The sequence below is a fragment of the Martes martes genome (genome assembly GCF_963455335.1).
Source record: "Martes martes genome assembly, chromosome: 3".
NCBI classification, from domain to species: domain Eukaryota; kingdom Metazoa; phylum Chordata; class Mammalia; order Carnivora; family Mustelidae; genus Martes; species Martes martes.
This window is the reverse complement of record NC_137890.1, coordinates 120,764,946-120,909,124: the sequence shown is the minus strand read 5'-3', so window position 1 is coordinate 120,909,124 and position 144,179 is coordinate 120,764,946. Positions and strand designations below refer to the sequence as shown.

The 144,179-nt window shown below is 36.6% G+C and overlaps 1 protein-coding gene across 3 annotated transcripts; it reads left to right on the top strand.

Moving 5' to 3' along the window:
- The first annotated feature begins 49,298 nt into the window (after positions 1-49,298).
- Positions 49,299-136,502, top strand: UBE2E3 (ubiquitin conjugating enzyme E2 E3). Of its 3 annotated transcripts, none has more exons than XM_080798725.1 (6): positions 49,299-49,910; positions 50,958-51,176; positions 52,976-53,026; positions 130,249-130,381; positions 134,382-134,529; positions 135,725-136,502. In XM_080798725.1, the coding sequence occupies exons 2-6, from the start codon at positions 50,983-50,985 to the stop codon at positions 135,820-135,822; spliced, it is 624 nt and encodes a 207-aa protein (XP_080654851.1). In that variant the 5' UTR covers positions 49,299-49,910; positions 50,958-50,982; the 3' UTR covers positions 135,823-136,502. The 3 variants fall into 3 exon arrangements, with proteins under 3 accessions (XP_080654851.1, XP_080654853.1, XP_080654852.1); XM_080798727.1 differs by lacking the exon at positions 49,299-49,910 and adding an exon at positions 49,988-50,323; XM_080798726.1 differs by lacking the exon at positions 49,299-49,910 and adding an exon at positions 49,988-50,512.
- Positions 136,503-144,179: the final 7,677 nt, after the last annotated feature.

The following is a 144,179-nucleotide window of genomic DNA, read 5'->3' as shown; positions in this document are numbered from 1 at the left end:
GTTTAAGCTGAAAAAATCTGGAGAAATACTCTTCCCAATCTATACAGATTTCCTTTGGATAAAGCCTTGGCAGCACCAAATGGGATGGGAGAGGTCTTTGTAAAAGTAAACCATTATTCAGTGAAGTTTGATTACCATGATTTCTGTCATGCCAGTACCTCAGAACTTATTGTTCCATATGGTGGAAAATTTGAAGATGTATATGAAAGGTATTAAATTTCCAATGTGTGTGGACATGATATATTTAGGACCTGATATCTTATCTGTATTAAGGCCTCGCAGATTAGTCTTATCAGAAATCCTGACAGATGGATTTCTATAAACGTCTACATGTAGCTCCTGACATTGTGCAGTAGCTACCTCAGGAGCGAATCAGTTACAGCAGGGCTAACCAGACACTAGGTTGCTAATGTGAAGACTGCTTCCACCAAAGTCACTTGGGAACCTTGACAAGTTGTAGACAAAAAGGACCTGGAACCTTGACAGGTAGAATTTCATTTGTTCTCGTCGGATCTTTTGTGTATGTAGCACAGTGATGCCAGGCCTGTAGGTTAGAAGATTCTTTCCACTTATTTCATCATCCCCTTCCAAAATAGGATATTTGAGTCGTTAGAATATGGGAACAACAGCACCATGTTTGGGCCCCATAAAACTTTTTTATTACCCTCATTCCTGAATTAATAACATGCCAGAATTGTGTATTCCTAAGTCTTTTGGAGTAATAGCAACTGTAACATCAACTAAGATTTTTTTTCCCGTCTGGTTGGATTTGTAAAGCTCCTCATATCTGCTCTTATTCCATCCTCACAGCAGCCCCTTTAAGGTCGATGTGACTACTTAAGTTGTACAGATGAGCAAACTGAGGTCCTTTGTGAAAAAGCTGGATACTGACACAGCTGTGAGCGCAGACCTCCTTTCATTTCAAACAGTGTGTTCTTTTCATTATGTTAGTGCTGTGAGGACATTTATGGTTTCTTAAAAATTCGGTGAGGACTCCAGAGATAGAAGCAGAGGGTGATGTTAGCTAAGAGCAGATTTAAATAGTAAGGTCCATGCCTGGGGGAGAAGGGGGTAAAGGGCTGTTACACAGAAGGACTAGATGAGAACTAGCCAATGGTAAGAATGCCAACGGCCCAAGCCCTAGAATTGGTGCAATTCTCAATTGGTATGAATCCTAAGATTAATTATTAGGATCTCTGGTGGCTGTGAAATACTTCACTGGACATGATTAGTAAAGAGAAAAGTACCAGATGTGAAGAAAAAAAGAAAGGATTGAGTAGTTTATAGTCAGTATGTTGGAAAAGTGGAAAGACAAAGACATTTCTGACTTCAACTCTTTATCCTTTGTAATAAACTATATTTCTGTTTAGCAAATAGTCTAATTCTTCTGCCTGCGGTGTTCTTCACCCCATGGCCCTCCCGATGGGAGGCTTGTACATTCCTTTCCTGCTGCACTTAGAATTGTTCACCAACAGAAGTTAACGGGTGTCGTCTGAGTGAAAGCTTTAAGAGCTGGCTTGCACTTGGCTATGCCACTTTTCTCTGCCTCAAGATCAGCGACATTCAAAATAACAGGAGGTCCCTCAGCCTAGTTCCTGGAGACAAGAAAATACGGAGGAGGGCCACAGCTACCTTGCAGTGAGCATAATCCCATGAGTGAGAAACTGTCATGGTTATGACCACTGAAATTTCAGGGCTTTTTGTTGTTGTTGTTACTATGGCATAACCTATACTGTCCTGACAGATACATTCCTCTTTCTATGTCTTTATCCTAAAAAATGGGATAAATAGTGACATACGCACTAGGTCGGCCACTTAATAATGAGTGTCCTGTTCACTTATTCATTTTTAAAATAAAAGATACAATGAGTAGGAATTAAATATTTCTTTTTTTTTAAGATTTTATTTATTTATTTAACAGAGGTCACAAGTAGGCAGAGAGGCAGGCAGAGAGAGAAGAGGAAGCAGGCTCCCCACTGAGCAGAGAGCCCAATGTGGGGCTTGATCCCAGGACCCTGGGATCATGACCCGAGCCCAAGGCAGAGGCTTTAACCCACTGAGCCACCCAGGCGCCCCGGAATTAAATATTTCTTAAAAATATGATACCAATACAACAGAAACTGGGAAACCGAAATGATACATGATCAAAAGTATGAGAAATTATCCAGATATAAGCAGCATAAATAAAGATGAGATGAAAAGTCATGAAGTTTTGCACACAGTTAGTGCTTAATCATTGCAGATGCAGCAGTGACAGAGTTCTCCAAAAGCAGAGCATCCTATTGGGCAAAGCAAAAAGTATATACATTCTTGTGAGTAGAGGTAAAAATCTTCCCAGAAATTCCTTTAGTTCTAAGAATCTTTCCTAATTGTTCCTATTACACTTTAAAGTTGTCTGGTAATTCCAAAGCAGTAGTTCTGTTTGTTTGGTTTTAATTAAAATAGCCTATTTGGGGGCACTTCGGTGGCCCAGTAGGTTAAGCGTCTGCCTTTGGCTCAGGTCCTGATCTCAAGGTCCTGGGATAGAGCCCTGCACTGGGCTCTCTGCTCAGCAGGAAGCCCGCTTCTCCTTCTCCCACCCGCCCTGCTTATGTTCCCTCTCTCACTGTCTCTCTCTGTCAAATAAAGAAATAAAATCTTTATTTTTCAAAAAGCCTATTTTACTTAAATTTGCTATCCCCAAACTGAATGTCACAGGGAATTAGTTATTACTCATTTTATTCTTTATTTATTTTCTCACAAGAAAGGAAATAATCTATATGTCTACACTGAGAACTTTGCCAGTGGTCATTACCTGTATTTTCATTTGTGCATTCTCTGTTGTTTTTTTTTTAAGATTTTATTTATTTATTTGACAGAGAGAGATCATAAGCAGGTGCAGAGAGAGAGAGAGAGAGAGGGAAGCAGGCTCCCTCTCTGCCAAGCAGAGAGCCCGATGTGGGACTCGATCCCAGGACCCTGAAATCACGACCTGAGCCAAAGACAGAGACTTAACCCACTGAGCCACCCAGGCACCCCTGTGCATCCTCTGTTTAAAGAATAGCTTCTGGTATTTTTATCTCATTACCAAAATTTAAAACTTTCACTTCTTTACTTAAGATGATGGGATTATTTTACTTCAGGTAAGTTTCTTTCAGAGTTACCTTCAAACTCACGTGCCAGGAGCTTTCTCGCCCCCTATGTTATATACCACATCCCCTTAGCAGTATCAACAACACCTCAAAACATTTCTTTCAATGAACATTTCAGAGCACTCCTTATGATCCCAAACTGTGGTGGCCTAGGCATTTAAGCGTTCCTGTCAAAATACTAACAATTCAGTCAGAAGTTGCTGCTATTAATGCTAGGATCATTTCATTTACTGCATCTATAGGTGTGTTCCAAGGGTACCTTTGATAGAGGTAGACAGAAGAGGAGGGCGCCTGGGTGGCTCAGTGGGTTAAAGCCTCTGCCTTCGGCTCAGGTCGTGATCTCAGTGTTCTGGGATCGAGCCCCGCATTGGGCTCTCTGCTCGGCAGGGAGCCTGCTTCCTCCTCTCTCTCTCTCTGCCTGCCTCTCTGCCTGCTTGTGATCTCTGTCTGTCAAATAAATAAATAAAGTCTTAAAAAAAAAAAAAAAGGAAGAAGAAGAACCCAAGTAGGAACATATTAAACTACTAGCTCGTCTCTTTCTTGCTCTCACTTCCTCCCTCCCTCTCTCTCCCCTTGGATCCCTTTCAAATTCTGAAATGTAAAGCTAAGGTAAATTACTGCATCCTTTCCCCAACCTAATATTAAAGCACCTTATGGTTAATTCTGGGACCCCTCTCTTCTTTACTCTAGTTGGTCACATCCAGTCCCATAACTTTAAGTTTATCTATAAATGAATGACTATATTTTTTATCTCCAATCTCAATCACTCCAAGCTCCTACATTCTACAACTTCTCTTTGATATCACATAGGGATCTCAAATCTAATAAGACAAAACTCACCATTTGAATTTTCCCCTAAGACTTTTCTTTTCATTCTCTTCCCTGTGTCAGTAAATGGCAACTGCCTTCCTCTCAATGTCAGTGTCTCAACTCATCTGATTCTTCAAAATGAAATCTATGTTAATTACCTTCCCCTTCTTCCACCCTCCTGTTGTCCCCTACGTTTCCCCCCTGCTCCTCAGATCTCATCTCTTACCCTGTGCTGGATGGCCCTCAGTCACTGCCATCTACATTGGCCTCCTTGCTGCCACCTCAGGGCATTTACATTTGCTTTTCTGACTGGAAAGGTCCTCTTCCAGTTATCAATCTACACACCTTAATTCAAGTGTCTGCTCAAATATCACCACCTCAAAAAGCCTTTCCTGAGCACATTATACAAAATATCATCTTACCCTCCATCCCCCTTACCTACCTTTGTTTTTACCTCATAGCACTGACCACTTCTTGACTAACTGTGTATTTATTCATGTCATTCTCTTGTTGCTTAAACACTAGTTCCCAGAGGGTAGGGACTTTGTCCATTTTGTTCACTCTTGTGCCTCTTGTCCCTAGAACATTGCCTGCCACAAAGCAACTATTTGTTGAATGAATGGATTTCTGATGCAGAGAGGTGCTTTGGATGATCAGAAAGCAGCATGAGCACTGCTGGAGAGGTATACAGGAGAGCAGAGAAGTGAGACCTAATTGGGAATATTTAAGTACTGAAGATAAACTTTGCCTATTATACCCTTTCCCTAAGGTTAGATCTGAATTGTATCATTTCTTTTTCAGGGCAAAATGTCAGAGAGCCTCCAAGGTCTACACTATTCACAGGAGATCATTTAAGTGATTTTGACAGTAAAAAGATAGAGCATGGCGCTACCTCCCTTCCTACTCCCCTTACACTTTAACTGTGGCCTCTTTGGAGTGTGAGGTATCATCTACAGCAGAGTCTACATTTTTTGTCTTTTTATGACCCAATAGAAATCAAAAGTTGGTACCTTTTCCACTTGCATTCTTAGTTCATTCACAACACAATTTAATGTGGAATTCAGTGTTTTTATTTATGATCTAAGATTAGGACTTGGGTATATGTCAAAGCTTTATTGTAGAAGCTACCAGAGGGAACAAGAGTGAAGAAGCAGGTAGAGTGAACAGAAAAGGAGGAAAAGCCAATACAAAGGGATATCACCCAGGTCACCGCTATGAGCAACAGTCTCAGTTCCAATGGGGCTTCCTCAGAAGCCTATATAAAATGCCTCCCAGGGTTGTCCACCTGAAATCAGGAGGCTAGAGCAGGGGTAGGCCTACTATGGCCTGTGGGCCTAATCTGCCCAGTGTCTTTTTTTATAAATAAAGTCTTATTGGAACACAGCCATGTTAACTTGTTTATTTATTGCTTAAGGCTCCATTGGAGCAAAAGCACAGAGCGTCCTAGCTGCCACGGAGACTGTAGTCCTCAGAACCTAATATAATTATCACTGGGCCCTTTTCTGAACTAATTTACCAGTCTCTCTTCTAGAGCATTTATCCTCAAGCTCCCATTCACCATTGTAGGAGGATTTCTTGAGGAGCTTTCTCACTTCCCTGCTTCCTGGTATTGATTGTAAGAGGACCAAGTCATCTTAGAGTTGGCTGAATGTGGAAGCATGCCGCACATGAGGTCGGCTGCTTACTGTCAGTGAGAGGTGAGTCCAAACAGGCGCAGAACCATCCCTTATAGCTTCAGCTGAAATTAAGAGTGGGCCAAGAGATTGTACATCATGCCTCAGTGGCATCTACTCGTCTTGATTTGGGCACACGTTAACAAGTTTGTACCCTGGTAAGTGAAAATCTATTTACAGAGGAAAATCTGAACTAGTGAGGCTCCTAAATGAGACTTGGGGAGAATTGACTTACTGATTGAGGCAATTATTACACACTAATTGATTAGTGATAACTAATCCTAACAATTGTTGAGTTTCCTTAACCTCTCCCGTAAATTACTTTTATTCTCTCGCAAGCCATGGCCAGCCAAATAGTTTTTATTTTCTTTTGAAATTATTGTTTGTAGGTTTATACTTAAATAAAAATTGATAAATGCTTAATGGGAAAAAAAAGTTATAAGAACTTGTAAAGAAATGAAAGTTCAATCTTATTTCTTATTCCACTGCCAGAAGTTTAAAAAGATTTTGTGGTCGGGATGCCTGGTTGGTTCAGCCATAAGAGCATGCAACTGTTGATCTCAGGATCTTGACGTTGAGCCCACGTTAGGTGTAGAGATCACTAAAAATAAATAAGCTTTTAAAAAATTGTGGTTTTATGTAATCTTGCAGATTTAAAAAATTTTCTATTTGAATATATATCACTTACATATGTTTAAAATAAACTATGAACTTTTAACTAACTCTCTTTTCCCAAATGTAATATATATTAGACCTTTTTCCATATCATTACAAAAGTATTTTTAAATACTTTTTAAAGTTTCCTCAGTATTTTTAATAGCCATATACATACTTTGATTCCTCTGATAAATGTTAAATGATTTCTAATTTTTTACTATTCAAAATGATACTTAAAAAACGAAACAATAAAAAACAAAGAAGGAGTGGTGCTCTATATATACATTGACCAAGCTCCTGTTTGTAAATACCAGTCTCCAGGACTGGACTGGAACCAGGATTCCTTGGGAAAATGGCTGATTCCAGTGCTAGGGTGAGGACAGTGAGCCTAGATCATCTTATTGTATCAGAAAGTAGGAAAGTGCTCTGAAAATGATTGCATTATGTCAAAAGGATCCAAAAATTTGCTTGAAGTGGTTCCATTTGCCAAGTATGGTCCAAATTTGAGTACCCAAATAACAAAGATTATATCTTAATTAAGATAAAATTGTTAATATTATATGTTAATAAAGATTATTTTATTGACTAAAATTAGAAGTCACTAATCCATACCAATACAAAGAAAACTGAAATACATACAGGAAAAGAGGAAGCTCTTCCTTACAGTAGAAAGCAAGCAATATAGAAGGAATGATGAAATTAGAAAATCACCATCTGGCAACCATCATGTCAACAATTGACTTGGGTATGACTCAACACGAGATCCTAAAATTAATGGGTGAAAGTTTGAGGGATAACTGAATTTTTTTAGTCTCAAAGTATGTACCCACAAAATACCTATTCGTTACAAAGAGAAATATGATAATATTACACTAGAAAAACCTGGCAAGCACCTTAACCAAGTGTTCAAAGTTAACATTACCAGTAAGAAGACGAAACTGCAGCATGTGCCTCCTGGTCTGATAAACTAAGGGAGGGACTAAAAAACATATGACATGAACCCAGTCATGAAAATACATGAGACTGACCCAAAATAAGAAAAGACTGCAAATTACCTGCCCTGTACTCTTTTAAAAATGTCAATGTCATGACATACAAAGAAACACAGAAACAGTTCCAGATTAAATGAAACCAAAGAGACATGACAATGAATATAAGCCATGGGTTTTCTTGCCAAAAAGAACATTACTGGGACATCTGAAGAAATCTGAATAAGTTCTCCAGCTAAGATAACAGTATTGTATCAGTATGAAATTCTTAACTTTGATAAATGTCTGAGCTTACATGGAAATGTTCTGGATTTTTAGGATATACAGAATATTTAAATGTTTAAATTAAACACAATGAAGTATTTAAGAGTAAAGGAGTACTCTGTACAACTCACAAACACTGCAGAAAAAGTTGTGTAAGGCTGTGTGGAGAAAGGAAAAAGAGAAGAAGAAAGCAAATGTAATGAAGTGTTAATACTTGGGAATTTGGGGTAAAATTTATCTTCTTTGGTTATTCTTGTGATTTTTCTATAAATCTCAGGTTATGCCAAGAGTCAATTTTGTAAACAGTACTTGAGTGAACAACATCAGTGTTTATAACTATTTGCATCATTCTAAAAGAGTTACTGTAGAAAAAATTTCAAGTGGAATTGATAAATCAAGGAATATACACATTCTGGATTTTCAGAGAAACTGAAAAAATTCTATCTTACTCCTGTGTGCCATTTGATAATCCACAAATGATACAGAAGATAATGCACTTTTGACACTTTGATATCAACAAACATTGTCCCTCTTTTGAATTCAAGTCTGATGAGCAAGAAATTAGATCTCTTCACTGCTGGGGTTTACAGTCCTTTGATGAGTAGATAGGTTGAGTATCTCTTCAGAGATTCAGTGATCATTTGAATTTCATTCTGTTTAAAGTGCCTGTTCATACGCTTTGCCATTTCAGGTGTCATTTTTTTTCCTTAATCATTTATAAATTTTATTATGTTAAAAAGAGTAACAGGGGGGGCGCCTGGGTGGCTCAGTGGGTTAAGCCTCTGCCTTCAGCTCAGTTCATGATCCCAGGGTCCTGGGATCGAGCCCCGCATCGGGCTCTCTGCTCCGTGGAGAGCCTGCTTTCTCCTCTCTTTCTGCCTGCCTCTCTGCCTACTTGTGATCTCTGTCTGTCAAATAAATAAATAAAATCTTAAAAAAAAAAAAAAAAAGAGTAACAGGGGCGCCTGGGTGGCTCAATGGGTTAAGCCTCTGCCTTCGGCTCAGGTCATGATCTCAGGGTCCTGGGATCGAGCCCCACATCGGGCTCTCTGCTCAGCAGGGAGCCTGCTTCCCTCCCATCTCTCTCTGCCTGCCTCTCTGCCTACTTGTGATCTGTCAAATAAATAAATAAAAATCTAATAAATAAATAAATAAATAAATAAATAATAAAAAGAGTAACAAATATGATATTGATTGTAAATGTGGATTCTTTCAACCTTTTAATTGTGCTTTATAAATTTAGGTATTCAAGTGAGTCTTTTCCATAAGGATCAGGATTTCATACCATGTTTAGAAACTAAGTCTATATAAAACATTTTTTAAAGTTTAAAACTTTTTTTTTACAGTTTTATCTTGATAGAAGGGAAGTTAATAACAATCTGTAAACCAAATGCTCCACATGTTCTACATTGAAAACAATTGTTACAGAATAGTTCAATTTTCCTAGCTTGCTCAAGATTTTTGATGGATTTGAATCCCAAGGACAGATTTGGTAGATTTCCCTCATCTTCCCCCATCCCAGTCTCACTCTAGCAGATGACAATATATGTAGGGAAAGTGCTATCATCCTTCCCAAATAGGCTATCTTTTCCCAGAAATAGTATCTTAGTGTAAATATCCGCCTGGAGAGAATCTAGTTGTTTTCTGCTCAGATGCTGCTGGCAGGCAGTGTCAGTCCCTTTGATCCCTTGAAAGCACATGGGCCTATGGGCTGCCATCCTCTTGAAGGATCCTGTCATTCCCTGTCAATCTATATTAGACAAGCATAGTGTTTTGTAACAATTTATCTCCTTCAAGGTGATTTAGTTATTTTCTGCCAAGATTATGCTAGAGGATGTCATTACTTTTGTCCTGTCTGTCTCGTTCTTTTTATTGCCAGAAAATGTTGTCATTTACTTTCACTGATAATCTCTCTCTCTGAGAAAAGATTGTATTAATATTTTTCTGCTGGCTAAAATCTTCATTTTCACATCGAAGAACATAGAAATAAGATTGCTGTGCCTGTTCTTTGAAGATGTTGTCACAAATAAACAATAAAGGACCCTAAGGAAAAGGGAACTCTAAAAGTAGCAATATGTTATGCATAGAATATTTTTAAAAGAAAAGAGCATGTATGTAAGCATTTGTTTACATGCAAATTGACCTCTTTGAATCATAGTATGTTGGTTAAGAGGAAAGATTTGGATTTTACCATTGCTAGCTAAATAACACTGAATGTGTGTCATATGCTGTTGTAGCTTACTCTCCTCATCTGTAAAATAAAAATAATTACTGTACAATGTCTTAGTGTTGTTGCAAAGATTTACTTAGATAAATCCATGGGAAGTATTTTAATAGTACTTGGTACGTATTAAGAACTCAGGGAACATTAGCTGTCATCATCAAGATTATAAATAATCTTTATACATTGTAGTAATAACTATCCAAAATAATTAGATTCTGAAATAATGTATTTAATACTTAATAGTATTATCTGTAATACACAAATGCCCTTTAAGTGGACATTGACAGATATTGACTAAACCAAATCTTCTCATTAACTCATGAACTACTACTACAACAACAAAAATCTGTGCAGCAGTTACAGAGAGGAATATTGCTTAAAATATGGCTTTAGTTAAGTCAGCCTTCTACAAAGAATATTTTTCATTTTTGGATAAGAATATTTTACCATAATTGCCTCTTTAGCTAAAGAGGTTTGTAATGGACTTGCTGTAAATAAATGAAGGCTTCTTCCTCCTGAAGTCTTCTGCCATTTTTTTGGAGCATTCTGGAAAAGGTGACTCCATGACATTTTCATTTAGAACTCGGACAGCTCCTGACACACTCCCAATCCCCCACTCTAACATTCCTCCTCCCGGCACCCCCCACCATTTAATTTAGAAGGATTTTATGTTTACTCCTATTTTATTAGTCTTTTTTTATATATATATATACATATATAGATACACATGTATATATATATATATACACACATACATATATATACACATACTCTGTATTTGTATATGTATTTCACATTTTGGAACAAAAAACAAGTTGCCAGGCAATAATCACTATATGATGTCTTAAAGGAGTTATATATCACACTAAAATAAATATGGCACAAATATAAGAAACAGAAAATTACTGCAAAATGCACACTTTTAAATTATGAAACTTAAAATTGGCTTCTGTGTCTAATCTCATCAGTAGTTTGAATTACTGGATCTATTGACATATTGGGGAGAATCACAAACATAGCATAGCTTTATTTAACCTGATGAAGTAACTCATTATATCCTTGGATACAGTGGACACTGACTACAGAAAGATAGATTGATTCATTGGCAATTGAATTGCCCTGCCCAATATGTGCTAATTAATGGAATAATAAAGGGAAGGTTGTAACAGAGAACAACAATTAAAATGTTGTGTGTACTTTTAAATTTTACTGATATATGCTTAAGACACATGAAATGCATAGATTTTAGGGGTACTTTCAGTTTTAACAAATGCAGACACCCATGTATTCCATACATTTCTCAAGATAACAGGGTACTTCTCTCTTTAGGAAGTTCCTGTGCCCTTTTCCCAGTCAATCCCTTCCACCTAGAAAGCAGCACTTTTCAGAATCCTATCACAAGAGATTAATTGCGTTTGGTCTAGAACTTCATGTAAGTAGAATCATGCAACATGTATTTTTTGGACTCTGGCTTCTTTTGCTGCGTGGTCTTATTTGAGATACAGCCACGTTGCAGAGTGTGACACTAATTTAATCCTTTTTTTCTGAATAGTATTCCATTGTATGAATATACTAGTTTGTTTATCCATTCTTCTTTTGATGGACACACACCTGGACAGTTTCCAGATTTTACTATTATGAATAGAGCTGCTATAAACATTCTTCTACGGGGCTTTATATTGTTACATATTTTCATTTCTGTCAGATAAACAGCAGGAAGCACAATACTCTGTAAATATATAATTTTTAACTTTATAAGAAACTGCCGCACTCTTTCCCAAAGTGGTTTACCAGTATTATTCCTACTAGCATTATGAGAAATCTGAAAGTTCCATATCCTGGACAGCATTTGGTATTGTGAATATTTTTGTTGTTATTTTCATTTTAACCCTTCTAATAAGGGGTATCTCCTTGTGGTTTTAATTTGCTTCCCTGTGCTTGATAATGCTGAGCAATAAGTTCTTTATCAGATATATATGTTGCAAATATTTTCTCCTGAGTCTATGAATTGACTATTCATTACTTAGCAGTGTCTTTGGAAGAACTGAAGTCTTTGATTATTATGAACTTCAATTAACATTTTCTTTCTCTTATGATTAGTGCTTTCCAGGTCATTTCTAAGAAATTTTCATCTTACCCATGGTAGCAAAGCGATTCTGTATGGAATGCTTCTTGAAGTTTTATTAATTTAGCCTTTATGTATAAGTCTCTAAGCCCTCTTGAATTAATTTTAGTGTATAATATGGAGTAGGTAGTGTAGGTATGTTCATTTTTTATACATCTAGACATCCAAATGTTCCCATAACATTGGTTGAAAATGTTCTTTCAGCACAGAACCACTTTGGGACTTTTGTATCAAGCCATTGGACCATCTACACATAGATCTCTTTGGGGGTCTTTTATTCTGTGCCATTGATCTATTTGTCTATATTTTGGCCAATCTCACACTGAATTACTACACTTTTAAATAGAAATTTGCTTACTATAGCTTTATGTAAATTTTAAAATCAAGTAATGTAAGCCCTCCAACTTTTAAGATTATTTTGGTCATTTTAGGTTCTTTAAATCTTTCACATAGTTTTTAGAGCCAGCTTGACGATTTATCAAAAAGTCTTACAGTGTTTTGGAGAGGATGTGGAGAAAGGGGAACCCTCTTACACTGTTGGTGGGAATGCAAGTTGGTGCAGCCAATTGGAGAACAGTGTGGAGATTCCTTAAGAAATTAAAAATAGAGCTTCCCTATGACCCTGCAATTGCACTACAGGGTATTTACCCCAAAGATACAGATGTAGTGAAAAGAAGGGCCATCTGTACCCCAATGTTCATAGCAGCAATGTCCATGGTCGCCAAACTGTGGAAAGAACCAAGATGCCCTTCAGCGGACAAATGGATAAGGAAGATGTGGTCCATATACACTATGGAGTATTATGCCTCCATCAGAAAGGATGAATACCCCACTTTTGTTATCAACATGGACGGGCCTGAAAGAGATTATGCTGAGTGAAGTAAGTCAAGCAGAGAGAGTCAATTATCATATGGTTTCACTTATTTGTGGAGCATAAGAAATGACATGGAGGACATGGGGAGATGGAGAGGAGAAGGCAGTTGAGGGAAATTGAAGGGGGAGATGAACCATGAGAGACTATGGACTCTGAAAAACAATCTGAGGGTTTTGAAGGGGCGGGGGGGTGGGAGGTTGGGTGAGCCTGGTGGTGGGTATTATGGAGGGCAGGTATTGCATGGAGCACTGGGTGTGGTGCATAAACAATGAATTCTGTTACACTGAAAAGAAATTTTTAAAAATTTTTAAAAATGTCTTATAGTCATTTCTGTTAAGATCTCATTGAATGTACTGGTCAATTTGGCAAGAATTTATATCTTAAAATTATTGAATCTTCCTGTCCAAGAATATGGTATATCTTTATTTATTTATGTCTGCTTTAGTTTCTATCAGCAGTGGTTTGTAGTTTTCGGTGTAGAAGTTCTATATGTTTTTGTTAAATTTATTCCAAAGTATTTTATAATTTTAGATTCTATTACTGACAATTTTTTAAACCCTTTTTCAATTGTCCACTGCTATTATAGAAAAAAAATTGAGTTCTGTATACTAATTTTGGATTCTCAATATGTTAAATTCACTTACTTTTAGTTGGTATTTAGTTGGAGATTTTTATAAGTTTTTTTGTTTATGATAATATCATCTGAAAATAGTTTTACATTTTCCTTCCTTTAAATCTTGTCTGTTTTCTTTTCTCATGGCATTAGCTAGAATGTCTAAATAGTACAATGTTGAACAGAATTAGGGAAAGTTTTAATATTGCAATACAGGACAGTAGACTTTTCAAAAATGCATTATATCAGATGAGTGATGTTTCTATCTCTAGTTTTTTGTGAATTTTTGTTATGAATAGGTTCCTAAATTTTGCCAAATACTACTTATGCATTTCTTGCAGTGACTGTGGGATTTTTTCCTACTTTAAGCTATTAATTTGAATTACATCAATTTTTTAATGTTAAAAGAACCTCACATTTATGTCTAATTAGACCCCTCATGGTCACGATTTATTATGGCTTTATATCTATTACTTAGTTTGATATGCTAGTATTTTGTTAAGATTTTCTACATCCATGGTTATAAGCACTATGAGTTCATTTTTTTCTTGTGATATTATCTGGTTTTGTTAATACAATTATTCTGGCCTTATAAAATAAATTGGGAAATTTTTTTTTCTTTTCTAATTTCTGAATTTGTATATGTCTAATGTTATTTATTAGTTAAGTGTTTGGTAGAACTCACCAGTGAAGCTATCTTGGGTAGGAGTTTTCTTTGTGGAAAGATTTTTTTATGAAAAGTTCAATCTCTGTAGCAGTATAGGTTATATTAGCTTTTTATTGCTGTGTTAACGAATTATCCCTAAAACTTAACAGCTTAAAAGAACAAACATTGATTATCTCACAGTTTCTGTGGGTCAGTGATCAGGGAGCATTTTAACTGGGTGCTTCTGACTTAGAATCTCTAGAGATTTCATTCAAGCTGTCAGCCTAGGCTGCCATCATCTGAAGACTCAGCTGGAAGAGAATTCGCCTCAAGTTCATTCATGTGGCTTTTGGCAGGCCTTCATACTTGCTGGTCATTGACTACTAATTCCTTCCTTGGTGGGCTTCTTCAAGGCTACCTAACTGCTGTCCTCAAAAAATGGCATCTGGCTTACCAGAGAGTGAGTGATAGAAGACAGAGATAAAGATAGATACAGATATAGATAAGGTATATAGAGAGAGACCTGTAATGTCTTTTATAGTGGAATCTCAGAACTGAACATGCCATAATTGCTATTGTATTCTGTTGATCACACAGGCCAGTTCAGATAAAACATGGGAGGGGATAACACAGAGGTTTGAATACCAGTATTGTGATATATACAGATTAATACAATCATAAGTAGTGGAAAAAATAAAGGTATACTTTTCAGAAAAAATAAGTATTCATCCCAGTATCTGTACATATATTGGGAGTTTTATGCTTCTTTCTGACACTAATATAGAGAGGCATTGACAAACTGGACTAGTTAGGCAAGATAAAAGACCACAAATATTGCAGAGTGTTTCTCATGCCAAATGAAGAACGGTACTTACAATTGGTTGAAAATCTTGAAAAGCAGCATATTCTTTGATCTGATAGTCCTACCTTAAAGGATTTATCCTGAGAAAATACTCTGGATGAGTACACAAAGTTGTGTGTGGAGTCTTCACAGTGTTGGGGCACCTGGCTGGCTCAGTCAGTAGAGTGTGTGACTCTTGATCTCAGGGTCATGAGTTCAAGCCCCACATTGTGCATGGAGCCTACTGTAAATTTAAAAAGAAGGTCTTCACAGTGTTATTTAGCAAAGAAAAATATGCAAAGAACTTATTTGTTCAAAAGTAAAGCATGTTACATAAAAATGGTATTTTGTAGCCATCAAAATGATTTTCTAAACATTCACTGACATGAAAATATTTTTATCTTTGGTTCTAAGTAAAATAGAAACAAGTCGCAAAAATAGAATTTCCACAGAATGGTTCCATTATAAGAAAAATATATGTATAAAAAAGTCTAGATATTATTTTTTTAATGATTTTATTTAAGAGAGAGAGCACCCATGCGAGAAGGGGGAGGTTCAAAGGAGAGGAAGAAACAGCCTCCCCTCTGAGCAGGTAGCCCAATCCAGATGCGGGACTCCACCTCAGGACCCTGGAATCATGACCTGAGCGGAAGGCAGATCTTAATCGACTGAGCCACCCAGGTGCCCAATAGTATAGCTATTATTACTGAAAATATTAACAGTTATAGCACAGTGGACATCTGTTGTTTTAGCTTACCCAGTATCTATTTCTCCTTCTCCTAAAAGCAAGACCTAGACTTTTCAATTATCCTTTTCTTATCCTCTGTTCAAATGACTGGTGGAATTAACTCCAAACCCCAAGTTCAACAAAGGGGTTGGCATGGAACCTACTCTCAAGCCACAGTTGTATTCCCAGACAGCCACAGATACTGATTCAGGCTTAAGATTGAGAGAGTCAAATCCCAAACTTCTGTTTGAATAATCCGGTGGTAGAGTGGCTCTGTTGCTCCTCTGTAGAAGCCAAAAGATGGTGGGCTACCTGGGGAGATCATTCGACTGTGCATTTCCAGTCAAGCCCTAGTGTTATCTCTCTTAGGCTCCACTCCCCTATGTTACATCATCATGTTTCTCCCCACCACAGACCCCTCTACTTGCCTTTGCTGCACCTCTTGGCTTTTGGACTGAATTAGGAAAAAAGGAAGGAAGGAAATATGGAAGGGAAGGAGGAATGAATAGAGAGAGAGGAAGAAAGCTTGATGTTCGTTGATTTATGAAAAAATGACTAGGTACGAACTTAGGGAAATTTATTTGAGACAAATGAAAACAAAAGGGGAACCAAGATCATTGTGTTCTTCATGGTTAAAGACTCACATATAGAAACAGAAAGAACTATTTTGAATTCAATGGTATAAGTTACAGGGAGGCATATTTGCTTCAGTATAAGCAACATAGTGATCTAACAATGAGAGCTGTCTAAAGGTAAAATGGGATGTCTTGTAAAGTTATGAACTCTTTGTAACTGGAAGCATTGAAGCAGAGACTGGATGCCAATCATCCAAGTTTTGTACAGGAGATTCGTTCCTGCCTTAAAGGAAGGGTAGCTCCAAATGACAACTAAATTAGTTAACCTGGGTGGGTAACTAACTTGGGAACCCTGGGCTTTCATTTCATCTTTTTATTTCCTAATATGACAAATGAGTCTTTGCACAGCACGCTTTTTAACATAACTCAAAAAATGTCTGAAAGAGGATATTTGGGGAAAGCAGTACTCGCAATTTTCTACTAGCAGAAATAATTAGGTCCTGATCTTCTTGTGACTCAGAACAATCAGTAGTCAGTGCATTAAATACAAAGAACCTAACGTGACACAGTGTTCCCTTTTGAAAAATAAAGCTATTTTGAATTATACAGAGAAGAGAAATTTCCCTTAGATAAAATTGAAAACATTACATACCGTATCAGGGAAAGAGAAACATTATATTTTTATCAGCGTGGGACTTTAGAGTGTTTTTTATGAAAACATGAGCATGACAAAGTGGAAAAAAAACAAAAAATATTGATAAATTTCTGAACTGTTGGATTTTAGCTAATGGAGTAAAATCGCTCAGGTCCTGATGGAATAAATTTTACACATGAGTGTTCATTCCTTTAAGTAATAAAAGTTTTGTTTTGATAGAAGTCTTTTTACAAATGTATAGGTACATTTGTCACTCTCCTACCTTAACAGAGAATATAATAATAATAATAACAACAACAATAATAATGCCTTAATGACCCACAGAATTATCATTGTATGCTCAACTTACATGGAGGTCCTCAGAGTCTTCTGAAGCATATTATGTATAATATGTATATACACATATGTATTCCAAACTTAAAATGCCATTAATGTGTGTTTTGAGTAATATTGTCTCCTTTTTAAAGTTTTTCAGTTTTCTTCCTTACTCTCAGACTTCAGTCTGTCATTCTTCAATGCTGCTAATAAATCTATCTCTGGCAGCCTTTTTCCTGATGTTAGATGTGTTGCTTTTTATCTGCTACCGTTTTGAAAAATGGATTACTTACGCAGAATAAGAACACACAAGAAAGATTAGATCAAAACGGTGGGCTGAGCACCTGTGTGTGCCTCGTCTTCCTTTCCCAAATCCTTAGAAATGAAGGAAATTGATGTTGTATGTGTGCAATACAAGAATGCGTGGCATTTTCAAAATCAGTTTATTTGAGGTGTGTAATTCCTGGGGGAGTCAAAACTGGATTATCTTGGTTCATAACTCCTCCCTGCAATACTGGAGCTGGGTTGGAAGATTTTTGATGTAGAGACAATCAAAACCATGTGGTTAGTGGGAAAGAGGCTTGACAAAAAGCATAGTGTGGTCAATATGTGGACACTAGCTACAAGGAGGCCTTCCCCTCCACCATCCTGGCCACTCATCAAATGTTGAAAAACTTGGATTTTAAAATGAGAAACTGACCCTTTTCAGTTTAACTTGAACAGAATTCACATTTTATTTAAGTCGACGTGTAAACAGCTTACAAAAATGATAAATTTTAATTTATATGTAAATTATTTAATCCTTTAATAATTTTGGAACTAGAGACTGATGACTTTTTTCAGTTCTGGAAGATTCCAAGTTAACATTGTTTCAATGTTACCTCTCTGCCAGTCCTTCCAGTCTCTTCCTCTAAAATTCTTCTTAGAAGGACATTAGAATTGTGTCACCTACCCTCCGAATCTCTTAATTACCTTTTCTTATTTTAATTTCTTTTGTTTCTCCATATGGTGTTTTAGGTGAATTCCTCAGACTGTCTTCTCATTCCCTAATTCTCTCTTTTACTATGCCAATGTATCAATTAGGTATTGTCTCACAAATCACTTCAAAATTTAGTGGTTTGAAATAAGAACAATGTACTTCTTGTTTCTCATGATTTTGTGGGCTGGCTGGGAGATTTTCTGCTGGCCTTGCCTGGACTCCCTCTTGCAATTACAGCTTCCTGGCACATTAGCTCCAGCCTGTGCTTCACTGGGCTGTGGGACTGCTGAGGTGACCGAACCACTCACTCCACATGATCTCTCACTGCCCAGGGGAGAGCCTGCGGCTTCTGTATTCCCAGCAGCATGAGTATATTGGACCCAATACTTATGTACTTTCCAAGCCTCTACTCGCCTCACTTTTGCTAGTGATCCACTGGCTAAAACAAGTCACAGAGAAGTAGACTCCACCTTTTGATGGCAGGAGCTACAAAAAAATATATGCCCATTCTTCACACTTTACCATACCTCGCTAGAACTTAATGATCATCTACAATTCGTATTATAAGTATGGTTTTTCATTTATAGTATTTTTAAGTCTTTTTTCATATCCACATATTCTCTTTTCATGCCATTTTGTTGCATGAAATTTTATTCTTGTAATGAATATATATATTTTTTATTTCTTTCTTTGAAAGAACAAACTTATTTTAAGATCTTTCTCATATTGTTCCATGCAACAGATTTCATAGGGGGTGAATTTATGTTCTGCTTGTTAGCTTTGTTGGTTGTCTTTTTTATCACTACTGATAGGTTCATCTGAGGGGTGGATTCTGTTTTGATTTTATGTTTTGGTTCTCAGTCTCTCTCCTCCACCTATCTTACTTTTACTTACTCTCGTACTCCTTCAGACCTCTGGTCCAGAATTGAGTCTTCTAATGTGTTTTTGGGATCCCACACTATTATGACCTATGGGTTTAGAATGGATTTGGGCCTGAGGCCAGAAGGCAGCTTGACTCAATTTTCAGTTAAAGTCTTGCTTCTTGCTTCCTGCTTCCTTAGCCTACACTTTCCTGTGAGTCCCAGACAGAAAGTCAGCAGGAAGAAGGTGGAGGGTAAAAATACAGGGCCTTCCATTTTTCAGCTTCCTTTCATTAGGGTGGGTAGGAAAGGTCCCACTCCAGCCACTGGCTTTAAGCTGTGAGTCAGGTCAGATCCCCTATCTCCTGTGGAGGATTTTTAATCTTCCTTATCAGAAGGAGTCATCCATTCCCCACTTATGTTTCCAGGCTCGTCCTCTGGCAGGCCCACTTATTCATATTTCTGCTGGTTTATGAGCCACGAAGATGTTTACATGTTTTGGGCTCAGTCTATGGATTTTACATTTTATGTATTATTACAATGGTTTTCAACGAGATGAAGTACATTACATATGAATGTACTAGCCAACTGACAAAAGTCTCACAATTGTTTCAGCAAAGCACATTTTATCAACTCAGGAGTATATGACAAACACAGGAAAAGGTGTTCAATATTGCTAACCATTTGGGAAATAGAAATACAAACCACTATCAGGTGTTACCATATAATTATTAGAATAGCTAAAATTAAAATCTGATTGTACCAAGTGTTAACAGGATATAGAGCAAGAGGAGCTCTCATGCACTATTGGTGGGAATGAAAAATTACAGAACAAGTTTGGAGAACAGCCTGGCAGTTTCTTAAAAAGTTAACATACACCTACACACCATATGATTTAGCCATTCTACTCTTAGGTATTTACCCAATTAATGCATTCGTCCCCATAAACACTCATATATAAATGTTTATGACAGTTTTATTTGTAATGGCCAAAAATCCAAATTCCATCAACAGCTGGGTGGGTGAATAAACTGTGGTATATGCATACAATGGAATGCTACTTGGCAGTTAAAAGGAATGAACTATTAATGCAGAATGAATCTCAAAATAATTAAGCTGAGTGAAAGAAACCAGACAAAAAAGAATGCATACCACATGGTTCCATTTATAAACGTCTAGAAAATGCAAACTAATCTACAGTGACAAAAATTAGATCAGTAATCATCTGGAGATACAGAGTAGAAGCAGAGAAGGGTGGAAGGTAGAAATCACCGAGTCACAAAGGAGATTTTGTAGGTAATGAACATGTTTATTATGGTGATGGTTTCACAGTACTTATATACCAAGCTTAAATTATACACTTGATATCCAGCTTATTATATACTAATTATGCCTTAATAAAGCATTTTCTTTTTTTTTTTTAAGATTTATTTATTTATTTGACAGAGAGAGACACAGCAAGAGAGGGAACACAAGCAGGGGGGTGGGAGAGGGAGAAGCAGGCTTCCCTCCAAGCAGGGAGCCTGATGCGGGACTCGATCCCAGGACTCTGGGATCATGATCTGAGCCAAAGGCAGCCACTTAACAGCTGAGACACCCAGGTGCCCCAGTAAAGCTTTTTCAAAATAATTTGATGCTTTGTAATTCCGAGCTAGTTTAACTTGGACATACTAGTTTTACTTAAAGTGAAATTGTGATATTGGGGTGCCTGGGTGGCTGGGTGGGTTAAGCCTCTGCCTTCCGCTCAGGTCCTGGGATCGAGCACCGCATCGGGCTCTCTGCTCAGCAGGGAGCCTGCTGCCCCCTCTCCCCCTCTTCCTCTGCTTGCCTCTCTGTGTACTTGTGATCTCTTTCTCTGTCAAATAAATAAGTAAAATCTTTAAAAAGTAAAATAAAATAAAAAGAAATTGTAATATTGACAAAAATATTAACAATGACAACTAACATTTTGGGGGCACCTTGCCAAGCCGGTTATCAGGCTAAGCATTCTACTGGGTCATCTCCCTTGACCCCTTCAACAAACTTGTCAGTAAAGAATTACTAATAACCGCATTACCTACATAAAGAAGCCTGGGCTTCAAAAGACTAAGTAACTTGCCCAGTAGTTGACACATTGGTAAGTGGTAAAAATGGGATTTGAACCATAAACTGTGGTTCTAGGGCCCAACTTTTAACATCACCCCTAGTTGGATGGGAGGGAAAATTTGCCTCAATCTTACTCAGTTTCTTATAGTCTTGTCATTTAAAACTGCTCTCCCTCACCCTGATTTTTATCTCCTCCTAGGAAAAGCTAATAAGTTTTTTCCCAAGGATGGGGGGGTTGGTTCAAGAAAGAGCACCACCTAGTTATGTCTTACCAGGTTACCTATGTATGGAAAAACGAAAATTATGGGGTGTCCTTGCTGATTTATACATCCAGTGATCACCTTCACTTTGTCTTTACTGGACTATTTTACACCTCTTAGAGACAGAAATGGATAGTACACCATAATTCCTGTCCATAGAATTGCAGATTATCTTGTGAAATACTATATTGGTTATTGCCCTATAGACAGTGACTTCTTTTAGCCTGTGCTTTATCCATTTGTATATACATTTCAGCATTTCTCATCTGACTATAGGTTGTCTTTTGAACTGATTGTAACATCTACTGGTTCCCTCATGAATTAGTAAGTTACATAAACTCTTTAACTTGTGTTCATTTTTGTTTGTATGAGAGACATGATTTTTTCCTTAAAAAAAAACTATCCTTTAATACGTGTATAATTTAAAATAATTCTAAAAATATATTACCTAACAGAGCAAGCAGCTCAATGAATTTAGTGATCTCTTCCTAACCCTGTCCAACCATGAAATTCTCTCTGTATATATTTTTTAATGACTGTGGGAATAACAATTCTAATGTAAGACAATGATGAGCCCCTTCCATTGTGTCTAATTAGACAAAGTTAGGTTTGGGAAAGGGAAATAGAGACCAGACATAAAAAAGAGTTGGAGAAGTTCAAATGGGGTTTTCCCTCCCATAAAGGGATATAAAGTTTAAAGACAAGAGGAGGAAAAGTATGTGCAGACTTTAAGACTGTCTTCTTGTGACATCTGTAAGGGGAAAGGAAGGAAGCCAAATACATGTTCTTTGGCTTGAGGGGATCGTAGAAGGAGCTGCAACCTTACAAAGCTGAGTATTTGGAAAGAAAGTAAGAAATACCTGCTTTATGATGATGAGTGTATTAAATACAGATGACTCATGGTTTTTTCAAGTTCAAATATCCACTTTCTTCTCTGTCCCTTGGTTAAGGAAATAAGGTGATAAGACATAGCAGATGAGGAGGCCTGACCAAGATGCAGGCGCCTGGAGCCTAAGATTAAATAACCATAGGTGCAGAAAATCAGAAAAGCATTGACCGTTCTAGAACTGAACAAAGCCTTGTTATCCAGATTATTCCTCCATAAAGGAAAACAAATGTATGGATATCTGGTTCAAACTAAAAGGGAAATTCTGAAAGCTTTCTGTAAGAAAAACAGTAAATGGGAATTGAATACAGCATATATACTTAAGGCATGTAAAATAGCAGTGGTGCTGTCCTTATAAATAAATAGTGTTTTATCTAAGATGACATTAAAAATGCTTAACAAGAAAGACCTATCTGGAAGGATGCAAGAGCAAGGTTTTGGAGGCCCCAGGCTGTGCCTGACTTTGAGCTGGGATCCATGCTGGATGATGGAAAATCCAGTAGCCCTCAGGCAAATAACCAAGGTCACTGGGGCAAGTGACTGGCACTTGGAAGGCTGGGGAAGTGGCTGCTTACAAATTACATGGAATTATTTTGCTATTTTAATTAAAATGCTTCTCTCTCTCTCTCTCTCTCTCTCTCGTTCTCATAAGTACTTGGTACTGCTCACCTAAGCAGAAAAAACAAAGAACTGTAAAAGAACCGGTCACTGTATGAGTTAGGAATGGGCAAAGCTACAAACAACAGAAAAGTGTAACAGAGGGGCTTAACAGAAGAGTTTTTTTTTTTCATATCACACGCGCGTGCGCGCGCGCGCACACACACACACACACACACACACACAAACAGAGTCTAGATAAGAGCAGTCCAAGGTTTGGACATATGATGCATAGAAGACATCATCAGGGACCCAGTCTCCTTCCATCGCCACGCTCCTCTATCCTCAGCCATCCTCACCATGCTTGTTGCCCCCCACCCTTCACATCTAGGTTTCAGGAGAGAATGAGATGGAAGAGTGCAGGTGTTGTACCTGTCTTAGGAGAGCAAACATCTGCTTGCCTTTGGCCAGGAGGGTGTCACATTATCTACCCTAGATGCCATGCAGCATCAGGCAGTCAGTATTTTCAGTGATGCACTTTGTTGCCTTGAACAAAATGAGAATTTATTAGTGAGGATGAAGGGGGAAAAGAAATATTGGTTGGATAAAAATACACTACACTCATCTAAAAACTCCATCACAAATTGGATAGAATTGGCTCTACCAATGAATTCTTAACATTTACAAAAAAGTCTTAAAATAGCAAAGTACAGCCAGTCTGCTATGGGTTTTTAAATAATGTATTGTGTCATTCAGTAAATTTGTTATTTTTAAATTTCACATCTGCAGGGATGTATGTAATCACAACCTCATGTTTAAGTGGAAACCGTTGTATTACATATAAGCTGTTTCCAAACATGTATAACTAATCAAATTTTTAAGCCAAATTTCTTCATCCATGCAGAAAAAACACTTCTCATTGATGTTCACATAAAAGCTTTTCATGAATGTAAGATTAATTTTGTAGTGTTTGAGGAGAGAGGAAGGGCATAATTTTAAAATTGTAAAACTATCCTAGTGGAGGCAATCAAGAATAAAGGACTTTTCAACTTAAAAAACATTTTAATTTCGGAGATACTCACCCCTTTAAGGTAGTTACATTTTGCTCTTCCTGGTTTGTCTTCTTTTCTAAGGTGATCTTCAGTTTCCATTCTGTCTTTCTCTATTTTTGTTTGACTTTTAATTTTTTTCTCCATTTCAGAATGGAATTTTTATAAGAGTGGTAGAGAGGTGTTTTTTTTTTCTTCCCCAAATTACCCAACTTTATGTATCTCTATTCTAGAAAATGGTGTTGTCATTTGTCTCTGCAGAAGCTTTTCATAGTTTCTAGTGCAGCAAATGAAATGCAGTAAGCTATGTTCCCAGTTTAAGAACATCTATGATGAAATACTGTGTAAGAGTTCATTGGAGAATAACCCTTGCGTAAAGCATTTGAGCATTGCTTTATTTAGTGTGAATCCCAGTTTGGGAAGAAAAATGTTTTCAGAACAGTTTCCTTTTGGTAACCGTTAATACTGCTGGATTCTCGTAGTGCAACAGAGAGGAGAGGAATCAGGTAGAGACCAACATACACAGTCAAGATCCTGCTACCCACATACAGTGCATATAGTGATATAATGCCTCAATCAAAAACTAAGCAGTTCTCTGAAAAATAAAGATGGAGAGGAACAAGTGGACATTTCCAACGTAGATATTAGTTCTTCGTTTAATCTATACGTAGGTTCCATTTGAATTAACTCAAAGTAAGTAGGCTGAAATACTTACTACATTGCTTGAAGCCCATTTACCTAAATTTATGTCATTAATGACCAATGTGTGATGGTGACCTCCTTTCCATCTTTTCTTTCTCAAGCCCACGCAATGCCTATCTGACATTGAATGGACCCCGTGAGTCACCTAGATCTAATCAGAGAGAGCTGTAAACTTGGCCAAGAGTGTGTTGTCATTATAAAATGTCATATCCTGCTAGTGAGGGTATAAGTTGGCTCAGCTTTTTGGAAGATCATTTGATAATGCATCAAGAGGCTTTTAAAAACACAGCAATTCTACTTTGTGTTCACATCTCATCATGTCCTTTGAATAAAGCAGATTTATATACAGATGTTTATCATAGCATGTTTATAAGAGAAAGAACAAAATGACTTCTAATTATTAGGTTATTAAGACATAACCTCATATATGGTTATGATCAAAGGGTAAAAGGAGTGCCTGGGTGGCTCAGTCAGTTAAGCATCTGACTTTTTTTTTTTTTTTTAAGATTTTCTTTATTTATTTGACAGAGAGAGAGAGAGAGCAGAGTGCACAAGCAGGGGGAGCAGCATCAGAAGGAGAAGCAGGCTCCCCACTGAGCAAGGACCCTGGGATCATGACCTGAGCCAAAGGCAGACGCTTAACTGACTGAGCCATCCAGGTGACCCAAAGCATCTGACTCTTGATTTCAACTCAGGTCATAATCTCAGGGTTGTGAGATGGACCCCCTCGTTGGCCTCTATGCTGTCACGGAGCCTGCTTAAGAATCTCTCTTCTTCTCCCTCTGCTTCTTTTACCTTGTCCCACTCTCAAAAACCAAACAAAATGAAAACAGAGATAGGGTGAAAAGATAAAGTTTGAGATAGTATATATTGTGTGACCTGAATTTTTAAAATTATTCATACAATATGGCCCAACATAAAAAAATTACGGAAAGAAAATCCAACCATGTCATATCTAGATAAAGCAATTTCCTCCCTCTAAGCAAACTTTATACATATATCTGATTAATTATTTTGATTAAATTCCTAAACATAGAAATGATCCAGTATATTGTTATGTTTCGGTGTTTTACATCACATTTTCAAATGACCATTCAGAAGTGTAATACCAATTTATGTATGTTTATTGTAAGCAAGCTACGTTTCCTTTCTTCTTCTTCTTTTTTTTTTTAACGAGGGAGGTGGAGAGAGGGAGAAAGAGAGAATCTTAAGCAGCCTCCACACCCTGCACACAGCCCAATGCAGAGCCTGATCTCACAACCCTGAGATCCTGACCTCAGCTGAAATCGAGAGTCCGATGCTTAACCAACTGAGCCAGCCAGGCAACCCACCAAGCCAATTTTCTACTTAGGTGCACCCAGCTTTCCAGGTCTTCTTTATATTTTTCTTTATTGTCCAAATTATCTGTATCAAACAAGAACATTTTAATGATAAAAAATACTTAAACACACATGAAAAATGGCTGTGAAGATATATATTAGAAAGGCAGATCAACTGAGAGGGAATACCTTGTCCTTCAAGAGTGATGGTCAAGAGTTCCTTGGAACCAGCCTAAGACCCATACATCAACCTCAAGTAACTGTCTTATCTTCCTTTCTTTAACTAATTGGTGTTTCTACTTAAGTATGTCATCACCCACCTTGCATTAGAAGTGCCAAAAATGGGACTCCCAACCTAGCTCCCTCTAGCCTCATTTTTATTAGTGGCATCATCCTTTTCTCACACTTAAAACCTTTGAGCAATCTTGCACTTCTCCTTTCTTGCCTGCCAAGTTACCAAATTATAAACTTTCCTGAACCTGTTCTCTGTCCTTTCTTTTCTATTCCTATGGCGCTCCCACCTTAGCTCAGGTTTTCATTGTTTTTTTTTATGCAACAAATATTCAGCACCTCCTCTGCACAAGACATTCCACTACAGCAATGTTGCTAGGACAGATGCTGTCCTACCTACCCTCATGGAAGTTGTAGTCTAGCAGGATGGACAGACAGTTAATGACAAATTATGCAATTAATCACCTGACTACAGCTGTGATAATGCTTCCAGAAGAAGGACTGAGAATTGTAGGAGCAAGTAACTAGAGAGACTTATCTAGTCTGGAGAGCTCAGGTTGAAGATTGCTTGAGGAAGTGCCATTTGTTTTGAGCTCTGAAGTGAAGGCATTTACTAAGTGAAGCAAGGAGAGAGCACTCCAGGCATAACGAATGATGTGTTCAGAAAAACTGTGGAGGAAGGGACTTGGGGCATTCAGAATACTGGGGCAAAGCCAAGTTGGATGGAGGACAAAGAGAAGAGGAAAGTGGTCTACCCTGAGGCAGCCAAGGTAGGGTGGCCAGATGATGCTGTCCCTTATAAGCTATGCAGTAGACTGTAGAATTCAAACAGCCTAAAAATAGCCTCTGACTCCAGGGTACAGCCTCTTCAATTATTATTGCCTACTGCAACTAGATAGAGCTTTCTAAAAGATCTGCTGGAACACAGCAGTTTCCTAACACACACACACACACACACACACACACACACACACACACGGGGGGGGGGAAAAAAGATCATCACTAAGTAGCTCGTCACTGCCTATGAACTCACCCTGGGTTTTGGTGTAAGTTGAAATGTGTCCCCCTCAGAATTCATGTGCTGAAGTCTTTACCCCTACTATCTTAGAGTGTGATCTTATTTGGGAATAGGTGAAATGGGGTCACGGCAGATGTAATAGTTAAGGTCATTCTGGAGTAAGGTGGGCTCCTAATCCAACAGGACTGGTATTCTTATAAAAGGGAAAGTTTGGACCCAATCGTATGCATGCAGAGAGAGTGCCATGTAATTGGAGTTATGTTGCCACAAGTCAAGGAACTACAGCAGCTGTGAGACACCCTGGAACAAATCCTTTGCTAGCACTTCTAGAGGGAACATGTCAGACTCCTGAACTCCATGGGAGGCAATAAATTTCGGTTGTTTAAGTCATTCAATTTGTGATACTTTGTTATGGCAGTCCTAGCAAACTAATACCAACATTTCACTTTAAACTTTTCGTTTGAGATCAATTGAACTGTTGTCCGCAGATGCACAAGAGGACTACCACCTTTCTTGGTTTCCTTATTTCCTGACAAAAGAGATCTCCACTTCTCTGTTTATCTGTATCAGTTCTTTCTTTTAAAACCCACCCATGGGAACCCCCACTTCTCTTCTGAAGATCCATATAGGTACTTTTTAGTGTCATATTTGTGTAACTTTTATAAACTACCTTGGCTAATTTAGGGAACATGATGGAGTAAAATAAATGGATAAAAAGATGGTGTGGTGCCTCGTTGCAATATTGTTCATTGTCCATTATATGATACTGTGTATTGCCATTTTGTTATAAATTTGTCTCATCTCTCCAACTAGATTGTGTGCTTCATGAACTTTCTTGACTTTTTTGAATCCCCTAGAGTAGTTCACCAAATTGTCTAGAATAGACATTCCTAACTGACCTCTTGTGAAGGATGATGTAGTTGATTTCCAGGTAGTAGCCACCATGATGCTAACTCGACTCTGGGTCAGGGGCTCCAGTCCTCATTCTCAGTATTCACCTTCAGCATCCTCCGGGACCATCACAGTGCCTCTTTCCCAGGGGCCTTAGGGCTTTGGAGAACTAAAAATAGATCACTATCAAAACGGATAAGAAAATTTAGGCCTGAGATGTACATATATTAAAGTATATGCAATTTAGAAACTATAATATAAGAAAGAATACAACAAGCAATGGATATGTGATTTTCCATTCTAAGGCTAGTTCTATTAAATATGAATGAGGAGCGTATAGCCAATAACATAAAATTGCTTTTAATCATAACTGGAAAATTTTGCTATGATTCAGACATGGGCGTTAGTTTATTTTTTCTTGCCTTTTCAAGGCATATGAAATTCAATATCTCGTGTTCCTAACTACTTATTTGTTAAAGCACGTCAGAAGTAGATGGCGGATAATACTTCATGATAGTATTACCTTAACTGCTAGCTTATTTTAAGGAATTACACTGAACCACCTAGAGACATGTTAGTGGGTAAGTAGAATATGGTTAACCTGATCATTAAAAGAACATTAATTCCCCTTCAGTTAAGAGAAAAAGTCAAATGATGTCAATAGTAATTGTTAAATACCATACGCATAGCAAATGATTGTTTTCATTTGTTATATTTTGGTGGTTTGGAACTAAGGCATTAACCTGACTCTAATTCCAAAATAGGCATAAACTATAACAATTTTAATGACTATTAGGTCATTTATATATGTCATATTTATATATGTCAATTATATCACAATGAAACTAGAAGAAATAGTTTAAACATTATTTTAAAGGCTTTCCTCTTTGCTATTTATTTTTACCACTTAAGTTTTTGTGCATTTTAACCTGTAATATGCTGCTATTTTGTTCTGTTTAAAATATATTTGAAAAAGAGAATGTGTGTTGGTTGGCAGCCTGTAAGATGGCCCCCAGTGACCCCCCCTCCTAACATTCATATCCTGTATATCACCTCCCTTTGAATGTGCCCTGGACTTGGTGACTCACTTCTAACAAACACAATATGACAAAGGTAACATTATAGCCCTTTTAATACTAGATTATAAAAAGACTATGGCTACTGTCTTGGGTAGTCTTGCTCACCCTCTCATTCTCTCTTGAATCTCGCTCTCTTTTGAATCACCTTGGAGATGTCAGCTGCCATTATATAGAGCTGTCCTGTGAAAAGGTACCTGGGAGTGACCTTGGAAATGGATCTTCTGAGGCCTACCAAGAGCCACAAGAATGAGCTTTGAAGCAGATACAGCTTCAGATGAGACTACTGCCCTGACTGACAGCTGGATTGCAACCTTGGGAGTGACCTTGAGCCAGAACCATCCAGCTAAGCTACTTCCAGATTCCTGATCCACAGAAACTGCTTGAAGTGGTAAATGTTTGTTGTTTCCAGCCACTCAGTTTTAGGATAATTTGTTATACAGCAATAGCAACTAATACAGCATGACATTGTATGCTATGTAGTACATCCGTTTTCTTTCTGTCTTGAAATTTGCCCAGCCAAGTTTTGGGTGTTGGAAATGGGGCTGCCGACTATATATAATTTGGTCTTCTGTGGATAAATACATCATTATATAGTCTAATTTTCAGTGATTCCCATAATTAACCTTAGTAGACTACAATGCCCTGTTGTGTTCTGTGTTACATGGGTAAATTTATTTCAAAGATCTTGGTGAAGTCTTAAAATGTCAAGAATCTCCATATGTTTGGCATATTGGAAAATATTATATGACTTGTTTACTCCTGCATTCATTCACTTATCAGTAATTCAGTTAGAAAGCATCTATTGAATCCCCATTATAACCAGGCATTATACTAGGCAATTCAGATATCAAGTGGAATAATTACTATTCCTGCCCTCTAGAAACTTAAGGTCTAGGAACACCTGGATGGCTCAGTTGGTTAAGCGACTGCCTTCAGTTCAGGTCATGATCCCAGGGTCTTGGGATCAAGTCCCACATCGGGCTCCTTGCTCAGGGCAAGCCTGCTTCTCCCTCTCCCTCTTCCTGCCACTGCCCCTGCTTGTGCCCATGCACTCTCTCTGACAAATGAGTAAATAAAATCTTTAAAAATCTTAAAAAAAAAAAATAAATAAACTTAAGGTCTAATAGGGTAGTAAACCGATGGCAATGATAATGCAGAGTGATGACTGACAGAAATAACAGTTGGTCCTGGGTGCTATTAGCACTGAGGAGGGGCATTAGGGGGAATGAGAGGAAACTTCCTGTTACTGAGGAAACAGGAACAACTGATTATTGACAGGTTGGTAGACAACTTGCAATCTGTGATACAAGTCTTTATTTTTTTTTATCATTAGCCCACAACACAAATACTTATACTATTTTTCATGCATGTTATTATAAACATAAAAATAAACCAGGATGCTGAATAAGGAAATCATTGAGATCATCCAGAATATACATGTTTAAACTATCTTAGATCATCATGAAAGTGAAAATACAAATGTAAAAATATTCTTATTTATGAAATCCATGATATAATGGGACCTAGCTTAAGCAAAACTATCAGTGTTCTGAAAATCATGAACTGGGACATCTGGGTAGCTCAGTAGGTTGAGCCGCTGCCTTCAGCTCAGGTCATGATCCCAGGAGCCTGGGATCGAGTCCCGCACCGGGCTCCTTGCTGGGCAGGGAGCCTGCTTTTCTCTCTGCCTCTGCCTGGTGCTCTGCCTGCTTGTACTCTGTCTGTCTGTCTGTCTCTCTCTCTCTGACAAATAAATAAATAAAATCTTAAAAAAAAAAAAAAGAAAACCATGAACTTAAAAATCAATGCTAGATGTTGTAGAACCATTCAAGAATTTCAAGTAAGTTTATGTTAACAACAATATTAGTTCTCAGAATGTGAGGGGTTATGGAGAGCCAAACCCAAATCTTGGGGGATTTGGGAGAAAGAGAGAGAGAGAGCGAATGTGCACACACACACACACACATACAGCGGAGTTGGGGTGGGAGAGACAGAGGGAGAGGGAGAAACAGAATCTGAGAATCTTAAGCAGGCTTCATACCCAGCACAGGGCTTGATCTCACGACCCTGAGATCATGAGATCTGAGCCTAAATCAAGAGTTAGGCATTTAACTGACTGAGCCACCTAGGTGCCCTGGAGGATTTACTTTTTTTTTTTTTTTTAAATTTTATTTATTCGACAGACAGAGATCACAAGTAGGCAGAGAGGCAGGCAGAGAGAGGAGGAAGCAGGCACCCCGCTGAGCAGAGAGCCCGATGCGGGGCCAGATCCCAGGGTCCTGGGATCATGACCAGAGCTGAAGGCAGAGGCTTTAACCCACTGAGCCACCCAGGCGCCCCAGGGATTTACTTTTTAAAAGCATATGAATATATCTCCTGTTTTTGTGATACAAACAGCAGAAAGTATATTTGATAAGATCTCTGTGGAACTGCACAGAAGGTTCAGGGAGAATATATTTTAGAAGGCATAGGTTGCAAAAGTTGACAAATACTGCTTTAGAAAGACTACTCTGATACGAGTGTGAAAAATCATTTGAAGATAAAACCAGTAGGAAGGCGTCCAACAAAGAGGCTATCACTGTTATTCGAAGAAAAAATAAAGGACCTGGACTGTCACTGGAGTGGAAATGAAGAAGAGCAAGTGTGTGTTGACTTTACATTTTCTGGTTTGGACAGTATAAATGTGGATGGTCCTGATATTTACCAAGTCACTGAACGCGGGAGGAGATGCAGGTATCATTTACTCTTGTACCAAATGATTTTTGTTTGTTTCAACTATAAATCACACACTGTTCTACATACTGGGAATGTGATGTGAACAAAATAAACTTGATCCCTTCCCTTTTGGAACTAACACACTAGTGATGGAGAAAAATGTATGAGCAAACAAAGTATTGAATTACAAGTTGTGGTAAAAAGAATAAAGGGGGAAACTACTGTGCTAAGAGACAGTGAGGGGATTTATAAAGAATAGTGTTACCGGGGATAATAGTTTTTAGACATTTATTTTTTAGATGATTATGGGATATCTTCTTTGAAAAGTCTAGTGCAATGTATACAGAGAATGGAACTAGGAAGAGAAGCTGCTCTTAGGGTTAAAGACCTGGGTTTCATCAGTAGACTGACAGTTAAAACCATGGATCTCCCTTATGAACCAAGAGAAAATGTATAGGGTTATCAAACTGTCAAATATTTAAGAAGAGTGCTTTTTGAGGTAAATTTTCAAAGTATCTGATTAATTTCAATCTGAGAATGTTACTTTTTTACATCAGATCAGTACAGGATTTAAAAATAATTTCAAAGAATTTTCAGTAAATTATAATATTATGCTCCGTTTAAAAATGGTAGCAACTCCAAATAGTATTATTATTTTTTAAAGATTTATTTTAGAGAGAGAGAGAGAGCACACAAATGGGAGGAGCAGGAAGAGGGAGAGAAAATCCTAAGTAGACTTTGCGTTAAGCCTAGAGACCGATGCAGGGCTAGATCTCACTACCCTGAGATCACGACCAAAGCTGAAACCAAGAGTCAGATACTTAGCCAACTGCACCACCCAGGTGCCCCCAAATATTATTCTTAATGCTATGAGTATTACTACTTATGGCAATAGCAGTAGTTAGTAACAGTGGTGTAAAAATTGTTCTGTGGCAGCTTTCTGAAAATCTGTGTGATATTTTGGGCTATAGAATTATCAATATTCTGATATTTTCTGGTTTGCTGTAGTTTTTCATATGACCACAAAGGAGAGATGTGGGTTTTTTCCTGTTTGAGATAGGGACAGGAAAAAAAGAAAGAGGACTGTGAAAACACTAGAAAACAAGGTTAAGCAACCGAACACATGCCTTCTGCCATGGAAACTAAAAATCTTAGGATTTTTCAAGATCCCCGTTTGCTCCTGGTACCTCAGATGCTTGGTATTGCTAAGAAATGTGAAGATTTCTCACTCTGAATAAATGTGGAGATTATTTCTTTCTTGCACTGTTGCATTATTTTAAATATGAAAGTGTTACTAAATTTTCTCAATTGTTGACACTGTGAGAGAGCTGAAGATGTGGCAGACAGCCTTAATTTATGTTTATATTTACCCCTTTATTTTCTTTGAGATCCAGATTTCATTTTTTTGGATATATAGCCTGTAGTGGATTTGCTGGATTATATGGTACATAGCTTTGTTTTTAACTTTTTGAGGAACCTCCAAATTGTTTTCCATAATGGCTGTACTAATATACATTCCCACCAACATGTACAAAGTTTCTCTGGTCTCCACAACCTCACAACACTTACCTTTTGTCTTTTGGTAATAGCCATTCTAACAGGTGTGAGGTGATATCTCATTGTGGTTTTGATTTCCACTTCCCTGTTGAGGAGGAATGTTGAGCATCTTTTCATGTACCTTTTGGCCATTTGCATGTCTTCTTTTAAGACATGTCTATTCACATCCTGTCTTCATTTATTAATTGGGTTATTTTCATACATATTTTATAATTCATATGTTGAAATCCTGACCCCCAGTGTGATGTTACCAGGAGGTAAGGCCTTTGAGAGGTGATTAGGTCATGAGCATGGAACCCTCATGAATAGGATTTTGTTGTTTGTTGTGATGCCAATCTCCCTCTTTTTAGAGGACTCTAAAACCCTCACACTAAAGTCAACAAAATGCAGCTAATACAGAGTTTCCCAAATGTTTGATCATAGAGTAGTGCTGAAATGGGAATATTTTTATTGGTCCTTGGCTGAAGTGAGGAAAATAATGTTCTTTTCTAAATTAAATTTATTTAAATATTTGCCTATATGTTATATTAATCTTATTATTCATTTTTAAAACTATGTTATAATATGCTAATGTTATGCTATAATTTTAAGCAGTAAGTTTAGAATAAGGCAGCAAAATTAAAAACTGGCAGTTGGCCCTAACATTTTTTGGAACTTTTACTGGTCTATTAAATTTACAAGCCTAGGAACTATTTACCTAATGCAGATAATCAATCATAGAAATTTTTCTACCTTATAATGCTATTACTTACTTATTGCTGATGTAATAAATGGCCGCAAACTTAGCAGCTTACACCAACAAACATTTATTATCTTCCTGTTCTGTAGGTTAGAAGTCTGACCTGGGAATCACTGGACATCAACATCAAGGTGTTGTGAGGGCAGTGTCCTCCTCTAGAGGCTCTAGGAGAGAAAGCGTCCCCTCTCCTTTGCTTTTGCCTGACTTCCAGAGGTCTCCTGCATTCCTTGGTTGTAGGTCTTTCCTCCATCCTCAAAGTCACTAACAGTTGATTAAGTCTCACACCAAGTCGTGTCAGTACAAGCTCTTCCTTCTTTACGTTTCCTTATCAGAGCCTTTTCTTCTCCCTTGCTCTTTCACTTTTAATGATCCTTATGATTACATTGGGCCCACCTAGATAATCCAGGATAATCTCCCTGCTTTAAGAACCACTAAGATTAGCTACCTTCATTCATCTGCAACCTTCATTTTCCTTTGCCATGTGACCTTACATATTCATGAGTTCCAAAGATTAGGGTATGAACCTCTATTTTTATGTTTTTTTTCAGGGGCTGGGGCATCATTCTGTCTACCACATTAACAAACTTAGCCTACATAGCAACTGAGAGAGAGGTTTTAATGTGATGTAATTTTGATTATTTCCATAGGATGAATTATAAGCTCTGAAATTGCTGGATATATGCATATTGCAAATGTTTTTGAAGCACATTGGACAGATTGTTTTGCAAAAACCATTGCAAATTATTACACAAAACCTTATATCAAATTAAAGTTTAGATTCTAAGAAGCATTAGTATTGTATGTGCCATTAAGGAAGAAAGAGCACTGCCAGTTAAACTGTGACACTATTTTTTATCACTTAGAATTTTTATTTTATAATTATTTAAAGAATTTTCTTAAACTTACTCGGCCTTGGGTATTTATTACACATTGTGACAACATAGAGAGCTATGGCCAAGCTCACACAGTCACGGGCAATGTCACCCGCATCAGAAGTGCTGGCTGGCTGAGAGTGATTTAAGACATCATTGATTGGATGGTATCTTTTGATTTCAGAGATGTTAAAATGTGCACACTGGAATCAATGAAATGCAATATTTATAGAATCAGGAGATCCTTATAACATGAGGATTTAACATTCTTGGATCCCAGTTTTCAGTGGTCACTGAGACAGCCTGTGATGGGAGGTGGTTTCACCTTTGCTGAGACATATATTACATGTTTCCTGTTTGGTCACGGACCCAGGACCTCAGTTTGTGAATGAGCGTGGTGAGTTATGCATTAAGAATATGCAAAGGTTTCCCGTAACCTTCAGACTGTCAAGTGTGTGGTGAACAGTTAAGAAAAATAGCATATATTACTCAAGGGGAAAATAGGCCTTCAAAATACCTGCTGGAATAATTAAAAAATAACTACCATTTATTTAGGGCTTATTACGTGCCAGGTACTTTGCAAAGGGCTCTGTCAATATTTCCCCGTTTAATCTCTTACAACTAATAACCTTGCACAGAAGATATAAATATGCCCCTTTTATAGCTGAAAAAAGTGAGTCTTGGACTGGATGGATGATATGTTTCAGGAAACATGGCCAGGAGGGCAGAGCTGGGTTTTGAATCCTGGTTTACTTGAATCCAATCACTGTACTATTCTGCCTTCGATATTAATTATATTGATTATTTCTAGGCAAATAAATCACTGCTTCCAACTTCCTGAAATTACATTAAAGTTGGGGGAATTTTTCGTCTCTACTGTAATTCATCTTTCTTACAGGATAATGCTTTTAAGATAACTCAGGAAAACATACTTTATGAAAATGAGCAAGCTTCAAGGAGTAACATCACAAATTACAGATTTACTGTTTTTTTCCTAAACTGAAAATGGCTAAAGTCCACTTCCCAGGGACATCTCTGCTACCTCCAAAGTACCATCTGGAAAACATTCATTCTACATCACAACTTACACAGTAGTATGTATATTATAAAGTTTTTTAATTGAATTTTTGCTAAGCATCTATTCAAAACCACTTCTTTGAAAAAGAACTCCACAGATTAGAAATAATTCTTACGTATTGATATATTGGGGAAACTGATATCAGTGTTGTATTTCAAGCTTAATAAATAAGTGAACATTTCTAAACTCTAGACATTTACCTTTCATATAATAAATGGAACTGAAGTTACAATTTTCAAGGAAATCTGAAAAAAATAGCCTATAATCTCTTTCTACATATCACTGGTGTACAGCAATTTAAACAATCACTGACATTTACTCTCTAATTTAGTAGGTAGACCTTCTTTTCCTATTGTTTCTCTGCCTCACCAATTCTCAGCATTCTTGCTACTAAGGAGTTCTCCACCTTGACCGTATCCTGGAATCATGTGGGGGAACTCTAAAAAAAAAATACTAATGTCTGGGTCTCACCCCGGGAGCTTACGATTTAAGTAATTGGGAGTGTGACCTGTGCATCAGGATTTTTAACAGCTCCCTAACCACCAAAGAGGATTCTAATATGCAGCCTAAGTTGAGAACCACTAATAAAAGGGTTAGATAATAGAAAACACATCTGTGAGTGTGTGAAAGAAGACTGATTCTGATGGCTTAATAGTGGTACTTTTGAATTAGTTACAGATTTTGACATATATTTTACATCTGTTCATAACACCAGAGATAACTGAGATTTAGTTATGTTGCTAAATACTGTAGGCAGGTCATAGACCAAGAAATATAACCAGATCATTATCTCAGTGTAACTCTTCCCCTAAAACTATCTTATTTGTTTTTGGAATTCTGTAACAAATTTGTGTTTGGATTATAGCACCAAGGAATTCAGTGGTACTGCTGTCTTGGGGGAGGGGAGTGGGAGTGGGAGTGTATGGTACTAAGATTTAAAATTTATAACGTACCATCTTGGTCAGAAATCACGGCCAATTTCCTTAAATGGCAATTTGACACACTAATAAAACTTCTGCCAAAATAATCTTTTGCAGGGCCAAAGTAACTTTAGGTATGATAAACTGGCCCCAATGCATGAATTTATGAAACAAACAATTGTAATAGGCTATCTGTCCTTCTGATATTGCTGTTTTCCCTAAAAACACACACGGGGGAAAGCAAAATTTCATATAGCAAGTTGTAGAGATGCAGCTAAGCCCCAAATAATAATTTCTGTTGATAGAGAATTTTATAATTTTTTTAAATCTTCTACCCAATAAAGTTCCTTATTTGGTTTCTATGGTGATTTCAAGTCACCTCACTTCATGGTAATGTTCTTTCTTAAATAAATGTTTTTACAACTCAAGCGGTGTACTAATGAGGTAATTTAAAAGAAAATTCATGATTGGTTGATTAGACACTATCATGATGCTGTCGAGGAGGATAAGGTAAGCCACTATGATGTTTATATCTGGTGTTATCACTGTTTCTAATTATCATATTTACCTTTGGTTCAGACTCTACATCATTATACATCAATACGCCACTTTACATAGCTCCTTAGTGTTATGTCTTCTAAATAGACAATTGGCAACCGCAATAGCAAACACTCCGTAAGAGGAAAATATGACCTCTTAAGAGGAAAGTGTCATCTACTGGGATTTGATGTCAGCGAATGAATATTCATTCAAATAAACATCTGTTACTTCCACAAGCCACTGCAGTAAATCAGTTTTAAGAAGCTATACAGAGATGAATATCACATCACCTTCCCTCACCCCAAATCAATCTCTTTAAAATGGGATCTCTTTTGTTTGGAGTTGACATCACACATACCACAGTAAAACACATTGTAGCTACTTAGCTTAGGCAATAGAGAGCCTGTGCATGGTCTCCTGATGTCGGTCCCTGATACTGATTTTTACTTACTCCATATCTGCAGCACCTAAGTTATGTGGTTTATCAAGTTAGGTGGTTGTGAATGCTGCAATGTTGATCCTTATGGTTAGTCTTTAACAAACAAGTACTTGCTCTTGTGGCAAACTATCTGTGTGCACATGCACAACATATATATGTATGCATATTTGCACTGTTTTGCTAATTAGACTATGTTCAGATTATGTCATCAATCCACATACTGTTTGTATCAGACTAGGCACAAATTTCCTGGTGATGGTGAGAATTTTCTCTAGACAACTCCTTCAATGACTGACTATTATTTCTGTACATACATGTAGTTAAATGCACAAATGTAATTTATCATTGTTTTAGTGCTGTTTTCAGAAACCTAGAAACTTCAGTGTTCTATAAACAATCCCTTCGCTGACGTTAGGCACAAGTGAACTCTCTCCTATTCTAAAGTGAAGAGTCTAATTAATGTTAAAATGTTCTTAAATCTAAATTTGGAAATATTTTTTAATTTAAAAGAAAATGTTAAATTTCAACATGAAATGCTTCGTATTTAAGATTTGGCAATCTCTTCTAATATGAAATTGATGGAGTGCCAAGATTTATTTCCATAATCTCTTACCTTTTAAGAATTAGTCCACTTTGGGAGACTTTTCTTCTAGTAAGAGTCGTTGACCTGCATTTACCACACTAACAAAGAACAATTTTGAAATAACTTCAATGGTTTCCCTTTCATGGAAGTACAGAGAGAGAGTGGGATGATATATAGATTTGATTTAATAAATACAATAATTTTTTAAGAGACTTCTGTTTATTTATTTGAGAGAGAGAGAGAGCATGAACAGGGTGAGGGGCAGAAGGAGAAGCAGACGCCCCACTGAGCAAGTGTGATCCCTGGACTCAAGGGTCATGACCTGAGCCAAAGGCAGACGCTTAACTGACTAGCCACCCAGGTGCCTCTAAATACAGTAATTTAAAATTTAGGTCAACATCGTAACAGTTTAAAAGGTATAGTAGGGGAAAAAAGGGGCAAAGGAAGAGAATGACATGAAGAAAGAGGATGAACTAGGGAGAGACTGGCAGAAGAAAAATTGCCCAGAAGGACCACAAATAATTTCTGATTGTTATAGGAGCTTCATACAGTCTCTTTCTCACTGGGCATCTCTGTCAACCCCACTATCTAAAGATTGTCCAAAAGCCACACCCTTGGGATGCCGGAAATCACAGCACTTCCCCATTCTTCACGGACTATCATCATCTCCAGCCTGTCCCTGAGGTCCCAATTTTTACCCTTCTGACTGTGGGGCCAGTGATGTTACTGGTTCCTTCTCTCCTCCCTCCCATCCGATCACTGAGAATGACAGTTATTTAGAAGTGGCGTAGCATAGTGATCAAGAGCATGGGTTTCCTGGCCAGGGTCCATCATTTACTAGTCAGATGACCTTGGCAGGTTACTTTCTTCTCTCTGTGCCTCAGTTTTCTCATCTGTAACATTAATATATAATCATAGTACCTGCCTCCTTGAGGCCATTGAGACTATTAAATGAGTCAGTGTATATCAAATACAGCATAAAAGACTGTAAGTATTACAGAGTGCTTTTATTCAACAAATATTTATTGAGCTTCAGAACAGTGCTAGGCAGGGTGCCTGGGTGGCTCAGTGGGTTAAAGCCTCTGCCTTCAGCTCAGGTCATGATCCCAGGGTCCTGGGATCAAACCCACATCAGGCTCTCTGCTCAGCAGGTAGCCTGCTTCCCTCTCTCTCTCTCTCTCTCTGCCTGTCTCTCTGCCTACTTGTGATCTCTGTCAAATAAATAAATAAAATCTTAAAAAAAAAAAGAAAGGAACAAAAAAAGAGTCCTAGGCACTGAGGCTACATTTGTAATGGCAGGAAGTAAATGAAAGTAGCCAGTACCTTAAGTACCCTAGCTGGAAGGTTGAACTCTGAACTCTGTTCTCCTAAAACAAACAAACAAACAAACAAATAAATATAAATAAGAATAACTTGCTGCAATGCAAAAATAATTCAATGGCTGTTTTTTTAACCATGTAATTACCCTAAGATAGAACTTGTTTTCCATCTGCTTGAACAGTGCCTACTTCAGCACCTGCTTCGTGTGTGTGTGTGTATGTATGTATGTATGTATGTATGTGTGTTGAAAGACATCCTATCCACATTCAAAAATACAATTTTCTTATTTGTTGAATAGGTACTTAGTGTTTGTTTGTTGAGGAAGCCTGTAAATCCCTCTCTTACGTTCTCTGGCTTCTCCTCAAATGTATTTGAAAGGAGTAAGAGCACAATTCTAAGGCATTGCTTTTTACATGAAGAATAGGTGAATGAAATTTTGTCATTGTCTTTCAGGTAGGAAACTCCTGTTCTTGCACTGTGAAAGCCTCCCCCTTAAACCATCTTGCTAGATTATAAACCCGACAGCAGAGATGGTATCATATCTTCTTCGGCACATATCTTCTAACGCTGTGCTTTGTCCTTTAAAAGGCATTTGTTACAGTTGTTAAATGACTACAATAAAGTCTCAGCTATGAAAATAATTGTATTTCCTAAATTCTATTTTGTGAGGGTTTTGTGTGTGTGGCAAAAGTGGTCCAAGGTAAGTTATGGACTTTTTCTTTTTTAATTTTTCTAGGGGCAAGAAAAAAATAAGTTTAGAATTAATCTGAGCAGGAGGTGGGAATCTCATCTGGTATAAGCAACCTTATTAAAAATAACATTGTTTTCTTTACAAAACTTCAAACAATTCGAATTTCTGGAATATGTTTTCCCACTTAACTTCGTAGCTGGTTGGGATGTATATATATTCTTTTAGCCAAAAATAATTGGGGGGAGGTGACAGGAGTCAAGTGGATATGGAGCAGAGTGGCTGGTTACAGTAGCCTTTATTTAAGATAGATTATCAAATTTTTAAAGATATTTATTTATTTATTTGACAGAGAGAGAGAGAGATCACAAGTAGGCAGAGTGGCAGGCAGAGAGAGAGGGGGAAACAGGCCCCCTTGCCGAGCAGAGAGCCCGATGTGGGGCTCGATCCCAGGACCCTGAGATCATGACCTGAGCCGAAGGCATAGGCTTAACCCACTGAGCCACCCAGGCGCCCCTGATGATCAAATTTTTAAAAGCCAAATTGCATTTTAGCAGCTAATCAACTTGTGTGGACACGTATGGCTTTAAAACATTGCTGGCTTAGGTCTTGACATGAAGCACTGCTAGTGTTTTGACAAGCACTACCAGCCTTGTTAGTTTATTCAGTTGTTCAACAACACTTACTTATACGATAGCGTAAATCATACAGATTCCAGAATTGGAAGGAATCTCTGGACTCTCTCATTTTGCTGATGAGGAAACTGGCATCCAGAAGGCTGAAGCAATGTAATCAGAACTAAAACCCCAAGATGGCAGATTTCTGAGTCAAAGACCACAATGTTCTGATTAAGAGCTAGAGAAAGTTGAACCAAATATTTACAGTTTTATTTTTCCATCAGTCCTTTTAAATATCTCTGCCAGTGGGTCTGAGATTGATTGAGGTTGATTAATTTTAATCTTCATTGCTAACATTTAGCTTTTTGGAGCACATAACTAGATCTCTTCTATGTAGACATTGTATAAACAGGGCAATTTTTTTTTTTGCTGCCCTACTGTATTTTTAGAAAAGAGTATAAGGCAATATTCATTCTCTGACCGTGGTTTTATTATATGTTTGGAGAGAAAATATGGTCATTGTTCTTCTGACATGTATTTCAGAAGTTAGAGTCACATGCCAAACACCCTTGATTTATTTGAATGTGTGGTCCTATTGTCCTTTGATTTATCTAAATACTTTGGACTCCTATGTTGTCTGCCTATACTGCTTTTTGTAAAAATCAGGTCCACAAATATACTAGGCAGTGTAAAAGGATTGTATCTTGTTGTTGTTTTTCTATAACATTCCCTTCAATGGACTTTGAGTGTGAAGGGAACTTGGCCATCCATTCATTCATTCATTCATTCAGGAATTATTTACTGAATACTTTATGCTGGCACTGTATTGGACATAAAAACCAGATACAGTCCCTGCCTTCATTCTAGTAGGAAGAGAAAAATATTAAAGAAATAATGACACAAGTAAGTATTTATTTAGAAACTGTGGTATTTTCGAATATATATAGGGTATTAGGAGTGATTCTTATAGGATTACCAGATTTATATCTGTGTATCAGAGAAGATCATTCTGATGCTCTCAAGGGTGAGAAAAGACTGTTACACTTAAAAGAACATTCTGATGACTTCCTTTGACATCTCTAGAAGAGCTGGTGATTTGGGAAACTGGACTATATGCCCTGGTGGATAGGACAGTATAGTAGAATGTGGACAAAATTCCAAAGTTCTGTTTCTAGTTCTGTCAAGAGCTACTTTTAAGACTTTAAGGAAGTCACTTAGTATCTCTGAGTTCAAATTGGTTATGCTATTTACCTCAACCACACACTGAGTATATATTCTTACTAAAAATTATTTGTCACTTCTTTAAATGCACTCATATCACTTTGTTATGCTTACTTTATCTGAGTTATTTTGGGACATTATAATACAGAGAAGTTAAAATATGGACTCTGACATTTTACTAGGCATATGTTTGAGATCTTTGGTAAACTGTAACAAACTTCTAGCATTTGGACCTGGAAAAACTGGAGTATAACTCTCAACATATTTAGATAATATCCCATTTTAAATATATTGTTTTACTTCTCTGGTTATAATCACATTTAACTAAAATGTAAACTTGTTTATCATGTCAAATTAAACCACTTTATTTGCAGCCCCATATTAAAGCATATTATTTCCTATTAAATCTCTTCCAAGTAGATAACCACTTATATAATAAAAAAAAGGTAGCCACAATCACAAATAAACAGGCCTTTAACTTGAAATGATTGTTTGCATATTTCTTCCAAATCTTTTTAATGCTTTTTCCAGAAAGTCGTATTGTACATTTTGTTTGCTGAAGCATAAAGCATACTCTTACCCTGATTTTACACTTGAGATACTGTAAAGCGTCTCAGAAAAGTTTAAGTGACATAATGTTAAGTAAAAACATCAGTTAAAAAGATGATGCACATCTTTTGTTAGTCTTGTTAACGAAGCAGAACATGAAGTGGTCTCATAGAAAAGGATTATCATGAGAAGGAAATGATGGCCAAAATGATAGTTATAATACTCACTATTTTATATTCATGTATATATTCCATTGAATGAATGGACCATAATTTACTAAAGCATAGCCTTATGTTGGACAGTTTGAGTGGTTTCCATTTTTATATAGTATAAATTACACTGGGATAAACATTGTCAGGCATATGGCATTTTTTAATATTTTGGATTATTTCCTTAGGATAGATTCCCAGAAGTAGAATTACTAGGTTAAAGGGTATGAACATTTTTACGACTCTTGAAATACATTGCCAAATTGCTTTCCAAAAAAAGGTTGTATCAATTTACAATGCCAGCAGCAATATAGGAAAGTGCTCTTCTCATAATATTCTCACAGGTATTTGGCTTCATAGAATTTCTAGATTTGCAAATTTTGTGGACAAGAATGTAGTACCTTATTTTAATACATTTCTTAGTGTGCTTTTATTTGTTTGTTTGCTTTTTGTTTTTTTAAAGCAACCTACTGTTGAATAACTCCAAATTTCTGATGTGTTCTTTAATTGTCTATGCTGATTTGATAATTTTATAAGCTCATACAGAATTATATGTGATTATTTTGAACCCTATTCATAGTACAAACTTCTATTTTGTTGCTTCTTTTTTAAAAGATTTTATTTATTTATTTATTCATTTGCCAGACAGAGAGACAGCAAGAGAGTGAACGCAAGCCAGGGGAGTGGGAGAAGGAGAAGCAGGCTGCCCACTAAGCCCGACCCTGATGCAGGGCTCAATCCCAGGACTGAGCCACCGGGGCACCCCTATTTTGTTGTTCCCACTTGGTGCATGTAGGTGCATGTATGTCAGGGAGCATGTTGAGGATTCAATTTTTGTACCTGATCAAATATTTGTTTTCTTTTTGTGATTCTTTTTTTCTTATTGGTTTTTAGCATAATGTATCATAACTCCTCTTTATGTGCATTAAGTATGTAAGTTATTCTAATTTTTCTAAGGAGTGACTTTTAAAGTACATAACTCTTGAATTCATCTGTAATTTATATTGATGTATGGTATAAGGCTTGGATTCCAAGTGATCTTTTTTTTTATCTGTAACTAGTTATGTCAGTATCATTTGTTGAATAAGTCTTCATTTTTCTGTGTTTTAGGTGAAGTCCCATTTGTCACATATTAATTCATCTAATTCTTATTTACTTCTTCTGTTTCAGTGATCTATCTATCCTTGAGCCAGTGCTTATTTTTTTTTATTTAATGTAGATTTCCCCCAAATGGCCTTCTAAGGATTTAAAAAAAAAAAAAGGTCTTTCCTCTTTTTTAAAATATCATCCTGAAAATCTTGACAAATTCTAAAAGAGTCTGCTTGAATTTTCATTTCTTTTCATTTATAAATAACAATTTAAAAAACCCTGTTCATAAACAATTTTTTTAATTAAAAAAAAAAACCTGTTCTCTCAGAATTTTCACCAAATGTACACTTCTGCAGTTATTCACATCCTTCTTTCATTATAAAAGTAGTACCTGCCTATTTAAAAATGATTAGAAAAATACTGAATATAAAATGAAAAAGGTTATTCATTGTTGCTTTAAAATATAAGCATAGTCAACCTTTTCGAATATGTTCCTTTCAGATACTTTTGTCTTACTAGTTGTAAAGATGTGGTGGGTACCTATTTGACAGATATTTATTGAACACTTACTTTGTCCCAGATACCTTACCAGGCACTGAGTCAGGCTCTGACCTCACAAAATAGACAAACTCTGTCCTCATTAACATTTTATCATAATCCATTCTTATATTTCGCATACTCCTCATATATCTTATTTTAATAACTGCAAATTTCATTGTGTCATATGAATCACTTTGAGTCATAATTTTCATAGAATTGGACATTTCTAATTTTTCAGTGTTATTTTTTCCACATTTAGAATGTTTCCTTAAGATACGTTTCTTGAAATGGAGAAAGTTGGTTAAAGGACATGAACACTGGGGTGCCTGGGTGGCTCAGTGGGTTAAAGCCTCTGCTTTCGGCTCAGGTCATGATCTCAGGGTCCTGGGATAGAGCCCCGCATCGGGCTATCTGCTCAGCAGGGAGCCTGCTTCCCTTCCTCTCTCTGCCTGCCTCTCTGCCTACTTGTGATCTCTGTCTGTCGGATAAATAAATAAATAAATAAATAAAAAGGACATGAACACTTTTAAGTTTCTTGAAACAAACTTCCAAATTGTTTTTTAAAAATACTAACTTTCACTGCTACTGGAAATGGACAAAAAGAAACTTTTTACCATTTTGTCCTCAGTGATTATAATCACTAAAAATTGTTTCTGTTGTTTTAATTAGTTTTAATTTTCCTTTTTTGAAAACTAGCAAGGTTTGAGGTTTTTTTTAAAATAAGGTTAAACAAATGTAGTTCTTTGAAAATTTTTCTGATCATGCTTTCACTCTAAGATGCTTATGTTTTATTTTCATGCATATGAGTTCTTTATGGAATAAAGACATGAGACTTTTTGGTATTTACCCTCCTTCAGAGTTATCTCAAAGGAGAAAAGCAAAATGATCTCTGAGTTTGGGATCCTGAAGTACTTGAAGTCAAACGGAGGGTTACACAACTTTGCATTTTCAGGGCCCAGCCTAGGGTCTGGCAAACAGCAGGCTTTCCATCCATGACTCAAGGGAGGAACACACAGATGTGAAGTGTGATGTATTGGATTCTGGGGGTCCAGAGACGCTGAGACTGACAATGGTAAACATGGCTTCTTAAACTAAGCCTGGACCAAAAAATGATTTCCTAGTAAACCCTCCATTTTTATCACTGGAAAGAAAAAAATCTATAGCCAAAGGGCAAAATGTTACAAGGAACTGGGTGGCATCTAAAACAGCACGAGAGGGGTGCCTGGGTGGCTCAGTGGGTTAGGCCTCTGCCTTCAGCTCAGGTCATGATCCTAGAGTCCTCGGATCGAGTCCCGCATCGGGCTCTCTGCTCAGCAGCCTGCTTCCCTTCCTCTCTCTCTCTGCCTGCCTCTCTGCCTACTTGTGATCTCTGTCAAATAAATAAATAAAAATCTTAAAAAAAATAAATAAAAAAAAATAAAATGGCATGAGAGAAAGAAAGGGGTAAAATGAAGGGCTAGTGAATGGAAAGAAACAAAAGCATTCAGAAATCAACAAAACAAATTGTTGATTCTATACCCATTATGCTGTGAGGTATGTTATTACGGTGGGTTATTAAAAAAGATCAGGAGCCTCACCAAAGTTTATGTAATTCATCAATTCAGAAACTTCATAGGCAACTCAAATGATATATTCCTATAAAATTATTGGTTATCACACATATACTTAAGTACACATATAACACTAAGACTCACTGGAAGGTTCAGGAGAGCAATCTCCCAAACTAAAGAATTCTGGGGCCTGCCTTCTCTGCCCTTATAGTGACAGGTCCCTTTTAGTCACAAAGTCTGGGGGGAAAAGGGAGAGAAGGTAATTATGGCACTATCTGTTGCCATTGGATTTAGAATCTTTCTTTACCCCTGCCTCTCTCAGAGTTGTGAGTGAGAAGCTGGCAGGACCCCATACCAGCATGAAAAAAACAGAAGACTGAGAGGAAACAACTTTCTTGTGGTAGCTGGTGTCTGCTTTGTGGTACTATTTTGAGGGGTCATATGGGAAAGTTTTTATTACATACTTTATGGAATAATTTGCATTAGGTCAAATTTATATGCCCTCAGGAGTGCCTATAAAACACGATCCCTAATTTCAAGGGTAGACATCGCAAAAACAAAGAGATAAAATAATTACCAAAAAAAGGTTGTCTTGTGAGGAAAAACTTCATGTTAAAAAGAATCCATAATTTACAAGTTATTTCTGATGAAGATGGTGATGTGATCTTACCTTGGAGATATGTAGGCTGGAAAGAATCACTTGAATGATACCTTTAGTTAGGTGAATAAAGGCAGCTGGGTACCTAATATTTGGGGGCAGGCCGCTACTCTCCCTAACCTTAAGGAGCTATTCATTCTCTTTATGGTGACTTTAAACAATATAGTAAGTACAATTTATTGGACATCTATTATGTCAGGTACCTTGCCAAGAGCGCTAACTGTATTATCACCTATGCATTCCTCCAGGCCTAGTTCACTGTTCTTTTACCCCACCCATGACTTATACCCCAAGTTGAATTAATAATGCCATTAATGATTAACTGATTTTTTGATTAACTGATAATTAATAACATTCTACTCATCCTGTTCACTCCTTTAATGCAACACTTCTTTCCATAGCCTACATTTCTAACTATCCCACTACCTACTGAACTTGATAAGACCAGTGCCCATGTTTTGTTCCAATTTCCCAGCATCTGGTAGTTCCTAAGTACCATATTCCTTTGAGTGAATGTTAAGTGGAACTTCATGACTTCAAACTCATTGAAGAATCATGGAACTGCTGAGCAGGAGGGCACTTGGAACCTTTGCTAGCTACAAGCTTCTTTCACATATGAGAATTAAGTTAGAACAAGGAACTTGCCTGAGGTGACATAAACCTGGTGGAATGGCATTAGAATCCAGTCCCCTTGCTTTTCAGCCCAGTACAGATACTAAGGAAACACAACTAAATATCTTTATTTCCCAATCTCCTGGCCCCACCCAAATCCTATCAGCAATTGGCCTTTGGACCTTCAGGCTATTTCTGTGACATATATTTTCTAAAAGAACCCACTTTTAAATACAGCTTTTCCTTCGAAGCTCCCCATTCCAAACAAAGCCCAAATTCCAAAGTGGTTGGCTTGCACTGTAGCATCAGTGTAAAAGTTGAAAGGGGGAGGCTTCTGTCTATACTTCTACTAACAAGCTCTTTCCACAAGCACCCTTTGATTCACACAAATCAGAATGCTTTTCAACACACACACCATGCGCTTTCCTCCCCATCTCTTGAGATCATGTTCCCTGTTCCTTCTGACTAGAGTATCCTTCCTTCTTATCAGCCTGGTGAACTTTAATGATCTGTTCCCCCTCTGGACTGGGAGCTTCTGGCACAGAACAGAGAGAACTGGCTTTAGCCTCACACAGCATTTGGGTGGATTTTGTGTCCAGCACCTAGCAGCATAGCCCTCAATAAAGTTCACTGTGTGATTCTGTTTGGAAAATTACAGAAATGTAACTTACTCTTCAGGGTTGTAAGCAACCGTTAAACAAAACTTTTCTGTTTAGAGGAAAAATAAGTAAATATGTTGGCTCATTCAGTCTTCTTCTCCTTCTTCTTTTTTCCTTTTAGTCTGCTTCATCTGTTATGGCTGCCATTCTTACTCCCTCTGTGAACTGTACATTCTCCCAGCACCCCTGCCCCCGGACACTTGTGGGAGAGGAATCCACAAATTCCTCTGGGGCTCCATCAGTGGAACAAGTTCTCAGTAGCTGGAGGAGATCTGGGTTGCAAACAGGAAGTTTTCGTACTTCTGGCTACATTGTGCCTGGGGCAAAAACTGCAGAGTCCACCTGGACACCGTAAAAGAGAATGACAGAACAAAAGTAACCTTCATTATCCTCATCTGAAGTTTTTTCTGTGTGGACATTCTGACCCAGTATCACTCAGGGCTTCTTTTACCAGAACTGTTGTCTAGCATGCCCATCAGAATAGCCCCGCAGGAAAGTCAGGTTTGAGCACCGCCCCCCCCCCCCCCCCCCCGCACAACTCCCTTCACTTTAAAAAATCTTAAGCAAGACATTTAAAATAATGTTTTGGATTTTTAAGTTTTTAAAGCATTCTGAAGGACTTCCCTTTGGAGGCTGAGGGCCAAAGAGAAGCAGAGATTGGTCCCCCCATCTCTAAATCCTTTTTTCCTCCTTCAGTGCCCTAGACCCCATCTTGGCCCTTTGGCTCCAAGGGGGCAAGAGGCACCTTCCCTCCACCGGCGTGCCTGGCCTCGTCCACGACACCCATTAGTTTCCAGCCTTCCAGGGCATTGGGGGACTCCCGACCACGCGTCCACGGTCCTTGCCCAGGCGTAGGGGCCTCGAGGTCCACGCCGTTCCCAGCGCAGACAGAAAGGATGTGGCCAGCCCTGGGGATGACCTCGGCCAGCTCGCCCCTAAAGCACCCCGGCCACAGCCTGCGGGGCGGGTAGCCCAATGGGCAGCCTCGCTCCGGAGGCGGGCTCAGGCCGGAAGCCACCCCGCGGCACAGCGGCCCCACGAGACGGCGCCCGCGCCCCCGCCCTCTCCGGCACGGGCTCCACGGCCAAGGGCGGCAGGGGCCAGCCCGCTGGGTCCCCGCCGCGCTCTTTGTCCTGGCCGCGCGCGGGCGGACGCGTGCGCCCCCCGGGTGAAGGAAGGCGCGGAGAGAGCGCGCGGGAGCGCGCAGGGAGAGCTCGCTCCCGCCGGGCGCCGGGGGCGCGCGCCCCTCCGCCAGGCAAGCAGCGAGCACGCGCGCTGCCGCCGCGCCCGCCCCTCCCCCCGCGCTCGCCTCGGAACTTGCTGACTGCGCGGCCGGGAGGAGCCGAGCCGGGCGGCGGCGGCGGGAGGCCACAGCGCGCGGGGGTCTCCCGCGTCCCCTCCGCCTCGCCGAGAGCTCGCGCCCTCGCCCAGCCGAGCTCCTACCCCCCCTTTTTTCCGAAGGCGCTGGGCGGCGCCACCCTCCGGCCGGAGCCCGGCACTGCACAACCCCCTCCGACTTTCAATGTTCCACACTCCCCGGCCAGAGCCTCCTCGGCTTCTTTTTTTCCCTCCCCCCCCCTTTCCCCCCCCAGCTGCCTCCATTTCCTTAAGGAAGGGTTTTTTTCTCTCTCCCTCCCCCACACCGTAGCGGCGCGCGAGCGGGCCGGGCGGGCGGCCGAGGTAAGGCGGCGGGGCCGGGGGGCCGCGTGGGGGGCGGCCGGGGCGGCGGCGGCGGCGGCGGCGGTGGGGGAGGGGGCGGGGGCGGGCAGCTTTGTTCGCGCCGGGCGCCCGCGCCGCCGGTGTCCGCGAGCCGCGGCGGGGCCGGCCGGGCTGCTCGCATCACTTGGCGCCCGGCGCGGCGAGCGCTGCCCGCGGCCCCCGCGCGGCCCTCCCCACAAAGGGCCGCGGAGCTGCGTGGCCGCCGCCGCCGGCCGCGGCTCGCCTTCGCGGGCGCGGAAATTTGTTGCACTTCTTGGGGCTTTGTTTGTTTGTTTTGCCTCTGATTTTTTTTTTTCGTTATTTTGGACAAAATGTCGGTCCGTGATGTAAAAATTGAGCGAGGAACCTTGATGGCATTGGGAGCTTTGCAGAAGGTGCAGTTTGGATTCTGCTTTTCCCAGGGTGGCAGCTCGGTCTTGGCCGGATGAATCTTCGCTGCTGGCCGTGGAAACGGCTAGGGCAGCTTGTTAGTTGATTTTTAAATTCCTAAGTGTTGTATTTAAAGGCTTACGTGCACAGAGGAGGAATCGCCACCTTAAATAAGCATATGGGCGATTAACAGGGTATGTTTTCCTCTCGGAAAGGGAATTGGGTAGCTTTGACCAATGTCAGTGTGTAAATATTTAGACGTTATTAGTGACTTTTTAACATTTTTCAGCGAGATCTGTTATTTACAGTGTGTCATATGTTATTAATGCTCGTTGCCTAAGTTCCCTGGCAAATCTGTTTCATGCCTTCTGAGAAAGTAGACAATTGATAGATTGTCCAAGGGATGGAAAAAAATGTGAGTGGGTTTTCTAACTTGAGTTCGGTAAATCCTTGAACGCTGGCGTTGCGAGACACATCACCTCCCCTTGTAACCTTGCTGTGTGATGAGATAAGTGTGAACACTTTGACGTGTTTTTCATTAAAATACGACTTCAGGTGAATATCGAGAGAAGAAAATGCTATTGGTTTATTTCTTAGACTTAATATTTCTTTTCTCCCCCCTCCTTTTCTCTTTAAAAGTTTTCCAAGAAATAACTTCACCAAGATGTCCAGTGATAGGCAAAGGTCCGATGATGAGAGCCCCAGCACCAGCAGTGGTAGTTCAGATGCGGACCAGCGAGACCCAGCCGCTCCAGAGCCTGAAGAACAGGAAGAAAGAAAACCTTCTGCCACCCAGCAGAAGAAAAACACCAAACTCTCTAGCAAAACCACTGCTAAGTTATCCACTAGTGCTAAAAGGTAATGTGTCAAAGGATAAAGCACATTATCAGGTTGTCTTCCAAATGGTTGGACACTTTTGTTGGTTTTTACAAAGCAGTGGCATTGGTTCAGAAATACTTCGTGATCACTTTTATTTGCACTTGAATGAGTTGTCATTCTTTAGATGGTATATAAGCCACCTCCCTGGAATTGTACTTTTAAGTGAACTTACTCTGTACTTTGGTAACTTCAGTAAGAGTGTCCTTGGGTAGAGCTTGGACTAACATTCTGACAGATTGTTTTAGGAGTTGGCAAGGAAAATTTGGTGAGCCCAAATTAGCTGGTACATTGAGGATGTTCCTTTTTATGAGTCATACTCTTCTTCATTGAAATTGACACTTCTAGAGATCAGCAGCGCTTCTCCATGAAACTTAATGATTAGAAATGATTATGTTTGCTAGAAAATTTGTAAATTCAAGGCCTTGGCTATATTTGAAAGCAGGTTTAAAATTGTGCTCCAGATTTGCTTTCAGTTTTATAAACATGACTTGAAGTCATGCACCTCAGGTACTACTTTTTTTGTAGTTAACTTATGGTTATGGCTTGTATTCTTGTGAATGCAAATAAAACAGAAAAGTAGCCATTTATGATTTTGGGTGGCACTTGGCTACTGAAAACTTCATTACATTTGTGACTCTTCACTCTGAAACTTGTGGATATGCTTGACATGTTAACACTCAACAGCAGAAGAAACATATTTTGTTGGGTATATATGAGAGGTCATTTGTTTCCTGTTGATTCCTATTATCTTTGATGGCAAAAAAAAAAAAAAAGATTCTGTCAAGGGGCCTCCACTGTAGTAGTAGGGGAATATCCATGAAATCTATTAATTATATATCAAATATGTCTATAGCATTCGCCAATATTGACATTTTGTTGATTTTTATTGATCATAACTAAAGGAAAAAGAAAATACAAAAACTGTTCAAATATTGCATTCTGTAGTGATTTAGAAGTAATGTTATTTTTCTGTGCTCTCTCACCTCTATCAATAACCAAGTATTAATAATTTGAGAATGTTTTATTAAATAGCAGCAGTCTTTTAAATAATTTAGAGTCATCCTCAATTTGCTGTAATCTTGTTGAGGAACATGTTAAACACATCTTAAGTTTTGAAAGCATTTTAAGTTTGAATAAAATCGGAGAACTGCTTTTTTCCCCCTTAAATAGGCTGTCTATCTTATTATTTCTTTACTCCCAAATTTATTCAATTTTAGGGCTGTACTTAAGATTAAGGAAACAGAATTGGTTAAATAAGAATGTCAGAGTCCTTTAGAAGTTTTTCACTGGTAAAGATGTTTGTAAATTTTAAACTTTTTTTGACATAAAATATTGCCAAAACTGTTAACGTACTCATGTAATAACTTATTAATTCTTACCTCTGTAAAAGTGACTTGAAGTCATTGTCAAATGTTCTACTGCTTTCCCTCCTCCCTTTTTGTCTCATTTGCATATAAGCTTGAAAAGAGAATTTCTTTGGTAAAAAGTGTTTTAAAATAGACTTTATATCCTTTATTGAGTACTAGTAGAGGACTATTTCTCAGATCAGGTGTGAATGTCATACTTATTTACAGTAGCAAGTGAGAAAAAAGCTGCAAAGTTTCTGTTAAGGGATTTGGGTTATGCCTCTGAGAACAAAGAGGAAGCAGCCATGTTAGCATTACTGAAGGCAAAGCCAGCCTTGCATTTAACTGCATGGTGGTAGAGGGCAGTGTAATTCCCCGGTTATTCTGTAGACTATCTCAAATCCTTTTTGTCTGTTCTCATTTCACTAACAGAATTCAGAAGGAGCTAGCTGAAATAACTCTTGATCCTCCTCCTAACTGCAGGTAAGAAACAAATTTTGTTGTTTTGATGACAAAATGTGGGAAAAAATCAAAAGATTAATGTATCGGCTTTAGATATGTGTGCTGCAGAAGAAGCTACATTTGCTTCTCTTCAGCTTTGTAAGTGGATTAAATAAAAATTGTCTAAGGTGAATTAAACAAGTTTGGGGGAAAATACTCCTTAGCATGTATCATACATTTTAGATTTTTGAATATACTGATTTTGTGCTTCTTACTGAGATTTGTGTGAATGTTGCTGATTTTTGTTCTGTTGTAACATTTCTGTAGAGTGTTTTCTCAGAAGTACATTGCAGAAACTTCTAAAATTTTGCTAAGCTTTAAAGTTACTGCTTGTGTGCAATCTGAACTGACCTTCCAAATTTAGAAATTGCTGAATGTGGTGTTACAAAATGTAAATGCAGTAAACAAGAGTATAGTTTCTGTTTGATTTATTCAGTAATGTGCCTTAAGGACAAATTTTATGTGCTAAGCTAATGCTTTTAGTTGTTTTCTAGAGAATGCATTGTTGAAATTATTTACATTTTAATCAAATGTCTTAATTACTTGGGAAAATTCTTAATAATTTTGGTTCTTGAAATATGTCTATGAAAAGGAGTAAATGAATTAGAATTTGTAGGAGCAATTCATTTCAATGAAATTTATGTAGAATAATTTAAAATTATTGGTTGGTGTAAGGTGCATTAAAAAGTAACTGGTTGACAATTTTGTTTGTAAACGTTTTTTCAGTTGTCATACTTAGTGCTTTATTTTCAACAGTGACTTTATGGCTTCCAAAATTCATCAAACTTGGAAAAATAGTTTTGTAGATAATTTACATACAGATATGTGCTCAAGAGTGATAATGCTGGCTAGAAATAAGGCAGTGTTAAGGTTTGATATGAAGACGTTTTCTTGTTTTACCTGTGTTTTTGTTCTGAGTTGTGTTCACTTGTGATGATCAGACCTATCTCTGCAGTCTACTTGAGGTATAATTGGGTTTAATTCAATTGCTTCTTGTGTGTATTAACCAGATCCTTAGATAAGGTGATCTGATCCTGATTTATTCAGTGAATTAACAGTTTTGCTCATATTTATGATCAGCTATTTCAGTTGAAAAGGCAAACATGAATGTAAACTAATTTTGAACAGGTAGTGGTATGTCAGATCTCAAAGGATTAAGAGCTGTGCTGTCCAGTAATGCCGAGACTAGCCACTTGTGGCTATTGACTGACCACTTTAGTTGTCCAAAATGAGATGTTCTCTAAAGGTAAAATACACATTGAATTTTGAAAATTTAGTATGAAGAAAAAAATGTCAAACACCTTATTGATTTTTAAAAGTATGTATTACCTGTTTAAATGATAATATGTTGGATATGTTTTTATATAGAATGTTTTAAAAATTTATTTTTTTTTACCATTTTCATGTGGTTATTAGAAAATTTAAAATTATGTGTGTGACTTGTATTACATTTCTTTTGAACAGTGCTGCTTCAGAGAATAAATAAATCAAAATATTCCTTCCAGCCTTCTCATTGGTGTGTCAAATCTGTAGCCATTTAGTGAGGTCAAGTTAAATTTGCTCTCTGAAAGAATCACTTAACTTGCAGAGTGTATTCTGATATTTCCCTTTATAAAAGGTATAAAGATCTGTCAATTCAGTACTCTTTAATGTTTCAAAATTGCATGTAAGGTCAGTCATTTTTAAAGGTTGCTGTTGATTTTTTGCAAATGGCAAAAACTAGCATACATGCGTAAATCTAGAGAGCCCAATAGACAATGTGTTGAATGCCATTGGAGCAGTAGTGTAGTGTTGCAGTTGCTGAAGAAGTATGCTTTACGTGTTTAACCCAGGAGTGGTTCCACAAGGTCACTGAGGATTCATCCTGTAGACGAAGTCGAATGTTTCTAGGAGGCAGAAAGTTTAACTTGTTTGTTTTTCTGTTTGTATGCCATATTTCATTTCAGTCCATGAAGTAATGCTTCAAATTTAGTGATCAGTGCAATAGCAAACCTGTGGGACTGGGAACAATAACATGGACTGGATCATCTGTGCTTTCCCTGGTCACAACTTGGGATGATTGCAAACTTTTTCAAATTACATATTTCAGGGGCACCTGGGTGGCTCAGTGGGTTAAGCCTCTGCCTTGGGCTCAGGTCGTGATCTCAGGGTCCTGGGATCTAGTTCCACATTGGGCTCTCTGCTTGGTGGGGAGCCTGTCTCCCCCACCCACCCCGCCTGCCTCTCTGCCTTCTTGTGATCTCTGTCAAGTAAATAAAGAAAATCTTAAAAACCAAAACAAAACAGAATTACATATTTCAGTTCTCTAGTTCTTTTAATATTTAAATTTCATTGTGGCTGTGTGACTAAAGAAAAAATAAACAGAAAATTATGAGTTTTAATAGGGAACTGGGAGAAGTTGTGTCTTACTAGTTTGGGGATGGTCGTTTTCATATGTCTGATGTGTAAAATAGCCAGGTACTTTTGTGTCTTTTATTATAAGTGTCAAGAAATTTTTTTGGGTGGATCTATTTCTTGTCCTTGAGCAGGAATTTGGAATATTGTTTAGGATTTTGAGAGCTAAATCTGAATTTGTGTTGTATTTTTACCTTCATATCAGATATGTGATAGATTGTGGTATTGTAATTCACAGGTGCATGGGTGAGAATTTTAGCTTTACAGTGATTGTACAGTTTAAATTTATTAATTTATGTTATAATTTAAGTTTAGAGTCTGTATTAACAAATTCTAAAATGTGTGAATTCATATTGTTTGAATCTGTGAAACCTAATACTTTTTTGACTTTGATGTTTGACTTCCATATGTAGCTAATTAATCAGAATTCCATTATGGTTTTGAAAATAATTTTTACAAGCTCATCGAAGTATGTGACAGATTTAATTCTTCCTTAGGGAAGAAATGTAAAGTATATCTGTGTACATTCAGGAAAAAGTTGATTGAAATACAACAAAACTCAACAAAACCAGAATTACTCAGATGAGATTAAGAATTCTCTTAGATCCCTTACTCCCTTCCTATGGTTTATTAATAAAATACCCTTTTTCTTATGTTATGTATTTCCTTATTATTGTATAGCTGCATCTAATACGTATACACCACGAATGATCTTAGAATAGACTTAACTTTGAATTAAGTGTGTGGCTTGAACAGGTTTGAATATATTTTGATAGTAATGATACTTCTTTTCCCGATAGTATAAAATTTGATGAAATGTTATTTCCAATGATTTGATGGCATTTCAGTTTTTAGGTCTTAGAGTTCCTTATTAGGCCAGAGCATTCTATTTTTTTATAACTTTTTTTTTAAAGATTTTATTTGTCTATTTGACAGACAGAGATCACAAATAGGCAGAGAGGCGGGGGTTGGGGGGAGCAGGCTCCCTGCCGAGCAGAGCCTGACCTGGGGCTTGATCCCAGGACCCTGGGATCATCACCTGAGCTGAAGGCAGAGGCTTTAACCCACTGAGTCACCCAGGAGCCCCAGGGCCAGAGCATTTTCAGCATAGGAATTTAGTATTTATGTAGTGGCTTTAATTTATATTGTTTACATACTGTATTCTAAATTATGGTATAAATATTTCGTACATCAGTGAAATGAACGAAAGTTGTGTTATGGGCATTTCCCTATATGTTTTTGGAGAAAGTGATTGACTAGAATTGTTGAGTAATATTCCATTAAGACATTTACATTCCCACTGTTTCCCAGAGGGTGCCCTTGTCCTCTCACAGTAACCACAAACAAGTGGCAAATGTTTAGGAAATTGTTGGATTTTTTTTTTTTTTTTTAAGATTTTACTTATTAATTTGGCAGAGATCACAAGTAGGCAGAGAGGCAGGCAGAGAGAGAGAGGAGGAAGCAGGCTGCCGGCTGAGCAGAGAGCCCGATGCCGGGCTTGATCCCAGGACCCTGAGATCATGACCTGAGCTGAAGGCAGAGGCTTAACCCACTGAGCCACCCAGGCGCCCCAGAAATTGTTGAATTTTTAACTCTACTTTTAATTCTTTCCATATATGAAAAGGCACAAATTTACACTTCTTAAACTATTCTTCAATATATTGAGATTAAAGAATCTGTGTTAAAGTTAGATATTCAGGAGCATTTGTACATAGTTTTTGGACGTGGGAAAGGCCTTCTCATTGGAGGGAGATGTAGTAGTATCAGGTTATTAACAGTATTAATAATGTGTGTGCTTGTAGAGCTGAAAGATACTATAATACTTGTAAATTTTGCTAACATCCTTCTTTTAAAAATAAAATTAATACAAGAAACAATTAAGTTCTAAACCAGAAGCTGGCAACTCTTGTTTCCTCATAAATCTCTCATTGTCTAACTGTGGGTGAACTCTCCCTTGTGTGGGTTACTGCCGCTTGCCACTGTTTTCTAGCGTAGACTAGAACTTTGCTGCTCATAGGGTGCTCTTCAGATCAGCAGTGTCTACGTCACAGGTAAGATTGTTAGAAATGCAGAATCTTGCCTCTGCTGCAGAAATATTGAATCAGAAACTGAATTGCAACAAGATTCCCAAGTGAATTGTATGTATGTTAAGATTTCAAAACATTGGTCTGGGTTCAAATCCCTGGTCTGCCTCTTATTAGTTGTATTATTTTAGATCAGTTAGGATATATTTCTGTCTTTTAGTTTTCCTAAATGTAAAATGGAGATTAAAATAATCCCCCACAATAGGTTTATTGTGAGGATTATGTATGTTTTAAAGTTTAGTAATGGTGTAAATTGGGTCAGTAAAGTGACCACAGTGTAATTAAAGGGAGAGAGGCAGTTTAAACACATGCCCTCACTCTTGCTAGCATTTTCTCTAGTGGGTCAGCATCATACTATAGGAGTAATTTTACTTCAAGCAGTTTAGTGTCTATTTGAGAACACATCAAACAAAATTTTGTGTGTGTGTATGTGTGTGCGTATGTATATATATATATATATTTATACATATACCTTGGAATATATATATTCCTTGGAACTTCAGTAAAAAAGAAAATCTAAGGACATTGGGCAAAGATGAAGAAATAGTATATCCCTTTTAAAGGAATATGCATAAGGTTAATGATGCATAAGGTTAATTCAACAGGGAATGCTCTGACTCTCTCTGAAGTAAATTGTAATGAAAAATTTTAAAATAAGAGTGACAGTTATGTTTTCCCTTTTAAATACCCTGTTATAAAAATTTGCAGTTTTACTGAGAATGAGATTATATCAATATTTGTAAAATTAAGATTATGAATTGATATAGTTTGCCAGTTATCTAAACAGAGCAATTTTTTCCTTGTCTTTAATTTTTGGAAACGGTAATAATGAAACGGTAATAATCAAAATAACGTGTGATATCTCCATAACTTAGTTGCTTATACATCCTTTGTATAATAATGAAACGGTAATAATCAAAATAACGTGTGATATCTCCATAACTTAGTTGCTTATACATCCTTTTATTTTAATTTAATTTTACTTTATTTTGGGGGGAAGAGTGGGAGAGGGAGAGAGAGAGAGAATCTTAATAAGCAGGCTCCATACCCAGAGCAGAGCCCAGCATGAGGCTCAAACTCAAAACCCTTAGATCATGACCAGAGATGAAATCAAGAATCTGTATGCTTAACTGACTGAGCCACCCCCTTGTCCCTACAGTGCTTGATTTTAAAGCCTTCTGCATATATGTATATATATGTATATATTGCCTTTTTTCTGATATTTGTTATTGTTGATATTAGGCAGTGTATGCTATGTGAAGGAAGATACCTCTTGTTAAATGAAATTGTATCTCTTTAGTCATCTAATAATTTTATTTTGAAACCTTAAACAAATTTTAGAACTCTTTTTTATAAAAATTAAATCTTAATTGGAAGCTCATTTTTTTTTAAGATTTTTTTTTATTTATTTGACAGACAGAGATCAGAAATAGGCAGAGAGGCAGGCAGAGAGAGAGGGGGAAGCAGGCTTCCTGCTGAGCAGAGAGCCCCATGCGGGTCTTGATCCCAGGACCCTGAGATCATGACCTGAGCCTAAGGCAGAGGCTTTAACCAAACACTGAGCCACCCAGGTGCCCCGACAGCTCATTTTCTTAAACAGATAAATATGGAACTACTCTGACTGAAGATGTTTTCCATACCACCCCTCTGTGGTCATCCACTGATAGATAGTTCTTATTATTTTATTAATTAAATATTGGCATCTGCATAGACTCAAAAATCATGAGGATTTTTTTTTTTTGAAGACTTGGGCATTACTGATAATTTTAAATGATGTTTTATGTTTCATTAAGCTAATATAAGCTTCTGCACATGAAATACGTAATACCTTATATTGATGCTGTATACTATAATTATTTACTTGCTTGTCTACCTCCTGCAATAGTAAAGCGTTCCTTTGAAAGGCGGATAGTCTTACACATTTTTGTAACTTTTGCTTTTACAGTGTTTTGCATTTGAAGATTTGTTATATTAGTAGATAAATTGAAGTCTGTCAAATTGACAGGAATAGAAATTCCAAGCCAAACTGACTTTGGATTGGAGAAGGTCTACTAAAAATTCCGTATAGGGGCACCTGGGTGGCTCAGTCAGTTGAGTGGTTGCCTTCGGCTCAGGTCATGATCCCAGGGTCCTGGGATGGAGTTTTGCTTCAGGCTTCCTGCTCAGCAGGGAGTCTGCTTCTCCCTCTCCGTGATCTCTCTCTCAAATAAATAAAATCGTTTAAAAAATCCCATATATTTTCTCTTTTTTTTCATAGTTATGATTTTTAGTAGTATAATTATTCGAAGCATTTAGCTCCTGTTTCTATTATAAAAGGAAATTGATAATTACAGTAAGCTTAATTATTTGGCTCATATGTGCCAGCATAGCAGGAGGACCCAGTGCTGTTGGGACCAAAAATTTTTTCCAAAAGAATGACTTGATTGAAAACAATATTTTAACCCCCAAAGGTCACATTTTTATTAGGGACCTATTATGTTCAAAGCATATAATATAGTTAGAAAGTAGGTGAAAGCCGTCTATGTGTTTACTACCAATTGTTTTGTCACTTTCTATAGTTAACCAATTGATACCTTATTCCCTCCTTGAAAAGAGTTGCTCTAACGGCAGATGGATATGTTCAGTTACAAGAAAATCAGCAAATTTTTCTTGCTTTGAGTGCAGGGGCATTCGGATTGAGAATGGAGAGCTTGATTTGCCATTTTCATCTTCCCTACAAAATAGAGATTAAAAACATGATAAAACCACTTGTAGATTGAGAGAAATAGAAATGATTTTTTTCTTCCTATACTGCTTTTGACAGGGAAGTATATTTGACATTTTATTAGAATCTAGAAGAAAAAGGTCTCTTTAAACTTATTCTTTCTTTTGCCTCTAGATCAGTGGTTCTCAACTGGGGGTGATTTTTGCCTCCATACTCCTCCCTACGAGCTCCACCCTCCTCAAAAAAAAAAAAAAAAAAAAAGTCTAAGGAACAGTTGTCAATGCCTGGAGACTTTTTTGTTTTGTTTTGTTTTGTTTTGCTTTCTCAGCTGGGGGAAGAGGAGTTGCTACTGATACTTAGCGAGTAGAGGTCAAGGATACTGCTACATGCCCTGCAGTGTGTAGGACAACCTACACACTGCAACGAAGAATCATCTGGGCTAAAATGTCCCTAGTGCTCAGGTTGAGAAATCCTGCTATAGTTACTTTGATACCTTGCCACCTGAATTGTTGCATAGTTTTCTTTTTACCATTTTCCTGTCTTTTTTTTTTTTTTTTAAGATTTTATTTATTTATTTGACAGATAGAGAAACAGGTAGAGAAGCAGGCAGGGGGTGGGGTGGGGGGAAGCAGGCTTCCTGCTGAGCAGAGAGCCCGATGTGGTGCTTGATCCCAGGACCCTGAGACCATGACCTGAGCTGAAGGCAGAGGCCTTAACCCACTGAGCCACCCAGGTGCCCCCCATTTTCCTGTCTTATTAGTGACTGCTTAGTACATTCTCATACACCTTCCTCTTCTCCCATGCTATATTTATTGTATATTTTATTTGTTTATTTATTATATATTTTTTTGTATATTTTTTGACATATGTGTATGTTGTTTTTTATGTGAAACCACAGGAATGGCTACCTTGAATACCTGTTAAATTGTGGTCTATTGAAGCCAGAAATGCTTTCGGCAGTATTTTCATTTCTTTTCTGTCTTCTACCATTTAATTGTACCTCTCCATGATCTAGCTTTAGGCAGTTGTATCTGTGTTCTACCAGAAATATTGAAGTATGGTGCATCAAGGAGAAATACCATAGGAAAAATCATTAAAATTCAGCTTTACATTGAATTATAAACAGGTTAGAAAGCCATGCTCTGGATTTGGTTTTTAGTTTCATCATTAAGACAGTACAGAGATTATTCACTTCTGTTATTGTTCTAAGTCCACAATGTTTTATTTCCAACCCTTGGGGCCAGTTGTGTTTCAGAGTACAGAAAATTTTAGATTTTAGAAAGGGAATATGATATGTTTGTTGTACCTTATGTCACAACTCCAGTGGTATCTTCAAACACATAATATATCTACACCAAAAATGTATGAATATTTATATTAAGTGGATAAACAAAGAATACAGGTAGTTTCAGGTTAGTTCATGTTTGGTGTTTCTGCCAGATGATTTTTCTCCAAACTTACTTTAAAAACCTTTGATTTTTAGAGCTTTGGGATTCCAGAATTGTGGATCAGTTGACTGCAACCACTTACACGAAAGAGTGTTTTGAAGTTGGTCTGCTTTCCTTTCTTTTACCTGTTTCCTAATAGCAGTTTTCGATTTCTTACTTTTTATTTTTGGATAATTGCTTTTGTTGTTGTTGTTATATGACTCATATGTTTAGTTAGAAAAAAATTTTAGACTCTTGATTTTAGAATTCTTTCCTCTTAAGGAGAAACTGTAAGTATCAGTTTCTTTTTAAGTTGTGTATATTGGATTACTTTTCCACTTGGTTACTAAATATTGTCTTTTAATCATTCCATTTTTTTTCTATAAAGAATTATATTAAAAGCAAAACATCCTTTAATACTTAAACATAGGACTTGCCATTTTTATGTATGCATTTTGTCCTGCAGCATTTGAGTACAACTGGGCAATAAAAGGATACATTAAATTTTGCTGTGCTAACAAACCAACCTAGAAGGCTCATAAGCATAAACATACAAAGGTTTATTTCTCTTGCTCATATGAAGTCTGCTGTAGGTCCAGGGGCTCTCCTGGGTAGCTCTTCCACTTGTGGACTCAGATTGTGCTTCTTGCATCTTGTAGCTCTGCCATTTGAAGCATGTATCCAAGCAAGAGAGGTAAAGGGTCATGTGCCAGCTCTTAAGAGCTTTGGTCTGGAAGTAGACCTGAGTTAATCTCCTGGCCTCAGCTAACTGCAAGGTGGCTGGAAAATGTGGGGGAGCATATGGATATTCAGTGAGAAATCAGTTTTTCTGCCACAAAGGATATATACTTCCATTAATAGATGACTTTCACTCTTACTTCAAAAGAGGAAATAATAATTGAGCATCCAGTCTGACACTGGACTGGATTCCATAGTATAGTACATATTAACACACTAACTTGTTTCATTCCCAGAAGAACCCTCTAAAAAATCATTCTTGTTAAGATTTCAAACCTGAATCTTAGAGTAGTTGAGAAAATTGCCAAATGTCACGTATGTAGTGCATATACAAAACAGATGCGGGGCAAAAATCTAGGTTTACTTTTTGACATAAAAGTAAGGACTTCTGCTTTTGTACAGAACTGCTTAAGAGATCTGGCAAAAACATTCAGAGTTGATTATGGGTCTGTAGGTGCATGCTTAGTTTAAGTATATCTCGCATTTGTTTGTTTATAGTTCCTTGAAGGATCCAAAAATACTGCTCGTTGTAGGGATTTAGGACCTGGTATGTAAGGTCCAGATGGTGAGTTGGAAAAAGAAAAGTGTTTCCTTCTTTGGCTTGGGGGTGCTAGGCTTTCTTACCTTTTTTTTTTTTTAATCATTTAAGCATTTTTTTAAATAATTTAAGCTCCCCCCCCCCCCCCCCCAGGGAGCATTCCCCAGTTGTCAGCTCTCTTGCCTTATTCTCTTCCCCTGTAAGAAAGAAGGTCAGGGACTGAGTATAATCATAACGGAAAAGGCAAATCTTTGTTCTCTGCCTTGTAGTTCTTTGTGTATGACTTTCCTGTGGGCAAAGGAATATCTTTAAATCTACCTCTGCTTTTTTCTCTGGAGTATTGTGAAGCAGTCCGTGTTTATGAATTGCTTTGAAGTTGGAAAAAATCACTCTGCAGATAAGAATTCCTGGCTTTATGGAGAAAAGTCCCAATCACATAGGATTTTAGGAGAATTTGAATGTTGATTTCACAACACCAGGTGCACTTACTGTTTTTTGATACTGGCACTAGATATCACTTTTTAACAAATTCGGCTTCATGTTCGAGTCCTTTTAATTTTGTCTTGTTTTTTATAGTTTCATAGTTATTTAATCACTGTTTTTCCTAAATTTGTAATTTGTACAGAAATTATTCCCAGACAGTAGTATGGGGATTTGCTTTGTTCTTACGAGTCTCTTTGGAAAAGGAGCTGGTCCACTTGGCAAAACAGACCTACTAATGTTCTCAGAGTGACCTGTTAGGTTTATATGGTTTATTTTATATTAATGAAACTGAGTTTTATGAATCAATCTGTGCCTTGCATTTTGTCTAAAGGCGGTCTTAAAGTTAGATTCTAAAGCTTTGACATTTTTCTGTTTGTTGACATTTCATTGGTTTTATAAGGGTGTATAGATAAACAGCATAAGCTTATTAATAACCTGTTTCAGTTGTGATGGTCAGTAGGAAGCGATTAATCTCAAGAATAACAGCAATAGGGCCAAATTTCTAGGATCATTACATTTAAAAAAATTTTTAGTCCCTTCTTGGTCCTGAGTATATGTTATAATTATTTTAATTTATTGGTTATTTGCAGCAAACAAAACTGAAAGGAATTGCGGTATTTACATCTTCATTCATTGTCTTTGGTTTAGTCTGCCTGGTTTGGAAGGATTTGGACCAGTTATGCCCTTCCAAAGTTTTTTTGCTACTTCACTGTCCCAGAGCAAATACACTTTGTCATTCTGTTTAACTTCTAGCTTGTCTGGGGAAAAATAAAGACATCTCTTGTCTGAAATTGCTTTTGGGAGTATAGCTCCACATGTTTTGGTCTGAATGAAAGGCCTAGGGAAACATGAATTTTGTTACCTTTTATTTTATTTTCCTTTACTTCTAAATCATCATGATGATCCTCCCTTTACATCCATGCCTCTCACTTTTTATAAACAACATTCATTCCCTTTCGGAGGGTGGTTATTTGTAGTTCGTTTTGCCATTTACAATCTTATGGGTCCTTTACAAATGGATCATTTTTTCACATTAAATTTTAGTAGGTCAAGAATCCATTTATTCAGGGTCCCCCAAGAGAATCGATCTCAGAAGATTGTGGCTACATATTTTTTATGGCTTCCTATTGCTTTCTGTAGTCTTCTCAATTTAAACAGTAGCAACAACAAAATATAGAGGGCACCATAAGGCCTTGGCTTTATGGTTTTATTTTTGTTTCACACTTGCTTCTAAGGGTATTGGTAATATTTGTTGGATTTGTGATATATATGCTTCTGCTAAATTTACCTGCTATCACAGTGAGGAAAAAGCTGGCATTTGATGGGTTTGAACATGAACTTAGATGCATGTGTTCCATGTGGAATTCAATGGCAGTTTTAACTAGTATACCTTTAGATTTTCTTTATTTTATTTACACCACTGTCTGTTTAAAATTTTAAAAGACATTTCTGTTATATCTTCCCAGATGCTTAATATCCCCATATCCATTAGAGGACTATGCCAAGCATTCATTTTGTTCTTTTTTAAAACCCTAAAATAAACATGTTGCAAATGATTGCTTTCTCCTCCTGCTGAGGTTTCTTAGTTTTTTTAAATTAACTTTTTATTATGGACGATTTGAACATCTACAAAAGTAAACAGACTATTACGACGAATCCTCATGTAGCCTATACCCAGTTTCAGTAGTTACCAACCGTTGACCAGTTTCGTTTCATCTGTAAGTCCATCTGTTTCACCCTCCCATATTACACTGAATCAGCAAATCTCAGACATCATTTCATCTACATTTTTAAAGAGCAGACATTTGGCTATGTATTTTCAAAAAATAGGGACTCTTTTAACTTAACCACAGTGTCATTAACACACCTACATTTTTTAAATCTAAGTTCCTTTATTGTTCAAATTTACAAATGTCTCGTGGATGTCCTAGACAGGTGCCCCCTCAAAACTTACCTGAATCAGTATCCAAATAAAGTAGACACAGATATTGGTTTGTATGTCTTTTATATCTCTTCTAATCTGTAAATTCCCCCCCCTCCATTTTTGCAATTTAATGAAAGAACTGGGTGGTGTTTCTGAGAGTCTGGATATTGCATTCCTATGGTGTTTTAATATCTTTATTTGTGTTCAGTATTTCCTTTAATTTTGGGAGTTAGGTCAAGAGATTTGATCAGATTCAGGTTTGATTTTCTTTCTTTTTTTTTTTGACACAACTGCCTCATAGGTAGTGTGCTTTTCTATCAGGAGACTTGTAAGATCTGATTTTCTTTTTGTGCTGTTAGCAACCATTGGAATAGTTCTCTAAAGAGAAACTTAACCGCATCTTGCATTTGTTTACCCAATTGGGTGAGTTACCTAGTGAAGGCAGAGTTAAGTGTTCAATTCTTTTTCTTGTTTACCAGTTTTATTTTTAGTGCTTTTTCAAAATAATAGTTAGTTTCCTAGTATTCTTTTTATAATCATTGTGAACTCAAATCTGTTGTGTTTCAGTCTGTTGCAGTACTTCTGTATATTGCCATTATAATCCTTATAGATCTTATTAATTTTTTTTTAGATGTTATTAATTTTAAATAAACTTCAGCTTAAATTGCTTTACCTTAGGAAACTTTACAGGTATAAAAATTGCCTGGACATACTTCATGGTAAAAAATAATGCAAAGGCAAATACATACATTCAACTTAACCATTGCCTTAGATATTATTTAAAAAACTGAATACTTAAGCTATTGTTTTAAACATGTGATATTCTCCTAGCTACCTCTTCATCATTTGTCAAGGGATAATTAGTAAGTCTTAGCATTAGGATGACTGAAATACCTTTATTGAAACTACAGGTCTGTTTTTAAGTTCTGAATTAAAAATAGATCAAGGTAGAATATAAAGACCTTTATCAGAATCAAATTAATTTATCACAGGAAATGCATTTAAAAATCAACCCTGTTGTAATGTAAATATACAAGATAAGCAACCATCCTGTCTACTTACAGTGTTTCTCATTAGTGCCTCCCTTCGTATTTTGGGCTGGATTGTGCTTTTCCTTGGAAAACCTTGAGCATCCTTGGATTTTGCTGCCTAAATGCTAATAGTGCCTGTCCCAATATAATGGGCACCGGAAACTACCTTCTCCTTCCATTTCTAAGTGTTTTAAGGAGGGAAAAGGGGTTAATCACTTCCAGTCACAAATTACTGGTCTAGATCCCACATTGTAATGATAGCTAATCATAACATTGTAATAAAATTGTGTAGCATTACTTCAAATAATGTATAATAATTTTTAGTAAATTTCTAATGTAAAATCTTTCATGTACAAATGTGTGTGAATTTACTGCCTATGTAATTATTTTCCATGCAAAAATAATAGATATTTTCTTCCTCTAGCATTTTACTTTTAATAACTCCGCCAGATTCTGAACTATCATACTAAACTTGAACTTTATGCATGAGCTTAACATATGTATATACACAGATATGTATCTTCAGTATTCTTTTGGTCTTTTTATTATTTAGTGAATTTTATTTTATTTAGTGGAAAACCTGTATACCTAATGGGATTTTTATGCTGCCCCATTGCCTCAAACTGCATTGTTCTGCTTTCTTTTATTTCTAATCTATGTTAACCTCTCCTCTGCTTTTTGAGATTATTTAAAAGCCCATTTAATTCTGTCCTCTTTTCTCTCCTTATTATCTCCTCTCTGGCATCTCATGTATATAGTTACTTCTCTACTTTTCTGTCTTGTATGTATTTCTTTCATCTTTTCGTAATCTAGCTTTTTGTCTTCTATTTTATTTAGGAAATGTCATTTGGCAATCTTAGCTGTCAGTGTTTTCTTCATACGACTTACTTGTAACTTCTTTTTTTTTTTTTTTTGTTTTAAGTGCTCACCTTGTTAATGTCTCTTTACTTTTCAACTTCTTTTCTGTTTTTCATGAAATTTTTTTTCTCTCCTAATTACTCTTCTTTAGTATTTAGTATTTCTTCCTACACGTGATACTGTTCTTTCTTCACCTGTGTATCTTTTTTTTTTTTTTTTAAAGATTTATTTGAAAGAGAGAGCGCACAGGTGGAGAGGAGGGGCAGAGGGAGAAGCAGCCTCCCCACTGAGCAGGGAGCTCTACCTGGGACTTGATCCCAGGATGACCTGTGTTGAAGGCAGATGCTAACTGACTGAGCCACCCAGTGGCCCCATGTGTGTATCTTTTATCTCCTCTGGGCACTCATGTCACACTGTGTCAGAGGAGCCTTTGATTACAGAATTTCCTCAGAAGTCTCAGTGATTACAGGGCACCTTGAGTGGCTCGGCTCAGTAGGTTAAGCATTGGACTTCTGGTTTCAGCTTTTAGGTCATGATCCTCAGGGTCCTCAAATTGAACCCCCCTCCATGCGGTTCCATGCTCAGTAGGGAGTTTGCTTCAGATTCTCTCTTTCCTCCCTCAGCCCCTCCCCTCCCCCTTCTTACATGTTTGTGTGCTCATTCTTTCTCTCTCTCTCAAATAAATAAAAAAAACTTAGCAATCTTAGTGATCAAACTTTTGTGCATTTGGCTCCTGACTTTTTTTTTCCTGTTAATGTATACAAAAGTCCTGTGCTCCAATGAGAATGGGTCTTTATCCCACCTTCTGGGCAAAACATGGGTTTTTTAGGCTCTGCATCTGTGTTTACCTCCTCATTGCCCAGACTGGCTTTCATCCAAGCAGTAGTGATCTTTTAAGGCCCATTTCAAATCTTGCATATTGTGAAGCCTTTCCTGCACATCTCCTTTTTGAGAGGCTTATGTATTATTTATTCTCTGCTACTTACTGCCTCTTGTCATTTGCCCTTTCTTCCCAGCTAGACTGGGTACCAGACTTGGGTATGGGTCTCATGTTTCTTTATATTTTCATCTCTTAGTGTAATGTTCTTGCATTACATTTTAGAATAATTTTAATAAACTTGTTAGTTGAAAGTGGTTCTGAAACCAGCCAAATTCTCAAAGTATGGAGCACACTTTAGGAACCCTTCTTTGACCATACATCCTGGTTTATAATTATTAGTAGCATTTTTTCACTTTCAGAAATTCCCCAGTCAGTACGCTAAGTCATCTTACTCTGGTGCTATATGTGGGCAGTGTTCTGGTTTGGCTTGGTGAATTAAGATTCTCGTAATCAATTATCCAGAGCAGAGATTCTGATTTAGTAGTTTTTAAAAGTGGCCTGAGAATGTGCATTTCAAGAAGCATGTCTTAGGATTCAGATACTGGTGACCCTCTAATAATTTTTTGAGAACTAGCACTCTTTTTTTTTTTTTTAAAGATTTTATTTCTTTATTTGACAGACATAGATCACAAGTAGGCAGAGAGGCAGGCAGAGAGAGAGAGGGGAGGAAGCAGGCTCCCTGCTGAGCAGAGAGCCCGATGCGGGGCTCGATCCCAGGACCCTGGGATCATGACCTGAGCCGAAGGCAGAGGCTTTAACCCACTGAGCCACCCAGGCGCCCCGAGAACTAGCACTCTTGAGACTTAAGGTCTTAGTTGGGATAGGGCTAGTGGGGAAGGGGCAGAGGAGATAATAAAATGCCATTTATTTTCAGTAGAGAAGAACAGTTAAGCTCATGTTTTTTACTTGATTGTAATGGCTAGATATTTTAAGCATCACCTATATTTTGAATGCCGGTGTCATAATACAAAAGTATTAGTAAAAGTGTGTGTGGGATGAGTCTACTAAACCTAAAGGCTTTGTGTGTGTATGTAACTAATGACTTAATTGAGGACATGAAATTTTAGTGCAAACAGCTGAAAATAGAAGTAAATCAGAACTTAGTAACTTTGCAACTTTGGAGGAAGATGGCTGAGCTAATTATGCCAGAGACATCTCTAAATCTCATTCATGTGTTTCTATTTAAAAAAACAATAAAGCAATGTCAACAGCAGTCTCTTCAGGTAATTAACAGAAGGTGATTCAGTCAAAAACATCAATTAGATTATTTGTAGAATAGCTTTAAAAATCTTATACTTCTGCTAAATAGTTTTCTCTGTAGATTTATGGATGTGTTAAACTTCTAAGCGATAGATATTTTCTTACCTGTTATTCTAGAGCATAGATATTTTCTTATCTTTTATTCCAGAAATGAAAAACTACCTTAAACATGTTTTGAGGCAAGTATAATCTAAATCCCCAAGCATGACCCCAACACTGCCAGCATGACAGTTGTATAATCTCACCGAAGACCAGCAGTATTAAAATTGTAAAAACAAGTAGAATTCATTTATTAGACTATTAACCCTACAATCAAAGGATGTCTGTTAGAAGACCGTGTAGAGTGGCCGTTTCTAGTCCTGTGACATAAAACTTACCATACTACTTACATATTACTAGACTACCGAAGAAAATTACGGAGCATTTTGAGATGTAGAATACAAAATAAAGGCATTTGGTATATTTTAATCCATTCGTCATTTATGGACATGTGGGTCATTTCTACCATTTGGCAGCTGTGAATAGTGCTGCTATGAACATTTGCGTGAAAGCATTTGTTTGAATACCTGTTTTCAGTTTTTTGGGGTATATTTCTAGGAGTGGAATTGCTGTGTCTCTGTTTAACTTTTTGAGAAACTGCCAAATCGCTTTGTACAATGCTGTAGGTAGCATTTTAATTTCCCACCAATAAATGTGTGAGGGGTCCAATTTCTTTATACCCTTATCACACCTATTTTCTGGCTTTTGACTATAAGCATCCTAGTCAGTGTGAAGTGGCATCTCCTTGTGGTTCATATTTGCATTACCCAGTCACTTGTAAGACTGTGCGTCATTTGGTATATTTTAACTGACTCCCAATTTAAACATTGAAGTAGAACTTTCCCTTAAAATAATAAAATATGCTTTTCTTTGAAAAAGCCAATATTCTGCTTATGGAAAATACTGTGAACAGTTCTTTTAAATTTGTGGGGAGAAAAGCCAGGATGCTCCCATTGTGGTTATATAATAACTGTGACTATAATATAAAGAACAGAGAACAAAGACTACAAATATTGGGAAGGCAGAGACAGACAGAACCTCCCCACTATCCCCCAAATGTCTTTTTTTAATATATCCAATATATCCAAACATTAAATATATCCAAGAACTCCAACTGACTAGACAAATAGAAGTTCAAGTCACAACTGCACAAGGTAACTGTGAGATTTTTAGCAAGTTATTTATTTTCTCTCTCATAAATGTGGATAATAATCCTGTTTCATCTGTCTTTTAGTGTATTAAATTGTATACCTGGAGTATGTTACACGTAATATTAAATAACAGTTGTTACATGGAAAAATAAATCAGCATGTTTATGAAAGAGGATTTTGAAAATAAGGTATTAGAGTCATTATGTATAAAGACTTACGAAATAGGGCGCCTGGGTGGCTCAGTGGGTTAAGCCTCTGCCTTTGGTTCAGGTCATGATCTCAGGGGTCCTGGGATCAAGACCTGCGTCGGGTTTTCTGCTCAGCAGGGAGCCTGCTTCCCCCTCTCTCTGCCTGCCTCTCTGCCTACTTGTGATCTCTCTCTCGGTCAAATAAATAAATAAAATCTTTAAAAAAAATAAAAATAAAAAATAAAGACTAACGAAATAATTCTAGTTCACAAAGAGCAGTGATAAGTGGGATAAAGTTTAAAAAAAATACGATACACTATGGTAATTGACTTACTCTGTGGTAAGACTAGGAATTCTGTGTTATGGAACCATCTTTGGCATTTTTTATTGTCAGTATTTAGCATAGTTTCTGGCACACTGAAGATATATTATCTGTGTTTTAAAGTTTTGCTGAATAGAGGTTCATATTGAGACTTAGTATATTAAACTAATACTTTTAAAAATACTCTGTTAGAGTGACTTTCCAAAACATGGGGTTAAGATTACTTATTATGTGAAATTGGAATAAACAAATAATGTTTTAAAAAATTGTTAATCGCAACTTTTATAATACAAGCTCCAGATGGATGAAATTCTTAAGTATATTGTAAAAAGTCGAACTGTTGGAAACCTTTGGGAAATGGGCATCTGTACCGCTGGTTGTTCTGGAACATCCACATCGAACGACTGCAGGGGGTATCATTTATACTGTAGTCTGTTGAGCAAAACATAAAGTGTAGTAGACGGGGCACCCTGGAGCTGTGCAATATGGTGGCTGTGATCAGACCCAAAAATTAACTTTAATTTTTAATCCATAAGCAAAATCATAAAGGAGGTGATTGAAATTCTAATATATATATATGTAAAGTAAGAGCTCTTGTGCTATGAAAGGAACAAAATTTCACAGGAAAAATAATTCGCAGCAGCATTGCAAAGAATATGTATTATAAGGCACTTATATCAATAATAAAAATATCAAGATTCATAATGACTAGATGAAGGATATGAATTCACACAAGCTCTTAAGAGAGGCACAAACTGGAAACAACATGAGAGGGGTGGGTAGCACTACTTGGACTGCTTCAAAAACCTTTGAAAGCTATGAACCAAATGTTATGGCTATGAACCAAATGTTATGGGTAAGTATTTTTCTGAATTCAGAAAAATACATACCCATAACATTTCAGGAAGTTTAGGGGACTACAAAGTTCTTTCTGAGTTCTGGAGTTTTATAAGTAATGATTACATTTAATGTCCATTAGTGCAAAGAAACAAAGTAAAATATGTCTGTCACTTATTCAAGAAAGATAGGTGGGAGAGAAATAACTAGATCGCCTCCAGAAAATTGAGAGCTTGCATGTTGAAAGTAGAATTTAAGGAGCTTCTTAAATACCCGGGGAAAAGAAAAATAAAATTATGTTTTGCCTTGAGTCCTGGAAGTCCACCTGCCAGTGATGAATGTGTAAGGAAACAAGACGTGGAAATAGAACAAAGGAGATATTTGGAGACAGGGTAGGTTGAGAGAATACCTCAAATACAACGGGAGGAATAGGCAGAGAAGTAGAAAAAAGCCAAAAGTAGCCTGATGAGTCCTCACAACTGAAGGTAAGCATCCTGACATGAAGGGCAGTAGGAAGTCTTTGGAGGATATTGAAAGAGGAGTTGGGATTTGGAAGTAACGGATTAGGGTGCCTGCGTGGCTCAGCTGGTTAAACCTCTGCTTTCGACTTGGGTCATGATCTCAGAGTCCTGGGATTGAGGCCCGCATCTGGCTCTCTGCTCAGCGGGGAGCCTGCTTCCCCTTCTCTCTCTCTGCCTGCCTCTCTGCCTACTTGTGATCTCTCTGTCAAATAAATAAATAAAATCTTTAAAAACAAAAAAAGAAGTAGAGGATTAGCCTGCAACTTGAATTGTGGTGGTTAAACAGACTTGGGTAACTAATTGACAAATGGATGATTCTAGGGGAAGAATGGTCCGGATGCAGTTCAACTTGAAATCTGTTAAAAAATACTCTTTTCAAATAGGGATAAGGAGATTTTATAATTTTATTTTTTTAATCCTCCAGTAAGACAGTGCTCTCCTCACTATGAAATATTTAGCAGCTAAAGAAAAAGATGTGATGCTTGTCCATGTCTGTGTTTTAGTAATGGAAGTTTACAAGGAAGTTGTGCTTTTCTAGTTGTTAGACATGGAGATTTAAAGGCCTGAATATCACAAGCAACAGGCAATACAGTGGAAGCCCATTTGGCATTAGCCGGAAGTGTATGTGGCCTTCTACACCTTGCTTGCAGATGGAATTCTAGGAAGTAGGTTGACCTATGGTTGGCCTACTACCTACCTCTTGGAATGGATTCATTTTCATGGATTTGTTTTAATGAAAATGTGTATAAAATATTGGCTGCGTGATAAAAACACTAGTTTGCTAGTCACAGCATAATGTTTTCTGATCTATTTTCAAGTGTAATCTGTATCATATATTAATATGTTTATTTCATATTCACTGCTTTTAGCAAGGCATGCTAAGTGGTTGTATGAAAATGTGTGGATGGGGTACAGGAAATGTAGATTGTGTAAAGCAGCAGATACTTATCTCTTTTTGTTGTTAAAAACAAATTTAGGAAGGATTACAAAAGAAAATTTTCTAAACTCTTAAGTTCAGGTGGCATGATTTAAAATAGTGCTATTTAATAAAAATATAATGCATGCCACCTATGTAACTTTTTTTCCTAATAGCCATATTAAAAATGAAGAAATCTATGAATTAATTTTTAATATATTTTTATTAACTCAAATAACCAAAATTATTATTTCAACATGTAATCAACATGAAATTATTGATAAGCTATTTTAACTGTGTTTTGGTACAACATTATGAAATCTGGTGTATATTTTACACTTACAACACACTTTCATTCACACCAGCCACTCTGTAAGTGCTTAATATTAAGCACAGGTAACTAGGAGCTACTGTATTGGACAGCATGGGTTTAGAATGTTTGCCCTGTGTCCTTCCACATACTATGGATTAACTTGTTGTTACTCCCTTTACCTCTTTTTATTGTGCGTAGATATCAAAAACTGGGGCACACCCCTGTTTGTAAAAGCAAGGTTTATAATCCTTTTTGGCTGGAGGTAATTAGACGTGAAAGGTCCAGAAGTTCAACAGTCAGTATAGAAATGCAGGCTGTTTTCTAAAGGATTTTGTTTTGAAACATATGTCTCTCTGCCCATGCTTCTTCATTATTGGTATCTTTTGGTAGTATGTGCATAATTGAGAGGGACTTTCTCTGTTCTTTTTTTATTGGTTTCATTGGTTTTATAAGCTGAAATGTCATTTGTTATGAGTTTGATTTTTTTAAAGTAACACTTTCTCAACAAACATGAGCTAACATATTTTAAATGTTCTATCTTGTTAGAGATAATCTTGCCATTAACTACTCATATTTCAGGCAACCTGTAATGAGCAGATTTAGTCTTCTCACTCTGGACTTCTTTAATTTTTATAAATAGTTTTAATTGAAATTATTTATGTCTAAGAACTTACTTCTAGGAGGGATAACGTTGCTTCAGGATTTAAAGTTGACTTAATCTAACTATAGTTTGTTGGACTTTATTTGATAAACTTTAAATAAGATAGAGTTCCATTTTTTAGATTGTGATTTCTATTCACTATCTGAATGCCATAAGGCAATTTGCTGTTTTTGAACACTAAATTTTAATATTAGAAACTTTGCACGTAGTACCTGATAGAACCAAACTGTATTTTCCAAGGTGTTTATTTAGCCTTGTGCATTTTTATTGCCATCTACTTTTTTTTGTCTGTGTTGAATTATGACAAGTGTTAGTTAATTGCAGCTGTGCATGCCCATTTGAAATAATAGCTATCACTTATTGACTATGCTTGGGTAATTTTGTTACATAATTTACATATATTATTCTTCAGTTCTTTCCGGGAGGTATTATCATCTTTTTAGAAATAAGAATAAATCTTTGAGGGATTATGTAACTTGTCTAAAGACATACTAATTAATGATGGAAACGAGATTCAAACTCAGAGTCTGTCTGATCCCAGAGGTCGTGCTGTTCTTCACACTGCCTTGATGCTCTCATGACATCAGGTGTGTGTGGGCAGGGTAGGAGGTGAAGAGTAAGGATAATCAGTTTGGACAGTACTCTGTGACAAAGAATACTTGTCAGTTTATGTTTATGTTGTAGGCACATGCATAGAGCTTGTTTCTTTTTAAAGAGGTGAGGGTGGTATAGTCTACTGTGAAAAAAAAGTAATGTATATTACATAGTAAGTGATAAGCAAGACCACTGTTGCTTCTTGGCCTTTTGCCAAACGTAGTTTTAAAGGCTAGTGTTTGTATGTTAAATCTTAAGGGAGACTCTCTCTTATATAGAATATGTTTTGAAAGAATTTTAACTAAAACCCAAGGACTTCTATTTGCATATACTTACTTGCATTTTGGCAGCCTATAAGCCAAACTCAGCACTGTTTGTGAGTTATTTTTAAATATTGACTTTGAATGCATGTATCAAGACTCATTTGGTTGCATTAGTAGAAAACTCAAAACAAACTGGCTTAAGAAGAACATGTTTGTTGGCATAACTGAATAATGGCACAACTAAAAAAGTTGTCACATAACTGAAAAGTCCAGGGGAGAGTTGGCCATTAGGTATGTCATCAGCATCTGACTTACCTCTCCATCTGCTAGCTCTGCTTCCATTTAGTTGACTCCATCATGAGACAGGTTTTCTTGTTGTGGTGAAAAGATAACTGCTGGTATCACCCAGCTACATCCTTCAGGCTCAGATGCAGTGTGAAATGTGAGAATCCTGGCTCCAGTATTTTCATCAGAAGTCTAATTGCATCTCATTAACACTAATTGGATTCACCATTGAATCAGTCACAATGGGGTGAGTGGAGTGGAGTGAAGGGTTCTGTACATGTGGTTCATGCCTAGGTGACTGCTCTGTCCCTGAGATTGGGGTAGCATCAATTCCACTGGAGGGGTATGTAGGTGCCGAGAAGGGCTGCAGATGTGAAATGAGTTACCGCAGCAAGCGCGTAGAGCTGAATAGGGTGGCAGGCATTTTCTGTTTTACCATAGTCCTCACTCTTCCCAGTATGCTGGCTTACATAACTAATACGCATTACTTACTTGGCACTTTAGAGCATTTGAGTTTGATTCCCCTGGCTTATAGCTTCCCATTTACAAGGACTGTTGGAGAACTTGTGGTTATATAAATGTGTATTTTTCTTAATTTAACAGATTTATTTTTATAGTTTTAATCTTTGGATATCTGTGTCTTAGATGTTCTCATAAGTATATTTGTTTGACTTGTGAAGCAGCAAAGATGTTTATAGGCATACCTCTGAGATTTTGGGAGTGGGGGTTCAGTTCCAGATTCTTGTAATAAAGTGAATATCACAATGAAGTGGGCCAAAAGAATTTTTTGGTTTCCCAATGCATATAAAAGTTCTGTTTGCACTGTTGCGGTAGTCTTTTGTGTGCAGTATCATATTAAAATGTCATACCTTAATTTAAAAATGCCTTACTGTTTTAAAACCCTAATCATCTATATACGCTTTAAGCAAGCCCTAATCTTTTTGCTGCTTGTGGGTCTTGACTTGATGTTGATGAGTACTGACTGATCAGGGTGATGGTTGATGAGAGTAGGGGTAGCCATGGTAGTTTCTTAAAGACAGACAATAGTGAAGTTTGCCACATTGATTGACTCTTTCTTTCACAAGCATTTTCTGTGATGCTGTTTGATAGCATTGTACCCAGAGTAGAACTTCTTTCAAAGTTAGAGTCATTTTTCTTAAACCTTGACTCTGCTTTATCAACTAAATTTATGTAATACTTTAAACCTCTTGTTTTTTTCATAATCTTCGCAGCATCTTCAACAGGAGTAAATTCCATCTCAAGAAACCACTTTGCTCATCCATAAGAAGCAAGTCCTCAGATTTTACCTGAGGAAACCCCTCAGGTTTTACTATGAGATTGCAGCAATTCAGTCACATCTTCAGGCTCCATTTCTAATTCTTTTTGCTGTTTTTACCACATCTGCAGTTAACTTCCTCTGTTGAAATCTTGAACCCTTCAGGGTTATCAATGATGATTGGAATCAACATCCAAACTCCTGTTAATGTTGATATTTTGACCTCTTCCCATGAGTCACGAATGTTCTTCATGGCAGTTAGAATGGTGAATCCTCTCTAGGAGGTTTTCAATTTACTTTGTCCAGATCCATCAGAGGAATCACTTTCTATAGCAACCTATAGCCTTACAGAAGGTATTTCTTAAATAATAAGACCTGCAAGTTGAAATGACTCTTTGACCCATGGGCTGCAGAATGGATGATGAGTTAGCAGCCATGGAAACACATTAATCTCATTGTACATCTCCATCAGAGCTCTTGGGTGACCAGGTGCATTGTCAATGAGCAGTAATATTTTGAAAGGAATCTTTTTTTTCTGAGTTATAGGTCCCAACAGTGGGCTTAAACTATTTAATAAACCATGTTGTAAACAGATGCGCTGTTATCTAGGCTTTGTTATTTCATTTACAGAGCACAGACACGGTATATTTAGCAAAATTCTTTAGAGCTCTAGCATTTTCTGAATGATAAATGAGCCCTGGCTTCAACTTAAGGTCACCAGCTGAATTAACCCCTAACAAGAGAGTCAGCCTTTGAAGTTTTGAAGCCAGGCATTGACTTCTCCTCTCTAGCTATGAAGGTACTAGATGGCATCATTTTCCAATAGAAGGCTGTTTGATCTACATTGAAAATCTGTTCTTTACTATAGCCACTGTCATTAATTATTTTAGCTACATGTTCTCATTTTCTTTAATTATCCTAGCTGCATCTTCTGGATAGCAGGCTGCAACTTCTACATCAGCACTTGCTGACTTGCTTTCTACTTTTATCTAAGAGGGACAACTTCTGTCCTTGAACCTCATGAACCACATCTGCTAGCTTCAGACTTTTCTCTTGCAGCTTCCTCACCTCTCTCAACCTTCCTAGAATTGAAGAGAGTTAGGGCCTTGCTCTAGATTAGGCTTTGACTTTCGGGAATGTTGTAGCTGTTTTAATCTTTTGTCTGGACCACAAAAACTTTATCCATATAAGCAGAAAGACTATTTCACTTACTTATCATTAGTGTGTTTACTGGAGTAGTGAGAGACATGTGACTGTTCCTTTCACCTGGGCACTTAGAGGCCAGTGTAGCATTATTAATTGGCCTAATTTCAGTATTGTTGTGTCCCATGTAATAGGGCGGCCTGAGGAGAGGGAGAGACAGGGAAATGGTCACTAGAGCAGTCAGAACACACAACATTTATTAAGTTCCTTGTATTATGGATGCTGTTTGTGGTGTCCCCAAATAATTACAGTAGTAATATCAAAATCTCTGATTACAGATCACTATAATAAATATAATAATAATGAAAAAAGTTGAAATAGTACAAGAATTACCAAAATGTAGCTCAAAGACACAAAGTAAGCAGATGCTGTCGGAAAAACGGCCCTGACAGACCTCTTGAGGCAGGGTTGCCACAAACCTTCAATTTTATAAAAACACAGCATCTGTGAAGCACAATTAAGTGAAGTGCAGTCAAGCAAAGCACAGTGAACTGAGTATGCCTGTATGAGGAGTTAAATAAATTAGTTTTTTAGAGTGAATTTACCAAGACAAGTTTAGTTGTTGGTTATACCTCAGCTGGATGTCTTTTGTTTTTGCTTCTGGCAAGTTTTTAGAAGAGCCTGTAGCCAGAGTGGGTTTGTATGTATAGTTACATCTAACCAAGAGCTACTGATCTAAACACCCAGTGGATGGGCTGAGGGTCAGGTGGCTGCCATAGCTGGAATGGAGAGGGTGCAGGCCTAGATCTTCTGTAGGAACAAAATCAGGAGACATTTCCAGAGTCCTTGACTCTGAGTACAAGCCTGAACTAAAGAGGGTAGAGAGGCACAAGTCTGTGCCACTATTTGGGATTTGTGTCAACAGGATGAAATTAACAGAGTGGGAGCTCGAATTGAGCACAACTAATGAGAAAATATTTCTCCAACAAGATTCTCATGAACTGGCTTTTGATTCGGAGGCTTAGGGTTTGCTCATATGCATGTCTTTACTTGTTTTAAAGGCACACCTCTGTAGTATCTCTATTTACTCTATCCATATTAGTTGTGATTTCAGATTTTGTCAACTTCCCCCCTTTCCCTTTCCAGATTCTGTGAAAGCTAATACTTTTGGGTCTAGAGAGGCCAGATAAAATACAGTACACCTCATTTAAGCTGAATTTCAAGTAAATAACAAATAACATGTTAGTATAAGTATGTCCCAAATAGACAAAGGATATATTTATGCTAAATATTCTTTGTTTATGTTAAATTTCAAATTTACCTGTTATTCTTTGTTTTTCTTTAATTAAGCTTTTTATCTTGAAATAATTGTAGATTTATTTGCAGGTGTAAGAAGTAATTCATAGAGATCATCCCGTATTTTTATTTGCTAAATTGAACAAACTCTCTCTGGGTCTTTTCATCATAGGGTAACCCAACCTCAAAACGATTGTGCTTTGCAAAAAATAAATACCTGTTAGAAACCTTTGGGGGCCCTCGAACACTTCAGCGGAGACTGATATTTGAAAGAATACTCTCCGAGGAAAGATACTACCAAAAGTACTTAAAAATTTATAAATTTCAGAATAAAATTACTTTAAAAGCCATGCGGGGTTTAGGATGCTCTGTGATTCGATCTCCTTTCTAGCAAGATGTAATACATTGTAAATATTATGAAACCATGAACTAATGTAGCTTGTGGCATCCCTGAGCATGTAATATTTTGAGCCAGACTCAGGTCTCTTTCATCCCTTAGTCTTTCAAAGTTGTTCCAACTCTCTTGACCCAGATTTGTAAGAGGGTTATAATCCTATCTTTTCCTGCAGTTCGTGGTGATTTCAGGCTGGAATTATAATTTGAATAAGTCAGATCCTCTCTGCCAACCACTCCTTTGAATAAGATGAGAGAAAAGAAGTGATCCTTCAGGTTTTCAGAGCTGTTGAGTCAAAGTAGAACAGCTTGCTTCCTTATCCTTTTCCTCATCTGGACAGTGGGTGGTAGGGCCTAGGAAGAAACATGGCCAGTTTGTTTCCCACACAGCTAGTTAGTCTGTTGCAGCTGTTACTCTCCATTGGTAAACGGACCTGGTTAGTACTTTTTTTGTTTTACTAAGCAAGTAGACTAAACTGGGAAAAGAAGAGGAAGTGGAACTAAGTAAAACTGAATTAAGTAAAAATTGATTATCTCTCTTTTCCTTTATGCTTGGAAATAACCTGGGTGAATAGCTATAGAACATTATTTTCTAATGGGGAGGTGGAAATTGGAGCTGCATTTAATTAGGCCATCAGACCTTCCATTGGATCAGTTTTGGTCTCCAGCTTTACTTCCTCTGGAGGAGCACTGCATCTAGATGTTCTTTCGGCCACTGCTCAGCGGATGGCAAGACAGTGAATGGAGGCCAGTAGAGCAGGTGGTTAGTGCTGGAGGGCTTTGTCTATACTAGTGTTATCCAAAAGAACTTTCTACAATGGTAGCAGAGTTTGGTATCTGCCATATGTGGGAATTGAGCACTTCAAATGTGGCTAGTACCATTAAATAAAAAATAAAAATAAATAAAACTGAATTTGTAATTTAATTATACTTATTTAAACATGTAATAACTGCATGTGGCTAGTGGCTGTCATACAGTGAATGGAGTCTGGAACCTTTATCCAAACTTCTGCAGGTATGAAAATTCATTTTGTGCTTATACCCCAAGCCAACACTGAAAATAAAATCATGTAACTACAGTATTTTGTATTCTGAATATTCTGTAACCTGGCTTTTTAAAAATTTATTTTATTTTTTTTTTAAAGATTTTATTTATTTGACATAGAGAGATCACAAGTAGGCAGAGAGGCAGGCGGGTGGGGGGGGTGAGGGGAAGCAGGCCCCCTGCTGAGCAGAGAGCAGGATGCAGGGCTGGATTCCAGGGCCCTGAGACCATGACCCAAGCTGAAGGCAGAGGCTTAACCCACTGAGCCACCCAGGTACCCCATGTAACCTGGCTTTTTTAAAAGTAGGACTTGACAGATATCAAGATAATCCATTTAAGCTTTTGCCTTAGTGATGAAATAACCAGTTATGACATTGTGGGGTCTCTACAGTACAAACAAATATGATTGCCATGCCAGCCAAGCAGTTGTTTTGCATAAATGCATAACCTGAGGTTTGGCTGGACACTTTGCAAATAATTCTGTTAATATTCACTGAATAATTACTATATGCCAGGCATTGTTGCAAGTCTGTAGCAGTCTTATGAATGTTATTTTCACTTTGAAATGAGAAAACAGGCATAGGGAGTTAAAGTAATTGCCTAATATCATATAATTGGTAAAAGGTGTACCAGGATTTGAACTCAGGTTCCTGAGTTCATGCTCTTAACTGCTGCACTGCACTGGTCTAGCAAGTTGTTGAAGTGGCTGTGGACATTTTGTTTGTATGCACAGAAGTTGACTCCAGTGGTGGAAAAGGCATTCTTTGTTCCAACTGAGGTCCAGGGATATATATTACAGCCCTGACTGTGTCAGGAAAGGTTTCCCAGTTCTAAGCCATTGAGGGCAGTTTTACAGGCACTCTGGGTTCTAGCAGTGATATATTGGACCTGGCTCCAACACAGTGGACAGTGATAAAGGGAGGGTAATGGAGACTGAAGGGAATTCCTCAGTGGCTTTAGGCTGGGCAAAGGGCATACTGTAAGTGGGTCAGACAGTGCTGGGCATGCTTAAGGCAGGTCAGCTTCTTAAAAGCAAACATTAAACAGTTACTGAGAGGTGATGGTTTAATTTCTTGAGATCTAAGTTTGAAATAATTGATAGATTATGGCCATGATTGTCCCTGGTAGTCTTTGACAAAGTCAGTCAGTCTCGTATTATTCTTTCCTCATCAGACTAGGCTTTAATTTCTTTTTAACAGAATAACATTGGGTCTTGATGCATTAAATACTTTAGGAATGCTAAAAATGGTTATCCTAAAACAGCATATTTTATACTATTTGCATAAAATAGCAAAAAGGCAAAGGATGTAGTTATTTTTGTAAGCCAACTGACGTTTTGTCACCTGCCTGCCCCTTTTAAAAGAATATCCTGACTAATCCCTGATTGTCTTCAGTAATGGTTAACTTAATGCCAGTGTGATGTTTTTCCTGGCCATGGAATATTTTTGATGTTGAGAGATTGGGTACATTACAGAACAAAAGTAAATGACTTTTTTTCATTATCTATGAATTACTAAATTGTCATATTATACTTGTTTGTTGTAGTGTGTAGACCTGGTTGGAGTCAGTGAACAAATATAATTTTCTTCCTTTCAGTATTTATTTTCTTCTTAAGTGCCTGTTGTAAAAATTTATGCCTCCTGTACTCTAAAGTACATGCTAATACTAATTCCTTCAAGAAATGTACAAAGCACTGTTTTAAGATTTTGTTGATATCTAGAATTTCAAGGTGGTATTAAAAGCACATTGGCGCTTAGCTACTTTATAAATTTTTCTTCTCATAAAGGTACAGTCTTATTATTTTTCTTGATAAACCATTCTAGTTTAATACATTTGTTTATTCTTCATTAAGTGTCCTCCAATGTATGTATATTTTGATACTGTAAATGCTATTACTATTTCCTATTCTAGCCAGATACGTGGTTATAATAAGATCCCAGTCACATCCTCTTTTTTTTTTTTTTTAAGATTTTATTTATTTATTTATTTGACAGAGAAAAAGATAGTGAGAGCAGGAACACAAGCAGGGGGAGTGGGAGAGGGAGAAACAGGCTTCCTGCTGAGCAGGGAGCCCCATGTGGGGCTAGATAGATCCCAGGACCCTGGGATCAGGACCTGAGCCTAAGGCAGACACTTAAGAACTGAGCCACCCAGGTACCCTCATCCTTTTTTTAAAAAAAAAAAAAAAAAAAGCCAAAAACACTTCCTGGACCTTGGTAATGTTTTACAAACTAGAAAGAGAGTAAGAAGAAAGTTGCCCAAAGTTATTACTTCTGCTGTATTACTAGTGTAATAATTAGAAGATAACATATTTGTGGTAGGTAGACTGTATTCTTTTGTATTACCATGTGTCTCTATATAGTTCCTGTGTTCATTCAGAGAAATCAGAAAGTAGTAGGTGCAGTTTTAGGTATGTTAGAACTGGTTGTTAACATGTTATGGAACTACTATTTCTTGTTTGTAATATTGGAGGGTTCTTTTTGAGGTGGTTGCTTTTAACTGATTCCTTTTTAAAATAAGAGTAGTGGTTGATTTTCTTAGCTGTAGAAGAAGTCAAAGGGGTAGTCATGTATTCAGTTTCGCCTATTTGCCTTAAATCTTTTTATGTGCTCTTTAATAGAAAGGGAGGTTTTTTGGGTTTTGTTTTTGTTTTGCAGATACTATGCAGGTTTTTAATATTTCTGTAAGATTGAAAATTCTCCTTGCCATGGTGTAGAAGTTCTAGTAGGATTGGCACTGTTTAAGTTAGATTTTGGCAATTGTTTTGTAGCTGCCAAAAACGGATTCAGAAATTACATGTGAAGTTGGTTTTAGAGTTAAATATAAAAGGAAAGCAGTAGCGAGTAGAATTTTTTTCAATATCATATTATACTTTCCCTTTTTTGTATTTGGATAAACAACATTTTCTAGTGGGACTTCAGAATAACTAAAACAGCCTTTGACATTAAGGGAAAAAAATCTTTTTTGATAAAAAGAAGTATGATGTTTTAGATTATTGAAAATATATACCTCCTGCTGGTAGTTTGTGTTATATCCTCTTCTTTTTTGCCTTTTATTCTTACATGGGTGTGCTTATTGGCAATATTCAAGTATGTCTCAGACTTTTATGTGTGTTTTGAGTACCTCTACAAAAAATGAACCTACTCAGTTCCTTATTAGTGAGTGTTGTGAGTTAAAATTTCCTACTTAAGACTTACTAGCTTTTAGCTGCGCATCATAGGATAGGCAGGGCCATTATGGACTTAACCAACTATAAGCCCCTCACTTTGTTAGTAAAATCAAGGAGTGACTTAGTGACTTGGCCACAAGATCTTGACTCATTTTAGATCAGAGCCAGAACAAAAGTCCAGATCTCTGGGCTCCAGTCCTGTGTAGTTTCTAGTGCTGCTCAAACAAAATTTTCTTTTAGAAAGATAATCCAGAGACAGCAAAGGAGCCATGATATAGAAGTGTCATTTCTAACTATATTAGCTGCAAGGTAATGTTCTTCCATTTTTCAACTTTCATCTTAATGTCAGCATTGTATAAGCTATAACAGTTTAATCACTGAGATCCTCTGGCAAGTAGTGTTATAAAAATTGGATCATACCATTATTTATTGTTCTTATTTTAGCTTTTGAAACGAACAAACCATATGCCCTCCTTTTAACTGCTTTTAGGAAGAACAAATGATAAAGATTAACATTTTTTCTGATTATTTCATTTCACTTTATGGACAGTAATTTTTGTTTATTTGCTTTTAGATTCCCTGAGTAAGGTATGTTAGGCAAAGTGGACTCCACAGAATACATCATGTTTTCCTGTCACTTTTGTGTTTTCAGAATTAAACTATCATTTTATGTGGAAAGGCAGCTCTGTTTTGCTTCCCTGCAAGGTATAGAGGACTCAGTTACTAGTTGGGAGCTGGAAAAACTAATTATTTACTTTTGAGAGAAAGCATTGTGATTGGTCACTAGCTGCAGATTTGTTTTGCTCCCTGCTAAGTACGACATTTTTGAATAGTATGCATATTCCTTTTTTATTCAGCTGTAGTGTTAGCAACACCAATTAGATGAGTTTTAACAAATCTAGTATATATAAGTGTACACTGTAAATTTGCAACATAGCTCAGACAAATTTTATTTTGTCTTACTCAATTGATAAAAAGTCAAGAGGGTTTATCATTTACACTTGTCATTTGAAATCAGTATTGTCTTATGATTTACATTATTTCTTAGGTAGTTTGCTGTATATTTTAGGTACCTTGCTAGACCTTAAAAATCAAACATGGTTAGGGGGTGTGTGTCTGTCTCTGTGTATGTATCTATACACACATGCATACATACATGCATTTTCATGGATTCATGTCTGTGTGTGTAATTGATTTAAGTTATTTATATGACAACCAAACATTGTCAGATAAGCACACAGAGATTTAAGATTTAATGTCTCAAAATAATCTCCTTTTTATGCCTGCCTGAAGCCAGTTTGGAAGATCTAGATAGTAAAATGAGTACAGTATATTTTATGTATGCTAATACTTTGATAAACACACATGCAAACACACACTCCTATTTCTATTTGTCATATTTTTATATATACTTATTTATTTGTAAGTCTGTGTTTTAAATTGAGGTATTTGATGGCTTCACACATTAAGGGTTTATCGTTATAACATGTTTATAGTTATGAATTTAGAGATATTGGTAAACACTGACATTTTTCATTGAATATTTCTGGAGTACTTACTATGCATTAGACATTACTTGGTGTCCAGCATGTAACAGTGAACAAATGAGGCTTTGTCTCAATGCATATTCTCTTTTATTTAGGAAGCCACATGCATTATTTTTGTTTAAATTGCAAATATGTTAAATGTAACAAAGAAAAAATACTGAGTGTTATGATAGTGTACCAGAAGGGTTGTGTTAATTATATATTGCTACTCAATAAATTGCCCCTAACTTGGTAGGCCAAAATAGGAAACCATATTATCTTATACTTTGTATAAGTCAGGAATTTGGGACAGGATTAACTGAGTGATTCTGCTTCAAGATCTTCCACCATGTTGCCATCATGGTATCAGCAGGCTATAGTTATCTGCAGTCTTGATTAGATTAGAGGATCCATTTTCTCCATGGCTCACTCACATAGCTATTGGCAGGAGGTCTCAGTTCCTCACTGTCTGTTGGCAGGAAGCCTTAGTTTTTCACCACATAAGCCTCTTCACAGGTTGCACAATGTCCTCATAATATAGAGCTAACTGCCTCAGAATAAGCACTGGGGCAAGCATTCTGAGAGAAAGACTGAGTGAGAGAGAGAGAGGGGACTAGGTAGAAGCCTCCTTCGCTTTTTGTGATCTAGCCTTGGAACTCATACAGCATCACTTCTGTATTCTGTTTATCAAGATAGTTCTAGAGTCCCACCTAAATTCAAAAGAGGAGAGATAGACCATGCCTTTTAATGAGGAAAGGCAAGGTCCTAGAAAAGCATTTGCACCAAAAGTATTGATGTGGTCATTTTTAGAAAATATAATCTGCTGTGGAAGGGAGAACAAGAGATGATGTTAGCAGATCTGTTAACATGCTTCTAGTGGTTCAGGAGAGGTGATGATGGTGCCAGTAGAGATGGAAAGAAGTGGATACCTGTAGGAGATATGCCAGAAGATGGAAAGAAACTTGTGATTGGAAAGGTGTATATAGTGAAGGAGATGGGATGTGAGGTATGACTCCCGTGTTTCTGATAGAAGCAATCAAGTGAAGGTGGTGCTATAGCTGGGTAGGGAAGCCTGGATAAAGGCCAAAGTGAGTATGGAGTTTTGGTTTGGTTTTTGTTTTTAGTGGTTGTGGTTGTGGTGGGTTAAGTTACTGAGAAGATTCTTAGTTCATTTCTGAATAAACTGAGTTTGAGTTACATGAGAAACATTCAGTATGGAAATGGAAAGTTGCTAGTCTAGCTCAGAGAAGCAGTCTGGGCTGGACATAATTATATGAGAATTTCAAGTATATAGATGGCAATTTTAGGTGTGTAGGTATTGATAAAGTTTACTTAGGTGAATGTAGACTGAGAAGATAAATTTTAAAAAGAGCTCTAAGGAATACCATCTTTTAATGGTTGATTAGAGGAGGGTAATCAGCAAGTGAGGCTGAGAAAGAGTGGCCTGAGAAGTAGGAGGAAAACCAAGAAGATATGTGTCAAGGAAACCTAAGGAGCATCATCTTTCAAGGGGTATCAAAGTCAAGTAAATTGAGGATTGAATAATGTTTAGTGGATTTGGCTCTTGGAGGTGACTTTAGCAAAATTGTTTTTGAAAAATGTTGTGGTGAGGACAAATTGGAATAGCATGAAAAATTAAGTGGGAAAGAAGGCAATGGAGGTACTAGGTGAGGCAACTCAAGTTGAGTCACTGTTGGGAGAAGAGGGACTGAGGCCAGTAGCTGCAGAGGAAAAACAAGTAAAGAGATTTTTTTATATGAAAATTTTCCTTATTTATTTATTTGTTATATTTCATATAATTTTCATTTGCAATACTTTTATTTTATTTGACAGAGAAAGGGAGAGAGAGCACAAGCAGGGGGGAGCAGGGAGCGAGAGGGAGAAGCAGGCTCCTGCTAAGCAGAGTCCAACATGAGGCTTGATCCCAGGACCCTGAGATCATGACCTGAGCTGAAGGCAGATGCCTTTTTTTTTTTTTTTTTTTTTTTTGTGAAGAACAAAAAAAATATTTCCCTTTTTAAAATGGAGGGAGCGGGCTTGGTACCTTTAAATGTTTAAGGATCAAGAGGGAGAGAAAAATCAGGGCAGAAGTATATATATGTTGTCAACTTAGTTTAAAGGGACATACAAAGGGATACTTAAAAATTGAAATAAGGTATTTATGAAGCCAATCCTGCCTATGGCCACAGTTAGCCATTTTCAAAATCAGATTTTTACTTAGCTTTATTTTATCATGTAGCTTGTATGTGTTCTTCACAAACTAAATTGGTTTTTGTTTGTTTGTTTGTTTCCAGTAAATCTGGAACATTTGTCAATAACTTCAGTATTTATTGAAATAAATCAGGAATAGATGGTACTTGGCGGGCTTTTGCAATAAATATGATTTTATAAATAAAATAAAAAATTTTTATAAAAAAATAAAAAGGATTTTATTTTTTAGGAAACCAAGTTGTGAAGTAAATGATAAAGTATAATCAATCTTCTGGAAACAAACTAGTGGCAGTGTTAAATGACAATGTCTGCATTGCTTGGAAAAATGAACAATTTCTATTAAAAGATAAAGGCAAAACTACTTTTTACTTTGAATTTATCATATCAACAGGATAAGAACTGATAAACACAAGCTACTTGGCTTAGGAAGTCCCCAAGAAATAATAGACATTTAAAAAACAGATGCTACAATTTCCATCAACAGTAAATGGTAACGAAAAATTAGCAAGTACTTAAAAGAATGCAAAGTAGTCTGAAATGGGTATAATCACTAAGCAATCACTTGGTCCTTGCCCCCATGTACTAGAGATGAGACTTAGAGAAATTACAGCTAACTATATACTGTAAGAGCCCAGGTAGGAATTTGGTCCTCTTCTCACCCTGTTGAGAATGTTGTATAATACCATGGAGCATGTTAGAGCTATGAAAATTGGATTGGGGTAATTGTCAGTGAAGATTTAAATATGTCCAATTAGCCTAGTTTTATCAAGTTGCAGGAATTTATTAGGAAGGTAAAAAATACCTGCATGCTGCCTCTGGCATTCATATGCAGGCTTTGAAATAAATGATAGTGAACGGTGTAACGGGTTCAGTGTTAGAGGAGCTGAATTTTAATCCTGACTTTGCTACCAATTTAGCTGCACAAACCTGGGTAAGACCTATAACTTTTCTGTTTGTCAGTAAAATGGTGGAGTTGGAGACAGGGCTATGAAAAAACTCAAATTATTAAGCAGCATCTGTGTGACAAGCATAGTGTCATTTTCTTAAAACTTTCTCATTTAATCCTTACAGCCATCCCATGAGGCTTCCCACATTAGCTCCATTTTACAAATGAGGCTAGGTAACTTGAAAAGTGATAAAGGTAGAATAGCCACCCAAGTCTGTTGACTCCCAAACTGATACTTTTTAAACAGCATCAGTGTGTTACAAATTTCATTCATTTTTATACCTTTTTTTTTTTTAATTTTTTTTTTTTAAAGAGGGAGAGGGTCAGGAAAGGAAGAGAGAAAACCTTGAGCAGGCTCCACGCCCAGTGTAGAGCCTGACACAGGTCTTGATCTTATAACACTGAGGTCATGATCTAAGCCAAAATCAGAAGTCAGAAACTTAACCAATTGAGCCACCCCGGTGCCCCTCTTTTGTACCATTTTATTTATTTATTTTATTTATTTATTTTTTTTAAGATTTTATTTATTTATTTGACAGAGAGACAGTGAGAGAGAGCATGAGAGAGGAGAAGGTCAGAGGGAGAAGCAGACTCCCCATGGAGCAGGGAGCCCGATGTGGGACTCGATCCCAGGACTCTGGGATCATGACCTGAGCTGCAGGCAGCCGCCCAACCAGCTGAGCCACCCAGGCGCCCTTTTGTACCATTTTAAAAAACTGTTGCATTATCAATGTGTCACTACTGCTGTTATTTATTTGATATTTTTCTTTAAATCTATATTCACATATATTTTTAAAATATTTATTTGAAGGGGGGAGCGAGCGCACAAGCAGGGGGAGGAGCTGCTGGCAGAAGGAGAAGGAACAGCAGGCTGCAGGGAGCCCAAAGTGGGACTTGATCCCAGAGGACTCTGGGATCATGACCTGAGCTGAAGGCAGACACTTAACTGACTGAGCTACCCAGGTGACCCTGTATTCACCTATTTTACTCAAATTTATTTCAGAAGGAAACTGCCAGATAAATAAAATCAACACTAAACAAACTGATACAAAAGACTGAAAAGACAAGGAGCTCTCCCTTCTTCCATAGGGAAGAAATAAAAGAAAGAGAGGTGAGAGAGAAGATGAGTGAAAATCGGAAGAACCAAGCCCCCAGAGAGAAAGAAATCTCTTTGGTTAGTGGCCAGGGTCTGGAAATGCCAGAACATTTCAGAAAAGTGGATTTGGGACTGTAAATTTCAATCCCATTTGAGAACTGTTATCAGAGATAAGATGAGAATACATCAGGAACACCTGCATTTGATTTAAAACAGCTGGGGGTTAGGAGAGAGATTTGGGCCAGGAATGGAATCTGGATTATCAGAGGGTCTGGAACCAAGAGATTGGAACACTTCCTGGGAGAGGGGAGAAGGGTAGAGCTTGAAGGAGGGGCAAAAGGACTGGGAGCTCAGATTAAAGCAGGACAGTAGTCAGAGCTCTCCAAAAATTGAAGGAATACTCAAGTGAAGGCTGAGGTCCTAGTGGGAGGCTCAGAAATGGAAGCTTAAAGATGGGTACATCTGAAGTTGGGACTCTAGAGATTGGGTCATGAGTGCCTCAGTTCTGGGAAATTTTCTCCAGGAGACTATTTGTATATGGTAATGAGTACACTACCCTTTTGGTAAATATGATTACTTCTAGATTTGATGCCTCTATCCCTTCTAGCTCTGGGTTCTCCTTTGACCTATTTTGTCAAGTACTTACTCTCTTCTATTACATGTTTATTTAAAAACAGTGCTAAATAAAAGGTTTAAACATTTTTAAAATTTAAATAATACTTATATCTAGAATACTGCTATAGCTTGCTTTTTGTCTTTCAGTTTCCAACTAAAAAGGGGACTTTCGTAAACAGGGGGTAGGAGGAGAATTAGTCTTTCTTTCTAAAGAGAGGGATTGATCTCAGAGACTGAGTGTCCTACTTCGGGTTTTCTGGGTCACAGGAATCCCATCTTTACTGTTGTTAACCATCATCTTCCAGTTCCCTCTGAGTTTGATTTATTTTTTTCTCCATTGTCTTTCAATAGTATTTTTACTTTCTGCTTTCTCTTTCTACATATAGGTTCACCTTAGTTGATTTTGTTGTTATTACAGTCTTCACTTAGTTCTACATAATGAGACTACCATGTTGACTGTGCTTTGGGCTTATGCATTCCTGTTGGACTTTGATTTTCTTTGCTCTTGGTATTTTGTCCGCCATCTTTTCTAAAATGGGTATTCTTGAACAACTAATTTAAAAAATGTATGTTATAGTAGTACCTTATGCCACTAAAATCTAAAGAATACTATTTATGTTTAAAAATTCTGCCTCTCAGAAGAATGTATGCCAGTGATGTTCATATATACATAAATACACACATATCACATATAAACACCCATATTTACACATGTGGTTAATATTTTCATCTGTATACATAAAATATTTGGCCTATAGGAAAACGTAGTGTGTAATATATATCTACAAGGGTGTTTGTGTATATATATGTATACATAAGTACATATTTCAATGCAGAGGATTCATTTGTTGTTAGCTTTTGGGTCAAAGGACCTGGAGAATATAGGTAGTTAAAACTGTGTACCTTTCTTACTGCTGACACCTCTGAGTTTTGTTTCAATTTCTAATGTTTGTTCTTTTACTAGACCTTTTAATAAGCATGTTCTGAAAAGCTTGAAGAAGGAAGTAATTTTAATTGTAGGAGTTAGTTAGTCCTTGTTTTTCATTCTACCAGGATTCTTTGTATTTGGTTTGATACAATGGTAATATCTCAATAAATTATCTAGAAAAGCTCATGCCTTCTGTATAGGAGAGAATTACTATCCTGATAAACAGTTATTTAGGCTAGGAGCAGAAGAGATCTAAATTCCCTGGTCTCAGATTTTTCATTGTAAAATGAGGAAGTTGGAAACTAAAATTCTGAAGTTCCTTGCTGCTCTAAAATTGATAACAGTTTGGGTCTGTGAAGTTCTTGGTTGGCAAACATTAAAACATGGATCATGTTCAGCCAGTGCTCAAAATTTTCTGCCCATAAATGTCATTCAGAAGCATATTAACTTTGCATTAATCTCTTTCTTCCTACCAATATAAACTTTTAGACTTTGAAAATACAGTGCACAGTGGCATTTTTAACTTACTGTTTCAGGTTGTTACTTCTGAAAACAGTGTAGATTTTGTTTAATTTGCATTTTGAAGGAATAATAGCAGCTACAGCACTCTCAGGAGTTGGGAGCTTCATTTGTAATTATAGCACAATTTATTTTCATTGTAGGTCATAATGTACCAGAATTTTTCTTAAGTCGTTTTACTAGTAGTTGTTTTGTTTTGTTTTGTTTTAAAGGTTGATGTATTAGCTTTTGGGCTCCAGGAACAATGTACCCTGAACTGAATGGCTTTAAATATAAATTAATTGTCTCATGGTTCTGGGGGCTAAAAGTTCTCAGAGGCAAGGTATGGGCAGGGTCATGCTTCCTCTGAAACCTGTCGGGAAAAATTGTTCCTTGCCTCTTCTAACTTCTGGTCTTTGCTGACATTTCCTTGGCCTGTATATACATCATTCCAGTCTTTGCCTCCTTTGTCACATGGCCATCTTCTTGAAGGTAATTGTGTCTCTTCTTTTCTTATAAAGATAGAAGCCATATTAGATTAAGGGCAACCTTACTTAGGATCTCAACTTCTACAGTGATTCTGTTTCTAAACATGGTCTCACTTTGAGGCACTATAAGTTAGGACTTCAAAACATCTTTGGTGGGGGGCGGGGCCTGGAACATGATACATTTTAACCCATAACAACTGTTAAGGTTGTGTTCCTAAATAATAATGTACTAAACCCAGATTATTGTCCTTTTACTCTCCCGTTTCCGAATTCTTTCAACACTGCTGCTGCTACTACCTTTCCATCTGCTGAGCAAATGTTACTGAACTCTTGTTTCTGGTGTCTAAGATCAGGTAGAAGCCCTAGTATAGATTCAGAGGAAATGTTTAAACTAGTTTTCATATAAAGCTGAGAGAAAGAAGGTGAACAGTTAGAAGTGGGTTTCATATGTAATAATAATAAAAAAAAATTGGTAGTCATAAGAACTAGAAAATTTTAAATTCACCTTAACATATCCAGGAATTCCTTGATGTTAGTGTAAAATCTAGTGACATGGTTGCAGCTGATCAGTAATAAAGTTTTTATTAAATTTTTTGATTTAGAGAATGATAGAATCAGAAAAAGAAAGGGGGGATTTTATTTTTCCTGTTTCATAGTATTTTATTTGGAAATGTTTCGGTATTTTAATGCATTTGAGGGGCGCCTGGGTGGCTCAGTCGTTAAGTGTCTGCCTTTGCCTCAGGTCAGGGTCCTAGGATCAAGCCCCATATTAGGTTCCCTGCTTGCCAGGAAGCCTACTTCTCCCTCTCCCACTCCCCCTGCTTCTGTTCCCTCTCTCACTGTGTCTCTTTCTGTCAAATAAATAAATAAAAATCTTTAAAAAAAATTAATGCATTTGAAATTAATGAAAGGGTTATTGCATACTTTGTCAACAATTTTATAGACTACTGTGCATAAAAAACAGTAATTATGAGAAAGGTTGCTTAACGGGTACAGAAATATGGAGTAGATAATTGCTACAGCAATATACCAGTCTTTGTGGACTTGCATATATAATAACATAGTTAAAACTAAAAAACGTGAGCTTAGTCAGGATTGTAGTGCTTTTACTGGCAAACAAGATACTAATCCCAGTGGAATGTTGTTTTTTCTCTTGATATTATATATTCATTTAAATTCTACTTTCCTGTTCTTATCCAAGTTTTAAAAAATTAATTATTCAAGTAATTGTAAATTGTTCTTAGAACTTTTCTTTTAGATGTGTAATGTATTAATATCTGTGGTCATGGTACCAAGTAAAGTGATTTGGTGGTATTTGAACTGATATATTTCTTAATATTCTTTTAGATTAATTATTTCAGGGTGCCTGGGTGGCTCAGTTGGTTGGGTGACTGCCTTCAGCTCGGGTCATGGTCCTGGAGTCCCGGGATCGAGTCCCGCATCGGGCTCCCTGCTTGGCAGGAAGTCTGCTTCTCCCTCTGACCCTCCCCCTTCTCATGCTCTCTCTCTCTCAAATGAATGGATAAAATCTTAAAAAAAAAAAAAAATAGTATTAGAATCTAAATGGCAATCTGTATTGATATTTTCCAATTAATGTTTGTTATGGTAAATATAAGTCTAGGAATCAGGGATCACTTTTTAAAAATGAATGTTTCATAGTTATCTGATAGGATATACAAACTTTTCACTAAGACTCTTGAAAATATTAATTTTGCTAGCTCCGTTCATTTCAGGAAGATTTATTAGATGATTATAAAAGGAAATTCATTTGATTTTTAATTATTTGCAGTGGTTATATTGCCCTGAACACTGAATTAGTGAACACTGAACCGTTGCTCCTAAGAGAAATACAGGGTCATGTTCCTGTGAGCTTCTGGTTACATTTCATCAAGTCAGTACATGGTGTGTGTTTCTGTTTAGAGACACCTTATTTACTAAATATTGTTAACTCATTAATACTGAATACGTGGCAAGTGACACTATATAACTCATGGCTGGATGAAGCTTTCTTACAGAACACATGTATTTTCTTGTAAAGCACACAAGAGCTTTCTTGCACTTTTAGGGACACTACATAGCACTTCAGCCCTCAGCTTGGGGGCCATTTCAAACAGTGAAAAGCACAAAAAATGCAAAAATGTCGTACTAAATAGACCATGAAAAGAGCAGTTGTTTACAGTGTGAGAGCTGAAACAAGAAGGTAGAGTATTGTCTTATTCTACCTCAGTGGGGACTCAAATTTTCTGCCACTCTGCATATGCCTCCAATGACTGCACCATATACTGCTGATACTCATTTGGGTTATGAAAATACATTCAGGGGTAGGTGAACTCACAATTTCAAAATTTGGGGATGAATGAGGATACTGTATATGGAACAGTGAAAGAATGAGTTATTAAGTTGTTACGGTTGGATTCAGATACTTTTTATCTTAATTTCCTAAATTTATGTTTGCAATAAACAGTTACATCCTCTGTCTTTTGTCTTCTAATTTCTCAGACGCTGTAGCCACAAAATCTCCATTATCACTGATATTTGTAACAAATAATGCAGTACTTTGCCCTTTTATTTGATGATAAGGAATCTGCGACTTAAAAGAATCCTGAATTGCTCCATGGTACCAGAAGGAGGATAGAGGACTTTGATCATTGTAGTGAAGGTGTAACAAACTTACACTACCTGATTCAGTAATAGCCCTGCTCTTTAAGTAACTCCACTCTCTCACACTCCGGGTATTTCTGGGCATAAAAATCAGGGACATTCAGTATAGTAAAGGGGTTAAGAGCATGGACTCTATCTTGATACCATCACTTACTTGATGTGTGAATTTAGGTCTGTTAAGTTCTTTGTGCCACAGGTTCTTTTATACGGTGAGGGTAATAATAGTATCTGCTTCATGATTTTGGTGGGAGAATTCAGTGAACTGACACATAGAACATACTTAAAATAATGTCCACCACTTAAGTTTTAGTGCTCAGTAAATGTTAACCATCATCATTACTATTATTCTTCTGAATTTAAGTAGACTCTTTTTATTCCTCCCTACCCCTTACTGTCAGGGGTGATAAAATAATTGAAAAATTTGTGTTTTATGATATTTCTTGTATTTGAAGCCTCTCCCAGCACTCATGTTTATCATTGATCTGATTGGTTATGCTCCTCCTCCCCATTTTTACTGTCATTGCAGGAGGTCACCTAAGAGAAGAGATAAACATGTATGTTTAGTCCTCCATTATGAGCCAAAAGTGAATACAGGACTTTAGTAATGGATCAACGAAGGATTTTTTTAAATACGTGCTAATATCATCTTCTGTCTTCTTTAACTTCAACTTTAACTGTCTTCTTTAACTTCTTTAACTGACTTGTTCTCAGAAAATGGTTGAGTATATATGGAAGATTGATTCTTAAAGTGAATTATGGATTATGTTAAGACTTCATTAGGAAAAAGTGAGACTGTCCTTCGATCCTGCCATACTGTCCACTTACCTTGTATGAAAAATAATCCAGAGAAGTATTCAAAAAGGAAGGAAGATTTAATAATGTATTTTAAAAACTGAGTTTCAGTCATCATGCAATGAACAAGCAGTAAGTAGGTTAGGTAAAGCTCCAATAAAAAAGAATTCTAAAACTACAAGTTACACTTTGAAATTTTTTAAAATTTATTTTCAAACTTTATGTTTTATATATAATGATTTTGTAAAGATGGAATTTGTGGTGTTCTGCTATGTAGATAAGAGTTAGTATAATCTGTTTTTCTCTCAGAATTTTGTTATGAAAATGTTTAAAGATACAACAAAGCTAAAAATTTTACAGTGACTACCTGTATGCCCACCACCTAGATTCTGTCATTGAGTAATTTATTTTTATAAAGGTAATTTGGTGTAGCAGTATTATAAATGAAAAACCATGCCCTCTAAAAAGCAAATATGTGAGGGGCGCCTCAGTGACGCAGTCGGTTGAGCTTCCGACCCTTGGTTTTGGCTCAAGTTGTGATTTCAAGATCTGAGATCTCGGGGTCTGAGATGAGACTCCACGCTCAGTGCAGAGCTGGCTTGGGTTTCTCTCTACCTCTCCCTCCCCACGGCCCGCCTGTCAGCATGTGTGCACACTCTCTCAAATAATAAATCTATTTATTTATACAAGTTAAACAATGACTGAGCCACCCAATAAATAAATCTCTAAAAAAGAAAGAAAAAATATCTGATTATAAAATCTTTAATAGAAATGAAAGGTCATTTGATTTTTTTTTAATTTACATAATTTGCTTGAATCGTAATTCAAATGTAGTAGTTTCAAAAATGGGCTTTTCTGATAATATATTTCCATATTGTTTCATTTTAGCTCCATTAATGGAAGTCAAGTGATAGAATAATTGTCATGTTCCCACTGGCAGGATGGCCAATTAAAAAAAATAAATTGTTTGGGTATCTGGGTGGCTAAGTTGTTTAAGCCTCTGACTCTTGGTCTCAGCTCAGGTCTTAAGATCATGAGTTCAAGCCATTCGTTGGGCTCCATGCTGGGTGTGGAGCTTACTTTGAAAAAATTTGTTAATAAAGAGTTTTAGAATCCTGCATAACCATTTCTTGTGGTTTTAGTCACACATGGGTGGGTTGGGGGACCAAAGTTGAAGTATTCTTGGAGAATTAAAAATAACAAATAATTTTTAGGGACAACCGTGTTTAGAGGTACAGTTTGGGATTTAGTTTGGATCTGGGCATTAGTCCACAAACCAGACCACTTTGCCCAATGTACTTGAATTTCTAACTGTTTTCACTAGCCTAGGCACTCCTAAATAGAGCAGAAATCCTGCTCTTGATAAAATAAAGACAGTGAAGTGAAGTGAATTTGTTTTCTGAATGTATTTTCCTTTTCATTACCAACATTTTATTTACAAATGAATGCACTTTTGCAGTGGCATTTTGTTGATTTTCTCAATGAAAATGTTATCTATTTTTTATAATTGTTTGATATTAAAATCTGTTCAGATTGGTAGGCAAGATAACTTTAATATCTTTCTCCAGTATTTATTGTGAAAATGGGTATAATTGCCTGGAATGTATGCGTTTAAAGCTATTCCTTAGAACAGTTATCTAAGAGATACTTTTTTTTTTTTTTTAAAGATTATTTATTTATTTATTTTGACAGAGAGAGACCACAAGTAGGCAGAGAGGCAGGCAGAGAGAGCAAGGGGGAAGCAGGCTCCCCACCAAGCAGAAAGCCCAATGCGGGGCTCAATCCCAGGACCCTGGGATCATGACCTGAGCTGAAGGCAGAGGCTTTAACCCACTGAGCCACCCAGGTGCCCTTTTTAATTTTTAATTTTTATTTTGTTTAAAGAACTAAGAGATACTTTTAATCAAAGTTATTAAATACTACGTGTCACTTTGTGGATTTAAGCAACTACCATGTTGTGTTATTGAACTTGTCTCAGAAATAATGGAAATACATGGTCATTATATTAAATTAATTCTGGATTTGAATCATATTATTGGCTATTAATAATCTTCCAGAATCAAATCCACATATATTAGCAGGAAAGAATCATTTTAGTGACAATCTGTTAGACTTAATGGAAAAGAAAAAAGAAAAATTTGAGTTTACACCTTGTCTTCTGTAAGAGCAAGTCTGATGTCAATGTACAGCCCTTTCTTTTTTGTTTTTAAGACATTCTAAAATAGTTCAGTTTTGTTTTTTTTTTTAAGATTTTATTTATTTATTTTTTTGGCAGGGAGAGAGAGTACAAGTAGGGGGAACAGCAGAGGAAGAGGAAGACGCAGGCTCCCCACTGAATAGGGGGCCCAATGACTCGGGCTCTATCCCAGGACCCTGGGATCATGATCTGAGCCAAAGGGAGATGCTCAACCATCTGAGCCACCCAGGCGCCCGTAAGATAGTTTTATACGGAGACAGTTTTCAAAAGAACAGGAAATGGATGTATGGAAATTGGCACATAAACTTCCACTCACATTTTATCTAAAAGTGTACAGGTTATTTTTAGTGTTTAAAAAATGTTAAAATATGAGGGGCTCCTGGGTGGCTCAGTGGGTTAAAACCTCTGCTTTGGCTTGGGTCATGATCCCAGAGTTCTGGGATTGAGCCCCGCATCAGGCTCTCTGCTCAGTGGGGAGCCTGCTTCCTCTCTTTCTCTCTGCCTGCCTCTCTGCCTGCCTCTCTGCCTCTCTGCCTTGTGATCTCTGTCTGTCAAATAAATAAATAAAATCTTTAAAAAAAAAAAAACGTTAAAATATGAATAATACCAAGAAGCAATTTTATTTCATTAAGGGTGTTCATAGAATAGTTATTAAAATGGTGATAGAACTGAAGAGACTTTGTCATAGGCTCAAATGTGTTGGGGCAACGAATACTTAAATAGTTCTAATTAAAACAGCAGGAAAAAGTGGAAAAAGCAAACTCATACTCATGGAAGATTTATTTAAAAATTTGGAATATAGTGATTTGAGGTTAATATTTTAGATATTTTCATTTAAATAGAAAAACAGGTTTTTGAGTATTACAGATATAGAGTATACATCCTATAGATTGTTTTTGGCATTTTCTTCTAATCTGAATTTTTTTTTATTTTACTTTTTAAATTTAAATTTAATTTTTAGTTTTTTTAATATAAGAATAAGCCTTAGGTAACTCCTTCAGTTAAATTCCCTGAAAAGACAACTGCAGCCTCTCATAGAGCATTTGGATTCCTTTGGTTTCTATATCTTTTTTTGTCCGAAGATAGGGAGAAGAGGGGGGTGTGTGTGCGTGTGTTTTCTGTCAGCCAGTTATTAGATCTTTCAGCCATTTTTTGATAATTCTGGGGGAATATGTCCTCTAAAAGTTGAGAAAAAAAGGGGAAAAGCTGCATGTAATGAGCATTAGATAGAATAATTAGGGTTCTTCAAGTTGCAATAATGCCATTAATTTCAATGTTTGGCTCTGACCTTTTGGTAGATGCGATATATATGTCTTTTGTGTCAGCAGTATAGTTGTGTTTAATTAAACCTGTGGCAATGGCAATGCTGGATGTATTGTACATATATTGTCAGCAAACTTATATTAGTTTGATACTGATTGAAATTCATGTCTAACTTTAGTCTGTGGACCATATGACATTTTATATACTTCTTTGGTTACTATAAAGATCAAGTTTATTAACAGTTACCCAGGCAGTTGAAATTTAAAATGTTTTGATTTGAATTTCACTAATCAATCAAATATCTTTGTCCATGAAGCTAATTATTTGTTAGTAAGAAGATTTGTGAATGAGATTTGTATAGAATACTCAGACTTCTGATTTTATCTCTTACTGATTTTCACTACATTTAGGAATGTTCTTAATATTTTTGTTAAAAAATTATTTGTAATTTTTTTGATCATCAGTACTACTTTAACATGGTATCTGCAACTTTTGAAATTAAAGGTTATATATTCTGTAACATGTGAATTTCAGATTTGTAACATACATGCTTGTGTGTATAAATTACATTTTAAAATGAAAGGCAGACAGAGACATAACAAAAAGTGTGGGATTATAGTCATGGTATCCTTTTGGCTTTTCTGGGTAATAAATTAGTAACTATATCATGGCCAGCTAAACCTCTTCTTTGAAATAAGAGACATGGTTAGCCATAATTAAAAATGCCAAATAAACTTGAAAGGAGAACTGTTTCACCTGTTAAATGGAAAGATCTCACCAGGAATTCCTAGATGTCAAGTCGTTTAATTCGGAGATCTAACTTAAAAAATTTAAGAACGTGAAAAATAAGAATTCTTTTATGGGTAGAAGTTTTATTACTTGCACTTCACTAAGGCTAGAGATTTTCTTTCTTTTATTTGAAGGTCTGAGAGAAAAAAAAACCCTCATATGTAATTATGAGAAGCAGAAGAGCTAGAGCATATTGTATCTTTTTCACTGACAGAAAAGTCCAAGTTATCTCCTAGTATCGTTTTTAAATACAATGTTGAAGTTGAATGTAGTTCAGCTAGGTTTTATTTTCTGTCTCCCACTTTAATATCACTGTAGCTCTACTTTCCTAGTCATTTCATTCTACAGAAAAGTGTACTCTTTTATTTTGTATTTAAGTATACTTTTAAATATTCATGCAGCACATAATGCATAGAAAAGAATAAGTGTAACATACTATGAACATAATAATAAAATAAACATTAATGTCTCCTCACTTAAGAACTGGAATAAATCATTGAATCTATCTATAATGTTCATCCTTATCTAGGCCTCTGCTTCCCCTCACCCAGATGAGATTTTTAAAAATTATTTCCTTAATATTTTTAAAATACAGGTTCTATGTATATTCCTGAACAATAAATCTTTTGCTTATTTTTAAGCATTATATACTTGGTATCATAACGTAACTAGATTTCTACAGGCTTCTTGTCTATCATTTTTTTAAAAAAGTTAATGATATAATTGATGTGTAACCTTGTATTAGTTTCAAATTTATGACATAGTGATTCATTATATGTATATATTGCAAAATGAACACCGCAGTAAGTCTAGTTAACATCGATAATTACAGATAATTAAAATTTTTATTTTTTTCTGATGAGAACCTTTAAGATTTCCTTTTTTAAATTAAATTAAATTTAATTTTTTTCAGTGATTCGTAATCCATTGTTTATGCACCACACCCAGTTCTCCATGCAATACATGCCCTCCTTAATACACACCACCAGGCTCACCCAACCCCCCACCCCCATCCCCTCCAAAACCCTGTTTGTTTCTCAGAGTCCACAGTCTCTCATGGTTTATCTCCCCCTCCGATTTCCCCCGACTCACTTCTCCTCTCCATCTCCCAATGTCCTCCGTGTTATTCCTTATGCTCCACAAGTAAGTGAAACCATATGATAATTGACTTTCTCTGCTTGACTTACTTCACTCACCTCTAAGATTTCCTTAGTTAACTTTCAAGTATGAAATATAATATTGGTAACTATAGTCACCATGCTGTATATTATATGCCCAGGCCATCCATGTTGTTCCACATGGCAAGATTTCATTCTTTATTTACTAATGAATAATATTCTATTGGATATATAAATCACATTTACTTTCTTCATCCATCAGTGGACAGTTAGTTTGCTTACATGTTTTGGCTCTTATAAATAATGCTGTAATGAACATGAAGTTGGATATATCTACTCAAATTAGTGTTTTCATTTCCTGCAGATAAATACCTAGAAGTGGAATTGCTGGCTCATGTGGTAGTTGTATTTTTAATTTATGAGAAACTTCTGTACTGTTTCTTCTAGTGGCTCTAGTAATTTTACATTACCACCAGTGGTGCACAAGGGTTTACTTTTCTCCACATCCCCATTGTTATTTTTTTGTCTTTTTGATAATAACCATTCTAACAGGTGTCATGGTATCACCATTGTTTTCATTTGCATTTCCCTGATTAGTATGTTGGGCATGTTTTCATATGCCGATTGGCCATTTGCCTGTCTTTGAAAAACTATATATTCAGATCCTCTGCCCATTTTTTCCTTCCTCCTTCCCTCCCCCTTCCTTCCTTTCTTCTTTCTCTCTCTCTCTCTCTCTCTTTCTTGGAATTTATTTACTTATTTTAGAGAGAGAGAGAGAACATGAGTGGGAGGAGGGGCAAAGGGAGAGGGAAAAAAACAGACTACCTGCTGAGTGCAGAGCCAGATGTGTGGCTAGATCTCAGGACCCTGAGACAATGAACTGAGCTGAAATCAGGTTGGACACTCAACCAACTGAGCCACCCAGTTGTCTCTGCCCATTTTTAATTTAAAAAAGAAATTGGGGGGGGGCTTTTGAGTTGTATGAGTTCTTTATATGTTTTGGATATTAACCTCTTAATCAGAGGAGTGATTTGCAAATATCCTCTCCCATTTAGTAGTTTGTCTTTTCATTTTGCTGATGGTTTCCTTTGCTGTCCCACTTTTAGTCCCACTTCTTTATTTTTCCTTTCATTGCCCTTGCTGTTGTGCCTGGTGTCAAGGAGTTTACTGCCTGTGTTTTCTTTTAGAAGTTTAATGGTTTCTGGTGTTACCTTCAAGTCTTTAATCCATTTTGAGTTGATTTTTGTGGGTGGTGTAAGATAATGGCATGATTTCATTTTTTTTTTGATGTGTTTGTCCAGTTTTTCCAACACCATTTATTAAAGAGACTGTCCTTTCCCCCAACATATATATGCTTGTCTCCTTTGTTGTAAATTAATAGACTAAATATGCATGGGTTTATTTCTGGACTCCTTCTTTTCCAGTCATTTCATGTGTCTGTTTCTATGCCAATACTGTACTATTTTGATTACTGTAGCTTTCTAATAAAGTTCGACATCAGGAACTGTGATGCCTCCAGCTTTGTTCATTTTTCTCAAGACTGCTTTGGCTACTTGGAATCTTTTGTAGTTACTCCATACAAATTTCAGGATTATTTGTTCTGTTTCTATGAAAACTGTCATTGGAATTTTGATTGAGGTTTCATTGAATCTGTAGATTGCTTTGGGCAGTGTGGACATTTTGAGTCTTCTCCATGAGCACGTATTATCTTTATATTTATTTGTTTTTTCTGTTTCTTTCAGCATGTCTTAAAGTTTTTATTGTATAGGTCTTTCATCTTCTTGGTTAAATTTATTCCTAGGTATTTTATTCTTTTTGATGCTATTATAAATGGAATTGTTTTCTTAATTTCTCTTTCTGCTACTTCATTATTGAATATAGAAACTCAACTGAATTTTTATATTGATTTTGTTTTCTGCTATTGAATTTACTTAGTTCAAACGGTTTTTTGGTATATATAGTCTTTGGGGTTATCTGTATATACCATGCCATCTGCACACAGAGACAATTTAACTTCTTCCTTTCTGGTTTGGATCCCTTTTATTTATCTTGCCTACTTGTTCCAGCTAGGATTTTCAATATGGTGTTGAATAAGTGTGGTGAGGGTGGTTAACCATTGTCTTGTTTCTGATCATAGAGGAAAGCTTTTAGCTTTTCTTCATCAAGATTGAGTATGATGTTAGCTGTGGGCTTGTTGTTATTAGCTTTATTCTGAGGTACAATCTCTCCCCACTTTGTTGATCGTTTTGGTCATAAATGGATGTTGAGTTTTATCAAATTCTTTATCTCTTGAGATGATCATGATTTTTCTCCTTCATTTTGTTAATGTAGTGTATTGCGTTGATTGATTTGCATATATTGAACCATCCTTGCATTCCTGCAGTAAATCTAACCTGATCATGTTGTATGATTCTTTTAATGTATTATTGAATTTTGTTTGTTCATATCTTGTTGAGGATTTTTACATCTATATTCACCAGGATTATTGGCTTGTAATTTTCTTTTCTTGTGTTGTCCTTGTCTGGTTTTGATATCAGTAATGCTGGCCTCATAAAATGAGTTTGGAAGTGTTACTTTTCTTTTCTTTGTTTTGGAAGTATTTGAGAAGGAATAGTACAAATTCTTCTTATAAATGTTTGGTACCAGTCACCAGTGAACTCATCTGGTCCTGGACCTGTGTTTGTTGGGAGGTTTTTGATTACTAAGCCAATCTCCTTAGCAGTAATTGGTCTGTTCAGGTGTTTTATTTCTTCATGATTAAATCTTGGGTAGATTGTGTGTTTCTAGAAATTTATCTTCTTTTCTTTGTTCAGTTTGTTGGTGCATAATTGTTAGTAGTGTCTTAGGATCCTTTGTGTTTCTGTGGTTTCAGTTGTTATATCTGCTGTTTCATTTCTAATTTTATTTATTTGAGTGTGCTTTCTTTCTTGGTGAGTCTGGCTAAAGGTTTGTCTATTTTATCTTTTCCAAAAAACCAGCTCTTCATTTCAGTAATCTTTTCTTTGTCTTTTTAGTCCCTATGTCATTTATTTTTGCTCTAACCTTTTTAATTGTTTTCAGGCTATTTGGAATTACTTTTTTCCTTTCTTCTCTTGCTCTCTTTGTGATTTATTTCCTGTGGTGATATGCTTACATTCTTTTTCTCTTTATTTTTTGTGTATATACTATATGATTTTGCATTATGGTTACCATGAGGTTTATGTTAAACAGCTTCTAACAATCCATTTTAAGTTGATAGCAACTTAACTTTGAATGAATTCATTCTGAGTGTCTACACTTTTACTCTCCTTTCCTATGTTTCCTGTATATATGACCACCTCCTATGTCTTTTTATCTTGTGTATCCATTAACAAAGTATTGTAGTTACAGTTATTTTTGATATTTTTGTGTTCTAATATTCATACTAGATTCATAAGTGATTAATCCACCACCTTTACAACATTGGAATGTTCTGAATTTTACTATGTATTTACCAGAGAGATTTGTACTTCCATATGTGTTTCTTTTACTAATTAGCACCCTTTCGTTTCAGCTAAAGAAGTCCCTTTAATGTTCTTTGTAAGGCCAGTCCGGTGGTGATGAACTCCTTTAGCATTTGCTTTCCTGGGGAACTGTCTCATTAAATTCTGAAGAACAACTTTGCTGGTCAAGTATTCTCATTTGGCATTTTATTTTTCTTTCAGCACTTTAATATATCTTTCCAATCCCTTCTGGTCTATAGAGTGTCTGCTAAAAAATCTTTTTATAGTCTTTGGAATATGTTATGAGTTTTCTTTCTCGTACTGCTTTTAAGATTCTCTCCTTGTCTTTTACTTTTGACATTTTAATTATAATGTGTTTTGATGTGGATCTCTTTGGAGTCCTCTTATTTGCCTCTCTCTGGGGTTCCTAGATCTGGATATCTGTTTCCTTCTTCAGGTTAGTGAAGTTTTCAGCCATTATTTCTTCAAAAAAGTTTTCTCCTCCTTTATTTCTCTCTTCTCTTTCTGGGGCACTATAATGCAAATGTTAGTTCACTTGATGCTTGATGTTGTCCAATAAGTCCCTTAAGCAATCTCCACTTCTTTTCTTCATTTAGTCTTTTGTTTTTTGGGGTTTGTTGGTAATGAGTGTGGCTGCTCTGATTGGGTGAATCCCACTGCCTTGTCTTTAAGTCATTGATCCTTTCTATTACTTCATTTAGACTATTGTTGAGGCCCTCTCTTGTATTTTTCACTTATTGTATTCTTAGGCTCCGTGATTTCTCTTTGGTATTTTCTTATATTTTCTATCTCCGTTGAAAGTCTCACTTTCTGGGGCGCCTGGGTGGCTCAGTGAGTTACAGCCTCTGCCTTCAGCTCAGGTCATGATCCCAGGATCCTGGGATCGAGCCCCACATCGGGCTCTCTGCTCAGCGAGGAGCCTGCTTCCTCCTCTCTCTCTCTGCCTGCTTCTCTGCCTACTTGTGATCTCTGTCTGTCAAATAAATAAATAAAATCTTAAAAAAAAAAAAAAGAAAGAAAAGAAAGTCTCACTTTCTTTATGTATTGTTCTCTTGACCTCAGTATCTTTATGACTACTATTTTCAACTTTTAATCAAGTAAATCACTTATTTCTGTTTAATTATGCTCTCTTTCTGAAGGCTTATCTTCCTTCATTTGAAATAGATTCCTCTGTTTCTTCATTTTCCTTGACACTCTGTGTTGATTTTTAATATATTAGATAAAATGCCACTTCTCCCAGTTTTAAAGGAGTGGCCTAGTTTAGATGAAACTCATTGTTAAACCTTGCTCCAGGTCTTAGTTGTCTTTCAAACCCTGTGATTGTCCATTCAGCTTCCTTTGTTCTTAGGTGCTCCCAGCAATTCAGGGTATGTCAACATTTGTCAGTGTTCCAGAGAAGAGGATCTCAGTCAGCACATAGATTCAAGCTCATTAGAAAGTGAGCTTTTAGGTAGTATCTTTTATTTATTTTTTTAAAGATTTTTATTTATTTATTTGACAGAGAGAGATCACAGGTAGGCAGAGCAGCAGGCAGAGAGAGAGGGGGAAGCAGGCTCTCTGCTTAGCAGAGATGCGGAGCTTGATCCCAGGACCCTGACATCATGATCTGAGCCAAAGGCAGAGGCTTAACCCACTGAGCCACCCAGGCACCCCAGGTAGTATCTTTTGAAGTATGTAGTTATACCTCTTCTAGAGAACAACTGGGAGATGGGTGTTCTCTCTGCTCTCTCTGTACTGAGCCCTGGTGATAGCCGATTAAGAACTGTTTGCTGCCATCTGTTGAACCTGTCAGCACAAGCCCTGCTGGCTGTCAGAGCTGGGCTATCAAGGAGGTGCCAGACATGTTCATAAGCTCCTTTCTAGGAGATACCAATGACCTAGAGTGAAGTAAAGGGAGATTGAAGATGATGCCCACTGGCCTTTGCAGTTTTTTGGAGAGTGTTTCCGTAGGCTTCTAAATGTGTGTTAAATAAGATGCCTACCCCGTATGTAGACAGTTTCAGAATAAGTGTGTAGGCCTCTTTAATGGAAGGACTGGGTATTTCAGTCAGCTGCTTTTGTTCTGGGTTCTGTGGCATAGCTTCCATGAATATGGGTGAGCCCCTTAAGACCTGGTTCTCAGTTTGTGGTAGCCTTGTGGATATTACAGGCATATTCCCTGTTGGCTTTTGAAGTGGATGTTTTGTGGGCTCATCTCTTAAGTGCAGGTCTTAAATGTTGTGGTGCCAGATATGGGGTCAAACCTTTGCTCTTTAGAGAGAAGCAACCCTTTGTTTCTCAGGGAGAAACTCAAGACTTGTGAATTTTCTCTTGATGTGGATCCCCACATCAGGGGTGTGGTGAGATCATCTCTCAACCTCCTCTGCCCATTTCAGCGTGGGGTTTTTCTTGTTCACACAGTGTATAGGAGTAACTCCACTGGTGTTTAGGTTTCTTTCACAGAGCATTGTTCAGTATGTAGCTGTAGATTCAGTGTGTCCGAGGGAGGAAGTGAGTTCAGGATCCTCCTACATTGCCACCACGAGGCAAAACTACTTTTTCTCTTAAATCTTGTTCAAGATTTAAGTCATGGCGTGTGGCTATAGTTCATTAAGTTTTACTGCTGTGTATCATTTATTATGTGAATATTCCTTGATATTGTCTACTGCAGTAGGGAATATTGGGTGTTCAGTGTTTATTTTGTCATGAGCAAGTTAATGAGTTTTGGTATATGTGAGTAGATTCTTTAGTTATATATCTAGGAATGGAATAGGTGGGAGGGGAGAGGTCACAGGGTATGTACAAGTTCATCCATGCAAGATGATGCTAAATCGGTGATACATCATTGTACAGTCCCACCAGCAGAGTGTAAACTCCTTTTGCTTTGTATGCTTTTCAGCAGGGACAATTTCAGACCTTTTGATTTTTATCCTAATCCATGTGTATAAAAATGGTATCTTGTCATGGTTTAGTTTTGCATTTTCCTGAATGATAATGAGGTTGAACATCTTTTTATCTTTATCTTCCATTCTAACTTTTATTTCTGCATTTTGTTGTATCAGCCTCTTGTGTAGTCAGTGCGCGCCATCCCCCCTTTTTTTTAATGTCATGGTTAAGAACTGTTTACCTGCTATAAGGACTTGAAGATAATACCAGTATTTTATTTTTAAAGGTTTGCTCCTCATGTTTTTTTAAGTCTATCAGAAATATTGATTCTTTGTGCATTGTAACTTAGGGGTCCAATTGCATTTTCATCCATAGGAATGACTGTTTGTTGTAGTACCTTTTATTGAATAGTCTTTCCAGTGCCTGGAGTGCCATCTCTGTCATTTCATGATTTTGTATTTGTTTCTATGTTGGGTTCTTCTGTTTTATTGATCAAGTTGTCTGTCATGTACAAATACTACATTATACTGTTTTAATTACCATAATTCTAATGAGTCTTGGTATCTGGTGGGGCAAGAATCCACATCTCCCATCAGAGCTGCTTGATTTATCCATATAATTTGAGAATCAGCTTATCAAATCCTTGAAAATTTCTTTTTGTAATGTTGATTAAAATTTTGTTAAATTACTTATCAAATTAGGGAGAAGTAAAATTCTTAAAAATGTTGACTCTCGGGGCGCCTGGGTGGCTCAGTGGGTTAAGCCTCTGCCTTCGGCTCAGGTCATGATCTCCAGGTCCTGGGATCGAGCCCCGCATCAGGCTCTCCACTCAGCAGGGAGCCTGCTTCCTCCTCTCTCTCTCTCTGCCTGCCTCTCTGCCTACTGGTGATCTCTGTCTGTCAAATAAATAAATAAAATCTTTAAAAAAAAAAATGTTGACTCTCATTGAACATGTACATAGTGCATCACCCCACTAATTTAGGATTTTTTTGATTACCAAGTTATAATTTATCTATATAAACATCACATATATTTTGTTAGGTTTATGCCTAGGTGCTTAATATTTTTGATGATATTATAAATTACATCAGCTAAAAATTTCAGTTCCTATTATGCTGTGTAGGAATTAAGTTGACTTTTTTCTGTTACTGTATCTATATCTAACACCCTTACTTAAACTCTTACCAGATCTAATAATTTGCTTATATATATATTTGAGCTTTCTACATAGACAGTCCTGTTACCTGTGAATGACATTTTTATTTTTTTGAAGACCTTTTCCTTTCATTCTTTTTCTTACTGTAATGTTCAGGTCTACAGGGTCATAAGTGTGCTTCCTGTCTTGCTCCAGCTTTTAAATAAGAATGATAAACATTTTCATTTTTGAATATGATGTTTCTTATGGGTCTTTATCAGTTAATGAAAGTCCCTGCCTTTTTTTTTTTTCTAACTTTCTAAGAAAATATTTTGGTGGTTTTTGTTAGTGGTGTTCTTATGTAAAACATTTACTGGTTATTAAATTTTATCAAATGTTCATCTGCCATCAAGAAATAATCATGGTGGGGTGCCTGGGTGGCTCAGTGGGTTAAAGCCTCTGCCTTCGGCTCAGGTCATGATCTCAGGGTCCTGGGATCGAGCCCCACATCGGGCTCTCTGCTCAGCAGGAAAGCCTGCTTCCTCCTCTCTCTCTGCCTGCCTCTCTGCCTGCTTGTGATCTCTTTCTGTTAAATAAATAAATAAAATCTTTAAAAAAAAAAAAAGAAAGAATCATGGTTTTCCTTTATTAATATGAGAAATGACATTTGTATATTTTCTTTCTTTCATTTGTGTATTTTTCTAGTGTCAAACTAACTTACATCACAATTTGGTTATGGTATATTATCTTTTTTAAAACTTATTTTATTTAATTTTTATTTATTTGAGAAGAGAGAGAGAGAATACGAGCAGGGGGAGGGGCAGAGGGAAAAGCTGACTCCCCACTGAGCAGGGAACCTGATGCAGGACTGGATCCCAGGACCCCAAGATCATGACCTGAGCTGAAGCCAGATGCTTAACCGACTGAGCCACCCACATGCCCCATATTTTATTCTTTTTAATAAAAACACTCTTGGATATGGTTTGTTATTAATGAGTTTGCATCTGTGTTCATTAATGAGATTAGCTTTTAACTCTGTTTGAATTGTACTTTAAAGGCCTTTTTTTAAATACCAAATTTATATTGGGCTCAGAAGATATTTTCTGGGAATTGGAATGATCTATTGCTTAAAATTTGTTAGAACTCTTCTGTAAAGTAATATTTGGATCTGGAAGTTTTGCATTTGGGGTGGTTTGAGGTAGGGAAAACATAAAGAATAACTACCAATCCATTACATTTTTATTATAGCAGTATTCTCATAGTTCTTTCCTTTTGATAACTTACATTTTTCTAAGAATAGGATCATTTGTCTAAGATTTATTCATGTCTGTGCCCTCTCATTTAGTCTTGTCAGAGACAAGATATTTTACAGAAAAGGAAAAAACGAAAAAAAACTTAATCTTTCTTGATTCTGTATTTTGTGTTTGTGTTCTGTTTCACTAATTTATACTCTTATCTCTATAACTTCCTTTCTTTTATATAACTTAATACTGTTGTTCTTTTTGTAGTTTTTTAGGTTGGGCATCCAGCTTGGTGATCTTCAGCTTTTCTACTTTAAGCCTCTAAACTACAACTTTACCTGTAATTACTGCTTTTGTGGTGATTTTAAATATTTGATGAAATGTGTTTTTTGGCTTAATACGTGGTTGGATTTTATAAGTATTATTAGTATTTTTGAGAAAAATCTGTCTTTTCTAACTGTTAGCTGTGTAAGGTTCTGTGTCTCCATTATATAAAGCTCTGTATGTCTCCATTGTATTAACTTTGTGGTTCAAATATTTTATATTTTCAGATTTTTTTTCCCTGCTTGACTTACCAAAAATAAAACAAGAAGTGTGGGAATATATGCATTTGTCTAATCTTTCCTGTATCTTGAGGTTATTTTATTAGGTAAAGCAAGTTGAGAATGATATGCCTCAATAAATTGAAACATTTATCTTCATAGCTTTTGTTTTTTATCTTTTAAAAATACCATATTACTGTGGTATGTGGGTGGGTGTATGTGTCTGTCTGTGCATTCAGTTTGACAGTCTCTGGAAAGCGATCTATTTATATTTATTGTGGTTGGGGCTTGTTTCTGCCATCTACTTATTACTTTATTTTTTCTGTTTCTATGTTACTACCTCCTCCCCCTCTTTTCTTATACTTTTTCTTCCTCCCATTACAGATTTGAAGGCTTTTTACTTGTTTATTAGTTGTTTGGGGTTTTTTTTTAATTTAATATTTTTTCCACATCCATTTTGGAAGATAAACACTATTTCAGTTTTCTTATGATTCTTTTGAAATTTTACTATGCCTACTTAAATCCTGATGGTATCTTAATGCCTTCTCATATAATACAGGGATGTGGAACAGTTTAGTTCTGGTCAGCTTCTTCCCTGATTTAAATCGTTCCAGACTAATGACTTTTTAAATGCTGTTGTTTCAGTCTAACTCAAAGTTAGCCAGGCCCACCCACAGATGCGAACTTGGAAATGCCAAGTAACCTGTTCTTAACTTCCAGAAGTTATTTTCTACAATGGGGAACCTTTGTCAGGGAGGTACTCCATTAACAAAACCTGGAAACCAAAAACTGCCAATAATCACTCTTCTGAGGTTTTTATTCTTTGAAGAAGCAGAAGCTTCCATTGCTACTTGGAGCACGTTCTATGCCCAGTATGTTGAAGTAATATCTTATGAAAGTTAAAGTGAACATCGTTATTTCAGAGGAGAAGAGAATAGAACTTGGCCTTACTTATTCATCTGGTAACAATTGTATGAAATAACACATATTCAACATTAATATTTAAGTGGTGGCATTTATTTTTCTGGAAATCAGCTTCTGCTATGTGATAAAAATGTGTATTATTCTTGCATATATAGAGACTACAGAAAAACCATTTGGCTAATTTATTCATATGGTCCCTATCAAAGGGAATCTCTAATGTGGATATGTGGATGAAATAATGAAGTTTCAAAAGTATTATTAGAGCGAATCATTCTGTATTTGAATATGTTCTTTGTATCTTAGCACTTTTTCATTTGTACACTTTGTTTTGTTAACTCTAAAGCTTTTCTTTTAAGCTGGTATTTTTCTAAATAAGAAAAATTCGGTCTGAAAAATAAAATGAAGTCTTAAGTGTATCATTATAATTTGGTCATACAAAGAAAATGAGACTGAAAAAATACAATTTTTAAACCTGCTTACTTATTCCCATCTATGATTCAGAACCACTGAAATTTATGAGCAGACATTTGAAGTAATTTTATCTAACACTATCTGAAATTTGTTGCAACTATCATATTGCAGTATTATTTTATGCCCCACTCCAATTATAGTATGTATATCAACTGTACTTCATTTCTATTTATATAGATGGTACAGAAGAGGTATTGAAAATAATAAATGTGGCTCTCACTAGGTAAAATGGTTTGAGTATTAGAAAAATTGAGAATTTGCATTTAAACACAACTTTATCATTGTCATGGAAATTTTTCTAAAGTTAACATTTTTAAAGGATATGTGATAACATATTCAGGGAAGAAATTTTGACCCTTGGGATTTATGAAAGGTAGAGGAAAAAAAAAAGGTAAAGCACTAGTATTTAGATTATTTTAGGTAGATAAATTCTACTTAGATAAATGGCAAACTCTCATTTGGAAAAGCTATGTAATATCTATAATATAAAAATCATAAACATTGGGCACCTTGGTGGCTCAGTGGGTTAAAGCCTCTGTCTTTGGCTCATGTCATGATCCCAGGGTCCCGGGATTGAGCCCCATATTGGACTCTGCTCAGCAGGGAGCCTGCTTCCCCCCACTCACTCTCTGCCTGCTTCTCTGCCTACTTGTCATCTCTGTCTGTCAAATAAAATAAAATCTTTTTAAAAAAATCATAAACTTTTAGAGTTATATTCATAATTAATTTGTGTGTATTAAGGGAAAATAACTGTTTTTTTCCAGTATTTGTATGCATTCTCTTTAAGGAACAACACCATTTTCAGTAGTGAAAAGCGAAATCTTTAAAAAATTTCTGGGGTACATATTGTTCTGTGATTTGTGTAATGCAGGGACATGTATGGAAATATATGTAGATAGGTAGGTATGTAAATAGATATAGATATGTAAGAGTATATAAAGGGGATATACAGTGATTTAGATATACATATGAATAATATCCCTTTCCTGAGGTATTTTGGGCATTGTAACAGTCCTTATAGCGACTTTTCTTTTTCATATGCAAGAATTATTTTATTGAGTTTTAAATGTGTTTTTAAAGAGTATGAATTAGTTTTTAAATAATTATTATTGCTAATATAAATCTTACTCCATATGTTCTCAGAGTTCTTGCCCTGGGGGAGTAGGGACAAGAGGAGGGTTATCTAATAGGCAATGTAAGCTTATAATGCATTCTTTTGCTCTTTTAGTAGTCTGCTGTCTTAGAGTTCAGGATTGATTTTATGTGAAATTGAGTTCTTGGTATATGTTAAAGTAAGCCTCCAGTGTGAAGTCAATAAAATACATTCTTTAAACAGCAGAAATATGTCTCATCTTCTTGAGTGGTATTTTTGAAATAGAATTTATTTAGATTTATGTATTTATTTTAGAGAGTGTGAGTAGGTGGAGGGGCAGAGGGAGAGGGAGAGAAACCCCCAAAGCAGACTCCCTGCTGATAAGCTCAGAGCCAGACATGGGGCTTGCTCCTAGGGCCTTGAGATCATGACCTGAGCCAAAATCAAGAGTCAGATACTTAACTGACTGAGCCACTCAGGCACCCCTAAAATACCAATTTTTTAATTGAAATGGACAGGTTGAAGGGACTGGATCATGTCTGGTACCATTTTGGACATTCTAACTTTTGAAAACAAAAAAATAGGAGGACTTGCCCTACCTGATTCTAAGACATACCATATAAATCTACAGTAACCAAGATAGTGTGGTATTGGCAAGAGGAAAGGCCTATAGATTGGTGGAACAGAGTAGAGAGCCCCAAAATAGATCTACACATAAATGGTCAGTTGACTTTTGACAGAAGTGCCAAAGTAATTCAATAGGGAAAGGATTTCAACAGACAGTGCTAAAATAACCGAATTTCCTATTTCTATTTGTAGAACAATGAGCTTTAACTTTTGCCTCTCATTGTACACAAAAATTAACTCAGTGGGTCATAGATTTACATGTAGAAGCTAACATGATAGAACTTCAAGAATAAAACATGAGAAAGTTTTCATGACCTTAGTGCAAAGATTTCTTAGGTTACAAAAAAAAAAAAAAAAGAAAAGAAAAAAATGGGTAAATTGACCTCATCAAAATAGAAGATCCTGTTGAGAAAATGAAAAGTCAAGTTATAGACAGGGAGAAAATATTTGCAAAACCTATATCAGATAAAAGACTTGTATCCAGAATGTTCAAAAAATCCTTACATCTTAATTGTGAGAAAAATCCAAAATGGGCAAAAGATTGAATAGACAGGTCACCTATAAAACTTTATAAATTTTAGTGATGCTTAACATCATTAGTAATGAAGGAAATGCGAATTAAAACCACAGTGAGGTACAACTACACATGGACTTTAACATTTTAAAAAGAAAAAACATATCATACCAAGGGTTAGGGAGGATGTGGAGTTGCCACACATCGCTTTTGAAAAGGCAAAATTATATCATCCCTTTGAATAATAGGTTAGCATTTTGTTATTGTAAACATGCACTTACCTTATGACCCGTACAGGGAGTTAAGTTGTGTCCCTCCAAAAGGGTTTATTTAAGTTCTCTGCCCCTCAGTACCTTAGAATATGACCTTATTTGGAAATAGGGTCATTGCAGCTTAAAGTAAGGTCATATTAGAGTAGGGAGTTCTTAATACAGTATGATTTGTGTTCTTAGAAAAAGAGAGAGCCACAGAAGACATACAAAGGAGAGATAGCCTCATACAGACAGAGACATAAAAAGAGAATGCCATATGAGGATGGAAGCAGAGGTTAGAGTTATGCAGCTTTAAACCAAGGGCTGCCGGTATCAGTACTGTAGGAGAAGCTAAGAAAAAAAAAAAAAAAAACCCAAAGAACAGATTCATTCCTAGAGGCTTGAAGAGAACATGGCTCTACCTTACACCTTGATCTCACACTTCTAGCCTACACACTTAAAAAGGAATACATTCCTGTTTAAAGCCACCCATATTGTGATACTTTGTTGTAGTAGCCTTAGGAAGCTAATACACTCAGTAATATCACTTACAGGCATTTACTTAAGAGAAATGAAAGCATACGTTCACCAATATGTGCTTGAATATTTGTAGTGGTTGTTTAGTCCTAGTAGCCAAAAGTTGAAAGCAATCTACCAGTGTCTACTGGTAGTTGAATGAATAAACAAATTGTGACATACCTGTGTGATTGAATGAACTGATACATACCATAACATGGATGAGTGTAAAGGGATTATGCTCAATCTGTAATGGCAAAATAGGTCAGTAGTTCCCAGGAGCCAAGGGTGGAGAGAGGAGATTAACTGCAAAGGAACACCAGGTAGCTCTTCAGATTGTAGAAATGTTCTATATCATGATTGTGGCAATGATGTAAGATCGTATATGTTTGTCAGAACCTATCAAATTATTTACTTCAAAATGGTGAATTTTATTATAAATAAATTCTACCTCAACAAAGCTGATTAAAGCAGTTAAAAGAATGTAATAAATGGTTATATTGAGTATTTAATGAATATACTTTTAGGTTGAGTGGAAAAAAACATTGATCTTAACATTGTACAAATGTATCATTCTGGCTGATAAAATTTTTGATAACGGCATCAATTACACAGTGAAAAAGTGCTGCATCTCAGTAACTTAGAAGTGAAGATAATGTACTCTGGAAGAGGATTCTAGTGATGATAATGATACTAATCTCAAGGAGTTGAATAAAATTTTAATGAAACAGAGTGCAGGAAAGCATTATTTGCAAGTTAATTTATTATTATGTTGGGTTATTTTAAGTGTCTGTAGCTGAACTAGTTATTTGAAGTATTTCCTTGGCATTCTAAAAATCATACATTTAGTTGGGGGGGGGCTTTTTTTCTTTTTTACAAGGAAAATGGAGGATTGCCGTATATTCAGGCATGCATAGAGCTTCCTGTTATACCCAGTTAAACAGAGTTGATTAAATCCTCTTTCTTTATTGCATGGGTCATTGAACTGTGTCTAGTTCTGCACCTGTCACACTGTATTGGGTCTAACATTTCCATATCTGTAAATTTAGTTAGGTGATATCTTATTTATCCCTACCACAGTCTACAGTACCTGGCTACTGGTATACATAAAGTAAAAAATTGGATAGGACAGAACAATTTTTACAAAGAATTAGTTTTGTGCCATCATGCCTTTTATAGTGTTTGGTATTTATTCAGCAAGCGCTTATTGAGTGTTATGTGGAAAACATTATACTAGCTGCTTTGGGACATATAAAAATGCTGTAACAGCTAAACTTTTAAGGTTAGAATAAAATGTAATCTCTAGTGAAAGGTATAACAAAAAGGATGAGGGTAGGTAATCACTAGAGCTTTTAGGTAAATCATAGTTTAAAAAAAACTGGAAAAACTGTTTAGTTTGATGACAGAAGAAATCACATCAGCCATAATATTCAAAATATTCACAGGTTAAATGTCATTTAACACAACTCTTCCTGGGATTTTTATAAAACCATTCTCCTTACTGTCATATTGTTAGGTTGATCAAAAAAGTTGGACTGTGCAGTAAATGAAATACTCTTTACCTTAGAAGAGTGGCAGACTTGAATTTTCATAAGTAGGCTCTTAGAATTTCCTTTAAATGCTTCAGCATATTTCCTTTTCTCTAAAGAAGAACAAGAAAGAATGGTGCTTCTAAGATTCACTGTTGATTATTTTTTTTTACCCTTTTAAGTAGATCTCAGTCTTCATATAGGGTATCAAATAGCTATGAGACAAAACCTTTACCTCTCCTCCTAGGGGCATTTAACAGAAAATAGTAGCTTAATATGAAGTATTTTTTATATAAATGATCACTATAGCTCCAAACTAATTGTTAAAATGGATGTCAGAATTTTCTGTGAATGTTGTGAAACATAAGGATTCTTAATACTGCAAATTGTAATAAGCTGTTGTCAAATAGAATTATTCATGGGTGATGCGTTCACTCAGAAGATTAAATGAAAACCAAGCCTTGGACATGAGGTGTGTGGTCCAGAAGAGCGCTGGAGGCGGAAGACCTCCTCTCTACTGTCATAAAGTGGAGGGTCATCTCAGTATTCCTTAATACTGTTGACCTAGTACTGTACTGATGCCTGTCCCTTAGGCAATAGAAAGCAATTGTAAATGAGAAAACCTTTTTGAAGGCTTCTGCTACATTTGTCAAAACTAATTAATACTAGATGATTAGAAATTAATATTGGTAAGTTACTATTTGCTTACCTCTAAGCTTTATTCATATATTACCAGTTTTCACTAATATCCTTTTTTGATTCCAGGATCTATTCAAGGATACCACATTGAATTTGGTTGTTACATCTCCTTGGTCTAACATAGTAATTTTCAAGCGCTTTTTAAGTTTTACAGATGTCTGAAAATTAATGTTTGCCTGTATTAGGAAACAGAATATGTTCTGAACATCACTCAGTCTTTTCTTGTTAACTCAAGGCTGTGTTTTGAAACAGGTTACTATTCTGTGCCTTCAGCAGTCGTTTACATGTTTCATGTTTTTTGCCTTGACCTCAAGCCACCTTGCACTTCTTCTAGTGGGCCTTTCGTCATTGTGTCCTAACCAAAAAGCCAAACAGCAGTATGTACCAAAGAAGTTGAAAAAGAGGGAAGAGTATTGTGGCATTATGGAAGGTCTTCTGTTTACTAATGAATTCAGATAGAGTATTGAGAGAAGCAGGGTAATTACGGAGGTAGAAGAAATGACATGAACAGAGGCTTGAGAATTTTTGCAAGGATTCTGAAGGACTTCTGTGCCTTTCCAGTACAGTTAGTTTGCTACTACCATTCTTGGGATATAAGAAGGATGGCACAAAAGCACTTCCTGAATGATTGGATGTGGGGCCTGGTGAGGAAGGAGGCTTAAAACTAAAGTTTTATGTGTGCACTGAAATCATAAATGAAAGTGCCATTTAAAAAAAAAAAACTTTTTTTATTATAAAAGTATAATTATCATAAATGTTTGGTAAGACACAAAGCCAAAAAAAATAACATAACAAAAGCAACTGAGTTTACTGTAGTTAAAACCACTGTTGATGTTTTTATATATATGCATATTTTACACATTTAGATTACTGCTGATATACAGTTTTTTTTTTTTTTTTTTAAGATTATATTTATTTGACCGAGACCACAAGTAGGCAGAGAGAAAGAGAGGAAGAAGTAGGCTCTCCGCTGAGCAGAGAGCCTGATGCAGGGCTTGATCCCAGGACCCTGAGATCATGACCTGAGCTGAAGGCAGAGGCTTTAACCCACTGACCCACCCAGGTGCCCCAGATATACAGTTCTTGTAACCTTTCTCACCTTAATCCATCATATTTTTCCACACCATTAAATAGCCTTCAAAAACTTGATTTTTTGTGGCTACATCATAGTTTGTTGAAAACCAGAAGTGATTTAACTATTATCTTTTTGTTAGACATTGAAGTTATTTTGATTCTCATTGCTGATAATATTGCTTTTCGCCTCCTTATAGAAAAGTCTTTATCCACATCTGTATTTATTCTCTTAGGACAGTTTCCTAGGGGTGGGATTACTTATCAAATGGGTTTTACACATGTGGCTAAGGGACCTTTAAAATGTGCTCCTTTCTCCTTCCACTGGTAGTGTATAAGCATCATTGTCCCTCTCACACTTTGGCCATCAAATACTATAATTGTTGGACTTTAGAAGGGCCAGGTTTGTTTTGAAGATTATTTTGACTTTGTGGAGTTAGTAAGTAGTACTAAAAGAAGCAAAGCGATAAATGCAAATATATAATGCTACAACTGAAGATTTAGAAACTCTATGTATAGTTTTATGAAATAGGATATTTCTAAGCAATAAAGATATATAGTATGGGTAATTATATCTGTGGCATTACATATGGCAAAAAGGGGGAGCTAAAGATTGAAATTCAGGGAAAGCCCAGGTAATATGGGGTGGAAGTAGAGAAAAGGGTCTTTCAAGGTGAAAGACAATGCAGGAGATGCTATAGAATGTGGGTTTATATTAGCAGCAGGTTGTATTTTCTCTAAGGCCTATCCTAAGGAGTATTTGGTTTTAGCTTACTGTATAGCGACTGCTTTTATAATTCAGATTTCTGACCCGATCTCCATATTCTACTGTTAAACCAGTAAAATACTTTTATGTCACATGGATTAATATATTCTTGATCTTTCTAGTGAATCTTTGCTTCTTATATTCTTTTAGATGGTAAGGTATTACTGAAGTCCTTGAATGGCAGTTACGGGCCTCAAACTATTCAATTCTGTGTGAAAGTATTTTATAACACAGCGGTCATACAGTAACTAATGATGTTACTGGTGTGTATTCTAGACTTAATAATTATATACTATATATAATATATTTTTCCATTATGTAACATTTTCTAAATGTCGACTATAAAGTGAGAGGATTTAATAAATGTTTAAGTAGGATTTTAAAGTAAGATTTTACCTGTTTCTGATAGCTCTGCTTTGTGTTTATGCTTTTAATTCTTTCTGCTTTGTAGCAGAAAGGGAAAAGGCAAGAAAGCATAGAGCAGAAAGAGCAAGGATCTTAAACTGTGATAACAGCGTTTTACTTTGTAATGACAAGTGTTACAGGCAAAACTACTTGCGCTTTACGTGAGTAAGAGTATTTTTGAGACCTTTCCTCATTTGACCAATGTTTTGAAAAAAGTTGTTGTATTCTGCTGGTTATCATTGCAACTTTTTGAGATGATGATAGGGAAGTTGTCCAGGAAGGCTGGCATGCACCTGGCTGAGCCCAGCAGAGCAGCAGCATTACCTTAGTAAATTCACTGTAGTCCAAAGACGATAATGAGTTTGGCAAAAAGTTACGATGGTCTCTTAACATCTGTCTACCTAGTAGGAGTAACAGTTACAGAGCCCAGGTAGTTATGCCGTATATGAGAACTGGAATATTTTCTCATGTTTCCATTCTGTCATTCCCCATCCTTCTTGCATGTCAGATCTCTTCTTTCCCACAGTTGTTTTGAATCTCAACTGCACCTGAGAGTTTTTAAACCTCGCTAAGCTTGGATCACACCTGTTCTGAGTAAATCAGAATCTTCTAGGTGTAGGACCTAGGAATCAGTAATTTTTAAAGCTCCATGGGCAGCCAGGGTTTTGATTTATGATTTTAGATGTAGTAATGCCATCAGTGAACTTCGTAGTTCTTTTTTTTTAATTTTAATAAACATATAATGTATATGTTTATACATATACAGGGCTGTGAATCGCCAGGTTTACACATTTCACAGCACTCATCATAGCACATACCCTCCCCAATGTCCATTTCCCCATGAACTTCGTAGTTCTTAAGGGGGTTGCTTATTCAAATCACCTGGAAGATTTCTCCACAGTGTTCCTTCCCTCCCCTTTCCCCCTTACTACTTGAGTGAACCAGTGTTAACTGATGGGAGTATAGCCCGTGCCTTTGATGAGTTAGGACTAAAAAAACAAAGAATCAATACGTTAAGTACTGTTTTCCTGTACTCTTTTTGGTAGATATTCTGCTTATGTAAGTGACTTTGCATTTATCCACATTTAATGATTTTGTGTTGTTTGTTCACTAATTGCATATTCTCATATCTGTTCTGTTCATCACTCTATTTTCAGTACCTAACAGTGCCCAACACATAGTGGGTACTCAGTAAATGTTACAAGAATGAATCATTAACACTGAGTTTTGGGAATACCTCACTATTTTATTGTCTATATGCACTACCTATATTATTAAGCTTTATAATTATATTTCCACTGAGGAAAAAGATCTGTAAAGCAGAACATAAATAGGAAATAGGTTTATTAAATTTTGAAAATCCTTTTCAGGTCAGGGGTTCTGTGTGGACATTATTAAGGTTTGAACAGAATTGAGCTTACAATACAAACATTTCCTGGTAGAAGTATGCATTTGCATATTTGACCCTCATATCAATTGTCAAACTAAAACGTATAGAAAAGCTAGTGAACAAACAGGTACTCTTAGAGTCTGTGCTTAGTTTAAACTGCATGATAAACTAGACTAGAGTCTAGGTACATATATCAGCCTGTTAGTTGTATTTTACCCAGTCATAGTCTGTCTTTTATAAGGTGGAAATTAAAAATGAGGTGATCCTGGCAAATGTACTTGATTTGTGATACAGATTTACAACATATTGGCAAAATGGCTTAAATTTTGGATGAGCCCTTAATTTTATAGTGTTAAGAATGGGGTGAAGGTACCAAAGAAAGTCTAAGTAGCTCTAGCCAGCATATCTGAAAGCTCTTCTTAAATCTACGTTATTTCAGAATTAAGGAGTCTCTGGCGCCAGAATTCTCCAATTCTAGAATTGAGGATAACAAAATATGTCATATAAATTCGCTCTGCATATTTAAAATCCTTTATGGCTTAGATTTTCTTCTGTAATCTTATTAGTGCTTCAGTGATATAAAACTCACTGGGAATTTTTCCCCTTTATTTTTTTAAAAAAAGAAGCTAAAAAAAAAAAACCAAAACTTTTTTGGACAAGTAAATAATTCAGAAAAGTGGGTTGAACTAATTCAGTGAAAAGTGGGTTCCTTTCTGTCCCAGAGTATCAGATCCTTCTTAGAGGAAACCACTATTAGGATTTTCTTATCTTTCCAAAGAGAGTCCATTCGTACGGCCAGAATACACATGCAGATAGCTTTTGTAGTTTATACTATAATAGAAGCATTGATATCCACTGCTTTACACTTCCTTTTTTAAAAGTTTAATAATATGTCTTAGAGATCTTTCTAGATTACTTTTTAATTTTCCTCATTGCGAGTTGGTACGATCTCTGTATCTTTACCAGGTGAAGTCTTCCCTACTTTTTCTAACATCCCTTTCAAACCCAGCTTCTTCTTATATCTCTTCACGTAGTTAATCTCTCCTCTGCTTTGCTTCCATTTACTTTCTTCATCTTTCTCTTACACACTTTTCACAGGTCTGCCCTTTCATGACTTCTGTATGATTCTCTCATCCCAGGTGTCCCTTATCTCAGTCTGGCTCATCCCACCTTCAGGACTTCATCCCCAACTAAGTACCGAGGTTTCACAAATATATATGTACAGCCCAGGCCCCAATTACCGAGTTGTCAAGATGCATCTCCTTGACATAGCTATTTCTTGTATATTTCTGAGACCTCATAATTCCCAAATGTCCAAAATCAGCTCCTTTTTCAGTGTCCCTATCTTAGTAAATGGCATCTATATCCATCTCAGTTGTATATTCCAGAAAACTTTGAGCTATTCTTGATAGCCCCTTCTCATGTCCCATGTTGCAAAAACATAACTTTGGTTGATTTTTACCTCCTGGATCCCTCTCAAATCCATCCTCTTCTGTTTGCCTCTAATACCGCCTTAGTCTAGCCTACCATCTTCCCCTGGATTGCCATAGTCCACCCATAGCCCCTCTGGTCCTCTTCCAGACCATTCTCCAGACAGCAATCTGAGGAAGCTTTCAAAATGTAAATACTGTATGACCCCACCCCCCACCCCATGCTTAAATTGTTTACTGACTTTCTATTGCTTTTAGGATGAAGCCAAATATTTTTAATATAGCCTGACAAGGTCCTGCATGGACATCCATTACTACTTCCCTCTTTCGTTATCTCCTAGTGCACTCTCCCCTTGTTCTCTTTGTTCCTGCCATATTGGCTTTATTTCTAGTCCCTGCTACACCACCTTGCTCCTTACTGCCTCAAGGCTTTTGCATATGCTATTTAGTCTTCCCCAGCTCTTCCCTTTTACCTTCTCCTAGTTAACTCCATTGGGTGTTTCAAATATCATCTCAAGCATTGCTTCCTTTGTGAAACTTCCCTGATCTTCCTAACTAGGTCACTTCCCCTGGCACTGAGCAAGGTATAACCCTCCTTTGTGGCAAATTTTTTATTTTGCTTTTTTTGTGTGTACACTTACATTTGAGTAATATTTATATCCTCCACTAGATAGTAATCTCCCTGAAGGCAATGGCCATTGTATCTTTCGTTTCCAGCATAGGAGCCCAGCACAAAAGAGCAGACAGTTAAATCTTTAGTGAATGAATGAATTTATTTCTATTTTTTCCATTGAATCTACTGTGGAAAGTATGCAAAATGCTGTACTTTGCATATCGTAAAAGCTCAAATACATTTTTCAGATTCAGAGTGAATTCATATGCTGCACAAGGTACAGTATGGATTAATAAGCAATAAATACCATCATTTTTCAGCAGACTTCACAGGTCTTATATTTACTGGAAAGAAGTCATTCTGGGGGAGGGGAATAGGAAGATAAAATAATTGTGATCTGGTAGCAGATAGCTAGGTCTCTCTTTAGTTAGTAGTATTATTTCCTTGTATTGTTTCCTAAACCATCTCCCCTCTCCCATTGTCTTGTATCTCTCCCTAATAAGTCGTGAACTTCTAATTACATTCAAACTAGAGAACTATGACTGTTTCCAAAGCACTTAGGAATAGCACTTGTTTACCTAAAACAAATTGCCTGAAGTCTGAAAGAAAATATATAGATGTGGTTAGGCTTATATTCTCTCTGGATAGAATCACTGTGGATGAGAAGTAGCTTTATTCTGTTGTTTTTTGCCCTACAAACATTCATCCCTCCATCCCTCTCTGGATAGAATCATCTGCCTTCCTACTACTAGCCAGAAGACTTTAGGGGAAGCTGCTTAGCTGCAGTGAGCTTTGGTTTTCTTATCTGTGAAGCTGGGATAGTTACAGTGACTTCTCTTTCATTCTCTTGACATTGTCTTTTACAGAGCAGAAGATTTTAATTTTAATGTAGTCCGGCTTATTAATTTTTTTAATGGACTGTATCTTTGCTGTTTTAGCTAAAAATTTACTGCCATACCCAAACTCATATAGGTTTTTTCCTATGTTCTCTTCTAGGAGTTCCTAAAGTTTTGCATTTTATAGTAGTTTCGTGATCCATTTTGAGTTAATATTTGTGGAAGATAAAAGGTCTCTAACTTTTATTTTTTTACATGAGGATGTCCAGTTGTTTCAGCACCGTTTTTTAAGACTATCTTTATCTTTGCTCCATTCTCTTTCCTTTGCTCCTTTGTCAAAGGTCACTTGACTTTATCTATGTAGGTCTATTTCTGGGCTCTCTATTCTGTTGCATTGATCTGTTTTTCTGTTCTTTTGTCAGTACCACACTGACTTGATTACTGTTGCTTTTATACTAAGTCTTAGAGTTGTTGGGTAGTGTCTGGCTTGATTCTCCTTCAGTATTGTGTCAGCTATTCTTTTGCCTCTCCATATAAACTTCGTTATCAGTTTGCTGCTAGCCACAAACTAACTTGGTGGGATTTTGACTAGGATTGTACTGAACCTATGCATGAAGTTGGGAGGAACTGACATCTTGACACTTGAGTCATCTTACCCATAAACATAGATAAAGTATCTCTGCCTGTATTTAGTTCTCTTTTTTTGTTTTATTGGTATTTTTAATAGGTTTTGTATTACTACATAGTATGTTAAAACTCAGGGAGGGGTGGATAAGTCCTATCGAAGTTAAATCAATACAGCATCTTAATTCAGGCTCTTCCATTATGTAACCCATGCTTCAATAAGAACTTTGTGTTAGTTTTTTTTTTTTTTAATTTCAAATGCATCCTATATTGTATATATTCACACATATGCAATATACATAGGAATATTCATTTTAACACTGTAATGATTTAAAATGGAACACAACATTATACCACAATTTTCGCAGTTATGTCAAGTCTTGACTTAAGTTGTTGTTACGTCCTTTTCTCTTTGAACTTAGTTTAGCTCATTTTAAGGTAAAACTTTTTTCCACAGGGATAAAAAAAACATAGAATTTTAGTATAAATCTTTGCATTTATCTTGGTGGGGGACTAAAAAGTTTTGTGTGTAAAAACATTGTTTAAACAAATGCTTATTTATAGAATGAATCGATTATTAAATTGAGAACTTGAAACCTTGTATTGGGAATCATTCCAGTGCTGGAAAAGGGTAGTGTTAATGACCCTTGAAGTGATCGTAATTGTTGAATTAATATTCAAGCAATGAGAAAATGGATTTTGCTAAGATATGAGTCCTCATGCTGCTAATGTTTAAAGTTATGTCACTGGTTAACAATAAGAGCAACTAGTAACAAAATTTTTAGGTTAAATTTGTTGCTATCTAAACTTTTTACCTGCTTTTTACTTTTGTTGTTTTGTGTAGAACATACAATAATAGCTTATAGGAAACATGGTATTTAAAAGAAGGGATGAATGTTTGTAGGGCAAAAAACAATAGAATAAAGCTACTTGCCATTTTCTTAATAGCATTTAAACCAAAAATTGCGTCCTCAATTGTGGAACTTAATAATTGATTTTTTTTTTTTTTTACATTTGTGCATATTGAGGTTTCTGTAAACAAAGCTCCTGTTAATTTTGTCTGTGTTCTCCCATAACTTGACTCAGAACTGGAATAAATTTAACTTTTGCTGTATTGATGAAGTAAATTAAGTAAATGAACTCTTTATGAAGGTAATATAAGAAAACGTTCCCTTCCCCTTCCATCCACCTCCCTTTCTTTCCTTTCCCCTGCTATTAAATTGCCTCTGTGGTATCTCCCTTTCTTCTCATCTTGGGTAGGTCCCGCAGCTCTTCTGTCACTTTGAGTTACTCAAATACTTTTAACTTTCAGGGCATAAAAAGCACAATCCACTGTAAGTTGTAGAGCCCAGTCTATATCTTATAAACTCTTGAAGCTTACATTCTAGTGAGACAGACAGATAATAAGTAAGATAAATGGGTGAACTATATAATATGTTAGAGAGTGATAAATAACATGGAGAAAAAAATTGAAAGGAATACATAAAATGTGTGGAGCTCATGTGTGACATTTTTAGATAGAGTATCCAAGAAAGGCCTCACTGAAAAGGTGACTTTTTTGTCAAGACCGGCAGAAGGTGATGAACCCAAACCATGTTGCCATCACGAAGAAAAACATTCCAGGCAGAGCTACATCCCTGAGAAGCCCTGCAGTGGAAGTGTACGTTGTGTGTTGGAGAAACAGGTTGCTACAGTCAGTTGAACAAGGAAGAGAGGAACAGATAAGAAGGATATTGGTAGTGGTGGTGGCAACAAATTGTTGGGTCTCAACATTTGAATTGTGGGTCTCATAAGGCTTTGACTTGAACACAGAATAATAGGGTAAGCCTTTGGAAAGTTTTGACCAGACTTATATGATCTCATTTACTAACTATCGCTTTGCCTAATTGTCGTTTACAAATAGACTACCACGGTGGAAATAGGGCCAAAAGTGGAAGCAGAGAGCTATTGTAACTAACCAGGAGAGGATTCTAGTGTTTTGAATCAAGGTCGAGATGGTAGGAGTAGGGAGAAGCAGTAGAATTTTGAGTTTGTTTTGGAGATAAAATCAACAGAATTTGTCGAGATACTGGATGTGGGAAAGAGTTATCAAAGGTGAGGTCTTTGTTTTTGTTCTGAGGAACTAGAAGAATGGAGTTGGCATTAACTGAAACAGGGAAGCTTATAGGAGGAGTCCAGGAATTTAGTTTGGGACATGTTAAAAATGAGGCACTTTTCAAAGTAAATAGGTTTTGAAATACTGGATTTCAAAATAAAAACTGTTTAGTAAGTATTTAGATGTATAGCTCTGCAACTCAGGATAAAAAAATCTGGTCTGGAGATAGAGATTCGGGAATTGAGAGCCTACTGGTGCTGTTGGAAGCCATAAAACGGCATGAGGTCAACAAAAGAAGGGTTGTGAGTACAACAGAGAAGAGGTGCAAGCACTGAGTTCTCAAGGACTGGCTGTATTGATAGGTTAGGGAGTTAAGGAGCTGTACTTAGTGGTTGAGAAGGAAGGACCAGAAAAGTTAGGAGGAAAACCGGCAAGTATGTTATTCTAGGAACAAAACAGACAAGTTATATCAAGGAGGAAGAAGTGATCAACTGTGTCTAATGTTGTTGGGCCCAAGAAGATGAAGATTGAGAAATAAGCATTGGGTCTCCTGTGAGGTCATTGGTGACCTTTGATGAATGCTGTTTCAGTGTAGTGAAGAGGAGTAAAAGCCTGCTAAGAGATCATTGAGATGGGACCTGGAAGGCATAGAGTAATAGAGTTTTGTTTTTTAAAAAAAGGTTGGGAAAATAGTATTGTGATATTCTTCTGAGCATGATTCACCAGAGAGGGAAAAACAAATAATCTAGGATGGCATGTGGAACTGCTTGTGTAAAAGAGAAAGAAGGTGAACTAGTGAAAAGGTATGGATAGTTACCTGTCTTGAGATTGTTAGCATTTATCACTCATTTTCTACTCAGCTGTGAAGCCTCAGTGGCAGGTCAGATGCTAGCCTGTAAAATCCTTTGCTTGAATTTGAATGGAGTCATCTTTTGCGTCCAACATCTCACCCCCCAACCCCCAGCACCAATATGTCTTGATTTGCAGATGGTACCTTTGTGAGAAGAAAAAGGGCTCCTTATTCTAAACAAAGCAGCTAAAACAAGGGCTGGATTTTAGCTGTCACTCACCCTAGGCTTAGTATTCTTGGAACAGTAAAAGGATCATACTGCCACAAGCTTCTGCCTTGCTCAGTCTCCCCTAAGACAACAAGGAAAGTCACATTTAATATTCTGCTATAATAAACATATCCTTTGTCCTATGGCAAAACAGCATAAGTGAGAAGAAAGCAAACTTAAGAACCGGTACGAATTTGGTTTAGGAATCCCAGTTCTGCCAACTGGCAGAGAGGATTTAAGATGCATCATTTACTTTCTCTGCCTTGGCTTTTTCAAGTATAAGGGGCTGCGGGGCGGCGGAGGGGTGGGGGAGGTGGTTGGCTTCTACCAGATTCTTTTCAGTCTGAAATTCTGTGATTCATTAAAATATAGTAATCCCCAACTTAACTTGAATGTATCCTCTGAAGCATAGCATAGTTCTACTGAGAACTAATATCACTGAGGAAGTTTGTTTTGGGGTTTTTGTTTTGTTTTGTTTGGATAACAGCACCCCTTGGATTCTTATACAAGTAAGTATCAGCAGAATTTGGAGATTAAATTAGGTGTAGTAGCACTGAAATTAATAAGAGGAAATACAGCAAACCATTGAGGACAATACAGACTAGTTCACAGACTTTGTCTAAGTTCTGTCTGAGTCATTTTCTGGCCATGGGACACATGGAAAATTATTTAACTCTGAACCTTTGTTTCCTCATCTAAAAATAGGAATGTACTAATAGTACCTACTTCATGGATTTTTAAGGAGAATTAAATGAGTTATACACTATGATGCTTTGAACAATACCTGGCATGTAATAAGGATGGGCTAAACCTTAACTAATGTTGTTACTACTACCACCACCACTGTGCGACACATGCAGTTTAGAAACATTTTAGTAAGACAGCCACACCATAGATGTCTTTGACACTATAATTTAATCATATAATGATTACCTTAAGTCACCAAGGGAAAAATTAACTTGGAAAGAAAAATGCTTTTGAATCAGGTTAAACCTTTTTTGTTTGTTTACAAAATTAGGACTCAGTTTGATGTTTTTAGTTACAGTAAAAATTCACTTAGGGAATATACCTGATTCTCAAATGATGACAGAAGAGTGAGCCATTATTGTAATTAGTTTGTTTCTGTGTATACTTGAAACATAAAAAACAGTATTTATTTTGAAAAATGTTTTTCTCTAAATAGGCCAAAATAGTAAGGGTTTTATTTAAGTACCTTAAAGATAGGTATTTAAAACATGCTGTAAACATTTTGATTATACCATCAAGTTTTCTACACCCTTTCTGTATGAACTATTTTTTCAGAGCACACATTTGATTATTGATAAAATCACTCATGTTTATAATTCACAGTTTATCTTATAGAATTAATAAGATACAGTTAAATTATTGTAACTATACTTGAAAGTCCTGTTGTGATTAATGAGGGTGATTTATCAATGCTGGTTTACCCTTATTTTAAATTAAACATGCAGGTGAATTTCTAAACTGGTGGTTACTTTTAAAGAAGAAATGCTGTATATGTATTATATGTTAGTTCAAAAAGTCAAGATAATTCATGACGGCAAAGATTAGGGAAGAAAGGAAGTCTGAGGGTAAACTGGAAGAGAATTTAAGGAGTAATGGATGTGCCTTACCATTAAATAATTGTGAGGCTAGATTGTATTTGAATTATTTCTCTTGTTTCGAATTTTATAAGTGAAATGATGTATTGTTAAGCACAATGTAATGTACCTGGGAGTTAATAGCATCTAGCATTCAGACTTTGGTTTCTAACATTCCCTAAATGTGAGACTAAAAGGAACCAGGGCTCCCTGAGGAAATGGCTGATCCAAGGCTGGAATCCTGGGACATATAGTTACGGCAGAAAGTAAGGAAGTACTCCTAACATCACAGCAGCCTGTCACAAGAATAGAGGGGCGATTGGGAAGGGGCTCTCACTGGCCAAATTTGTCATCAAAAACAGTTAAAGGTAGTAATGAATTGTATAAATCATCAGGAAAGAAAATCCATGAAAACCACACCACTAATACACAGATTCATACAAATGGGAAAAGAGGGATCAAGGGCTAGCTGGTAAATGTAGAAGAAATACTGAAGTTGAAAAAACCATGATTTTATCACCATCACAGTATAGTTTGTATACTGTGACTATATATATTTTATATTTTATAGCTTGGATGTTAAATCTAGGGGAGAAATTTTGATGAAGAGCAGAATGTTTGCATGGTCTTAAAGTGTCTATCCAAATGTTATTTATTGGTTGCAGGGAAAAAATAGTAAGCAGTAGGAAAATCAGACAGCACTTGATCTAGGTGATAAAAATTAACATCGCCAATTAGGGATAGGTAAATGAATACCATGGTAGCTTGAGAACACATCACTTCTGTACTATTTGGCCGGGAATGCACTGTCTGCATCTAATTATGAGGAAACCAGATAACTCCATAAAGATGAGCATTCTATTAAAAGAAGAAGGAGGTGATGGGGAGGAAGATGACTGTATTCTTCCAAAATGTTAATGTTTGTTATAAAAGTCAAAGGTGGAAAAGTGGCCATATTAAAGGAAACAAAAGACATAGAACATAGATGATCACAAGATGATCACAAGAGTAGATTCTGTATCTGGAGGACAATTAAATTTTTAAAAAGACATTATTTTGCAGAGTATAGGTTAAAGTGTTTTACTGATATATTTACTGAAGTTGTAGCTGTATTGTGATTATATTGGAGGTTAATTTAGGAAATGTGCGCACTTAAGTATTTATGGGGAGGGGGCCAGATGTATTCATTCAGCTTATTCTCACATGGCTCAAAAAAAGCACTGTGGGTGTCCGTGTGTGTGTGTGTTTGTGTGTGTGTACATGTACATACACACGTACATAGGGAGAAAGCGGGGGAGGGAGGGAGAAGATGAAAGAGTTGATGGGTCCAAATGCTAACAGGAACAGTCTGGGTAAGATTATACTTGTGTTCTTTGTTCTTGCAGTTTTTCTGTAAATTTGAAATATTTGCAAATAATTTTATACATATATGTATGCACACACTGGGAATTATATTTATCTCATTGCGCTAGATTGCTAATTTACTCTTAATACTTAATTGGTTTTAGATGTTAACATTCATTACTTGCAGATATACACATTGATTTTTAATTTCTTTTAAATAGTGCTGGGCCTAAAGGAGATAACATTTATGAATGGAGATCAACTATACTTGGTCCACCAGGTTCTGTATATGAAGGTGGTGTGTTTTTTCTGGATATCACTTTTTCATCTGATTATCCATTTAAGCCACCAAAGGTAAGAACCTTAGAAGTCCATTCTTTAATATTTATCCTTTTCCAAAATTCTAGAGGTTAAATTTGTATTGATGTAATCATTTTTATTTCATTGTTTTTCATGAATTGATACAGAAGCTCTCATGTAACCAAGAATTTTAAAATTGAAAGAAATTGATTACTGCCTTATACAAATAACTTTATAATCAGCAGGAAGAGGGTTTGTTAATTGTAAATTAAAGTATGCCACTTTGCATACCAGTAAAGCAGGTACATTTTAGATTTATGTTATAAGGGAAAATATCCTATGGACTTTCCTTGAGAAACATATTGGGGTTAAAAAAAAAAAAAGTAAGCCTGTTGGACAACTTGCAGAAATAAGAATTAAATAACTTGAATTTTATGCTCAATACCTTATCTTTACAGATCAGCAAAAACTAGAAAAACAGCAAAGAAGAGGGAAACTACTATTATTTAATCAGCTTACTCTGTGACCTCTGTAGATATGATGTAGTAATGGGAGTGAGGGTGGCTGGGTGACTTATGTCTCAGCTGGCTCGCAATATGAACTAGATGGATAACAGAAGGGTTGAGTTGTACCTTGTAATGACTGGCAATTATTTTTCAAGTCTTAAACATAACAATTACCTAGATGGTTTCCTCCTCTCACTTCTCATTATAAAGTGGTCAAGCCAACAGGTAAAAACTGCCAGTATTAAGCCTGAACATAATTATGGTCTAGTTACAGAGACTTCTGATATGTCAGGGGAAAAGTATGTTGTTATCAAGCCTTGAACTATGATGAAATGTTTTTCTTTTCAACATAGTTTCTTATGTTCCCTACACTATTTAAAATACATGTAGCAATTTAATGCCTGTGTGGCAATTTAATGCCTGTGCTCACTTGCATGCTTGGGTTGGGGTGCCTGGAGAGTAAAAATTAAGGTTTTTTGTTTGTTTTTAGACCTGGGATTATTTCTCCCATTATCTAATAGGATAACAGTTCCACCTAGTGGTATTTACCTCAAAGTACAGACACCAAGGTTCCCTATCACTAGAGTTATTTTGCTGTGAACTAGAGTTATCAGTATTTTTTGAGTACTATACTATGTGATCCCATTAGAATTTAAGATTTTTAAATGATTGTCCTATTGAATGCACTCACGTATATAGAGTATATCTTGCTAGTTCAAATAAAGGAACAAAGCCTTCATGTGACTAATACTACAAATTGTATTAACATTCAGAATGACACATGTTAAGTGCTGGTATATCACTAACTGCTCAATTTGTATTCATTGGTTAAGTTTCCGGTATTACAGTAAACAAAATCATAGCTGTCTTTGATAAATAGTGATACGTATTTCTAGATACCTCATTTTTCTTGAAATTGGTTTTAATATGGTAGCAAAATTAGAAAAAAGTTTGCAAGATTTATTTTTTACAAAATTATTTTTATGAGGGAATATTTGTTAAAGAAAAGGACTTTCCTATTTTTCTTGGCCTCTTTTAATGTAAAATAGAAAATGACTAACATAAACCTTTCAAACCGTAATTCTGTGTATGATTTATTAGTTTTTTTGGTTAATATAGTGGTTATGTTTTAATTTAGCATTTAATTTTTTTGCTGAAGTTTCTGTATTTTAATTTTCTAATCCTTCCATGGTGAATCATTCCTCTTGCCTAAGATATCTGACAGTATTATGAAGCACTATCCAGATCTGTGGTTGAACAAGTGAGAAAGAAAGAATACTGCTGCTGTTTTGGTGTTAGATACAATTATTTCTATAAATTTCTTATTTTTGAAGTTCAGGTAAGGTGTTGAACTTCTTGAGGAATAATAAAAATTTAATTCTCTTCTGTTCACCAACTATTAATAACTGAATGGATTTGAAGTATTTTTTTAAGATTTTCTAAAATTTATTTATTTGAGAGAGAGAGCGTGCATGCACGAACGTGCCAAGAGCGAGCAGGGGGAGAGGGAGAAGCCACTCCCTACTGAGCAGGGAGCCCAACTCAGTACTTGATCCCAGAACCCTGGGATCATGACCAGAGCCAAAGACACACGCTTAACCTGCTGAGCCACCCAGGTGCCCCAAAAGGATTCATATTATTAATTGTGTTTATAAACCACGCATGTCTGTTGAGTAGTCAGCTCTCAGTGATCTAAACATGTATTATTCCCATATTCTAGAGCAGAAGCATCTAACAGAAATCTAATGCAAGCTACATGTGTAATTTTAAATTTTCTATGAGCTACATTATAAAGGGTAGAAAAAGACAGTGAAATTAATTTTAATAATGAACAGTATATCCAAAATATTGTCTTTTGAACATAAAATCAATGAAAGAATATTATTAATGTCAGGGTTTCATTCTCTTTTTGGTACTGTGTCTTTGAAATGTTGGTATGTATTGTATATTTTTAGCCGATCTCACTTCAACGAGCCATATTTTAAGAGATATAAAGGTAATATGTCCACTCTGTTACACAGAGGTTCTGGAGGTACAGATTCTTCCCTTTTTTCTCCCTTGCTAGACCACTGGTTTCTATCTTGTTTTTAATTATACATCCTTATCAGGAATATACTTTTGAGGGCTTTTATTATTTATTTATTTATTTTTTAAAAGATTTTATTTATTTATTTGAGAGTGAGAGAGAGCATGAGAGGGGAGAAGGTCAGAGGGAGAAGCAGACTCCCCGTAGAGCTGGGAGGCTGATGCGGGACTCAGTTCCAGGACTCCGGGATCATGACCTGAGCTGAAGGAAGTTATCTCACCAACTGAGCCACCCAGACGCCCTTTAGAGGGCTTTTAATATTTTCTTTCTAGACTCTACCTGGGAGATCATATAGTACACTGGTAGTTCCAAGAGATCGGGAGCTGTTTTTTTCTTTTTTCTCAGCTACTCTAATTTAAGAATTAGCCACCCCATTAGTATTTGTGACTGTTTTGAAACTTGCCAGTATTTGTTCCTACGATTTACCCCCTTCTCTCATATATCTAAGGGATAAATAGTTTCCTTTATTCATTACCTTACGACCTTGCTTTTATTTCATTTTACTGTCTTAGTCTAACAAGGCACTGAACCAGTTGCAGAAACAAAAGGCTAAAAAATAGACTGGTGATTTCATCAACCTTCCACTAAATCCTTGTCCAATATTTTTTGATACATGAGAGGACATTAGCTGAGTTGATACTGATCTTTTCTAAGAAACTAATGTAACTTTTGTTTTATGGTAAAATAAATTCTTCCTAAGTTCCTTTTTACCTTTGACGCTAAAACACTTCTGTTCTCTCTTAACCTGCTTTAAACAGAGCTGTGTGTGCACATGTGTGCATGTGTATATGGTATATATATATATATGGTCATACATACACAAAATTATTTTGTGTCATTCGTTTACAGTAAACCAACCAAATCAGCTGCTTACTTTGGTGTAAAACTGATATAGTAACTAATCTGCTGGGTAAAAAAATCTCAACTGAACTGAATAAGACCATTTCCTTTTTTTTTTCTTTTTTTTTTTTCTTTTTAAACTAGGCTTCACACTCAGTGTGGGGCTTGAACTCACTACCCTGAGATTAAGACGTAAGCTGAGATTGAGTTGGATGCTTAACCTAGGCGTCCCAAATAAAATCATTTACTTTTTTTTTTTTAAGATTTTACTTATTTGAGAGTGAGACAGAATGAGAGAGAGAGAGAGAGAGAGAGAGCATGAGAAGAGAGAGGTCAGCGGGAGAAGCAGGCTCCCTGCTGAGCAGGGAGGCCAATGCATGGCTCGATCCCGGGACTCCAGGATCATGACCTGAGCTGAAGGCAGTCGCTTAACCAACTGAGCCACCCAGGCGCCCCTAAAATCATTTATTTTTGATATTACTTAAATCTGGTATTTATTAGCTCTTCAGTAAATTATTTTCTATTTAGTGTCTATGATGTATTGTACTTCACTTTTGCTGGTGAGAGTTTTAGTTGGTAATAAAGCATTCCTTTTCTTTGTTTTTAATGGAATTGCCCTTAGGTTACTTTCCGCACCAGAATCTATCACTGCAACATCAACAGTCAGGGAGTCATCTGTCTGGACATCCTTAAAGACAACTGGAGTCCTGCTTTGACTATTTCAAAGGTTTTGCTGTCGATTTGTTCTCTTTTGACAGATTGCAACCCTGGTAAGCAAACCTTTATTAACACACGCAGTGGGGCTACAGAAACCATTGTGTTCTTGGTTGCCTTAACTATGGATTTGAGAAAGTAAATGCTGTTGGTGGAAAGATAAGCATAAATTGTTTTGCAAGGAAATTATCAAAGCCATTTCATTTAGAATAGACCAAAAGTCTCACAGTAACTTTCTTTAGTTTATTAATGGCATGATACCTATAATTACTTTCTTTCTGTTGTTGATGGACTTTTTTCTAAATTATGTAGTGGTACAAACCCTGTTTGATAGGAAGAAAGCCATGACTGGCACCAGTGCCTCCTTTTCTAGCTCCTTCCATGCTGTCGTGTGCTCTAAAGCAACTGCTTACTTAGTAATTAATGTATGGCTTCTTGTTCTCCCTTCTTTCTTGGATTATAGCTGGGTTTTATAAGTAGTAATAGTGGATATTAAAGTGATAGTTGATGTGTTGGACTAGATTATGATTGTATTAACTCAGATAAAGTAATTAATAACACAGTTCTAACATTTTCAAGAAATGCTTAGTTACCGCATATTAACATGTATAGTTGACTTGAAAGAGTGATGTTCAAGCCTGGGATTTTACATATGTTATCTTACTAAATGGTCATTTTTTAAAAAGTTGAATTACTTTTTGTACGTATTGGACTAATCACCAAAGGCTTTTACTTTTATTGTAAGCCCAGCAGTTTTACCTATGCCCAAGAGAATTAAAAAGGGTGAGGCAGCTCTAAGTGAACTGATAGGGAAAGAGCAAGGCACTGAAGAAAAGTACATATGCTTAATAATATTTTAAATGCTTGTGAATGTGCATAATATCTAGATAGAAATGCTGTAAACTATATTGTAAGATTTGCATTTTTATTTAAAAATCACATTTTTAAACATCCAGAAGAAGGTAGAAATATAATCACCAACCACACTTCCATTGCTGAATAAAATGCAAAGTAGTAGTATTAAAAAAATCAAGTTTATTAAGTCAACATGTAGTTTTTAGTTAAAAGGGCTTTTCTAATTTGAATATTAAAATATACAGATGCTTATGTTATTTGAAGCATTTTAATCTTGAAAATATAGCCATTATATAAAAAGGTGCTGCTGAAAAATTAGTGTTTTAATTTAATAGAGTATTAAAACTGTAATAAGACACTGTGTAATATCTCTTACTATTCTTTCTATTTTTCCAGCGGATCCTCTGGTTGGAAGCATAGCCACTCAGTATTTGACCAACAGAGCAGAACATGACAGGATAGCCAGACAGTGGACCAAGAGATACGCCACATAATTCACAGAATTTGTATGCGGTGTGAAGGAGCAGAGGGCCCCTTCCCACTGTGCTGCAAATCTTTATAGCCTTTACAATACGGACTTCTGTGTATATGTTATACTGATTCTACTCTCTGCTTTTATCCTTTGGAGACTGGGAGACTCCCCAAAAAGGTAAATGCTATCAAGAGTAGAACTTTGTAGCTGTAGATTAGTTATGTTTAAAACGCCTACTTGCAAGTCTTGCTTCTTTGGGATATCAAAATGTATTTTGTGATGTACTAAGGATACTGGTCCTGAAGTCTACCAAATATTATAGTGCATTTTAGCCTAATTCATTATCTGTATGAAGTTATAAAAGTAGCTGTAGATGACTAGGAATTATGTCATTTGTATTAAACCCAGATCTATTTCTGAGTATGTGGTTCATGCTGTTGTGAAAAATGTTTTACCTTTTACCTTTGTCAGTTTGTAATGAGAGGATTTCCTTTTACCCTTTGTAGCTCAGAGAGCACCTGATGTATCATCTCAAACACAATAAACATGCTCCTGAAGGCATAGTTTCCTGTCGTAATATTTTAAGTCAATCTTGTTAGAAGGTGTGTCTGAGATGATTGTTGATGAAACAAAAATGCGGATATGAAGATTGACTACTAAGGACCAGTACAAATAAAGGAATTGTTAAATTGAAAACATTTGAAATCTTGTTAAATGTGTAGTTTTTTTTCCTTGAAGTACTTACTAATGAGAGCATATAATGAGCTTAAATATGTAAAACTGGATTTTAAATCATTGATCTCGAAACACACAACGCTCTACTTCGATAAGATGATATTTAAGCAAAAGATAATGTAAATTGTGACTCACTGAGAAATCTGGTATTAATTTATGGAACATATTGTTTCCCAAGTGGTGATTTCCATCAACCATTGGACAGTGTTGTCAGATAACTTTAATCTGATAGTACTTCTGTGTTGTTGGTACATTTTTTACTTTGCTACTAATCCTGATCTTGAATTTTCATGGTGTATTGTATGTATTACTATTCTTCTTAGGCCCTTAGCCAGCAGATAATAGCTACAAGCAGCGTTGAACACAGAAACCGTTGTCTGGCCTGGAGATGGGACAGACCTCTGGATTAGTGTACGGATGTGGCATTTATTTCTCATTTGAAAAAATAACTAAATTTTAAGGGTTTTACAGGTTACTTCTTTTTGATTATAGTTATCAAATAATAGATTTCTTATAGGAGAATTACTTTGCAATATTCAGGTTTGGTAAATGTTATAAATGTGCTTAGTTTTTTTCTATGACTATGATAATTACTGAGGTAATTCTCCGGTCCTGTAGCCAAGGTTGTGGAATGTGGTACAAATGTCTTCTCTAGTCCTAAATATGGAGTTTAGCGTACCATCTTAAAATTTATAGAGTGGAGTTATTAGCATAAAAATACATTGCTTTAAGCTAATAAAGTAACACATTTATAGTTGCGCATACCCTCACTAAGAGTAATGGGCCTCCTACTTGAGAATTTTCAATGGAAATCTTAAATTGTCTTACTCCATCTCTCCATATTACAGAGGAACACTAAGCAAATAGGTAGTATTTTGAAGAATTTAGGCTTAGGTCTATGAAAACCTCTGAGCCTTGACTATTTTAGGTGGTAATAATCGATAATGGAGTTCAAGTCAATGTGATGAGAGTGAGGACCTTTTATGTAAACTGTAAGGATTTCCGTGTAGGTGAGCTGCAAAAGGTGTTTTTTTCCCCACTTCCAGTATTGTATATTCTGCCTCCTAAAGTAGTGAACCTCTCTCTTGATGCCAGAAAAGCTTTCATCCTAATGAGTATTAGGATGTTTGGGATGCTATCATTAGACTTTCTTTATTTGTTACCCCCTAATTACTACCACCAACCTTTTTGCTACTTTGTAGGCTATACCCCATGCTTACATGAGACAGAGAAGGAGGACCTGGTTACTTAAAAATGTTCCTGACTCTTTCACAAACTACCTTTATGGCCTTGAGTAAGACACTTTAACTTCTTTGAGTTTTGGTTTATTCATGTATGAAACAAAAGTTGATTCTGATTATCTCCTTATTCTCTATTAGCCCTCAAACTCAGTAGGTCTAATGCTATAACATTTGCTATCCTTGTTCTGCTTTCTCTTTCAGGAAACAGGCTACAATTTCAAAGGGACTGAAAAATAACAATTTTCATTTGGTTTTTACTATTAGTTTCCCTTAAAATCCTGAATATTTCTTTTTACCTTGTTTTCTATTTCTGAAAAACTGTAGGTCCGCTTTTCAGTTATATAGGTATTCATCTACAAATAGGGTGGGGTTTTTCCCCCCATAAAACTTTGCTCTGGTTGTAAATTGTGGTATTTCAGAAACTGGATTTTTTTCTTACCCATTAAGAACAAATTATATAAGTGAAAGTCCAAATATCACTTTGTAGGTGTTCAAGAGTAGTCATGGCCTTGAGCATCGCATTGAGCCTGCCGTGCTCAAATTCTGGTCCTGTGCTCTCAGAGGAGCCCTGCTCCTCTGAGTGTGTCATGTAGGGCCATGCAGCCACTGCATGCCAGCCACTGCTTAGCTACTGAATGTCCCCTGCAGAGCTCATGAGAGGAGACCCTCGGACCACGTTTGGTTGACAGAGTGACAGAGTGGGTTCAGTAACTTGCCCAGATTACATGGCCAGTACGGTGGGGGAAGGTACAGTGTCCATTCTTCACCAGGTTGTGATTTGTAACATCACAGTTAATGTTGACTGTATCTATGTAACAGCAGATATTCATAGATTGATAATTTCTGAAAATGACTCTCTAGAATAAAGTACAATTGCCTCTTAGTAAATTCTTATTTTAAATTCTGATTTAAAGTCTCAAATGTAACCTTACAAAATAAGGCTTTATTAATTGATTCCAATGAAGATGAGATATGTTTATTTATCTTCTGCCTTACATACTTAATACTTTTAAGATCACTAATTTCCTTTTGTTAATTGGGAAGATGAGATAAATGTTATCTTAATTTTTTTTTTAGTTATACATCACATAACCCCATCAGGAAATTTATATTGATAAATATGTATCAAGCATTTAATAACTACCTTTTTCAAGCTAACAAGATGTATTAGTTTTCTAGAGGTGGCTTTTTTTTTTTTTTTTTTTTAAGCAGGAAATCTTAAGTAATCACAGGGATAAAATTGTGTAGGCATTTGTGGTTTGGATTGACCCAAAGAGTTCTAATAAGAACTTTGAGGTGTTGGACTTAGAGTCAGCCCACTAATTTGTCTAAATGTATTATAACAATACAAGAATGACTATATTATAAAATACAAATCAGTTTCCGTCCTATGACTTCATATATTAACTTGTGTTGTAGTTATGTTAATGCAGTGCATTAACACATTTTCACTTGACATTTACATTGTGGTCTTTGGACAGAATTATGGCATGATATGAAAACATTATTTTTATAAAACCAATGCAAATAACTTTAAGAGGCTTAGATAATTAATCTACAATGATTACATTATCCACATATTTCAGTTAGTGTTCTTTAAGTGAGTAGAGTATATAAATAAATAGATTTGTTTCATGTCTAAATACATTACTAGGTTTTTCAAGTAATTCACAAATAATAGAAAAGAATTCATAATTACATTTTGATATATAGGCATTATTTGAAACATCAATTTTTTATAACTAATTTGTCAACTTTTTTGGGAGTAGAGTTTGTCCATGGTTTTACATAGGCCTTTCAAAATGATCTTATAAAATGAATTTCTAAAAAAAAGAATTTCTGAGACTAGTTTGTAAACCAAATTGCCAGCAGTGATGGCTAGTGTTAGAGCCTTGTCGGACAGAATAAACCTTGTAATTAGGAATGAGAAATGATCCTCTGAGGTGCATGCATATTGCCACCTGTCCTCACTGACCTCTTTTTCTCCCTGATGCTCTCCATATACTCATAAGCACTCTCTGAAGGGGATATCCTCGATTTTGAGTAGGGTCTCTTGTTTTAGTTTGCCATCTGTGCTCTCAGCTTCTTGTGGTTTCTTGTGCTCATATAACAAGAAGCCCTAGGTGATTTTTAAGTGAGAGTATCCTATTAGCAATACCAAACGTTCAGATGCTAAGTTTGAAAATTAAAAAAAAAAAAAAAAAGATTACCCAGATTGAAGTACACACACAGTATTAAACATTTTTAAACATTTATCATTTGACAGTATTATCATTAATTTCATTGTCCTTGAGAAAGAGTGATTTAACCCTGATTAGGCAGCAGAGTTCTGGGTCCTAGCCCTGGATATATTCAGAAATAAACAGAACTATGGCAGAGGAAAGGAATTGGTCAACAAATCTAGATATTACCAATGAGTATATTTGGAGATAATTTAAATTCACTTTAAGTCTTCCACAGCTATTGGTTACCTTGTTGAAATCCACTAAGGCTAAAGCCGATTATGCCAGTCTTCCCAACACAGAACATTAAAAGCATTTTTCCCCTAAATCCTCCAATCCCTAAAGTTTATCTCAAGTCCAAATCCTTCCATGAAACCCTTGCATTTTACTATCATGTACTTTTAGTCTGTCTGTTTCCCTGAGAAACCATGTGCACAAACCTCAGATACAATAAAAAGAATTTAAGCATGTGTGTATTTCCAAGTGCCAGGAACAAGCCAGGAGCCTTTCTTAGCAAGAATACTTTTTTCTTTTTTTTTTTTTTCTGTTGGAGGGGGTCTAGGTTGGTTATGCTATAGAACCCCTTAACTGACTTCCAGTTTGTTCTACACATTTTAGGTGCTTGCTAATTGAAAATCCTTTCAGGCACAGTGATGGGTACAGAGATGAATACATTGTCACATCCTTAAATAGTTTATCATCTTCCTCTCCAGATGAGATTTTTCCCTCATCTTAGCAGAGAACACATCTTTGCTAATGTGTATCTATTTTCTGTTGAATAAGAAATTGAGCAGATGTCCCTGCTGATTTAGTTATGAAAATATTGGTATAATAATTTTGTAAGTTTTACCCAATCTATATGATATTAAACATACTTAATACTATTTGGCACTTTTAAATAATTAGCTTTCTTTCAGGCTACTCTTAGTACCCAGTGTCTATAGCATGCATTTTGGCATTTTATTATATTCAGTTTAATACCTTCCACATATTTCTGTACAGTGAGCTTTTAGAGGATAATATCTATACTCCTTGTCTCTTTATCTCAGTGTAATATCTAACATGATATATGTTTGCTGAATGAATTAATATTATATCATAGGTATAGGTTTTCCAGAAGGTTGTCCAGAGACCGTATGAAACAAATCAGTCATGTCTTCTTTAATTCTCTGTCGTACTGATTCAGTGCTTAATATGTAGTTCGTGTTGGATATAATCCTGTTAACTTGAAATATCTGAAGTAGCAATGTGTTGTTCCAATAACCTATTTGATGTCTGCTTGTTTAAAATGGAGAATAACTTAATCTTATAATTTTACAGTCCTTAAATATACCGAAATGCATTTTGTCCTATAGAGTTTACATAATTTTCCCATGTTATTACTCTCTTCTTGAATTGATGTATTTTTTATTGGTAAAAAGATAAAAGACACAAAGGAATACATGTATCTGTTTACAGTATTCTTTTAGGAAAATCTAAGAAAAAATGAAAAGTTAAGGCCTTTGAAAAAAAATTCTGTTAAGATAAATACTTCAGGGGAAAGGAACTAGTATACTATACAGTAGTATGGAGGGGCAGTCCTGGAGGAGTGTTGCAAGTTGGTTTTTGAAATATTATCTCTGTCTTCTCATTTATTTGTCTTCCCCACTTCTAGCTTCTGTGAGAAAGGGAATAGGATAAAGAATCAAAGAGGCTCTTTTTTTTCTTTGTTGCCCTATGTTATTGAGTAACATGTAACGTCAGTAGGTATAATTGAAAGGTGAGTGGGTAGAAGCTCCCCAATTCCAGAAATGTAATTCCAGCAACTTCTCACTCATTGTAACAAGAGTATTTCGCAGGTCAGCTGAGTAAGCTCAGGTAGGCTAGCTGCCCCATTACTCCAGACGCAGCTCAGGCCAAGGGGATATTGACACCAGGAGAAATCCTGACAATTATGGGGCCACGGCTGTAAGGAAAATTAAATTCCTTAGTAGGTAAAGTTCAGTGTTTTGACAGGTCTTTATATAAACATTTCTTGTTTTCATCTACAAAGTGATGAAGAAAAGTAACTTAGGAACACAAGGCAGTGAAAAATAAAGTTCTACGTCAGTGGATCACTGGCACCCCTTCCCTGATTTCCTTTATCATGTTTTTAGAGCACTTTCCCCCTCTGCTAAACTCTCTGGCCACTCAACTCCCAGATGGTAAAAGTCATTTAAAATACACATGTGAGATGATTTTTTTTTTTTTTAAGTTTTATTTATTTGGAAAGATGGGAGAGAGAATGTGTTGCGGGAGGGCAAAAAGGGCAGAGAGTCTTTTTTTTTTTTTTTTTTAAGGTTTTATTTATTTATTTGACGGAGAGAGAGATCACAAGTAGGCAGAGAGGCAGGCAGAGAGAGAGGAGGAAGCAGGATCCCTGCTGAGCAGAGAGCCCAATGCGGGGCTTGATCCCAGGACCCCGAGATCATGACCTGAGCCGAAGACAGAGGCTTTAACCCACTGAGCCACCCAGGCGCCCCAGGGTGGAGAGTCTTAAGCAGATTCCATACAAAGCCCCAGAGCTTGATGTGGGGCTCAATCCCAGGACCCTGAGATCATGACCTAAGCCGAAACCCAAGAGTCGGATGCCCAACCAACTAAGCCACCCAGGTGCCCCAAGATGGTGTTTCTTCTTTTTTTTTTTAAGATTTTTATTTTATTTATGTGGCAGAAAGAGACACAGTGAGAGAGGGAACACAGGCAGGGAGAGTGGGAGAGGGAGAGCAGGCTTCCTGCTGAGCAGGGAGCTCGATGTGGGGCTCGATCCCAGGACCCTGGGATCATGACCTGAACTGAAGGCAGATGCTTAACGACTGAGCCACCCAGGCACCCTGATGTTCTTTTTAATGACACATTTTATTTGTGTTTGTGTGTCATCTTTTTTGATCATGAGCTCCTAGAGATCAAGGATCCGATGCACTTCACTTAGTCAATAAGTTACTAGTTATATACTCACCTAAATATTGTAGGTACTTAGAAATAGCAGTGAACAAAGCACATGAGAATCCCTTTCTTTATGGTGTTTCTTTGCCATTGGAAGGAAACAGACAAAAGTGTGTGGGTTTTTTTTTTTTTTTTAAGATTTTATTTATTTGACAGCACGTAAGCAGGGGGAGCAGTAGAGGGAGAAATAGGCTCTCCAAAAAGCAGGGAGCCTGATAACGGGGCTCAATCCCAGCACCCTGGGATCACTATGTGAGCTGAAAGCAGAAGCTTAACCAACTGAGCCAGCCAGGCTCCCCCAGACAAAAGTTTAAAAAAAAAAAAAAAAAAAGGGTGTGTGTGTGTATTAGATCGTTAAGTGCTGTGGAGAAAACTAAAGCAGGGAAGGAAAAGAGACACAGTGTCCTGAGCGGGAGGAAGGGGAGGTTGCGTTGTGTTTATAAAATGGGTAGTCCAGGAAGATCTGACCAAAAAGGTGAGTCAGGAGCTGAAGATGGGGGGAGAGAAGCCACATGGGAGAAGAGTATTCCAGGCAAAGGGAATAGCAAATGTAAAACCCGGTGGTGAGATCATGCCTAGTGCATGCAAAAACCAGCAAGGCTGTGGAAGGTGGACAAGAGTGAGCAGCTAGGGAAAGTGGAAGGCAAGGTCGGGACTGTGACAGCTGGACAGACTCCATAGGGTCTTGTAGTCCATCGTAGGGAGTTGGGTAGATTTCTAAGTAAGAGAGGAAGCCATTGGAAGGTTTTTTAGCCAGAGTGATAGGATATGGTGTGTTTTATTAAAATCTCTTATTACTGTTAGGGAAGAGAATTGGTGGAGGGGAGAAAGAGGAGGGAGCAGGGTAAAAGATGTGTGATGACATCTACCTGGGTAGCAGTAGCAGGTGCTAGCAATAGTAGGTGGTGAGAAATGATCAGATGCTGGTGAAGGTGGGGTTAACAAGATTGGCTGATGATGCATTTAACTGTGTGGTGTGGAAAAGAAATCCATTTGGCACCAGAGCAAATTAGAAGGCTGGAGTTGCAATTAACAAAAATGAGGAACCTGGAGGTGGAGCAGGAATAGGGAAAATTGAGAGCTCAGTTTTTGACAGGTGAAGTTTGAAATACCTATTCAGTATGCAAATGCAGGTGTCAGAGTAGTAGATAAGCAAATCTGGAATTCAGGAGTAGTTCTGGGTTAGGCATGTGCATTTGGGAATCCTGCATGCATAG

What these genes read in the sequence shown, in the direction of transcription:
- UBE2E3 (XM_080798725.1), top strand. Translation starts at nt 50,983, where the DNA reads ATGTCCAGTGATAGGCAAAGGTCCGATGATGAGAGCCCCAGCACCAGC. An exon ending in TTATCCACTAGTGCTAAAAG is followed by an intron (nt 51,177 to 52,975) that starts GTAATGTGTCAA and finishes TTTCACTAACAG; the next exon opens with AATTCAGAAGGAGCTAGCTG. An exon ending in ATCCATTTAAGCCACCAAAG is followed by an intron (nt 130,382 to 134,381) that starts GTAAGAACCTTA and finishes AATTGCCCTTAG; the next exon opens with GTTACTTTCCGCACCAGAAT.